Genomic DNA, 144179 nt, shown 5'->3' with positions numbered 1-144179 from the left:
TCTGGCCCTAATACTGGGATAGCCTAGAGGAAAATGCATTTTGCAGGCTTAATTATACATATGTATTCATGTATTTATTTATTCATTTATTTATATTGGGTGCACTGAAAGACTGTGAGACTCCAAGATCTGTGAGTAAAGTCGGCAACAAAGAAGTAAAGTGCCTACTCCGTGGACTGAGGATGGGGTTCAGTGGTCCTTCCCCAGTACCGGGGGCATCTATGGGAGCAGATAGATGACCATTTACTTTGATATTGTCCTGCCGAGAAAATACAGCTCCGGCGTTTCCAGCCTACCCTTGCGGGTGACTGGAGTATCGAATCCTGAGAGGAGATACCAGACCTCCAACATTCTAATCCAGAGGTACGGTGCTGACTAAACTCTTAGGGCCAGATGTAGGTAGGCTTTTACCGGGTGGTAACGGCCGAAAATCGGTAAAATCGGCCGTTACCGAGAAAATGAGATGTAGGAGGCCATGATTTACCGACTTGTGAAAATCCGAGTCGGAAACATACCGACTCGGTAAGAATGACCCGGTAAAATTACCGTGTCGGAATATACCGTATACATAAATACCGAGTTGGTATTCTCCGACTCGGTAAATCAGGAACGGTAAAAATTAGCCATGGAGATGTAGGTAAGCAGAAAAATACCGATTCCGCCGAAAAACGGTATTAATTAGTCGGAATTTACCATGCATTCAAAGCAGGTGGTAACCAAGGGAGGGCTATAAAAAAAGTCCCAAAATGCACCTCAGGACCCATGATGGCGGCTTTTTACGTCATAGCAAGACGGCAGAGACTACAGGCAGCAGGACAGAGAGAATGGCTAAGGGAGGAACAAGTGTACAGGCAGAGGATAACACTGTTCCAATTGACAGAGCCTGAAATACTGCAGAGGTACAGGCTACACCCAGACACCATCAAGCAATTGATCAGGGACCTACACCCTCTCCTGGACCACCCAACACCCAGGGCCCATGCGATCCCACCTCATGTCCAGGTGCTATGTAGCTTACACCTGCTGGCCTCAGGGAGCTACCAGAGTGTGATAGCTGCAGTGGGTGGCGTGTCCCAGGGCTGCCTGTCCCGCTTCTTCAGGCGGTTTATTGACGCCATGATGCAGAGGATGGGGCATTATATTTCATTCCCTGTTACACCGGCAGAATTAGCCAAAACCAAGACTGACTTTTATCACCTGGCACACTTCCCTCACGTGATCGGCTGCATCGATGGCACCCACGTCCCACTCTGTCCACCTGCAGCCACAGAGCACATATACCGGAATCGCAAACCGACGCACTCCATCAACGTCCAGGTCATATGTAATGCAGGTAACCTCATCACTGACATCGTAGCCAAGTTCCCCGGAAGTAGCCATGATTCATTCATCTTCCAGAACAGTGGAATATACACGCGCCTACTTGCTGGAGAATTCGGAAATGGATACCTGCTAGGTAAATCACATTGACACACCCTGACACTCACATTAGATCTACGTCTCATGTACTTGCAATTAATGTCTATCTTTCTCCCCCTAGGCGACAGTGCATATGCCCTGCGGTCCTTCGTGCTCACTCCCTACCTCAACCCATCCACCAGGAGTGAAAGGCGATACAATGTGGCTCACAGATCCACACGAAACGTAGTTGAGCGCACATTTGGGCTCCTAAAGAGCAGGTTTCGCTGCCTCCACAAGAGTGGAGGTGCACGGCAGTACACCCCAATCATCTGCTGCAAAATAATAGCGACCTGTGCAATGTTGCATAATCTCGCCACCAAGCAAGGCACTGAGGTGGAGCTCACATATCATGAGAACATTGATGACGACCCAGAGGTGGCAGAGCCCCAAGCTTCAGTGGCAGCAGCAGCTACAGATGGGAGACTGAGACGGGCAGAGGTTACACAACAATATTTCTGAGTGAGTAAAGAGACACAGGCATGAATGTAACTTTGTTGAAGTAGTTTAATATTCACTATGCCACAGCATTGTTAGCTCACATTGGGCTCACTAATACAAACACTCCATGAGTGTGATGTCACGGTTAACACCACCGTGACTACAGCCTTGGTTGGAGTGATAAGTCATTGTTTGTGGGCACGGGCCACAGGGCGGGGCTGCTGTGGCTGTGAATCTATGTCCTCACGCTGGCCTGTCACACTTCCACCACGCCTGCCACTCCTCCGTAACTCATGCACAGGAGTGCCTGCACCACTCCTGCTGGCGGACCCCTCGCTTTCGGCAGCACAAGTGTCGCCTCCAGTGCCAGTCTGTTGCGCGAGCACCAGCTCCATTGCAGAGGTCATCCTGGCCATGCCTTCACTTAAATTGTTGCAGCACTGCACTATGGCAGTTGCAAACGTGTTCAGGGCCGTGGTTTGCTTGCGCGCATCCACACGGGCCTTGCGTCTCGCCAAATGGTCCCTGTCCAATTTGTCACACAGGACAGTCATGCACTGTGTGATATCCGATATTCCTGTCGCCATGGATTGCATGCTCTCTGCCATTTCCCCTATGCCCTTGCCTACTGCATCCAGTTTCTCATTTGTTGTGCGTGCGTGCCTCTGAACCCCCATCATTGCTTTCGCCTGCAGGCGCTGCACCTTCACCATGGTGGCCTCCAGTCCGCAGAAGACACCTTGGACTTGCCGCACATCCTCTTCCTCCCGTGGACGTCGCCCTCGGACACTGGCCCGCGTGACTCTGGGAGTGGGCTGCTGCTCGGTATTGCCTCTGTCCTGTGTGCCACCCTCCTCCTCCTCCGATGATGTTTGCAGTATTCTGCGAGGGGGCACATCATGGCTCCTGACTCTTCCCAGCACTGGGGATGGTGATGTGGGGGTGGGTGATAGTTCTGCCGCTCCTGTGTCCTGACTACCGAATAGGAGAGGGGATTGTGGATTTTCAGCAGTTGCCTCCTCAGGTATCGGGGCTGCCTGCTCTTGGTCCTGCCCTGCGTGAGATGTGCTAGGTCCGGCTCCTTCCCTCCTCTTCTCTCTGACCTCAGCTGTGTTGCGCTTTAACTCTCCTGTGGACAGACATGGACATTGAGTCAGTTATGTTGATCACCTGTGTCATGTGATAAAATACACTTCTATAGCACTTTAGCCTGTCTCTCATTTGCCTATGCTACTTGTCTGTTGCTCCCCTTGCTGCAATGCACGCTGACTGCTCTGATCTACACGTGACTACATTTCACAGGATGCATTGCAGGACATTAGTTAAACCTGTTGTGGAGTCTGATTTGTCCTGTGAGGGGAATAGGTAAAAGGGTAAATGATAGTGTTCTTGCATCTTACCTGGTTTCTTGGCTCCTCTTGCTGAGCTGTCTGCGTCTCCTATTCCGTGTATACATTCCTTCTCAAGGGTGGATGCAACCATCTCCTCGATGTCGGTGAGTCTGGGGGCTCTGTTACTTCCTCCGCCTGTAGCATCACATTCCTTGCGGTGGGCAGCAAGCTTTTTCTTGGTGATAATGCGGATGTCATACCACCGTTTTTTTAGGTCTTCTAGGTCACGGTGGGTGACACCAATGGCATTTACCTTGCCTTGTATGTCCAACCAGGTGCTGCGTTTGATGGATTCTGCAACATGCAGAGTTTGCTTTCCTAGAATTCTGCCATGATGTCTGACAACCTCCGAAATCAGCACCTGCAGTTCCTCCTGGCTGAACTTCTGCTTCCTTTTGCGCTCTGCAGCTTCTCTCTGTGCCTCCTGGCTCTCCATCTTGCAGTGTATTTCTGTCTCAGGTAAGGCTGCTCCACACTCTGTCCTCCTGCTCTCCTGACTGTTTGTTTCTGCACCTGCATGGGCGTGGCCTGTCCCAAGTACTGGGGTGTGGTGGTTGGATCTGATTGGTTAGTTCCCCTGTGGCTTGAAATTTGGGTGTGGTTGCAGTACCTGATTGGTTCACAGGCGCACATGTTTGTCAGTTTCAAAATCTTCGGCGGATAGTTCCGACACGGTAAATACCGGGTCGGTGTTTACCTACTCGGTATTTACCGGGTCGGAAGTTGCCATTCATTCCTATGGGCCGTGGCACCGGTGGATCGGTTTGGGCTTTTCCGTCTCGGATTTTACCGTGTAGGTATATTCCGAGACGGTAAATACCGTTTCCGATTACCGACTGGTTCCGAGTCGGTATTTGTTACCGCCTTCATTACCTACATCTCATTTTCCTACTCGGTAATACCGAGTCGGTATGACTCGGTATTTAAGAGGTCGGTAAATAAAATTTACCTACATCTGGCCCTTAGAGAGAATTCTTGAAGCAAACCCTTGGCAAAACAAACTTAACTTAAACTGCTACTTACTTACTCCCTCCCACGTATTAGGCTTAGGTCAGGTACATTGGGGTAGGCGTTGTTAGAAGCACCAGTTGAGGACGTTAGCCAAATGTATATATGAATGTATATATTTTATTCATTTTAACTATCGTATGGCTAAGAAACCATATCAATGCTTTTACAGTATTATTTCGTAATACTCCTTTTACTGTACGCACTTCTTATAATAACAAGTCTTGCAATTGTGGCAATCCATTTCTCTTGCATGAGAAGGAAGACTGTTCAATAAATATTACCTTTTATTGAAAACGCCCGTCTCTCTATTCTCTGCATACTGGTGAAAGTAATTCTGCACAACTGACTGAGTGAAATAGCTGTCTATTGTTTCACACAACTCTAGAGATTGACTCTTATTCTGGGTAAATTAACAAAAAAGTGTTCTTTTTAAAATGGCCAGGAATACAAATTGTATTTTTAGATTTGCTGCTAAATTAGGGGATCGCAGAATTTATGAAATGCTAACCATATTTAACGCAAGATGTATTTCTTCAGCCATATATGGGGCCGTGGTCTGGGGGTATGATGCACAGAGTGCCAAATTGGTTCAGGGCAAGGAGAATGTGTTTTTAAAACGATTAATCAGTGCCTCGGCTACGGCTTCAACTGAGTTAATACATAGGGAACTAGATATGAACCATGTTAATGATTTAATCGCTCTCCGCCCCCTGTCCTTATGGCATTCAATTTGGGCAAAGGAGGAGACAAAGTTTACGCAGGACGTAATAACCAATTGTATTAAACTTGACCGCCGATCGAATATCCCCTGGCTGAGTCATATACAACATTGGTATAAAACATTGTATGGTCTGGACATTTTTAATGACTTAATAATAGGTTCTACACTATCGAAGTGGGAGTTGAAAGTCTTGTTTTTGAAGTATACAGCTTGGATTAGAATGGAAAAATATGAAAAACAAAGTACATTCAATCTTTACCAGCAATATAACATCAACGAAGGCTTCCAATCTTACCTTGCAACAGTTAGTATTATTTCCCATCGATTTGTATTAACCCGCCTCCGCCTAGGAATTGTGCATCAACTTGTGGTTTTTCCAGTGCCCAAAAAACCCGGCAGTTGTTTGTGTCCTTGTGACGGTAAATCTGAACAGAGCACGTGTCATTTTACGTTATCTTGTAAATTTTATACCTCTTTTAGAAAATTTTACTTGAAACCCATCTTTTTAAAATATAATACGCGTGGTATACAATCAGCGATGCAATTATTGTTTAATCTAGTGACCTCAGACGTATGTTTTCATGTGGCCACCTATATTTTAAAATGTATTTCTGTAAGAAAATCAATTATTATATGAATTTCCTTAGCTGCTAAATGTACTGTGCACTTTAAGGAAGATGTTGTTGACATTATGCACTTTATCATGCTAATTTGCACATACATGTATGCTGTATAAATTTCTGCTACTGTATAATATGCACTGATAGAATGATATAGCATTTGCACTTTGTTTCATTTTCATTGTATATAGTTAGACTAAGTGCTGCTAATTGCATATTGAACTTTAGGCAGGTTGTTATCGAACCTTGCTTTTGATCTGGCCAATTTACACATATATCGATACGGTATTGATACTTAGCACTTTATCAGCATATTTGCACATAACTGAAGGCCGTATAATTGTTACTATTATAAACTATGCATTCTTAGAATGGTATAGTGTTTATGTTTTACAAATGCTGTTATCGTATACTAGATACCAAAATAATTGTACAGGGTTTTTGTGTTTTATCCTGATACATTGTGATTCCATTTCAGTGGAAGCATGTTCCAGAATTGTGTAACTTTTATCGATGTTTATTATGTCTGTTGCTATATGGTTGTATTTTTACATACCGAATAAAGCATCTTTGACTATGACTATGACTCTTATTCTGAGGAGCAAAGTTGTCATGTTAATGCGGTTGTTGGAAAACTGAATCCCTTCTTGTCTGAGCCAGGGAAGCTGATCACTTCCTATTCAGTCAAGAAAGTTTCCAGTGACCTCTGAGCTAGCTGTTACAAACCCAATTAAGTCTAACATAGTCAGTAGAGACCTAGAAGACCGCAGTCCTACGTCTACACTGCTGATTATGTTATTCCAAGTCGCAGGGCCTATAGGGAAAATAGGAACTACACTACATGGCGCACAACGTTTGGTAAGGCGATAAAACTAACGCAAGACGTTAGAGTAACTCAGTCGTGCTTTTTCACACAGACCCTTTCTCCCGTAAATACTCCAATAGACGTATGGAGTGGGTGAAAGGTTAAAATCCGCCTGAACTTAGTACGAAGCGATTCCTATGTAGAGCTTCTGGTTTATTCAACGTTGAAGGATACAGTGTTCCAAAATATTGTGCACCTAATCTGTGTTTCCTTGGAAACCTGCTCTGCAAACCTTCATTAATACAATGTCAGAAAATGGCGATAACAACGGAACCAATGAAGTCACAGTAGACGCGAATCAACAGGGTCCCGATGTTACAGGGATTAATGAACCGGGTGCGATTATCATTCCGGTCAACATAAGAAAAACTATAACTTCAAAACTTATAGAAAACGGACTGACCTCACGAGGTGGTACAGTCGTTTTCGTGATAGAGGCGAACGAATAGAGGTATTCTATTCTTGAATAAACATTCCAGCGGCAAACGCTACAACACACGAATTCCACTATTAAAAAATAGAGGATCCTCCGGAAGAGTACGCTCCTTTCGAGGAGAATGAAATCCCATTAAAATACCAAGAGCACCTGCTCTGGTTTAAAGGCGCCCTAAAACATAATGATCACATTACCAGGCTCGGTCCACTAGGTAGACCAGGAGCAATACTAAATTCTCCACCAAGCACTCAAGGTTATTAAATCAAAGTCCACAGTTATAAAGTCAGTTTCTTCCAATTTTTCTTCTCCTTATTCCTTCATCCAACGTAATTCTCAAAACACAGCCAACACGTGTTTCGTCTTGTCAGTCTCTGACATACAGACTTCTTCAGGGCTGCAAACAATTGCAATAACCATTGTTCAGACCATAATTCTATAATTACAATATTTACACTATAATCAAAATTCACCGAATTTTTATGTAAAAAGAAAAGTAAACACAAGAAGGTACCTGTCACCAAGAAGAAGCCAAAATCTAAAAATTTAGTCAATCATAAGTGGAGTAAAAAGACATACCCCTCGAACTTCCAATTCTTCTTAGTAGCCACAGTAAATACTTCTTCAAGTCTTTCTAAAATTAAGAATACTAAAATGTTTTCTTGTTTATGGGATTCAAATTTTGGTACTGCCTACTTGGTAAAAACCTTTTCTGTCAAAATTGGGTGATTTTGGCTTCTTCTTGGTGACAGGTACCTTCTTGTGTTTACTTTTCTTTTTACATAAAAATTCGGTGAATTTTGATTATAGTGTAAATATTGTAATTATAGAATTATAGAATTATGGTCTGAACAATGGTTATTGTAATTGTTTGCAGCCCTGAAGAAGTCTGTATGTCAGAGACTGACAAGACGAAACACGTGTTGGCTGTGTTTTGAGAATTACGTTGGATGAAGGAATAAAGAGAAGAAAAATTGGAAGAAACTGACTTTATTACTGTGGACTTTGATTTAATAACCTTGAGTGCTTGGTGGAGAATTTAGTATCGGTTTAAGTCACTTGTTGGCTTTGTATGAGAGCCTTGGTAACCGGCTCTTGCTTATCTAGAGCACCAACTGGACTTTAACTGTGAGACTTACTTATACACGCTGTGCGCTCCTGTGTAACTGTTACCATTTCTTGTAGACCAAGAGCAACGTGGCCGGTTCTAGCCAGCTACACACCACATCCAGACATTGAAAAGATGTCAAGGGAAAAACTTTTAGCACAGCTAAAACTACTGATTAAAATACATAGACAATTAGTCCAATATGTAATGCGGACTGCAACAGTCCAAACAGCTGTTAATATTCCACAGCTGACCCCTCATCAGGGGAACACAAATAAAATTACACCACAGAACATACAATCATGTCTTGGTAAAACACCCATAAAACGGGAACAAATCCCTTTCTGGTTAGCACAGAAAATTACTGAAATAGAGGCAGTATTCCTGAATACTACCCCTATTGAGAAACACAGAATTCTGACCATCTGCCTTCCAATGGGGGTCGCACCACATGTGGAGGACTGTGACACTTGGGGTACAGTCTTTGCTTCCATTTACACAAAAACACATGGTGTTCCGTCTATGGCGGTAATACCGGATGTGCTAAAACAAATTCAGAATGAATACGGTCCAGAACCTGCTTTAACTCTTGGTCTGAAATTACTGAAAGACTTCAAGCAGGTCTCGGCTATATTACTAGCCAACATAAAAGGAGAAACAGCATATGTGGCGATCCGCCAGAAATTGAAAGAAACAGATAAAACAGATCAACCAATTAAGCTTGCCAGGATTATAGAAAAATGCTATGAAGAATTAGGTAGAGATAGTTTGGGTGGGAAACCTGTAAAACCCCAACTACTCGAAAATCCTGAAAAATTATTTATTAAAAATAATCTAAATAGTCCTAAAAAGAGCTGGGATGGAAATAAACAATCCACTCCCAAAGAAAAAGTTTTCCAGTCCAGAGGAAGGTCTCCTCGACGGAGGGAAAGAACTCCGACTCGAGAACACGAGTCTCCCCAGAGGGAGCACTCTGAGAAAAGATATAACCTTAGAAATAGGGATAACTTGAAAAAACCTGATAGATATCAAAGTATTGATACACGTCCCTCTCGATCTTTTTCGCAGAAATCGGAAAGAAGAGGACGGTCAGACCCAGGCGAGCACACCAAGTCCAAAGACAAGGAACCTGCTCAAAGTAAAAAATTACAATTTCCAAAAAAGAAGGTAGCCAGTATTAGAGTAATCGAATATGCCGAGAATACTGAGGACACAGCTGAAAAACGAAGAGTGGGCACAGACAATGCTAGAAAGTGCAGCAGAAATCACCATAGCTCGCAAGATCCTGATGAGTCATCTGGAGACAGTGGACACGAATGAATACATTCAAGTAGAAACTGCAGACAGCAGGGTTAGCGAACCCCATAAGATATATGAAACAACACTGCGTATAGAGGGAGATAAGACTAGGAAAATAAGGGGTCTATTTTGGGATAACCTCTCAAAAGGCTATGAAATCTTGTTAGCTGAGAAAGATTGGCCCCCAGAGTTTGTCAGGGAGTGCCCTCATGGTGAAGAAATGATTATGCCTGCCTTCTCAAATCACATTCCAATTCACACTAAATATATATATGCAAGTAAATGGGTAGTAGCCCAGGCACCAGCATTATATAAGAATCATGTAGGATGGGATGAGGACTCTCCTCCTCACAAAATCCAGTTAAAAAGTCAACCGACTGCACAAAGGCAGTACCCAATTAAGCAAGAAGCTAAAAAACAGGTCAGAGAGATTTTAGATCAACTTGAATACCAAGGGGTGATTGAAACATGCACCTCTCAAATGAACAATCCTTTGTTTCCTGTTTCTAAACCAGACGACTCGTATCGTCTAGTCCTGGACTATAGACACCTTAACTCGTGTTGCAAAACATTTGCGGTACAAAATTCGCACAGTGCGGCACTAATGAATAACATAGTTCGGAAAAAATATAAAACAACATTAGACATATCTAATGGGTTCTTTTGTCAAAATATTGCACCAGAAAGCAGGTACTTGACCGCTTTCTCAATAATGGGGTCACAGAAAAATTTCTGTAGGCTCCCACAGGGGTTCAAGAATAGCCCGTTATTATTTTCAGCCAGAGTAACAGAGTTACTACAAATATATGATGATGAGGCATTATCTTATGTCGATGACATCTATCTCACAGACGACGACTTGGATACTCACTTGAAAAGGGTGAACACCATAATACTTGGGTTTGCAGCAGAGGGTTACAAATTCAACTTTAAAAAGTCAAGAATTGCCCATCTGACAGTCTTATTTTTAGGATACGAATCATCAAGTGAAGGAAAAAGCCTAGCGGACAACTTCTTAGAGAAGTGCGCTGTACTCCAAGCACCGAAAACACTGAAGAACTTACAATCGATTCTAGGCTTCCTGAATTTCGGAAGAACATACATATTAAACTATGCAGAAAGGATTAAACCTCTCTACGAATTAATTAAATCTGATTTTAAACCAATCAACTGGACTCAAAAACACACAGAAATTTTGAGATCAGTGCAAACAGACATGTTAGCAAAAACAAAATTAGAAACACGTGACAACACACGAAACCTTGTAATCCGAGTCATCCCAGGAAGATGCGGATTCACATACCTGACCTCTAATGAGGGAGAAACGGTACCAATAGCTTACAAATCTCATTTGTACACACAAGCAGAAAAAACATTCAGTCTCACAGAAAATACTGTGAAAGCAGTGCAAACTGCTATAGCGAAAGAACGAGAACTGGCACAAGGAAAAAGGATCACTGTTCTCACAGCAGAATCTGTCTTCGAGGCACTATTCAGCCCAGTAAACCTGCCTACAGTGTCACTGGATCCGAAATAGATACAGTGGGAAAATTATCTTGCTGCAGAAGACGTGAAATACTATTTCGCCCCGCACATGAAAAAACGGAATGATTTAAATTATGAAAAAGAATATCCTCTGCCAATCGAAATTCTCCCTCTAGAACAGTACTCCTGTATAATCTATACAGACATATTTGTACAGCATTACAATGTAGAAAATAAATCCTACAATGCAGCCTGCGCGATTGTTAAAGGTCGCTGGCTCTGCGGTAAATTCAGACCGAAAATAACAAAAACTGAATCACTGAGAAAAGGTTTGGCTCAGCGAGCTGAAATCAGATCCTTAAATATGGCGCTTGAAAATGCCGAACGTGAATTCTCGACACTAAGCGTGAGCGATTCGCACTTTTGCGTCAATTCTTACAATAATGATTTGCAGAGCTGGGTTCAAAATGATTACAAAGATGACACAGGTGCCACAATCAAGCATAAAATGCTTTGGAAACAAGTAGTTCTTTTACAGAAGGAACTACAAAAGACTCAGGTGATACACACTCTGAGTCATCAATGTGATGGCGTCCACGTTGCAGGGAATTCATTGGCTAATACAGCCATAGCGGAAGCAACTAAACCGGCTACCGTAGCCACAAAAAAGCGTTCAGGAAAATACATAGACGGGGAAACCATGCTGGCAGTAAAAACGTCTTCAAAAGGCAACTGTGCAGCACTACCCGTGAACTATCCACTCAATTATACATACGTAATTGATGCAAACTCCGTTCCTTTTGCTCAAATCCCTGGAGTGGAGGATAGGGTAATTCCAAACACGAGAAAGTTATTAATAGCAGACGCTCACATGGGTGAAGGTCCAAGGCACAAACAGATGAAGGAATCTCTGACTGAATTACAAGCAGGGGATGGGCCTGCACCATTATAAATTTGTAAAGAGCTGTCCAGACTGCGACAGAGACCGCAGTAACGAGTCAAGCGGGGTAATGCCATGGCCTAGTATGAGTGTAGCATAGAGCTATCTACACATGCAATCCAGCGTCCTATTAATTGTTTAAGACTACATTCACTATAAAAATGTGGCCCCAGCGCTCGGCTGACGCCAAAACTGTTATAAAAGATCTGCGAGTCTTTATCGGCACATACGCAATTGCCATGCTTCATTCTGACCAGGGTCCTGCTTTTAGCTCTCGAGCTTATAAGGAGGCCATGACCAGTATGGGCATTGGATTGCGATTCTCTTGTCCATTTCATCCTGAGGGAAAAAACCGAGACATAAAGCAATCTATAACAGCGAAGGTATTAGGTTCGGGTGATGGGTGGGTCAAACATTTAACAAGTGTCCAACGTAGTCTTAATAACTTGCCAAGAAATTCTCTAAAAGGTTTCAGCCCGTACGAACTATTGTTCGGAACTAGAATGTATGTTCAGGACCTTGATAGTCAGGCTTTAGTGGTAAAAGATAAAAATAAAGACTTTGACATCAAAGATCGTTTGGCTGTTTTACAGGACTTGAATGAAACAAGAAAATCCTTAAGCAACATAAAAGTAAAGCAACAGCCATCTACCACTGAAGACACACCACCTGTCCCAGCAAGACCTGTCTGGATTCCAAAAATTGGGGATCTGGTCAGAGAGAAAATAGCAGTGAAGAAGGAAGTTGGGCCTTCTTACAGAAAAGCAGTACCTGTCTTAGCAATCAACGGAACAATATCAGTAGTACTACCGCCCCTTGCTGGTAAAAAGGAGAACCGAGTTGTATCCATCGACCTGGTGAAACCACAAGCATGTGGCCTATAATCAACAGTAGGCCGAGTGGACTCCCAAGAAACAACCGAATACCCAAATTTGCAACAATCCAAGAGGTTCAAACTGAAAGACTAATCACATTTGATAAACCTGCAGTGCAAAGAGAAGGACTATGCAATAATGCCATGGAACTTGTGCCTCTTGAAACACAGATTGAAACAGTTCATCATGAAACACCAGTCTACAATGATGTGGCATCAGAATGTGCTAATGAAAGGCAAATTAAGAAAACAATTCCAACAATTGACAGAACTGCATCTGGCTACTTCATCAATTTTGATAACTTTTCTGATCAAAGCGACCCTGAAGTGACGCCAGAAACAAAGACATTTAAAGAAAAAGCAACAGGACTCTTTCATCAAGTCAAAGAAGTATATCTAAATGCACCGGTATACACCTGTTACAACGCAACTTTTACAACTACCTACCATTACAACGCAACTTTTACAACGCATACCATTACAACGCATTGCGCTGGGGGGCGCTCTAGGATAGGGAATACGTTTAATTTACTATCCAACACCTTCCCTAGTGTCCACGGGGACTGGTGTTGGAATAGTAAATTATACTTACCACTATCCAGCACCTCTAAGCGCTATGCGTTGTAATGGTATGCGTTGTAATGGTCGCGTTGTAATGGTAGGTAGTTGTAATGGTATGCGTTGTAACGTCATACATCCAATGCACCATTGATTGAGCATTGGATTGTATCAGGGGTACTTATACTCCTACTATGCCTAATTTTAGTTTTAATTTTAGGAACATTTATTACAGTTCAATGGACACAGCAAGTCAGAACATCAACTTAGTTCTGAAAGCTCACAAATCATCTCACGTCAAGAAAATAGAACTATCATCAGTAAATGTCACAGCCATTCCAATACCCGGCGGGGTAGTGTGGGACAAGACTGACTATGAAATATATGGCCCGGTCGAGATCTTGAAATATCCTCACCAGTTCAAGGTTTCATTAAGTGACTTTGTAAAACCAAGTACATTCTCTGATGATGGGGATTTTGAAAGTATAAATAATATGAGGTCGGATTTAGTGTTGTCAGCAAAATTTACAGAACATGATTATTTACAAGGTTCATCTAATTATGAACAGATGTACTGTTTTTCACATTACGCAGACCACTATTTACATAACTCTGCTCAACCTAGAAATCTTTTTAAATATAACCAAGGGGAACATTGTTCTACTCCACCTAAAAGTAGTTCAAAAACGTTTTTTGAGAAATTCCAATACTTCTCGGGGTTTAACACAAGTAATGCAGAAACATTTTATTATAAACTGTTGGATAAAACAGGGACGAAAACCATGCTGACAAATACTAAATTGATATATTCAGAAGCATTTTATGAAAAAATGATTACATTTGGTTTTGATTTCTGGAAAAACAACATTGAAACAAAAACAATCTGGGGTACAAAAGATTGGCAGGTACAAGGCCTAGAAGCATTATTTCGAGCCTGCATGATCCCAGAACAAATATTGTTCTTAAATGACACAATTCAACAAACAACCTGTCTTGGCCTAGCTAAGATTAAAGACCTTAACAAACCGTCTATTCCAAAGCCTATACCTGATAATGCTACCACAGATATTGAAATAGACGTATACCACATTTTACATCAAAACAGAACACATCCTGATTGGAAAAAGTGGTTAATCTGGCAAGAAGACACTAATAACTGTCAAGATAGATTCCTGAACAAAACACAGGGGTTAAAAATGACCAGACCAGACCCTAGATACTCCCAGAGACAACATCCAGGGATAGTAACAACATACAGTGTAGGGAAACTGTGCCTTGAATGGCTAGAAACATCCACACTGGCAGAAATTAAGCAACACTTATCTTTACTTAAAGATGGTGCTGATTTGCGCGATTTCATAATGGGACCAGGCAAACATCGTCAAAAACGTTTCATAGTGGCAAGTGTATATGCGGCATACAACGAGGCATGGAAAGTAATGCAAATTGAAACAGCAGAAAAAATACGAGAAATTGATCGTATTCATTTGGAAAAATCACTTTCTGTTGTGGACAATGGGTTAATGACTCTGTCCTCCAGAATATATTCACTGGACAGTATTGTATCATCTGCCATCGATATAATAGATAAAGACTTGCTAATGTTACAACATGACCAATCCCAATTACGTTCTATTGTACAGCTAGGATGGACGCTGCAAAATCTTCGTTCAGGCTATGTGCCATGTCGTCTAATCAACACAACGTTATTGTTTTCTATCTTTAACCTCAATGATAAACAAATCAGTTTGGCACAGAAAGGAGCAGACTATACCATCCTGAGCATCGAAAAACTTGAGAGATTACCATTGACAATGTCAGAAAGACCTGTCATTGAATGGATAATACACAGGATTATCACAATTCCGATAACAACTTTCCAATTTAAAAATTGCCTTGAGTATATATCGACAGGCCAGTATGAAAGGTTGGGTAAAGGGTACATTAAGTCATCATGGAAATTACCATATACACACACATGCTACAGTGACAACGACAAAAATGTATTTCTTAGTGGTGAAAATTGCAAACATTCACTAAGCGGTATACTTTTGTGCCAGGATATTAATTTACATAGGGCCTGTGAAGGGACTTCAAACAACCTTTCATGCCACCAGCAAGTCACACCTGCAACGCAGATAGAGTCTTTCTTTAGGCAACTTTCTAACGGGAGTTACATTCTAATAACGGACCACAGCTGTTGTGGCTTGGTGCCAGGGAAAGCATATCTCGTAAGCGTGACTTCCATGGTCACTGTCTGTATGCAAGCATTGTTTCCAAACGACCGTGGAGATTCCGAGACTCCGATTTGGCCTCCTTTGAATATCTCTTCTATACAAATTGATACTTTAAGCAGAATGAAGTCCGTGCTTTTGCAGACAACAGTGCCCATCACGTCATCAAAAGAAACGTATGATCTCCAAGTTGCAAGGACAACATTGGAGATACATGAACTTTTATCAACAAATTGCCCTGTGCATTTCACAGAAATGCTCAGCCAAATCCTAAATATGTCGGATGCCATTGGTATCTCAAACGTATTTAAGACAATTTTTTTTGCGACTGTTAACACCATTCAAAGCAGTTTTGGGCATTATTCCCAATTTTGTCCATTCAGTCTTTGGCGGCCTACCACTACTTTTGGGACTCGTAGCAGGCATTTTATTTTTGACCCTTCTGCTCTGATATGGCAAGCCAAAACACAGACATGACTCCGGCAAGGATGGAAGAAACAATCCTAGCAATGCGCTACCGAGACCGCATAACTAAGGTCCTTGGATTGGCCCGGCTGAGAGATCTGAACATGACCTGGTTTCTTTCATTCAGACCTATATGGCAGACCTGCATCTTACCTGTGCTTCGATGTATGCTATGCGGAGAAGAATGCGTGTTAGACACCTGTCTTGCACTACCATCAGCAGTACCAATGGATATCGATACTTTGCTAAGTCCTGTAACGGCTCATGCATCGTGTTGTCCCCAGCGGCTACCAATCCTGATGACGGCATTCGTTGAGACTCCTGTGCTACGACTAGGTGGCGGCAGTGAAGCAAAAAGTGAAAGCAGCATCACCCAGGTACGACCTTCTGTGAGCAATGCTGATCCAGACATAGATGATAGCAATCATTCTCACAACTGCCAGGTTACTGCACTATCAAACCTGGTTGAACTGTCACCTGAATATGTAGACCTATTCTTTGAGAGTCTGTCTGAAATGATGTTCTCCCCTGAACAGAAACAATAACCTTTTGGAAAAACATTCCGGCGCACAGCGTTCCCATGAACTCTGAATTCGGCCTTCAGTTTTGATAAACAAAAGCTACTGAAAAGCGTTTGGAACTCTATTTCCACGTTCCCCATTGAAATATTTTTTTGAATCAGACATTTTTCAAAATATTTACCTTTTTTCTGGCACAAATACTTTTGCTTAAAGTAGAACTATTCATACAGAACAGAGCTTCTATTTTTAGTAGATCTAGAGACAAAAACTTTACCTCGGCCTCTAGCACATTTTACAGCAATTGTATTTATATGTGATGAAATAGTCTTGCCCTTCTTTTCTGTATTAAGAGACATTTCATGTGTAATTTTTCGCAAAATCGTTCAACTGATTACATATGCAATAATTTTTGAATGATTACTATGATTAAAAACGTACAGTACCTATATTCTCATGTATTTCATATACGCCATTTCAAATGCAATATGTATTTTGGGGTGGCGGGTAGGAATACACGCGCATCTTATTGCTTTGGTTTTTAGTAATTTGATGGACATAAATTCGTGGAGTGGATGTTGTGTTCTATCTAGGACCCCGATCAATATTGTGACCTTATGCCCCTATACAGCTATAATCAATACATATCCCTATAATGGCATAAACGATCAGAGCCATATTTCAGTAACTCGTCCATGCAGCTCATTACAGTACATGACACAGCAGAAGCCACTTCCTTAAATTCCTAGATAACACACCGAGTTCTTTCGACAGCTCAAACCCCCAGCAACCTGGGAAAGCCCAGCTTGCTTTGTTTTGATTACTAATAGAACTCCTGCGAGTACTGTAAGAACGGCCAGTTCTTAGTGACATCTTTATTGACGTCTTATGTCCAAAAACTTACGTCAAACTCAGCACCTTTCAGGTATAAAAAATCCCGACATTGCCTTATGCAAACACGACGGTGGTGGTGAATACTGGAGCAGAACAGCTGTCCCTTGCAGAGAGCCCAGCAGATGCGAGAAGCCCACGGACGCTGCCCATCCTCCTTGACACACTGAGAAAGACGCTGTCTTTTCTCCTGCCGAGAAAATCCAGCTCCGGCGTTTCCAGCCTACCCTTGCGGGTGACTGGAATATCGAGTCCTGAGAGGAGATACCAGACCTCCAACATTCTATTCCAGAGGTACAGTGCTAACTAAACCCTTAGAGAGAATTCTTGAAGCAAACCCTTGGCAAAAACAACTTAACTTAAACTGCTACTTACTTACTCCCTCCCACGTATTAGGCTTAGGTCAGGTACATTGGGGTAGGCGTAGTTAGAAGCACCAGTTGAGGACGTTAGCCAAATGTAGATATGAATGTATATATTTTATTCATTTTCACTATCGTATGGCTAAGAAACCATATCAATGCTTTTACAGTATTATTTCGTAATACTCCTTTTACTGTACGCACTTTTTATAATAACAAGTCTTGCAATTGTGGCAATTCATTTCTCTTGCATGAGAAGGAAGACTGTTCAATAAATAATACCTATTTTTTGAAAACGCCCGTCTCTCTATTCTCTGCATACTGGCGAAAGTAATTCTGCACAACTGACTGAGTGAAATAGCTGTCTACTGTTTTACACGAATCTAGAGATTGACTCTTATTCTGAGGAGCAAAGTTGTCATGGTAATGCGGTTGTTGGAAAACTGAATCCCTTCTTGTCTGAGCCAGGGAAGCTGATCACTTCCTATTCAGTCAAGAAAGTTTCCAGTGACCTCGGAGCTAGCTGGTACAAACCCAATTAAGTCTAACATAGTCAGTAGAGACCTAGAAGACCGCAGTCCTACGTCTACACTGCTGTTTATGTTATTCCAATGCACAGGGCCTATAGGGAAAATAGGAACTACACTACATGATTGTATGCAAAACAGAGACAGGATTTCTGGGTAAACGAGACTTGCTGCCAGCCTTTCTTATAATATGGACAAAGTTCAGATAAATAATTGCTAATGTCAGCGTTAACAACAATAGAAGAGGAATAGGAAAGGCCGTGCTGATTTGAGTTTACAGAACACAGAATAAACAGACTTATTAAAGCCTTACTCTGTTCTCTCACTCTCTCTGACTCCTTGAACGGAAAGAGCAAGACACCACAACATGACTTGTGTAAAGGAAAGCCAAAACACCACAACATGACTTGTGTAAAGGAAAGCCAAAACACCACAACATGAATTGCGTAAAAGAAAGGCAAGACACCACAATAAGAATTGTGTAAAAGGAAGATCAAGACAACACAACATGACTCATGTCAAGGAAAGCCAAGACACCACAACATGAATTGTGTAAAGGAAAGTCCAAGATACCACAACATAACTCATAGAAAGCTGAAGACACCACATCATGGCTCGTGTAAAGGAAAGTCCAAGACAACAAAACATGACTCGGGTAAAGGAAACACCATGACTTGTGGTAAGGAAAGTCCAAGACAACACAACATGAATGCTGTAAAGGAAAGACCAAGGCACCATAACATGACTTGTGTAAAGGATAGTTCAAGAAAACACAACATGACTTGTGTAAAGGAAAGCCAAGACACCACAACAGGACTTGTGTAAAGGACAGTCAAGACACCACAACATGACTTGTGTAAAGGAAAGCCAAGACACCACAGCATGACTCATGAAAAGGCAAGCCAAGACACCACAACATGACATGTGTAAAGGAAAGCCACGACACCACAACATGACTCATGGAAAGGAAAAACCAAGACACCACAACATGACTCATGGAAAGGAAAGTCCAAGACACCTCAAAACGACTTGTGGACACCATAACATGACTTGTGTAAAGGATAGTTCAAGAAAACACAACATGACTTGTGTAAAGGAAAGCCAAGACACCACAACATGACTTTTGTAAAGGAAAGTCAAGACACCACAACATGACTCGTGTAAAGGACAGCCAAGACACCACAACGTGACTCATGAAAACACAAGCCAAGACACCACAACATGACTTTTGTAAAGGAAAGCCATGGCACCACAACATGACTCATGGAAAGGAAAAACCAAGACACCACAACATGACTCATGGAAAGGAAAGTCCAAGACACCTCAAAACGACTTGGGGAAAGAAAAGCCCAAAACACTTTAACATAAATTGTAAGGCAGTTTTTTCCCCTTTGCCGGGAAATGGGTAGACATATACTGGGGGAGACTTAAAACACTCTATTAATCAGGTTATGCTGCAACATGTTTTTTGCTATGCTGGATCACTCCAGATGAGAGGACGAGGTAAGGATGTTAGATTTTTGTTGTACAAAAGGTCTTTTTAATCCTAGTTTCCAAATGTGATGGAATGGTATAATCCTGAGGATGTGGTTTTATGTTGTTGGGTCTCAGGTCCATTATCTGGCCCTAAAAATGGGATAGCCTAGAGGCAAATTCATTTTGCAGGCTTCATTATACATATGTATTCATGTATTTATTTATTCATTTGTTTATATTGGGTGCACAGAAAGACTGTGAGACTCCAAGATCTGTGAGTAAAGTCTGCAACAAAGAAGTAAAGGGCCTACTCTGTGGACTGGGGATGGGGTTCAGTGGTCCTTCCCCAGTCCCGGGGGCATCTATGGGAGCAGATAGATGACCATTTACTTTGATATTGTCAAAGGTGATACCCTCATTCCATTGATGAACATCACTGCCTTCATTTCATTAGTATCGGACACTATCTCTTCCCAATCTCTCAGATTATTAATGTCAGATTCTCCAATCTACACTGTTTTTAATGCATACCCTTCCTTTCATGACTTTCTGTGGTGCCAAGGTGAATCGCTCCTCAGAGCGCTGGCTACTATTTAACAAGTAATTCTCTCGGATAGTCTTTGATCTTAAATGGTAACGTGGCCTTGAAAACAGAGAAGAAAACACGTGTCGGCTGGGCTGCTGAAAATGTAGTTACCAAATATTGTCTTCTACAATTTGTGAACATAAACAGAATAGACAAAAAATATGTATCAGTTACCCTGACAATGGGCAGCCCATCACAAATGCTGCCTCGCCCAGAAGGTGGAATTGAACCACTCTGTCGCTAGACAGCTACAGGTTTGAAGGGTGCACCCCAAACCACTGAGGTTCATCCGGGCAAAGAAACATTATAGCAAAACAGGTATAAATATCACAAGAATACATACTCTTTTACAGGTAGGGTGCGGCCCAAATTGCCTAGCTATCAATGTCCACTATTTATTGATGTTCTGGGCTCAGCTATATTTTTGCTTTGTCTTTATTTTCATGCACTGATTTAGTCAAAAGTTCAGAATATGAACCTTTGATTGTATGCAAAACAGAGACAGGATTTCTGAGTAAATGAGACTTGCTGCCAGCCTTTCTTATAATGTGGACAAAGTTCAGATAAATCATTGCTAATGTCAGCGTTAGCAACAATAGAAGAGGAAAGGCCGTGCTGATTTGAGTTTACAGAACACAGAATAAACAGACATTATTAAAGCCTTACTCTGTTCTTTCACTCTCTCTGACTCCTTGAACGGAAAGAGCAAGACACCAAAACATGACTTGTGTAAAGGAAAGCCAAAACACAACAACATGACTTGTGTAAAAGAAAGCCAAAACACCACAACATGAATTGTGTAACAGAAAGCAAAGACACCACAACAAGAATTGTGTTAAAGGAAGATCAAGACAACACAACATGACTCATGTCAAGGAAATCCAAGACACCACAACATGAATTGTGTAAAGGAGAGTCCAAGATACCACAACATAACTCATGGAAAGCTGAAGAGACCACAGTATGGCTTGTGTAAAGGAAAGTCCAAGACAACAAAACATGACTCGGGTAAAGGAAACACCATGACTTCCCTATCCTCGTGAGAAGAGGTCGCTCCCCCACGCTCCCTGACCACACTTCGCAGCGCTCGCTCTGGCTGCCTGGGTATCGTAGTGTGACTGCTTTGCATTTTGCTGATAATAGAACTATTCACTGCGGGCTCGCATTTTGCATTTTGATGATAATAGAACTAATCATTGTGCGCTTGCATTTTGCACTTTGCTGATAATAGAAGTGTTCATTGTGCGCTCGCATTTAGCATTTTGCTGATAATAGAAGTATTCATTGTGCGCTCGCATTTGCTGAAGTGATTTGCTGATTTAATAACTGCATCGTAGCTCGGACTGGCCGCCTGGTTAGCTGTTTGTTTATGTTGCACGGCCATTTTGTTTGTTGTGCCTCGTAGCGAGGCTCCCCAGCACGCACCCGCCTCCCAGCTGCTCCTCCCTCGGCCCTCCCCCTCCACTATCCGCATATGACAGATGCATTTCCGTGCAGCGTTCACGCGCAGCGATCGCGCCCCAGTTGCGCCGAAGGTGCGCCAAAGGTAAGCCCGTCTGCGCCCGTCTGCACCTGGACGGCGCCCAGCGCCTGTCCCCCTGGCCCCCGCCGCTCCCATCCCTCTATAATCACATACGATGCCGCCACCCCCCTCGCCCTCAACCCCGGACGCGCACCACAATGCTGCGAAGCCAGCCCAGGACTTACCCACGGTCCATTCGCCTGCCTCTCCTGCAAGTTCAACTGCTTCAGGACCCTCACCAAACCCACTCCCTCCACACACAGCTCCGACTCTAACCGCCTAAAGTGCATCCTGCTGAACACCCACTCGGTCCACAGACACGCAACTGAACTCTGGGACCTTCTCGGCACCGCATCACCGGACATCGCCTTCCTTACAGAAACATGGATGAACTCATCATCTGCACCCGATATCGCCATAGCCATACCAGATGCCTTCAAGATTATCCAAAAAGACCGCACCAATCAAACAGGAGGAGGCATAGCCATCATCCATAGGAACACCATCAAAATCACGACCAGCTTCGACGATAACTTTGCAACCGCCGAACATCTCCACTTTCAGATCCACACCGACCCTGGGACAACACTTAGAGGCACCCTCATCTACAGGCCTCCAGTTACCCGCACTCAATTCAGCGATGACATCACGGACTTCGTCAGCCCACATGCCCTCGCCTCCGAGAACTACATTCTTTTAGGAGACCTCAACTACCACCTTGAAAACAAACACGACAGCAACACCACCACCCTTCTGGACAACATGGCCAATCTCAGACTCAAACAACTTGTTGACACCCCCACCCATACAGCCGGACACACGCTCGACCCTATCTTCACCTCCAGCAAACACATCTCCTTCGATCGCACCACAGATCTCCATTGGACGGATCACAGCTGCGTTCACTTCAGCAGCAAAACCACCCTGAGCCACAACCGCCCACAACCTATTCCTAGGAGAAACTGGAACAAAATCACCTCCGACCAACTCCTCACATCACTCAACCTAAACCCTCCCACCCTCTCATTGGACCCAAACCAAGTGGCCACCAATCTCAAGCAATGGATTACCCACAGTGCTGACGAATTAGCACCCCTGAAAAAGCACCAGATCAAATCAACCAGCAAAAAGACTCCCTGGTTCAATGAAGACCTTAAAAAATCCAAGAAGCTATGCCGCACCCTGGAGAAAACATGGAGAAAAAACCCAACCACCGACAACAACATGGCCACCCTCAAGGCAGCCACCCGCAAACACCACTAACTGATTCGATCCGCCAAGAAATCAGCACTCAAGGATCGTCTCGACAACAACACTCACAACAGCAAGGAAATTTTTCAACATCGTCAAAGAATTCACCAACCCCACCGCAGCATCTAACGACATCATTCCCTCCAAAGACCTCTGCGATGCGCTATCCTCCTTCTTCTACAACAAAATTGCCGACATTCACAACAGCTTCGAGAATACTCCCAGCGATCAACCCTCCCCACCCCCCTCAGATCCCGCTCCGCCAACTAACAACCTTAGCGCCTGAAACCCAATCACCACTGAAGACACCATCCGCCTAATGAACTCAATCCACTCTGGCTCGCCAACCGACCCCTGACCCCACCACATCTTCAACAAAGCTGACTCCATCATCGCACCCCAACTCCGGGACGTCATCAACTGTTCGTTCAACTCGGCCACCTTCCCAGAAAGCTGGAAACACGCCGAACTCAGCGCCCTTCTGAAGAAACCCACAGCAGACCCCTCCGAACTTAAAAACTACCGACCCATATCCCTCCTCCAATTCCCGGCCAAATTCATTGAGAAAGCCGTCAACAGCCAGCTCGCCGCCTTCCTTGAATGCAACAACTCCCTCGATCCATCTCAATCCGGGTTTCGAGCCAAACACAGCACCGAAACCGCCCTCATTGCAGCGACCGACGACATCCGAACACTACTGGACAACGGAGAAACAGTGGCCCTCATTCTACTCGACCTCTCCGCCGCTTTCGACACAGTCTGCCACAGCACCCTTACACAACGCCTTAGCAACATCGGCATACAAGGAAAAGCCTTGGACTGGATCATCTCATTCCTCGCCGGGAGAACTCAAGGAGTCCGACTTCCCCCATTCAACTCAGAGGCCACTGAAGTCATCTGTGGTGTATCTCAAGGATCTTCACTCAGTCCCACCCTCTTCAACGTTTACATGAGTCCACTCGCTTCCATCGCACGTCAACACAACCTCAACATCATCTCTTACGCCGATGACACCCAGTTAATGCTCTCCCTCACCACAGACCCCAACACCGCCAAAACCAATCTCCACGAAGCCATGAAAGAAGTAGCCGAATGGATGAAACATAGCCGCCTCAAACTCAACTCAGACAAAACGGAGGTGCTCAACCTAGTATCTTCCCCCTCTGCCTGGGATGAATCTTGGTGGCCTTCCGCTCTGGGCACAGCACCCACACCCACAGACCATGCACGCAACCTTGGCTTCATCCTAGACTCCTCTCTCTCGATGTCCAGACAAGTCAACGCAGTCTCATCCTCCTGCTTCAACGTACTTCGCATTCTCAAAAAGATCTTCCGCTGGATCCCCCTCGAGACAAGAAAGACTGTCACCCACGCACTGGTGACGAGTCGACTGGATTATGGTAACACACTATACGCCGGAATCACAGCAAAATTACAGAAAAAACTCCAACGCATCCAAAACGCATCAGCGAGACTTATATTAGACATCCCTCGCCAAGATCACATCACCGGTCACCTAAAAGACCTCCACTGGCTTCCCGTCAACAAAAGAATTACTTTCCGCCTTCTCACCCACTCACACAAGGCCCTCTACAATCTTGGACCTGAATGCCTCAACACTCGACTGTCCTTCTACAAACCCACCCGCCAACTTAGATCATCCAATCTAGCCCTCGCCGCAGTCCTGCGCATCCGGAAATCCACCATGGGTGGCAGATTCTTCTCCTTCCTTGCTGCCAAGACCTGGAACTCACTCCCCACTCCCCTTCGCCTTACTCAGAACCACATCTCCTTCAGAAAAGAACTTAAAACCTGGCTATTCGACAAATAATGAACCCTCTCCCCAAGCGCCTTGAGACCCTCTGGGTGAGTAGTGCGCTATACAAATGCCCGAACTTGAACTTGAACTGACTTTGACACGGTGTCTCATAACATCCTAATCAGTCGTCTGGAGGGGGTAGGAGTGGACGGAACGGCCCTATCATGGTTAAAAAGCTTTATATCTGGCCGCTCACAAAGTGTTCGTCTGGGCTCCCATTCTTCCATCTATAGGGAGCTCACAAAGGGGGTTCCACAGGGCTCATGCCTAAGCCCCACATTGTTTAATGTGTATGTGGCCCCCCTGGCGAAAATTGTGAGAGAACATGGGTTCACACCAATATCCTATGCTGATGACACCCAGCTATTATTCCCTTTCCAAAATATGACTTCAACAGTAAAAAGCTCTTTTACTGCAGGAATGAGAGCGATAGCCGGATGGATGACCTCCAATTGCCTGCAGTGTAATGTAGGTAAAACGGAGGCCATGCTTTTTGGAGATGCCCCACTCCTTTGGTCACCTGAGTGGTGGCCCCCTGAATTAGGTATGGCTCCATGCCCAAAAGAAACTGTAAAAAATCTAGGTGTTAAGCTAGATCAACCCTTGGTACTTAAAGATCATGCCATACAGGTTACAGGAACCTGTATGAGGGTGATTGGCTTACTTAGGAGAGTCTTCCCCTATTTAGCAGATCATTATAGGCAAACATTGGTACAGACCCTAGTAATCAGCAGGCTGGATTACTGCAATGGGCTGCTCATATCTGCTAATAAGGAACAGCTGGGGAGGCTACAAGTAGCCCAGAAACACTGAGCTAAAAAGGACTTATACTAAGGCCAGGAAGGAATACATGACCGCCATTTCTGCTGCAAAGGCGGCTTATTTTTCATCCCGAATCTTGGAATCCTCAAATAAATCTAAGGACGTCTTCTCCATTCTCAATGAACTGACAAACTTAGACACTGTCCGCCCCAAGATAATTCCCACCCAGCCTCTTTGTGACTTACTCAATGTTTATTTTACTGACATAATATTGGATATCAAAGCCAGTATTCCCCAACCGGTGTCCCCTCTCACCTCCGGCATGACAATTAAGCCTAACCACAATACCCTCAGTAGCTTCTCACCTATAACCCAGGACCAACTTCGGGAACTACTGATAAGAGTAAAATCCGGTGCCCCCTCAGATAGCTGCCCCCCTCACATCTTGAAAGAGTTTTTTTCTACATACCCAGCCCCTGCCCTTACACTTCTGAACAATTCCTTGACCCTCGGCATAGTCCCCTCAGCGTTTAAAGAGGCCACAGTCATCCCGCTGTTAAAAAAAACCCGGGGCAGACCCAGCTTGTAAAGCCAACTTCTGGCCCATCTCCCTATTGCCCTATCTGGTAAAAGTTCTGGAGGCTCACGTGGCTAAATGCCTCTCTAACTTTCTCGAGGAGTCCTCCTGTTTTCACCCCCACCAGGCAGGCTTTCGGCCGGCACACTCCACAGAAGCAGTAGTCACCACAGTCCTGGATACGTTGCGAGACTGCGCTGACAGACGCTCTCTACAGGCCCTGGTGCTCCTGGATCTATCTGCCGCTTTTGACACGGTCGACCATAACATCTTGGTCGACCGTGTCGAACAGGCCGGCATCCGGGACCTAGCGGCTTGTTGGCTGAGGTCCTTTTTGACAAACCGCACTCAAACACTACGTCTTGGAGATCTAGTGGGTGCCAAACAATCCATCACTTGTGGAGTGCCACAGGGCTCTTCCCTGTCACCCCACTTATATAATCTATACATACTTCCCCTGATTCAGACTCTAAGAGACAAACAGGTGAGAGTCTTCAATTATGCCGATGATTTACAACTGCTTTTTACCATCGACAACACTGAAAACTCCATACTGCATTTCCAGCCTACCATGAGATTTATTCAAACATGGATGGACCAAAACCAGCTTAAACTGAACCCGGGAAAAATCGAGTTAGTCCTGACCGGCGACAGCGCCAAGTACTGGGGCCTACACTTCTGGCCTTCTGAACTAGGCCAACCTCCAACACCCTCCTCGTCGGCCAAAACACTTGGAGTCACCGTGGACTGTGATCTTTCACTGAAAGCACAGGTAGGTCAGGTGGTCTCCAAGTGTTTCTTCCAACTAAAAAAAATCCGGAAGGTCCGTCCTCTACTTACGCCCGAGGCAATCACCCAGGTTGTGATCTCCACTGTTCTGTCCCATCTGGACTATGCGAATGCCATCTATCTAGGTCTTCCCAACTATCTATCCAAACGCCTCCAGATGGTACAGAACCATGCTGCGAGGCTAATCCTGAACCAACCGAGGCGACAGGCAGCTACCCCCCTACTTAGGAAACTGCATTGGCTTCCAGTCACCCAGCGCTGTGCCTTTAAAGCTGGATGTATAATATTCAAATCCCTTTACTGCAAAAGCACCACATTTATTAATCAACTAATCTCCAGATACACTCCATCTCGAAACCTACGCTCACTCCATCTGAGCCTCCTGCAGACGCCCTCTTTCAAACTTAAGTGCTCCGGAGGCCGTAGGTTCGCTACACTCGCCCCCAGCTTGTGGAACTCCTTTCCTCTGGAGATCCGGAATTGTCAAGACCTTCTCTCTTTCTGGAAAGCCTTGAAGACCTGGCTCTTCAGACAAGCACTTCAATAACTCAATTGTCTTCATCCATGTTCATGTTACTGTTGATCACAGCGCCAAGAAACCAATCGGTGACAGTGCGCTTAATAAATATTTTAATAACATAACATAACATAACAGAATACGGCTGCTAGGTTGATCTTAAATGCTCCAGCCAGATACTCCTCCCGTCCTCTATTAAACAAGCTACACTGGCTCCCTATTCACCAGAGAGTGAAGTTTAAGATCTGTTGCACTATTCACAAATGTTTGTTCGGATCCGGCCCCAAGTACCTAGCGGAAATTTTTAATCTCTATCAACCAGGCAAAACCTTACGCTCAAAAAACCAAGCCTTGCTCCAGATCCCTAGGATCAAAAGAGAGAGACAAGGAGGCCGAGCCCTATCATACAAAGGCCCCACTCTCTGGAACTCTTTGCCTCCCACTCTTAGGCTAAACTCCAATATGCCTGCATTTAGGAAATGCCTGAAGACCTACCTCTTCTCCAACCAGTAGCCCCATCATTGTCACACAGATGTTACTGTCTGGCTCTGCTTTCAGAAAGAACAACAGCGCGGAGATATCTCTCCGGAGATCGAATTCCTGCGCTTTACAAGAACCTAAAAATAAATAAATAAAATAAATAAATGACTTGTGGTAAGGAAAGTCCAAGACAACACAAAATGAATGCTGTAAAGGAAAGACCAAGACACCATAACATGACTTGTGTAAAGGATAGTTCAAGAAAAAACAACTTGACTTGTGTAAAGGAAAGCCAAGACACCACAACATGACTTGTGTAAAGGAAAGTCAAGACACCACAACATGACTCGTGTAAAGGAAAGCCAAGACACCACAACGTGACTTATGAAAAGGCAAGCCAAGACACCACAACATGACTCGTGTAATGGAAAGCCGAAGACACCACAACATGACTTGTGTAAAGGAAAGCCAAGACACCACAACATGACTCATGGAAAGGAAAAACCAAGACACCACAACATGACTCATGAAAAGGAAATTCCAAGACACCTCAAAACGACTTTTGGAAAGAAAAGCCCATGACACTTTAACATAAATTGTGCGGCAGTTTTTTCCCCTTTGCCAGGAAATGGTTAGACATATACTGGGGGAGACTTAAAACACTCTTTTAATCAGGTTTATGCTGCAACATGTTTTTTGCTCTGCTGGATCATTTCAGATGAGAGGACGAGGTAAGGATGTTAAATTTTTGTTGTACAAAAGGTCTTTTTAATCCTAATTTCCAAATGTGATGGAATAGTATAATCCTGAGGATATTGTTTTATGTCGTTGTGCCTCAGGGTCCATTATCTGGCCCTAAAAATGGGATAGCCTAGAGGCAAATTCATTTTGCAGGCTTCATTAAACATATGTATTCATGTATTTATTTATTCATTTGTTTATATTGGGTGCACAGAAAGACTGTGAGACTCCAAGATCTGTGAGTAAAGTCTGCAACAAAGAAGTAAAGTGCCTACTTCGTGGACTGAGGATGGGGTTCAGTGGTCCTTCCCCAGTACCTGGGGCATCTATGGGAGCAGATAGATGACCATTTACTTTGATATTGTCAAAGGTGATACCCTCATTCCATTGATGAACATCACTGCCTTCATTTCATAAGTATCTGACACTATATTTTCCCAATCTCTCAGATTATTAATGTCAGATTCTCCAATCTACACTTTCATGACTTGCTGGGGTGCCCAGGTGAATTGCTCCTTCGAGCGCTGGCTACTATTTAACAAGTAATTCTCTCAGATAGTCTTTGATCTTAAATGGTGATGTGGCCTTGAAAACAGAGAAGAAAACATGTGTCGGCTGGGCTGCTGAAAATGTAGTTACCACATATTGTCTTCTACAAGTTGTGAACATAAACAGAATTGACAAAAAATAATGTATCAGTTACTCTGACAATGTGCAGCCCATCACAAAAGCTGCCCCGCCCAGAAGGTGGAATTGAACCACTCTGTCGCTAGACAGCTACAGGTTTGAAGCCTGCACCCCAGACTACTGAGGTTCATCCAGGCATAGAAACATTATAGCAAAACAGGTATATATATTACAAGAATACATACTCTTTTACAGGTAGGGTGCGGGCCAAAATGTGTAATCCGCCTAGCTATCAATGTCGACTATTTATTGATGTTCTGGTCTCAGCTCTATTTTTGATTTGTCTTTATTTTCATGCACTGATTTAGTCAAAAGTTCAGCATATGAACCTTTGATTGTATGCAAAACAGATACAGGATTTCTGGGTAAACGAGACTAGCTGCCAGCCTTTCTTATAATGTGGACAAAGTTCAGATAAATCATTGCTAATGTCAGCGTTAACAACAATAGAAGAGGAAAGGCCGTGCTGATTTGAGTTTACAGAACACAGAATAAACAGACATTCTTAAAGGCTTACTCTGTTCTCTCACTCTCTCTGACTCCTTGAACAGAAAGAGCAAGACACCACAACATGACTTATGTAAAGGAAAGAAAAAAACACCACAACATGACTTAGGTAAAGGAAAGCCATAACACCACAAAACGAAGTGTGTAAAAGAAAGCCAAGACACCACAACATGAATTGTGTAAAAGGAAGATCAAGACAACACAACATGACTCATGTCAAGGAAAGCCAAAATACCACAACATGAATTGTGTAAAGAAAAGCCAAGACACCACAAAATGAATTGTGTAAAAGAAAGCCACGACAACACAACATGAATTGTGTAAAAAGAAGATCAAGACAACACAACATGACTCATGTCAAGGAAAGCCAAAACACCACAACATGTATTGTGTTAAGGAAAGTCTAAGATACCACAACATAATTCATGGAAAGCTGAAGACACTACAACATGGCTCGTGTAAGGGAAAGTCCAAGACAACAAAATATGACTCGTGTAAAGGTAACACCATGACTTGTGGTAAGGAAAGTCCAAGACAACACAACATGTATGCTGTAAAGGAAAGACAAAGACACCATAACATGACTTGTGTAAAGGATAGTCCAAGAAAACACAACATGACTTGTGTAAAGGAAAGCCAAGACACCACAACATGACTTGTGCAAAGTAAAGTCAAGACACCACAACATGACTCTTGTAAAGGAAAGCCAAGACACCACAACGTGACTCATGAAAAGGCAAGCCAAGACACCACAACAAGACTTGTGTAAAGGAAAGCCATGGCACCACAACATGACTCGTGTAAAGGAAAGTCGAAGACACCACAACATGACTTGTGTGGCCGTTTTTTCCCCTGTGCCGGGGAATGGGTAGACATATACTGGGAGAGACTTAAAACACTCTATTAATCAGGTTATGCGGCAACATTTTTTTTGCTCTGCTGGATCACTCCAGATGAGAGGACGAGGTAAGGATGTTAGATTTTTTGTTGTACAAAAGGTCTTATTAATCATAGTTTCCAAAAGTGATGGAATGGTATAATCCTGAGGATATCGTTTTATGTCGTTGTGCCTCAGGGTCCATTATCTGGCCCCAAAAATGGGATAGCCTAGAGGCAAACTCATTTTGCAGGCTTCTTTATACATATGTATTCATGTATTTCTTTATTCCTTTTTTATATTGGGTGCACAGAAAGACTGTGAGACTCCAAGATCTGTGAGTAAAGTCTGCAACAAAGAAGTAAAGTGCCTACTCCGTGGACTGAGGATGGGGTTCAGTGGTCCTTCCCCAGTTCTTTTGGGCATCTATGGGAGCAGATAGATGACCATTTATATGATATTGTCAAAGGTGATACCCTCATTCCATTGATGAACCTCACTGCCTTCATTTCATTAGTATCGGACACTATCTCTTCCCAATCTCTCAGATTATTAATGTCAGATTCTCCAATCTACACTGTGTTTAATGCATACCCTTCCATTCATGACTTGCTGAGGCGCCCAGGTGAATCGCCCCTCAGAGCGCTGGCTACTATTTAACAAGTAATTCTCTCGGATACTCTTTGATCTTAAATGGTGACGTGGCCTTGAAAACAGAGAAGAAAACACGTGTCGGCTGGGCTGCTGAAAATGTAGTTACCAAATATTGTCTTCTACAAGTTGTGAACATAAACAGAATTGACAAAAAAAACATGTATCAGTTACCCTGACAATGGGCAGCCCATCACAAAAGTTGCCTAGCCCAGAAGGTAGAATTGATCCACTCTGTTGCTAGACAGCTACAGGTTTGAAGCCTGCATCCCAGACTCCTGAGGTTCATATGGGCAAAGAAACATTATAGCAAAACAGGTATATATATCACAAGAATACATACTCTTTTACAGCTAGGGTGCGGGCCAAAATGTGTAATCCGCCTAGCTATCAATGTCCACTATTTATTGAAGTTCTGGGCTCAGCTCTATTTTTATTTGTCTTTATTTTCATGGGTAGACATATACTGGGAGAGACTTAAAACACTCTATTAATCAGGGTATGCTGCAACATTTTTTTTGCTCTGCTGGATCACTCCAGATGAGAGGACAAGGTAAGGATGTTAGATTTTTTGTTGTTCAAAAGGTCTTTTTAATCCTAGTTTCCAAATGTGATGGAATGGTATAATCCTGAGGATATCGTTTTATGTCGTTGTGCCTTAGGGTCCATTATCTGGCCCCAAAAATGGGATAGCCTAGAGGCAAACTCATTTTGCAGGCTTCTTTATACATATGCATTCATGTATTTATTTATTCCTTTGTTTGTATTGGGTGCACAGAAAGGCTGTGAGACTCCAAGATCTGTGAGTAAAGTCTGCAACAAAGAAGTAAAGTGCCTACTCCGTGGACTGAGGATGGGGTTCAGTGGTCCTTCCCCAGTACTGGGGGCATCTATGGGAGCAGATAGATGACCATTTACTTTGATATTGTCAAAGGTGATACCCTCATTCCATTGATGAACATCACTGCCTTCATTTCATTAGTATCGGACACTATCTCTTCCCAATCTCTAAGATTATTAATGTCAGATTCTCCAATCTACACTTTGTTTAATGCATACCCATCCTTTCATGACTTGCTGGGGTGCCCAGGTGAATCGCTCCTCAGAGCGCTGGCTACTATTTAACAAGCAATTCTCTCGGATACTCTTTGATCCTAAAGGGTGACCTGGCCTTGAAAACAGAGAAGAAAACACGTGTCGGCTGGGCTGCTGAAAATGTAGTTACCAAATATTGTCTTCTACAAGTTGAAAAGATAAACAGAATTGACAATAAAATATGTATCAGTTACCCTGACAATGTGCACTATTTATTGAAGTTCTGGGCTCAGCTCTATTTTTGATTTGTCTTTATTTTCATGCACTGATTTAGTCAAAAGTTCAGAATATGAACCTTTGATTGTATGCAAAGCAGAGACAGAATTTCTGGGTAAACGAGACTTGCTGCCAGCATTTCTTATAATGTGGACAAAGTTCAGATAAATCATTGCTAATGTCAGCGTTAACAACAATAGAAGAGGAAAGGCCGTGCTGATTTGAGTTTACAGAACACAGAATAAACAGACATTATTAAAGCCTTACTCTGTTCTCTCACTCTCTCTGACTCCTTGAACGGAAAGAGCAAGACACCAAAACATGACTTGTGTAAAGGAAAGCCAAAACACTACAACATGAATTGTGTAAAAGAAAGCCAAGACACCACAACATGAATTGTGTAAAAGGAAGATCAAGACAACACAACACGACTCATGTCAAGGAAAGCAAAGACACCACAACATGAATTGTGTAAAGGAAAGTCCAAGTACCCACAACATAACTCATGGAAAGCTGAAGACACCACAGCATGGCTCGTGTAAAGGAAAGTCCAAGACAACAAAACATGACTCGGGTAAAAGAAACACCATGACTTGTGGTAAGGAAAGTCCAAGACAACACAACATGAATTCTGTAAAGGAAAGACCAAGACACCATAACATGACTTGTGTAATGGATAGTTCAAGAAAACACAACATGACTTGTGTAAAGGAAAGCCAAGACACCACAACATGAGTCGTGTAAAGGAAAGCCAAGACACCACAACGTGACTCATGAAAAGGCAAGCCGAGACACCACAACATGACTTGTGTAAAGGAAAGCCATGGCACCACAACATGACTCGTGTAAAGGAAAGCCAAGACACCACAACATGACTCATTGAAAGGAAAGTCCAAGACACCTCAAAACGACTTGTGGAAAGAAAAGCCCATGACAATTTAACATAAATTGTGTGGCAGTTTTTCCCCCTTTGCCGGGAAATGGGTAGACATATACTGGGGAGACTTCAAACACTCTATTAATCAGGTTATGCTGCAACATGTTTTTTGCTCTGCTGGATCACTCCAGATGAGAGGACGAGGTAAGGATCTTAGATTTTTGTTGTGCAAAAGATATTTTTTTTTTTGAAAAACCTTTATTGCAGTATTCATAAAATACAAGCATGGGCCTACAACCGCAGGGGCCGGCGGCTAAACAGTAGCAAACCTTAACGTATCATAACACAACACAGCTCTTCAGCCGACAACCCTGAGGTCCGGCAGCGATTCAGGATTGATGTTGTATCAGAACGCATTAATAGATCACAGGATATAATAAAGGTCTTCTTTTTATAAAATTTAAATGATCGGATCAGGTACCATACAATCTAACAACAGGATACTGGGGACAGGCCAAGGAAACAGGATATGCGTGTGGAAACAGCCATTTGTGGATCTCTGGCGTTGATACCTATATATCAGTATAAACAGTAGGACAGTATACATTTTCGTGACCGCCAGTTCTTAGGGCCCGCCCACCCAGTAATTCGAGTAACGTGAGAAGCATAGACACTAATTTCAGAGCACAATGAAATCAAAATAAAACACAGACCATACCGATCCTAAAGGAAATATGGGAAGGGAGAAAAAGGCCATAGAAAACAAAAAAAGAAAAATAAACCCCCCCCTCCAACCCCCCACCCTGCACCCCTGCCGATGGCTATAGCCTAACCCCACTAGTAGCGTACCTGTCACCCTATTAACCTAAACCCTAAAAGAAGGAAAAAGAAGAAGAATGGAGGAGGGCCTAATCATACGGTGTTCCCGGCCCCTTGGCTCCCCCGCCAAAACACAGACACCCCCTACAGCCAAAGACGGACGTAAAGCAACTCTTACAAAAATCAAGAAGGGGCACCGTGATACACCTCCCAGCCTCTATTATAAACAGTTACAATTCGAACTTCCATAACCAGTGTTCCAAACCAACCCAGTTCTATTGACTCAACCTTGACCCTTTCGAATCATCACACGAACCCTCCCCAGCGAAACCCCGGAGGACACAAACAAGTCATAGACGAGAGGGAAAGCATCGAAAGTCAATCCATTACCCCATGTGGCTAGTGACTCCAAGAGGTCTTCACACGCGGAAAATTCCCCTCTCCAAGCTGGACTGTCCCAATAGTTCTTGCCCCGGAATCGTAGAACGTCCAGAAAAGGGGGATAAAACCACAAGATGGGGGAAGAGTTTACAACACAGTTTTCCAGGGGGGAACGCCTTTCGAGACCTCCAAAGTTGATGATGATGAAAGGCACTGTGATACACTCTTGGTCTCGGGGACAACGTCTTCCAGGGCGCCATCCGTTGGGTCTGACATTAACATCCACACTCGTTCCCATACGGGGTCCTCGCACGAAGTCAAAATGGCCGTGGCTTGTGGGGCTGTTGTTTGCTGGTTCAACCGTGGGGCAGGGTCCGGTACTTCGAACAGGATCCCAGTCAGACTTACATCCATTTTAGCCATTAGCACAGCCACTTGCGAGTGAAACGCCCAAAGTTCTGCCAATATTGTTTCCAGCGTTGGCCCAGACGCCGTTCGATCCACTAAACCACGTTTGGTGGCAGTCACAATCGACTCCCCGGGTAAATCAGGCATTTCGGGGGGGGACGAACAGGATACTGAGAGGGCAAGTGTGGACAGCGACCCGTAGTTATCCACAGCCGGGAGAACCCGGCGCAGCACCGCAGTGTCCCGACCCGCCAAACCCCGGCAGGAATCTATACCCGGTCCGCGGTACAGGGATCCCCACACACAATCAGCAGCAGCAGGTCACCTCTCTCACAACGCTGGGCACGGAAAACAATCACCACCAAATTCGGGCGTAGACAAAGTCTCCACTTCGGTAGACCGGACCCTGCCAGGGTCTCTCAGCCGATGTTGTTGAACTGCAACCTGGCCTTGCAGTTAATCGAGGCCCCGGCTTCACTGCTGGAACAGGCCACGATCTTTAACTCGGTGTAAGTTCGCGAAATCAAATGATAAAAGCTTGGGGATTTCACCACCGGAGTGAGGAACACTTCATCCAGGTAGAGGCTGGGTGTAAGATCAGAATATCGTACAGGATCACGTGGCGGAATACTGAGGTCGGCGGAGCCGGGAACCTAAGCAGCCATCTTGTTTGCCATCGTAGCTCCTCTTTGCAAAAGGTCTTTTTAATCTAGTTTCCAAATGTGATGGAATGGTATAATCTTGAGGATATCGTTTTATGTTGTTGTGCCTCAGGGTCCATTATCTGGCCCCAAAAATGGGATAGCCTAGAGGCAAACTCATTTTGCAGGCTTCTTTATACATATGCATTCATGTATTTATTTGTTCATTTGTTTATATTGGGTGCACAGAAAGACTGTGAGACTACAAGATCTGTGAGTAAAGTCAGCAACAAAGAAGTAAAGTGCCTACTCCGTGGACTGAGGATGGGGTTCAGTGGTCCTTCCTCACTACCGGGGGCATCTATGGGAGCAGATAGATGACCATTTACTTTGATATTGTCAAAGGTGATACCCTCATTCCATTGCTGAACGTCACTGCCTTCATTTCCTTAGTATCGGACACTATCTCTTCCCATTCTCTCAGATTATTAATGTCAGATTCTCCAATCTACACTGTGTTTAATGCATACCCTTTCTTTCATGACTTGCTGGGGTGCCCAGTTGAATCGCCCCTCAGAGCGCTGACTACTATTTAACAAGTAATTCTCTCGGATACTCTTTGGGGGACTCACTTGCCACAGTTCGTTGTTCGAGCGGATTGTTTGCAGCGTTTTGGATTTGGACCTCTGAACCCACGTTGTTCGAGCAGATTGTTTGCAGCGCTTTGGATTTGGACCTCTGAACCCACACCTCGCGGAACCCGCTTCGTGGGTCCCGCATCGCCTGCATTGCTCCTTGCCACCTTGAAGCTGCTGTGGGCGTGGTCAGAAGCACAGGGCTGCGAGCAACGGGTCCGGGACTCTGTTTCCCAGGAACCCCGGTAAACCCGCGCCCGATCCACCTGGGCTGCTCTCCCTGACCGCCCGCCCACTGATCAGAACTGCAATAAAGCACCTGGGCTTTAGTAACTGTGTGGGACTTACTTGCCACAGTTCGTTGTTCGAGCGGATTGTTTGCAGCATTTTGGATTTGGACCTCTGAACCCACGTTGTTCGAGTGGATTGTTTGCAGCGCTTTGGATTTGGACCTCTGAACCCACACCTCGCGGAACCCGCTTCGCGGGTCCCGCATCGCCTGCATTGCTCCTTGCCACCTTGAAGCTGCTGTGGGCGTGGTCAGAAGCACAGGGCTGCGAGAAACGGGTCCGGGACTCTGTTTCCCAGGAGCCCCGGTAAACCTGCGCCCGATCCACCTGGGCTGCTCTCCCTGACCGCCCCGCCCTTTTCTCCCACTAGAACCAGCCCTATATAATTAAGTTGTACTCACCGCTGCGCGGTAGCGCGCGGGAGCGCCCGGGGCTAAGCCCGGGCAAATGGCGGGCCCCCTGAGGCCCTCAGAGGCATGAGAAGGCTAGGCTAGGCCAGTACCCTAACATCCCAACACAACATAATCATTTACCCCAGCGGGATATACGGTATTTACAGATTATTTGTTCATAGCCCCCTTGCCCCTCCCCATTCCCGGTATCCAGACGGGGGTCAGCTGGTGGTGGTGCACAAGCCGCCGCTGAATCGCCCAGGTCCTTGGGAAGGGGGCAGCGGCTCTGAGGAGGTTTTAATTTTGTTATGTCCCCCAACGAAGCTTCTGGAGGGGAATTAGGGTCGTTCCTGACTCTGGACTCTATGGGCGTTGGGAAGGGGCCCTCTTCTACGTTTCCTATGCCCTCTATGAGCAAAGAATAAGGGGGATTGCGATCCCTAAATGTGTTGTGTTGATATAGTTTGATTGTTTTCTCCTTCCCCCCGTTCTTATTTTAACCGTATGATCAAAGGGGCAGTATTGTCTTCTTGTATGTTGAAAAGTAGATATCCTTAATTATCTCCTATTACCTTTATCGAGTGAGATGATGGCCAAAAAATTAAGATCTGGGAGAATATTAGTAGGAAGGTCATGCTCAAAAACCAAATCTAACCCCCTTCGAAATAAGACTAGCCATGTAGCCCATTTGAAAGGCACTTGTCAGCGTTTTAACCTTTGGGAAAGGGGTAAGAATAAAGCCATAATGGCGGATACTATATCTGAGGATATTAAGGCTCCTGAGGCAAATCAGTCAGATATGCTATCTAATACAAAGGGAACGGTGTCTATAAACAGAAAGGAAAAAGTGGATAATTGTTTAGTCGCAGCAAGAGTAGAACTTGCACCCTTTGAGAATAGTTTTTCGCCTCCTCTGTTCTCCACAAAGGAAAAAAATATTGATCTAGTTCCAGAAGTTATTATAAAAACAAGGAAAGAGATAGAACATGACTTTTTGCACAACGCGAAAATTCCCCAAGACAACCACCCCTCACTGAATGCCTCACCATTGAGAGGCTCACTCAATAATGGCCTGTCTCCCATGGTCTCAGATAAGGAACTCTGTCGAAGATACATAGATACCGATCTAGATAAGGTTCAGACTGACTGACCTAAAAACACCGGAAACATCAATCCATGCAGGCCTCCATCTTTATAGTAGTACCCCCTCTAAGACCTCACACTCAAACTTCTCAATGAGTCCCAACTTAAATGTAACTGGGATAAACACATTTCTACCTCATGGGATGGACAAACCTATTTCTGACTCTCTTTCTTCATTAGAATACCTATTGTCGTCTATTTTGCAATTACTAGAAACATTTGTGGGGGGCTCCAACTGTGTACTAGAAACAGTGACCCAAATCTTGAAAGTCTTGTTGGGCAATACGATTGAGAAGGATATTTACCAGGACGTAGTCCCAAAGGATCAGACTCCTATAGCACAAGATGACGTAGTCCCAAAGGATCTGATTCCTATAGCTCAAGATGAGTCAAAAATAGTAAAGGAGGAAGCCAACTCAAGCTCTATTCATCCAACTCCTATCTCGAGAGCTCCTTCATTAAACTGCTCAATAGATATTGATTCTGAAATAAAGATCCTAGGGGAGTCCCCCTCCAAAAACTGGAAACGATCTCTTTCCGATTTTTAAAAGGCAACAAGGAGAGGGAGATAGGGAGGCAGTCGTCTTAGAGGAGAATAGTAACAAAGGGAATCCGGAGAAACCTAAAAAGAATGGGAGGAATAAGAGGAAATTAATAAGACGGATAGAAAAAAATAGGCGGAGGAAAATCCTTTTTGGAAAACACCCAAACTCCTCCACGAATAAAGAGGTACGTCAAACACCTCAGGTGGCAGCTGAAAATGAAAACAAATCTGAAAATAAGAAGGTAATGGAAAACATCATTCCCCCGCCCCCGGCTGTACCTCCAGCAGTTACTCCCTTCCCTTTCCCTCCTATAACAACTGTTACTAATCACTTTTGTCAATCAGTTGATTTTAACAGGGATGTAATTGGAGCTATTAGCTCGATACCTTTGGGACAGGAGCACAACCCTTCTGTACATGCAAATCCAACTCTCAATCCCTTAGCAACATCCTTTGCGGGAGCAGTCACACGAGGCATATCGCTAAAAGAAACTAAGGAGAAAAGTATTGACACCCTGTGGTTAGAATCTTCCCCCCTTTTTGATGCTGAATGCACCCTGAATAGATCTCTTTTACTCAAATACTTCCAAGAATCGGCTAATTTGACACTAATACAATCAGCTGATTTAGACAAGGTATTAATATTAAAGACCGAGATAGGGATGATAACTAGGGTGAAGTTCCAGTCTAAACTAGTAGCAAATTTAATCTTGCAACGATCTGAAGATCTCCAGAGCAGAGGGATAGACGTAATCCCCTTGCTAGGGAACACTGGACAAGATAGAGTCTCTAAACCTTTAATCCCTTCAAGGCCCCCTTTTTCAATGTTGCTAGCAGCAACTGGTAGCACAAAACAGGCCGGCGATCTTGCGGATTTAAAAATATGCAAGTCTAAGGACCTCCGTTTTAGTGTCCTACGTTAATCCGCCTTTACTATCTCTGCAACTTGATTCCGGAGATGAAAGCCATCGATGGAACTGGCTACCTGGAGTTCTTGCAAGAAAACCCCCAAACAACCAAACGTCTAATCCGCATTTTTAGCGACAAGATGTCTATAATATCTTGGAATGCAGCTGGCTTAAAAAATAGTCCGGAAAAATTCCAATTTCTCCTGTCTCTGGAGGCAAATATAATATGCCTCCAGGAGACATGGTGCCCGGATAAAATTCAGGTGGGGAAAGATTATTTTGTATTGGAAGGCAGCGCTACCATTAATAAGAGAGGACATGCCAGTGGGGGGATAGCTTGTTTTTTATCTAACCAACTAAATTGGAATTATGCCCACTATATGGACCCCTGCAATCTTTTCCAAGCAGTAACACTATTCAGTCGTGGCAATACTGAAGTTCTTAAACCCTTAGTTTTGATCAATGCCTATGTTCCACCGGAAGCTGGCTTTAATGTAACTTTGAAAAAGGTTTTTTTATACCTTCAGAGTATCAGGGAGAAAGATCCCACGATTGCTATAATTCTAGTAGGGGATTTAAATTGTAACATCTCCTACTTAAGTATGAATTTATTTCGTGATAAATTCAAAGAAGAAACTCTCCATATCCCTCCGGCATCATTCCCCGAAAATATTAAAACAAATAAACGAGGGAAGTTACTTTTAAATGAGCTGGTAGATATGGATGGAATTATTGCGAATGGGAGACTCCCCTCGGATTCCCCTGCAAATTTTACGCATAAATCCTATCAGGGCGAATCTATTTTGGACTATGTAATAGTGGGGACTCACTCTTTTGAGCTACTGAAGGATCTCAGCATTATTGAAACGCCTCTCAGCGACCACAAAATATTTTTTATCTCTGTGAATGTAAAGCCCCCTAAATGTGACCAGTGGTCTTTAAATAGTGAGTGGGTAAACTTTGGCGTTAAATCAGGAAGGTGTCATTGGAACGCAAGAGCACAACGTAATTTGGAGGGAATGCTCGATGTAGCAATAAACGATCTTCCTTCCTGGTATGGTTTGGAAATTGAAAACTTCTCTTTGTTTATGAAGGCAGCAATAGCGGTGGCTAAAAACTCTAATAAGAAAAAGTCTGTTAGAATACCTCCAAGTCCCCTGAGATCGCTCAATATAGAAATCAACAAACTAGTAGGGGCTCAATATTTAGTTAAGTCTGTTGATGTAGCACAAACAATATCATTGTTAAAAAGGAAAAGGAGAAGGTTATTGACCACAATTCGTAAAGAAAAAGAGGATGCCATTTGGATAAAAATAAGAGAAGCCTCTTTTAACGGTGAAATGAGGCAGTTTTGGTCCCTTATAGGTGAGGGGTGTGGATTGAGAACAAGACCACTCCCCATCCCAATTGAGGAACAAATATGGGTAGACTTTGTTTCTACCCTCTATGCCAGTAACAGTTCTGTGGCCCCACAAGCATGCCCAAAGGAGGTTAGTCTGCCCTTGGTACTATTTTCAGAAAAAGACATAGACCTAGCCATTAGAGAAATGCGGCGCTCTGGGGCAATGGGTCCCGATGAATTGCCTATTTCCATATTAAAGCAAAGTGGGGCCAAACGGAGTAAATTACTCTGTCCCGTGTTCAATATTTGTCTATTGAAAGGTAAGGTTCTACCATCCTGGAAGGGAAGTATCCTGGTTCCACTATTTAAGAAGGGTGATCGCTTGTCCCCCCCAAAACTATCGCCAGATTGCATTGTTGGATGCAATCGGCAAGGTTTTTACAAGATGTTTGTTGAAGCGAATAAATGACTGAGTGGATCTTTCAAATATACTCCCACTCGAACAGACTGGTTTTAGGAAGAACCACGGTACTATGGATAATTTAACAGCCCTCCAGGTAATAACCGATAAACATATTAGAGCCAGAAAAGGGAGAGTCTACGTGGCTTTTATAGATTTTTCCACAGCCTTCGATAAGGTCGATCGACTACTGCTGTGGAAGAAACTATCAGCTCTTGGTATGCCACCCGGGCTTCTAGACTTGGTACAGGACTTACATGACAATACTTGGTGTAGAGTACTGCTGGGGGGAGAAATAGGTCTATCCCAGCCCATCCCCTCTGCCAATGGTCTCAAACAGGGCTGTCTATTAGCTCCCCTCTTGTTTTCTCTTTATGCTAGTGACCTTCCCCGCACTATATCCCTCTGTGAAGGAATTGCTCCGCGCCTGGGAGACACATACATTTCCTGTTTGATGTATGCAGATGACATACTAGTCCTAGACCTTACCCCGAAAGGCCTCAATAACCGTCTGCATGCCCTACACGTATTCTCCGAAGCACACTATCTGAAAATAAATATTTCTAAGAGCAAGGTAATGTGTATGGAGGGGAGGAAAAAACAGAAATTGGGTCACATTAGCTGGGAGGTGGGAGGTCAAAAACTTGGAAAGTGTACAATCATATGTATTTTTAGGTAAAATAGTTAGTAGCAATCTAAGTAACAAACCCCATATAGATAACAATTCCTGCAAAGCAAAGTCGCAGGGAAATGGTCTAAGAGCCTTATATAAATCAACCGGTAAGAGACATTTCGTGCACCTTTTAGAGGCATTCCGGGCAAAAATCCCTGCAACCTTGCTTTACGGTATAGAACTCATTGATTTAGGTGAATGGGTTTTTTTTTACATCATTGAGGGTTCCCTTTTGAGAAATCTAACATCAGTCAATAACAGTTGCACTGTAGCATCCCTTCGACTAGAATTTGGCTTAAGAAGTAGTTGGGTACAGGGTTTGTCAGGAGTGATTCGCTGGGTCGCCTGTTTGATTAAGGGAAATCCGGCCACACTAAGATCTCTCATCAAAAAAGAGCTAATGGGTCCTCTAAAAGAGTATTCGTTACTCATAAAGAACTTCAGGAAGGCTATTACATTCTTGGATTTGGAGGAATCAACCCTTTTTGACCTTTCTGCGCAACAGCTAAAAACTACATTAAAACAGGCAACATGGAAGTTAAGCTTCGATAGGGATCGTAACTCTATCATTTTAAAGAAGGGGGTCACTCAAGTTGTTAACTCGTATCTATTTAGACAATTACAACCTTATGCCTCTTGGAACATGCCCCATGGTCTGCGCCGTTTTTGGCTACTTTTAAGACAGGACCTCCTTCCTTTGAATAAGTTATTGGCCAAATGGTACGGTATTTCCAACATATGCCGTTTTTGTAATAATTCAGTCTAAGATACTGTACATGTTTTGTTTGTTTGCCCTGCCCTAATGGTTTATCGTCGTACGTGGGTGAGACCAGTATGCATACAATTGGGCATTTTATCGGCAAGGTCTCTCATTGATGCTATTTTTTGTCCACCCAATGAAATCTTTTGTAATAGAATTTTTAAATTTTTTTAATGCTTTTTAGAATTGTATTAAATGATTTACATGAAAATTTGTCACACTAGGTCTATAGTAAGCTGGTTTAATATGTTGTTTTATTCTTCATACTGCTTTTTTGTCATTTTGTTTTATGTGGATCTCTATGGAGTTCCAAATCATATATTCAATAAAATTGAATTGTAACTGGATACTCTTTGATCTTAAATGGTGGCGTGGCCTTGATAACAGAGAAGAAAACACGTGTTGGCTGGGCTGCAGAAAATGTAGTTACCAAATATTGTCTTCTACAAGTTGTGAACATAAACAGAATTGACAAAAAAACATGTATCAGTTACCCTGACAATGGACAGCCCATCACAAATGCTGCCTTGCCCAGAAGGTGGAATTGAACCACTCTGTCGCTAGACAGCTACAGGTTTGAAGCCTGCACCCCAGACCACTGAGGTTTATCCGGGCAAAGAAACATTATAGCAAAACAGGTATATATATCACAAGAATACATACTCTTTTGCAGGTAGGGTGCAGGGCAAAATGTGTAATCCGCTTTGCTATCAATGTCCACTATTTATTGAAGTTCTGGGCTCTAGGTCTCAGAGGACCCGATGGCGGTTATGCTGTTAGACACCAAGAAAGCTTTTGATCGGGTCTCCTGGGATTATCTGTGGCATGTTTTAATGAGGGTAGGGTTTAAAGAAGGATACGTCAAAGCAATACAGACATTATATACTGCTCCAGTGGCCTCCATACGAGTTAATGCAGGCTCTACTCTGCCATTTCAGATAAAACGAGGCACGAGGCAGGGGTGCCCGTGCTCCCCGCTTCTGTTCGCAATGTACATGGACCCACTAATCCGTAGACTAGAGATGTGCGAAAGAATTACCCCATTGACCACACATATGGGCCAATGCAAGATCCTTGCATATGCCGATGATGTGGCAGTGATTATACCGAACCCCACGGATGCTATAGGTCAGATAGAGATTGAGGCACGGAGGTTTGGACACAGACGCAGATAATTAAAAACTCCCAGGCTGACTGTAATGATAATCGAGTGGTCCAAACAGGGATATATCTTGGAGTAACTATCACTGCCAACCTTGATACTCTAGTGGAAAAGAGCATCACTCCCATAATGTCTAAAGTAAGGAAAGATCTAGACAGACTTGACAATTTACACCTTTCCATTGTGGGGCGTACAAACATCATAAAAATGATGATTCTGCCTACATTTTTATATATTTTTAGAGCGATCCCACTTCTATTTGAAAATAAGTGGTTTAAGAGCTGCGAGCATATGATCAACCGATTTATATGGGCAAAGGGAAAAAAAAGGAGAGCGTTGCGATTTATGGTACTCCCTCGTGAAAAGGGAGGGTGGGCGTTGCCAGATCTTAAACTCTATTATTGGGCAGCTCCTGAGACTATGTATAGCCTTGGCATGGCTTAATCCTCTTCCCCCGACGTATCACCAGTGGTTAGCCAAACTGTTGTCAATATATAATTTAGAATCTGCGATATATGCAAGGAAGGGGAAAAAGGGAAGAAAGCTGGGCAAACAAATCTGGGAACCGATCACCCGCTGGAAGGAAGGAAGCATTAGTTAGTTAGAGGTTTAAGAAGATAAGTTTGTATCTATCGATTGTATTTCTATTTTTTCTTTTTTTTAATTATTATTTCTCCTTCTTTGATATATTTCATGTATAGGCTGTGTGATTTTGCTCCCCAGTAGAAGGGATACATTTAAAAATGTAACGTAGGGAGGCGTGGCCAAGGCGGCAAGTATGGCGGACGCAGCCTAAACGAGCTCCGTCCCGCCCGCCGAACATCCTGCGATTTATCCTACGTCGCCCCGACCCTACAGCGTCCAGCTTGAGAGGCGCGCTGTCGGTAGCGGAGAGGAAGCCCCGGTGGCGATTTGGCCGACTGCGGAGTACGAGATCTGCCGATCTGGGCCCTGAGGCGGTGCGGCCTGCGCCGCGTGCTGGAGCCGGGACCTAGAGTTTGGAGGGGTCTGGCTGGAAGTGCGGCGGCGCTGGGACGGCGGGTAGAGGAGTGTCCCCCTTCCATACTCCGGCCGCGAGCAGCCCGGAACCGCGGGCCCTGGACGGGGCAGACATGCAGCAGGGGACTGTGGGGAGAGCCCAACGCAGCCCTGGGAACATCGGCGAAGGCAGGGTAAGCGGCTGCTACGAGGCCAGTGGCTTTGAGGGGGGAGGAGAAGTTCCCTCTGAGACGGGCTGGCTCCGATCGGCGGTCGAGTCGGACCGCAGGACACCAATAACCCGGGAGTGCTGGGGAGCTCCTGTCTTCGCCCCCTCGAGGACCCCCAGCCCCCCTCCCCTCCTTTCTTCATGGTGGGGGCCTAGACGCCGAGACGGGGTGAGTGGCGATTGGGGACTGCGGCTTGGAGTGAGCCCGATTGAGGCTGGACGCTGCTGTGCTTCTCCTGCGGGTGTCCCCCCTCGGCGGCTGAGTCGGGCCACGGGGCGAGAGTCCCCCCACTCGAGCTTGTGACCCCCCCTCCCCATTGGATCTGAGAGAGTGTGGCTGGCGTCAGGCCTCAGAGCGTGGTCTGGACGACGTCGCTTGGAGCAGCAGGGGGGGGGGGTCGGATCATCATTGCAGGCCCTAGGACGGGTCGAACCCAGATACCCATATGAACTAGCGGTGGGGCCCTCAACAGGGGGGCGCAGGACTCTCTGGCGCTGCCTTTGGGCCTCGGACGGAGGCCGGGTGTGTTTCTGGCACAGAGGAACATGATGCTGAAAATGGCGCCAACGGCCTAAGGTGTCGCTGAGGTGGTGTGAGATCGTGCACCACAGTGAGTAACCTTGCCGGCCTACTGAGAAGCTAGAACACGGCCCCCCACGGAGCTCGAGTGGGCGGAACAGATACTGTTGGTAGACCCCATCAAGGGGGGAGTAAGGGATTACTTGGTGCCCCTGCGGTCGGATTGGACTCTATACCAGCGTCCGAAGCTCACAATGACGAGGGGCGTCAATAGTGGCGGTGCTGCGAAACAGGGACCTATCGACAAATTCACGGGGCCGAGTGGTGGAGCAGGGGCCTCCGGAGGTCAACAGGGACCGGTACCAGATAACGCGACCCTCATGGCGGCCATGACGCAATCTAGAGACATGCTGGACGCCAAAATTGGGGCTGTTGGGGCGGATGTCACCCTACTTCGACAGGATTTATGCAATGCTGTTGCCCGCATCACAGAAACTGAAACCAGACTCACGGGGGTGGAGGACGATGTGGCGATCCTCAAGAAGAAAGTGGCCACCATGGAAGGGATTCAGAAGGGGCTGGCGCTCCGGGCTGAGGATGCGGAAGGACGGGCCCGGAGGAATAACCTGCGGTTCGTGGGATTCCCAGAGAATTGCGAAAAGGGCAACATGAAGGCATTCCTAACCCAGTGGCTGGAGGGGTGGCTCCCCCCGGAGTCCCTCTCGCGCTGCTTTGTAATCGACCGGGCGCACCGAGCACTTCTCCCGAAGCCGCCCGTGGGTGCTCACCCTCGACCAGTGATAGCCAAACTACTCAATTATCATGACCGGGACACTATCCTGAAACAGACTCGCGCAAAAGAGCCCCTGAATTACGAGAATCACAAAATTCTGATATTCCCGGACTATACCAAGTTGGTGCAGCAGCAACGACAATCCTTTACTGCAGCCAAGGGGCGACTGCGAGGCCTCAAAATCCAATACGCCCTGCTCTACCCGGCTCGCCTACGGATGGTGTTTCAATCCCGGACTCAGTTCTTTAACACTCCAGAAGAGGTCTTTGCCTGGACAGATGAGACAGTCCGAATCAGAGTGCATACCCCGCCGGGCCGAGACTCAGACTCATGCTCCACGGCGGGACCCCCGAGGACGCCCCGGAGGTTGCGAAGCAGAAGCAACTGGAGGTCACGCTCCCAGAAGCACCCACCTCCCCAGGATGCGGCGACCGGGGACTCCAACACTGCTGACTATCAAACTCCAAAGCCCTGACACGCAGTGCAATTCTGGACCTTCTTGGCGCTGGGCCCCGGATGGCTGTTGACAGGCCATGTGTGTACCGGGGGTGATGATGACCCTTGCGACTCGCCACTGGAAAACCTTTGCTTACAAGTACATGTGTTGATGTGGACCATGGGTCTGGGGACGCCCAAGGGGGGGCGGGCATAGCCCCCGAGGTTAGCAAAGCTAGTTGGGTAAGGGATAGATTGGGATTGGGTGGGAAGTTGGTGGGGATCCATTGGCATAGTGGTCTCTAGCCTCCCGTTGGGGGCTGGAGATAATCTATACCGCGACAGGTACTTCAATGTTGCTGAGGTATGGGTAGGGGGGTTGCTGGGAAAGTTGTGGGTTTGGTTTGAGGCAAGGGATGGGTAGGGGGGCTGTTGGGGGGGAGCGAGGGAGGGGGGAGGGGGTTGGAGGGGGAGTTGATGGGGATGGGACAGTTGGGGTTAGCACAGTGTCTAGTCGAGTCCAGTTGAACTACTATGTGTGTGTGTGGCCCCAGTCACCTAGGGACCTGACTTTTATGCCCATTGATGGCGGCTGATATCCACAAGACAGGCCTCCCGCGGGAGTCATTGCATGTGGTGAGCTGGAATGTGCGGGGGATGCTTGACAAAATAAAAAGAGGCGCAGTCTTGAGATTAGGGAAGAGGGAGAAGGCGGATGTGCTACTTTTACAAGAGACGCACCTCCTGGGAACCAAATCCCTTAGCTTACAACGGTACAGCTACCAGCAGGTGTTTCATGCTGGGTTTGTGAAAGGGTCACGGGGGGTCGCAGTCCTGATACATCGCAGATTGCCCTATGTACACGAGACACAATGGGTGGACACACATGGCAGATTTGTTTTCATAAAGGGAATGGTAGGTGATGAACCCATGGTCTTTGGAAGTTTGTATGCCCCGCCCCCGCTGCAAGAGGCGCACATTGAAAAGCTGTTCGGTGTTTGGGATGAAATCCCGAGTAAGATGGCGATAGTGGGTGGTGACTGGAATGATGTGATGAATGTGCGGATGGATCGTTGTAGACCCGGAGGGGGTCCAGTGGCGGATACTCCCACCAAACTGAATGGTATGGTACAGGGAATGGGCTGGACAGATGCATGGAGATACCAACACACACACAGCCGAGAATATATTTATGTCTCAGCGGTCCATAAATCCTTCTCCAGAATCGACTATCTGTTTATTCCCCAAACCTGGATAGGGAGGGTAGATTCCACGTCTATAATCCCGCGCGGCCTATTAGATCATTCCCCTATAATGATGGACTTGCGTCTAGACAGGAGGCGGCAGCCTTTTAGGTGGCGCCTATCCACATGGCATCTATAACAAGAAAGCTATCAGTCGCATATGACAGAGGCCATAGCCCAGTATTGGGACAATAATGATAAGCCCGAAACGGATGATATAACCCTATGGCAAGCCCAAAAGCCCGTGCTCTGTGGTGTAGATATTGCCTGGTGTGCCGCAGACCGTAAGGCCCGTAGGAGGGATATAGAAGAGAAGGGAGTTGGAGGAGGAATGCAGCACAGGGGGGGATGTAGATGCCGTGGGGGCAACTACTGCTGATGCAATAGTCATATACCTCTCTGCTGATGGATGAGGCTTGTCAGCGGTGGTTGGCTACGCAAAGTAGGATACCAGTGGGGAGATAAATCCAGTACAATGCTGTAAAGGCTATGTCAGGGTACCTTCCAAGCGCAATCTCTGCCGGGACTTAGGGATACAGTAGGGGATCCTGTGACGGCCCTGCAGATCTGGCTGCCACTTTGCGCAATATTATGCGGTCCAATATGCCCCCAGGGAGTCTCTTCCGGCGGCAGACGTCGATAAATTCCTTGCAGACCTCCCGCCACGGTCGCAATCGGATGAAGGGCGAGATCGGCTTGATCTCCTGTTGTCAGCTGAGGAGTTGGGTGCGGCACTTGGAGAACTGAATACTGGTAAGGCCCCTGGGCCCAATAGTTTCCCGTGCAAATTTATGAAGACATTTCATCTCCAGCTGGGGACGCGCTATAAACGAGCACTGGAGGCAGCCAGAGAGCGTGGTCGCCTTCCAGCGGACTGGCGACACGCTGAAATCGTGGTATTCTGTAAACCTGGGAGGCCCCCAGAACAACATGAATCATATAGGCCGATATCGCTCCTAAATGTAGAAGCGAAAATACTGGCGAAAGCTCTGGCCAATCGTCTCCTCCCATACATAACTGATTTGGTTCATCCAGACCAGGCCGGGTTTATGCCCCACAGGGCTACGAGACACAACATCAGACGCGCGCAGGTGGTAGTGGAGGCGTCTCGAGCCGCTAGACTCCCAGCGGCACTCCTTCTGGCTGAGATCGATAGAGCGTTAGACTCGTTAAGTTGGGTATATCTCCGTGCGCTCCTATCTCGCTTGAACCTCGGACCCCGTTTCATTTGTACCTACAACTGTTATACACGGACCTGACGGCCTCTGTGAGAGTGGCGGGAGCGATATCCAGCCCCTTCCCAATAGGCCGGGGCACTCGACAGGGCTGCCCCCTCTCACCATATTTATTTGCACTGGCAATGGAACCGCTGGCGGCAGGGGTGCGGATAGATGCACAGATGCGAGGAGTGGAATGGGAAGCGGGACCGTCAGACAGAATTGCACTCTACGCAGATGACGTACTCTTCTTTCTCACAGACCTAAATAGATCGGGCCCAGGGTCCTTGAAATAATGCGGATCTTCGGCGAGGTATCGGGCCTTCACTTAAACCTGCGGAAATCTATGCTGTGGGCATTGGGGGGGAGTGGGTAACCTGGGAGCCTGGGCGTCAGCATTACAAGAGGCGGCGGGAGGCATTAAGTATTTGGGCGAGTTCCTGACGGAGGTCCCCGGAGTTTCCTGGGCCCGCAATGTGTTGCCGGTTTGGGACCACGTACGGTCAGACATGAAAACATGGTCCAGAATGCCCCTGAATGTCTATGGCCAATCGGCCATATTTAAGATGGTGGCACTCCTGCGTCTCCTTTACCAACTGCAAAACTATCCCTATCCAATTTCACCACAGTGGTTTAAACAGGGGAATTCGGCACTGAGCCAGTTCCTTTGGGCTGGTGGGGTGGCGAGAGTGGCGCTCCGCACTTGTTTCCTCTCCACGTATTGTGGGGGTCTGGCCACATCGGATATCCTGTCTTACTATCAAGCATCTCATCTCTTAGTGCTAAATGAATGGAGGTATGGGGACCGGGGCGACCCGGCCTACGCCCTCGAGAGATACATGATGGACCCAGACACGTTACACACTATTCTATACTCGGCGGCCATAAGGAAGAGGCTCCCGATGGTTACCCAGGTGGTCTTCCGGGTGTGGCGCGGAGCTCTACACCGTATGGGGTGGTGGAATAGATTGACAAGGGAAACCCCATTGTGGCAGAATGGGAGGCTTCCGGCACTGGCTTCCTTGCAGGGATTCCGTGGCTGGGACGCGATTGGAATATCGGCGCTGGGGCACGCCATGAAAGGCACGACCCTTAAATTGTTCCAAGCACTGAGAGAGGAGTATAATATGCCCTGAACACAATTCTTTAAATACCTGCAACTCCGACACGCCCTGTCCCCCGCTTTGGTTGGCCTGGAGTCCTTGCCGGAGTTTAGCCCCCTGGAAGCTAAGGTGTTCATGGGAGAATTAGAAACGAAGAAAATATCTAATATATATCAAACACTAGTTACGCACTGTTCCTCTCCCCTGGACAAGCTATGGTCGGTGTGGGAGGGAGATGTAGGGGGCTTCGAGGAAGAGGATTGGAGGGAGGCCCTGGAGGCCCCGAGGGGGCCATCCGTTGCGGTGCGCCTGCGCTTTATCCAATTCAAGTACTTACATAAAGCCTACTATACTAGAGACCGATTGTGGAGGGCTGGGCTGATTGCCTCCCCTGACTGCCTGCGGTGTGGTCATGCAGTGGGCACCTTCATTCACACAGTGTGGGCGTGTGATAAATTGCTGAGGTTTTGGACCGGCGTATGGGATTGTCGGTCTGAAGTGTTGGGATGGGACCTCCCCCGATCACTGAAGCTGGGCCTACTTCATGTCATGGAACAGGTGGGAGGGAATATCTATAAACGCCATCTGCTGCTCCTAGGCCTTACAGCAGCCAAAAGAGACATAGCTCGGGCCTGGAAGGATCCCAAGGCCCCCATGGTAGGGGTGTGGAAGAGGGGTTTGGATTTCTATATGGGGCTGGAGTGTCCGGTTTTTGAAGCCAGGGGATGCCCCCGCAAACATTTCAAAATATGGAAGAGATGGGCGGACTATAGAGGACTGTGGCTTGAACCATCAGCGCAACAAGATGCTGATGCAGGACAATTCTTGTTGACCCTGGGTGAAACAATACACACACTGACTATATTTTTACTATGCACTTACATTCGGACCATGTGGACGCTGTGCGGGGAGGGGGGTGGGATCCGGGTGGGGGGTTCAAAGGGTGGGGGTTGAGGGGTAGGGAGTTCGGGGAAGGTCATTTATGTCGATTTGCTGCTTGAATTATTTGTATGTGATAACTACTTATTTGCACACTGCTCCCCTGACTCATGGAATCCTTCAATGGTAAGAAAATCAATAAAATTTGGTTCTGAAAAAAAAAAATTAACGTAGGCAACTGTACTTTTTTTTAAAACTGAAATACTCTCTGTATATATTGCTTTTCTCCTGTTTATTTTGTTGTTCTCTCTTACTGTGCCCTGTACATGTCAAAAAAATGGGGAAAAAAAACGAATAAAAAATATTTTAAAAAAAAAGAAGTTCTGGGCTCAACTCTATTTTTGATTTGTCTTTATTTTCATGCACTGATTTAGTCAAAAGTTCAGAATATGAACCTTTGATTGTATGCAAAACAGAGATAGGATTTCTGGGTCAATTAATATATATACTTACTACACATATTGCAACAGTAGGAACAGCGTTGGATAGCGTAGGGGTTTAAATTACTATTCCCACTCCAGAGGGTGCAACAGTAGGGAAAGCGTTGGATAGCGTAGGGTTAAAAATTACTATTCCTACTCCAGAGGGTGCAACAGTAGGGAAAAGGTTGGATAGCGTAGGGGTAAAAATTACTATTCCCACTCCAGAGGCTGCAACAGTAGGGAAAGCGTTGGATAGCGTAGGGGTAAAAATTACTATTCCCACTCCAGAGGGTGCAACTGTAGGGAAAGCGTTGGATAGCGAGGGGTAAAAATTACTATTCCCACACCAGAGGGTGCAACAGTAGGGAAAAGGTTGGATAGCGTAGGGGTAAAAATTACTATTCCCACTCCAGAGGGTGCAACAGTAGGGAAAGCGTTGGATAGCGTAGGGGTAAAAATTACTATTCCCAAACCAGAGGGTGCAACAGTAGGGAAAAATTTGGATAGCGTAGGGGTAAAAATTACTATTCCCACTCCAGAGGGTGCAACAGTAGGGAAAGAGTTGGATAACGTAGGGGTAAAAATTACTATTCCCACTCCAGAGAGTGCAACAGTAGGGAAAGCGTTGGATAGCATAGGGGTTTAAATTACTATTCCCACTCCAGAGGGTGCAACAGTAGGGAAAGCGTTGGATAGCGTAGGGGTAAAAATTACTATTCCCACTCCAGAGGGTGCAACAGTAGGGAAAAGGTTGGATAGCGTAGGGGTAAAAATTACTATTCCTACTCCAGAGGGTGCAACAGTAGGGAAAAGGTTGGATAGCGTAGGGATAAAAATTACTATTCCCACTCCAGAGGGTGCAACAGTAGGGAAAGCGTTGGATAGCGTAGGGGTAAAAATTACTATTCCTACTCCAGAGGGTGCAACAGTAGTGAAAAGGTTGGATAGCGTAGGGGTAAAAATTACTATTCCCACTCCAGCAGAGGGTGCAACAGTAGGGAAAGCGTTGGATAGCGTAGGGGTAAAAATTACTATTCCCACTCCAGAGGGTGCAACTGTAGGGAAAGCGTTGGATAGCGTAGGGTTAAAAATTACAATTCCCACACCAGAGGGTGCAACAGTAGGGAAAGCGTTGGATATCGTAGGGGTAAAAAATACTATTCCTACTCCAGAGGGTGCAACAGTAGGGAAAAGGTTGGATAGCGTAGGGGTAAATATTACTATTCCCACTCCAGAGAGTGCAACAGTAGGGAAAAGATTGGATAGATTAGGGGTACAAATTACTATTCCTACTCCAGAGGATGCAACAGTAGGGAAAAGGTTGGATAGCGTAGGGGTAAAAATTACTATTCCTACTCCAGAGGGTACAACCGTAGGGAAAAGTTTGGATAGCGTAGGGGTAAAAATTACTATTCCCACACCAGAGGGTGCAACAGTAGGGAAAGCATTGGATAGCATGGGGGTAAAAATTAATTCACACACTACTCCCCCTTTAACACACAACACAGTACACATACCAAAAACACAATTAATATAAATATCAAATAATCAATTAATAACAATTATTTGTATTAAATTGATCTAATTTAAATTGAACTAATTAACACATATTAATTACCAATTAATTAACAATAAATACCAATAAATAAATACAATCTCTTTAATTAATTACATTTTATTATATGACACCATATTACCCACTACACATAAATAAATCATATCATTTAATCACTTGATAATTATGATTTACCAATTAATTAATATTTAACAATAACAAAAATTTGAATATATTAGCACATCAACTCTAATTAATTTAGTTAAATAATTATTATTATTTAATTACTAATTAATTATTAATTAACTATAAAAAATTACATATATTAGCACATTAACGCTAATTATTGTAATTAACTAATTAATATTAATTAATTACCAATTAATTATGAATTACCAATAACAAATAAATCTATTTATTTGCACATTAACTCTAATTAATGTAATTAACTAACTAATATTAATTAATTACCAATTAATTATTAATTAACAATAACAATAAAAAATATATTAGCACATTGACTCTAATTAATTTAAATAACTATTTATTTTTAATTAATTACCAATTAATTATTTTTAAAAAATATTTTAAATTATTTATTAATTAATTAATTATTATTAAATTACTTCCCACCCTATTCCCCTATAAACCGACAACCCGCTCTGATACTAAAACGCAAAATGTAAACAAAATTACAAATTTTCAAACATACATTTAATAACATATTTAACAAGCATATAAACAACATAATAAAATACAAAACACTAAACATAATTTCGATATTAGTAAATTTCAATATTAGTAACATACATACCATAAAAAAGATATTCTGTCTGTCGATATTCTGGACATCGATATTCTATACCATCGAAATTAAAACATCGATATTTAAAATTTGGATACTTTGTCTCCCTACCTATGCATTCATGTATTTATGTATTCATTTGTTTATATTGGGTGCACAAAAAGACTGTGAGACTCCAAGATCTGTGAGTAAAGTCTGCAACAAAGAAGTAAAGTGCCGACTCCGTGGACTGAGGATGGGGTTCAGTGGTCCTTCCTCAGTACCGGGGGCATCTATGGGAGCAGATAGATGACCATTTACTTTGATATTGTCAAAGGTGATACCCTCATTCCATTGATGAACGTCACGGCCTTCATTTCATTAGTATCGGACACTATCTCTTCCCAATCTCTCAGATTATTAATATCAGATTCTCCAATCTACACTGTGTTTAATGCATACCCTTCCTTTCATGACTTGCTGGAGTGCCCAGGTGAATCGCTCCTCAGAGCGCTGGCTACTATTTAACAAGTAATTCTCTCGGATACTCTTTGATCTTAAATGGTGACGTGGCCTTGAAAACAGAGAAGAAAACACGTGTCGGCTGGGCTGCTAAAAATGTAGTTACCAAATATTGTCTTCTACAAGTTGTGAACATAAACACATTTGACAAAAAAACATGTATCAGTTACCCTGACAATGGGCAGCCCATCATAAATGCCACCTCGCCCAGAAGGTGGAATTGAACCACTCTGTCGCTAGACAGCTACAGGTTTGAAGCCTGCACCCCAAACCACTGAGGTTCATCAGGGCAAAAAAAGATTATAGCAAAACAGGTATATATATCACAAGAATACATACTCTTTACAGGTAGGGTGCGGGCCAAAATGTGTAATCCGCCTTTCTATCAATGTCCACTATTTATAGAAGTTCTGTGCTCAGCTCTATTTTTGATTTGTCTTTATTTTCATGCACTGATTTAGTCAAAAGTGCAGAATATTAACTTTTGATTGTATGCAAAACAGAGACAGGATTTCTGGGTAAACGAGACTTGCTGCCAGCCTTTCTTATAATGTGGACAAAGATCAGATAAATCATTGCTAATGTCAGCAATAACAACAATAGAAGAGGAAAGGCCGTGCTGATTTGAGTTTACAGAACAGAGAATAAACAGACATTCTTAAAGCCTTACTCTGTTCTCTCACTCTCTCTCACTCTTTGAACGGAAAGAGCAAGACACCACAACATGACTTGTGTAAGAGAAAGCCAAAACACCACAACATGACTTACATGACTTGTGTAAAGGAAAGCCAAAACACCACAACATGAAGTGTGTAAAAGAAAGCAAAAAAACACCACAACATGAATTGTGTAAAAGGACGATCAAGACAACACAACATGGCTTTTGTCAAGGAAAGCCAAAACACCACAACATGAATTGTGTAAAGGAAAGTCCAAGATACCACAACATAACTCATGGAAAGCTGAAGACACCACAGCATGGCTCGTGTAAAGGAAAGTCCAAGACAACAAAACATCACTCGGGTAAAGGAAACACAATGACTTGTGGTAAGGAAAGTCCAAGACAACACAACATGAATGCTGTAAAGGAAAGACCAGGACACCATAACATGACTTGTGTAAAGGATAGTTCAAGAAAACACAACATGACTTGTGTAAAGTAAAGCCAAGACACCACAACATGACTTGTGTAAAAGAAAGTCAAGACACCACAACATGACTCGTGTAAAGGAAAGCCAAGACACCACAACGTGACTCATGAAAAGGCAAGCCAAGACACCACAACATGACTTGTGTAAAGGAAAGCCATGGCACCACAACATGACTCGTGTAAAGGAAAGTCGAAGACACCACAACATGACTTGTGTAAAGGAAAGCCAAGACACCACAACATGACTAATCGAAAGGAAAGTCCAAGACACCTCAAAACGACTTGTGGAAAGAAAAGCCCAAGACACCACAACATGAATTGTGTGGCCGTTTTTTCCCCTTTGCCAGGAAATGGGTAGACATATACTGGGGGAGACTTAAAACAGTCTAATAAACACGTTATTCTGCAACATTTTTTTTGCTCTGCTGGATCACTCCAGATGAGAGGACGAGGTAAGGATGTTAGATTTTTTGTTGTACAAAAGGTCTTTTTAATTCTAGTTTCCAAATGTGATGGAATGGTAAAATCCTGAGGATATCGTTGTATGTTGTTGTGCCTCAGGGTCCATTATCTGGCCCCAAAAATGGGGTAGTCTAGAGGCAAACTCATTTTGCAGGCTTCTTTGTACATATTCATTCATGTATTTATTTATTACTTTGTTTATATTGAGTGCACAGAAAGACTGTGAGACTCCAAGATCTGTGAGTAAAGTCTGCAACAAAGAAGTAAAGTGCTGACTCCGTGGACTGAGGATGGAGTTCAGTGGTCCTTCCCCAGTACTGGGGGCATCTATGGGAGCAGATAGATGATTATTTACTTTGATATTGTCAAAGGTGATACCCTCATTCCATTGATGAACGTCACTACCTTCATTTCATGAGTATCGGACACTATCTCTTCCCACTCTCTCAGATTATTAATGTCAGATTCTCCAATCTACACTGTGTTTAATGCATACCCTTCCTTTCATGACTTGCTGGGGTGCCCAGGTGAATCGCTCCTCAGAGCGCTGGCTACTATTTAACAAGTAATTCTCTCGGATACTCTTTGATCTTAAATGGTGACGTGGCCTTGATAACAGAGAAGAAAACACGTGTTGGCTGGGCTGCAGAAAATGTAGTTACCAAATATTGTCTTCTACAAGTTGTGAACATAAACAGAATTGACAAAAAACACATGTATCAGTTACCCTGACAATGGGCAGCCCATCACAAATGCTGCCTCGCCTAGAAGGTGGAATTGAACCACTCTGTCGCTAGACTGCACAGGTTTGAAGCCTGCACCCCAGACCACTGAGGTTCATCCGGGCAAAGAAAGTTTATAGCAAAACAGGTATATATATCACAAGAATACATACGCTTTTACATGCAGGGTGCGGTCCAAAATGTGTAATCCGCCTAGCTATCAATGTCCATTACTTATTGAAGTTCTGGGCTCAGCTCTATTTTTGATTTGTCTTTATTTTCATGCACTGATTTAGTCAAAAGTTCAGAATATGAACCTTTGATTATATGCAAAATAGAGAAAGTATTTCTGGGTAAACGAGACTTGCTGCCACCCTTTCTTATAATGTGGACAAAGTTCAGATAAATCATTGCTAATGTCAGCGTTAACAACAATAGAATAGGAAAGGCCGTGCTGATTTGAGTTTACAGAACACAGAAGAAACAGACATTATTAAAGCCTTACTCTGTTCTCTCACTCTCTCTGACTCCTTGAACGGATAGAGCAAAACACCAAAACATGACTTGTGTAAAGGAAAGCCAAAACACCACAACATGACTTGTGTAAAGGAAAGCCAAAACACCACAACATGAATTGCGTAAAAGAAAGCCAAGACACCACAACATGAATTGTGTAAAAGGAAGATCAAGACATCACAACATGACTCATGTCAAGGAAAGCCAAGACACCACAACATGAATTGTGTAAAGGAAAGTCCAAGATACCACAACATAACTCATGGAAAGCTGAAGACACCACAGCATGGCTCGTGTAAAGGAAAGTCCAAGACAACAAAACATGACTCGGGTAAAGGATACACCATGACTTGTGATAAGGAAAGTCCAAGACAACACAACATGAATGCTGTAAAGGAAAGACCAAGACACCATAACATGACTTGTGTAAAGTATAGTTCAAGAAAACTCAACATGACTTGTGTAAAGGAAAGCCCAGACACCACAACATGACTTGTGTAAAGGAAAGTCAAGACACCACAACATGACTCGGGTAAAGGAAAGCCAAGACACCACATCATGACTCATGAAAAGGCAAGCCAAGACACCACAACATGACTTGTGTAAAGAAAGCCATGGCACCACAACATGACTCGTGTAAAGGTAAGCCGAAGACACCACAACATGACTTGTGTAAAGGAAAGCCAAGACACCACAATATGACTCATGGAAAGGAAAAACAAAGACACCACAACATGACTCATGGAAAGGAAAGTCCAAGACACCTCAAAACGACTTGTGGAAAGAAAAGCCCAAGACACTTTAACATAAATTGTGCGGCAGTTTTTTCCCCTTTGCCGGGAAATGGGTAGACATATACTGGGGGAGACATAAAACACTCTATTAGTCAGGTTATGCTGCAACATGTTTTTTGCTCTGCTGGATCACTCCAGATGAGAGGACGAGGTAAGGAGTTCAGATTTTTGTTGTACAAAAGGTCTTTTCAATCCTAGTTTCCAAATGTGATGGAATGGTATAATTCTGAGGATATCATTTTATGTTGTTGGGCCTCAGAGTCCATTATCTGGCCCTAAAAATGGGATAGCCTAGAGGCAAATTCATTTTGCAGGCTTCATTATACATATGTATTCATGTATTTATTTATTCATTTGTTTAAATTGGGTGCCCAGAAAGACTGTGAGACTCCAAGATCTGTGAGTAAAGTCTGCAACAAAGAGGTAAAGTGCCTACTCTGTGGACTGGGGATGGGATTCAGTGGTCCTTCCCCAGTACCGGGGGCATCTATGGGAGCAGATAGATGACCATTTACTTTGATATTGTTAAAGGTGATACCCTCATTCCATTAATGAACGTCACTGCCTTCATTTCATTAGTATCAGACACTATCTCTTCCCAATCTCTCAGATTATTAATGTCAGATTCTCCAATCTACACTATGTTTAATGCATACCCTTCCTTTCATGACTTGCTGGGGTGCCCAGGTGAATCGCTCCTCAGAGCGCTGGCTACTATTTAACAAGTAATTCTCTCGGATACTCTTTGATCTTAAATGGTGACGTGGCCTTGAAAACAGAGAAGAAAACACGTGTCGGCTGGGCTGCTGAAAATGTAGTTACCAAATACTGTCTTCTACAAGTTGTGAACATAAACAGAATTGACAAAAAACATATGTATCAGTTACCCTGTGAATGGGCAGCCCATCACAAATGCTGCCTCGCCCAGAAGGTGGAATTGAACCACTCTGTCGCTAGACAGCTACAGGTTTGAAGCCTGCACCCCAGACCACTGAGGTTCATCCGGGCAAAGAAACATTATAGCAAAACAGGTATATATATCACAAGAATACATACGCTTTTACATGTAGGGTGCGGGCCAAAATGTGTAATCCGCCTAGCTATCAATGTCCACTACTTATTGAAGTTCTGGGCTCAGCTCTATTTTTGATTTGTCTTTATTTTCATGCACTGATTTAGTCAAAAGTTCAGAATATGAACCTTTGATTATATGCAAAACAGAGAAAGGATTTCTGGGTAAACGTTGCTGCCACCCTTTCTTATAATGTGGACAAAGTTCAGATAAATCATTGCTAATGTCAGCGTTAACAACAATAGAATAGGAAAGGCCGTGCTGATTTGAGTTTACAGAACACAGAAGAAACAGACATTATTAAAGCCTTACTCTGTTCTCTCACTCTCTCTGACTCCTTGAACGGATAGAGCAAAACACCAAAACATGACTTGTGTAAAGGAAAGCCAAAACACCACAACATGACTTGTGTAAAGGAAAGCCAAAACACCACAACATGAATTGCGTAAAAGAAAGCCAAGACACCACAACATGAATTGTGTAAAAGGAAGATCAAGACATCACAACATGACTCATGTCAAGGAAAGCCAAGACACCACAACATGAATTGTGTAAAGAAAAGTCCAAGATACCACAACATAACTCATGGAAAGCTGAAGACACCACAGCATGGCGCGTGTAACGGAAAGTCCACGACAACAAATTATGACTCGGGTAAAGGATACACCATGACTTGTGATGAGGAAAGTCCATGACAACACAACATGAATGCTGTAAAGGAACGACCAAGACACCATAACATGACTTGTGTAAAGGATAGTACAAGAAAACACAACATGACTTGTGTAAAGGAAAGTCAAGACACCACAACATGACTCGTGTAAAGGAAAGCCAAGACACCACATCGTGACTGATGAAAAGGCAAGCCAAGACACCACAACATGACTTGTGTAAAGGAAAGCCATGGCACCACAGCATGACTCGTGTAAAGGAAAGCCGAAGACACCACAACATGACTTGTGTAAAGGAAAGCCAAGACACCACAACATGACTCATGGAAAGGAAAAACCAAGACACCACAACATGACTCATGGAAAGGAAAGTCCAAGACACCTCAAAACGACTTGTGGAAAGAAAAGCCCAAGACACTTTAACATAAATTTTGTGGCAGTTTTTTCCCCTTTGCAGGGAAATGGGTAGACATATACTGGGGGAGACTTAAAACACTCTATTAGTCAGGTTATGCTGCAACATGTTTTTTGCTCTGCTGGATCACTCCAGATGAGAGGACGAGGTAAGGAGTTCAGATTTTTGTTGTACAAAAGGTCTTTTTAATCCTAGTTTCCAAATGTGATGGAATGGTATAATCCTGAGGATATCATTTTATGTCGTTGGGCCTCAGAGTCCAATATCTGGCCCTAAAAATGGGATAGCCTAGAGACAAATTCATTTTGCAGGCTTCATTATACATATGTATTCATGTATTTATTTATTCATTTGTTTAAATTGGGTGCACAGAAAGACTGTGAGACTCCAAGATCTGTGAGCAAAGTCTGCAACAAAGAGGTAAAGTGCCTACTCTGTGGACTGAGGATGGGATTCAGTGGTCCTTCCCCAGTACCGGGGGCATCTATGGGAACAGATAGATGACCATTTAGTTTGATATTGTCAAAGGTGATACCCTCATTCCATTAATGAACGTCACTGCCTTCATTTCATTAGTATCGGACACTATCTCTTCCCAATCTCTCAGATTATTAATGTCAGATTCTCCAATCTACACTGTGTTTAATGCATACCCTTTCTTTCATGACTTGCTGGGGTGCCCAGGTGAATCGCTCCTCAGAGCGCTGGCTACTATTTAACAAGTAATTCTCTCGGATACTCTTTGATCTTAAATGGTGACGTGGCCTTGAAAACAGAGAAGAAAACACGTGTCGGCTGGGCTGCTGAAAATGTAGTTACCAAATATTGTCTTCTACAAGTTGTGAACATAAACAGAATTGACAAAAAACACATGTATCAGTTACCCTGACAATGGGCAGCCCATCACAAATGCTGCCTCGCCCAGAAGGTGGAATTGAACCACTCTGTCGCTAGACTGCTACAGGTTTGAAGCCTGCACACCAGACCACTGAGGTTCATCCGGGCAAATAAACATTATAGCAAAACAGGTATATATATCACAAGAATACATACGCTTTTACATGCAGGGTGCGGTCCAAAATGTGTAATCCGCCTAGCTATCAATGTCCACTACTTATTGAAGTTCTGGGCTAAGCTCTATTTTTGATTTGTCTTTATTTTCATGCACTGATTTAGTCAAAAGTTCAGAATATGAACCTTTGATTATATGCAAAACAGAGAAAGGATTTCTGGGTAAACGAGACTTGCTGCCACCCTTTCTTATAATGTGGACAGATAAATCATTGCTAATGTCAGCGTTAACAACAATAGAATAGGAAAGGCCGTGCTGATTTGAGTTTACAGAACACAGAAGAAACAGACATTATTAAAGCCTTACTCTGTTCTCTCACTCTCTCTGACTCCTTGAACGGATAGAGCAAAACACCAAAACATGACTTGTGTAAAGGAAAGCCAAAACACCACAACATGTCTTGTGTAAAGGAAAGCCAAAACACCACAACATGAATTGCGTAAAAGAAAGCCAAGACACTACAACATGAATTGTGTAAAAGGAAGATCAAGACAACACAACATGACTCATGTCAAGGAAAGCCAAGACACCACAATATGAATTGTGTAAAGGAAAGTCCAAGATACCACAACATAACTCATGGAAAGCTGAAGACACCAGAGCAAGGCTCGTGTAAAGGAAAGTCCAAGACAACAAAACATGACTCGGGTAAAGGATACACCATGACTTGTGATAAGGAAAGTCCAAGACAACACAACATGAATGCTATAAAGGAAACACCAAGACACCATAACATGACTTGTGTAAAGGATAGTTCAAGAAAACTCAACATGACTTGTGTAAAGGAAAGCCAAGACACCACAACATGACTTGTGTAAAGGAAAGTCAAGACACCACAGCATGACTCGGGTAAAGGAAAGCCAAGACACCACATCATGACTCATGAAAAGGCAAGCCAAGACACCACAACATGACTTGTGTAAAGAAAGCCATGGCACCACAACATGACTCGTGTAAAGGTAAGCCGAAGACACCACAACATGACTTGTGTAAAGGAAAGCCGAGACACCACAACATGACTCATGGAAAGGAAAAACAAAGACACCACAACATGACTCATGGAAAGGAAAGTCCAAGACACCTCAAAACGACTTGTGGAAAGAAAAGCCCAATACACTTTAACATAAATTGTGTGGCAGTTTTTTCCCCTTTGCCAGGAAATGGGTAGACATATACTGGGGGAGACATAAAACACTCTATTAGTCAGGTTATGCTGCAACATTTTTTTTGCTCTGCTGGATCACTCCAGATGAGAGGACGAGGTAAGGAGTTCAGATTTTGGTTGTATAAAAGGTCTTTTTAATCCTAGTTTCCAAATGTGATGGAATGGTATAATCCTGAGGATATCATTTTATGTCGTTGGACTTCAGAGTCCATTATCTGGCCCTAAAAATGGGATAGCCTAGAGGCAAATTCATTTTGCAGGCTTCATTATACATATGTATTCATGTATTTATTTATTCATTTGTCTAAATTGGGTGCACAGAAAGACTGTGAGACTCCAAGATCTGTGAGTAAAGTCTGCAACAAAGAGGTAAAGTGCCTACTCTGTGGACTGAGGATGGAATTCAGTGGTCCTTCCCCAGTACCGGGGGCATCTATGGGAGCAGATAGATGACCATTTACTTTGATATTGTTAAAGGTGATACCCTCATTCCATTAATGAACGTCACTGCCTTCATTTCATTAGTATCGGACACTATCTCTTCCCAATCTCTCGGATTATTAATGTCAGATTCTCCAATCTACACTATGTTTAATGCATACCCTTCCTTTCATGACTTGCTGGGGTGCCCAGGTGAATCGCTCCTCAGAGCGCTGGCTACTATTTAACAAGTAATTCTCTCGGATACTCTTTGATCTTAAATGGTGACGTGGCCTTGAAAACAGAGAAGAAAACACGTGTCGGCTGGGCTGCTGAAAATGTCGTTACCAAATACTGTCTTCTATAAGTTGTGAACATAAACAGAATTGACAAAAAACATATGCATCAGTTACCCTGTGAATGGGCAGCCCATCACAAATGCTGCCTCGCCCAGAAGGTGGAATTGAAAGACTCTGTCGCTAGACAGCTACAGGTTTGAAGCCTGCACCCCAGACCACTGAGGTTCATCCGGGCAAAGAAACATTATAGCAAAACAGGTATATATATCACAAGAATACATACGCTTTTACATGTAGGGTGCGGGCCAAAATGTGTAATCCGCCTAGCTATCAATGTCCACTACTTATTGAAGTTCTGGGCTCAGCTCTATTTTTGATTTGTCTTTATTTTCATGCACTGATTTAGTCAAAAGTTCAGAATATGAACCTTTGATTATATGCAAAACAGAGAAAGGATTTCTGAGTAAACAAGACTTGCTGCCACCCTTTCTTATAATGTGGACAAAGTTCAGATAAATCATTGCTAATGTCAGCGTTAACAACAATAGAATAGGAAAGGCCGTGCTGACTTGAGTTTACAGAACACAGAAGAAACAGACATTAATAAAGCCTTACTCTGTTCTCTCACTCTCTCTGACTCCTTGAACGGATAGAGCAAAACACCAAAACATGACTTGTGTAAAGGAAAGCCAAAACACCACAACATGACTTGTGTAAAGGAAAGCCAAAACACCACAACATGAATTGCGTAAAAGAAAGCCAAGACACCACAACATGAATTGTGTAAAAGGAAGATCAAGACATCACAACATGACTCATGTCAAGGAAAGCCAAGACACCACAACATGAATTGTGTAAAGGAAAGTCCAAGATACCACAACATAACTCATGGAAAGCTGAAGACACCACACCATGGTGCGTGTAACGGAAAGTCCAAGACAACAAAACATGACTCGGGTAAAGGATACACCATGACTTGTGATAAGGAAAGTCCAAGACAACACAACATGAATGCTGTAAAGGAACGACCAAGACACCATAACATGACTTGTGTAAAGGATAGTTCAAGAAAACACAACATGACTTGTGTAAAGGAAAGCCAAGACACCACAACATGACTTGTGTAAAGGAAAGTCAAGACACCACAACATGACTCGTGTAAAGGAAAGCCAAGACACCACAACATGACTTGTGTAAAGGAAAGCCATGGCACCACAGCATGACTCGTGTAAAGGAAAGCCGAAGACACCACAACATGACTTGTGTAAAGGAAAGCCAAGACACCACAACATGACTCATGGAAAGGAAAAACCAAGACACCACAACATGACTCATGGAAAGGAAAGTCCAAGACACCTCAAAACGACTTGTGGAAAGAAAAGCCCAAGACACTTTAACATAAATTTTGTGGCAGTTTTTTCCCCTTTGCCGGGAAATGGGTAGACATATACTGGGGGAGACTTAAAACACTCTATTAGTCAGGTTATGCTGCAACATGTTTTTTGCTCTGCTGGATCACTCCAGATGAGAGGACGAGGTAAGGAGTTCAGATTTTTGTTGTACAAAAGGTCTTTTTAATCCTAGTTTCCAAATGTGATGGAATGGTATAATCCTGAGGATATCATTTTATGTCGTTGGGCCTCAGAGTCATTATCTGGCCCTAAAAATGGGATAGCCTAGAGGCAAATTCATTTTGCAGGCTTCATTATACATATGTATTCATGTATTTATTTATTCATTTGTTTAAATTGGGTGCACAGACAGACTGTGAGACTCCAAGATCTGTGAGCAAAGTCTGCAACAAAGAGGTAAAGTGCCTACTCTGTGGACTGAGGATGGGATTCAGTGGTCCTTCCCCAGTACCGGGGGCATCTATGGGAGCAGATAGATGACCATTTAGTTTGATATTGTCAAAGGTGATACCCTCATTCCATTAATGAACGTCACTGCCTTCATTTCATTAGTATCGGACACTATCTCTTCCCAATCTCTCAGATTATTAATGTCAGATTCTCCAATCTACACTGTGTTTAATGCATACCCTTCCTTTCATGACTTGCTGGGGTGCCCAGGTGAATCGCTCCTCAGAGCTCTGGCTACTATTTAACAAGTAATTCTCTCGGATACTCTTTGATCTTAAATGGTGACGTGGCCTTGAAAACAGAGAAGAAAACACGTGTCGGCTGGGCTGCTGAAAATGTAGTTACCAAATATTGTCTTCTACAAGTTGTGAACATAAACAGAATTGACAAAAAACACATGTATCAGTTACCCTGACAATGGGCAGCCCATCACAAATGCTGCCTCGCCCAGAAGGTGGAATTGAACCACTCTGTCGCTAGACTGCTACAGGTTTGAAGCCTGCACCCCAGACCACTGAGGTTTATCCGGGCAAAGAAACATTATAGCAAAACAGGTATATATATCACAAGAATACATACGCTTTTACATGCAGGGTGCGGTCCAAAATGTGTAATCCGCGTAGCTATCAATGTCCACTACTTATTGAAGTTCTGGGCTCAGCTCTATTTTTGATTTGTCTTTATTTTCATGCACTGATTTAGTCAAAAGTTCAGAATATGAACCTTTGATTATATGCAAAACAGAGAAAGGATTTCTGGGTAAACGAGACTTGCTGCCACCCTTTCTTATAATGTGGACAAAGTTCAGATAAATCATTGCTAATGTCAGCGTTAACAACAATAGAATAGGAAAGGCCGTGCTGATTTGAGTTTACAGAACACAGAAGAAACAGACATTATTAAAGCCTTACTCTGTTCTCTCACTCTCTCTGACTCCTTGAACGGATAGAGCAAAACACCAAAACATGACTTGTGTAAAGGAAAGCCAAAACACCACAACATGACTTGTGTAAAGGAAAGCCAAAACACCACAACATGAATTGCGTAAAAGAAAGCCAAGACACCACAACATGAATTGTGTAAAAGGAAGATCAAGACTTCACAACATGACTCATGTCAAGGAAAGCCAAGACACCACAACATGAATTGTGTAAAGGAAAGTCCAAGATACCACAACATAACTCATGGAAAGCTGAAGACACCACAGCATGGCTCGTGTAAAGGAAAGTCCAAGACAACAAAACATGACTTGGGTAAAGGATACACCATGACTTGTGATAAGGAAAGTCCAAGACAACACAACATGAATGCTGTAAAGGAAAGACCAAGACACCATAACATGACTTGTGTAAAGTATAGTTCAAGAAAACTCAACATGACTTGTGTAAAGGAAAGCCAAGACACCACAACATGACTTGTGTAAAGGAAATTCAAGACACCACAACATGACTCGGGTAAAGGAAAGCCAAGACACCACATCATGACACATGAAAAGGCAAGCCAAGACACCACAACATGACTTGTGTAAAGAAAGCCATGGCACCACAACATGACTCGTGTAAAGGAAAGCCGAAGACACCACAACATGACTTGTGTAAAGGAAAGCCAAGACACCACAACATGACTCATGGAAAGGAAAAACCAAGACACCACAACATGACTCATTGAAAGGAAAGTCCAAGACACCTCAAAAGGACTTGTGGAAAGAAAAGCCCAAGACACTTCAACATAAATTGTGTGTCAGTTTTTTCCCCTTTGCCGGGAAATGGGTAGACATATACTGGGGGAGACTTAAAACACTCTATTAGTCAGGTTATGCTGCAACATGTTTTTTGCTCTGCTGGATCACTCCAGATGAGAGGACGAGGTAAGGAGTTCAGATTTTTGTTGTACAAAAGGTCTTTTTAATCCTAGTTTCCAAATGTTATGGAATGGTATAATCCTGAGGATATCATTTTATGTTGTTGGGCCTCAGAGTCCATTATCTGGCCCTAAAAATGGGATAGCCTAGAGGCAAATTCATTTTGCAGGCTTCATTATACATATGTATTCATGTATTTATTTATTCATTTGTTTAAATTGGGTGCACAGAAAGACTGTGAGACTCCAAGATCTGTGAGTAAAGTCTGCAACAAAGAGGTAAAGTGCCTACTCTGTGGACTGGGGATGGGATTCAGTGGTCCTTCCCCAGTACCGGGGGCATCTATGGGAGCAGATAGATGACCATTTACTTTGATATTGTTAAAGGTGATACCCTCATTCCATTAATGAACATCACTGCCTTCATTTCATTAGTATCGGACACTATCTCTTCCCAATCTCTCGGATTATTAATGTCAGATTCTCCAATCTACACTATGTTTAATGCATACCCTTCCTTTCATGACTTGCTGGGGTGCCCAGGTGAATCGCTCCTCAGAGCGCTGGCTACTATTTAACAAGTAATTCTCTCGGATACTCTTTGATCTTAAATGGTGACGTGGCCTTGAAAACAGAGAAGAAAACACGTGTCGGCTGGGCTGCTGAAAATGTAGTTACCAAATACTGTCTTCTATAAGTTGTGAACATAAACAGAATTGACAAAAAACATATGTATCAGTTACCCTGTGAATGGGCAGCCCATCACAAATGCTGCCTCGCCCAGAAGGTGGAATTGAACCACTCTGTCGCTAGACAGCTACAGGTTTGAAGCCTGCACCCCAGACCACTGAGGTTCATCCGGGCAAAGAAACATTATAGCAAAACAGGTATATATATCACAAGAATACATACGCTTTTACATGTAGGGTGCGGGCCAAAATGTGTAATCCGCCTAGCTATCAATGTCCACTACTTATTGAAGTTCTGGGCTCAGCTCTATTTTTGATTTGTCTTTATTTTCATGCACTGATTTAGTCAAAAGTTCAGAATATGAACCTTTGATTATATGCAAAACAGAGAAAGGATTTCTGGGTAAACGTTGCTGCCACCCTTTCTTATAATGTGGACAAAGTTCAGATAAATCATTGCTAATGTCAGCGTTAACAACAATAGAATAGGAAAGGCCGTGCTGATTTGAGTTTACAGAACACAGAAGAAACAGACATTATTAAAGCCTTACTCTGTTCTCTCACTCTCTCTGACTCCTTGAACGGATAGAGCAAAACACCAAAACATGACTTGTGTAAAGGAAAGCCAAAACACCACAACATGACTTGTGTAAAGGAAAGCCAAAACACCACAACATGAATTGCGTAAAAGAAAGCCAAGACACCACAACATGAATTGTGTAAAAGGAAGATCAAGACATCACAACATGACTCATGTCAAGGAAAGCCAAGACACCACAACATGAATTGTGTAAAGAAAAGTCCAAGATACCACAACATAACTCATGGAAAGCTGAAGACACCACAGCATGGCGCGTGTAACGGAAAGTCCACGACAACAAATTATGACTCGGGTAAAGGATACACCGTGACTTGTGATGAGGAAAGTCCATGACAACACAACATGAATGCTGTAAAGGAACGACCAAGACACCATAACATGACTTGTGTAAAGGATAGTACAAGAAAACACAACATGACTTGTGTAAAGGAAAGTCAAGACACCACAACATGACTCGGGTAAAGGAAAGCCAAGACACCACATTGTGACTGATGAAAAGGCAAGCCAAGACACCACAACATGACTTGTGTAAAGGAAAGCCATGGCACCACAGCATGACTCGTGTAAAGGAAAGCCGAAGACACCACAACATGACTTGTGTAAAGGAAAGCCAAGACACCACAACATGACTCATGGAAAGGAAAAACCAAGACACCACAACATGACTCATGGAAAGGAAAGTCCAAGACACCTCAAAACGACTTGTGGAAAGAAAAGCCCAAGACACTTTAACATAAATTTTGTGGCAGTTTTTTCCCCTTTGCAGGGAAATGGGTAGACATATACTGGGGGAGACTTAAAACACTCTATTAGTCAGGTTATGCTGCAACATGTTTTTTGCTCTGCTGGATCACTCCAGATGAGAGGACGAGGTAAGGAGTTCAGATTTTTGTTGTACAAAAGGTCTTTTTAATCCTAGTTTCCAAATGTGATGGAATGGTATAATCCTGAGGATATCATTTTATGTCGTTGGGCCTCAGAGTCCAATATCTGGCCCTAAAAATGGGATAGCCTAGAGACAAATTCATTTTGCAGGCTTCATTATACATATGTATTCATGTATTTATTTATTCATTTGTTTAAATTGGGTGCACAGAAAGACTGTGAGACTCCAAGATCTGTGAGCAAAGTCTGCAACAAAGAGGTAAAGTGCCTACTCTGTGGACTGAGGATGGGATTCAGTGGTCCTTCCCCAGTACCGGGGGCATCTATGGGAACAGATAGATGACCATTTAGTTTGATATTGTCAAAGGTGATACCCTCATTCCATTAATGAACGTCACTGCCTTCATTTCATTAGTATCGGACACTATCTCTCCCAAATCTCTCAGATTATTAATGTCAGATTCTCCAATCTACACTGTGTTTAATGCATACCCTTCCTTTCATGACTTGCTGGGGTGCCCAGGTGAATCGCTCCTCAGAGCGCTGGCTACTATTTAACAAGTAATTCTCTCGGATACTCTTTGATCTTAAATGGTGACGTGGCCTTGAAAACAGAGAAGAAAACACGTGTTGGCTGGGCTGCTGAAAATGTAGTTACCAAATATTGTCTTCTACAAGTTGTGAACATAAACAGAATTGACAAAAAACACATGTATCAGTTACCCTGACAATGGGCAGCCCATCACAAATGCTGCCTCGCCCAGAAGGTGGAATTGAACCACTCTGTCGCTAGACTGCTACAGGTTTGAAGCCTGCACACCAGACCACTGAGGTTCATCCGGGCAAATAAACATTATAGCAAAACAGGTATATATATCACAAGAATACATACGCTTTTACATGCAGGGTGCGGTCCAAAATGTGTAATCCGCCTAGCTATCAATGTCCACTACTTATTGAAGTTCTGGGCTAAGCTCTATTTTTGATTTGTCTTTATTTTCATGCACTGATTTAGTCAAAAGTTCAGAATATGAACCTTTGATTATATGCAAAACAGAGAAAGGATTTCTGGGTAAACGAGACTTGCTGCCACCCTTTCTTATAATGTGGACAGATAAATCATTGCTAATGTCAGCGTTAACAACAATAGAATAGGAAAGGCCGTGCTGATTTGAGTTTACAGAACACAGAAGAAACAGACATTATTAAAGCCTTACTCTGTTCTCTCACTCTCTCTGACTCCTTGAACGGATAGAGCAAAACACCAAAACATGACTTGTGTAAAGGAAAGCCAAAACACCACAACATGTCTTGTGTAAAGGAAAGCCAAAACACCACAACATGAATTGCGTAAAAGAAAGCCAAGACACTACAACATGAATTGTGTAAAAGGAAGATCAAGACAACACAACATGACTCATGTCAAGGAAAGCCAAGACACCACAATATGAATTGTGTAAAGGAAAGTCCAAGATACCACAACATAACTCATGGAAAGCTGAAGACACCAGAGCAAGGCTCGTGTAAAGGAAAGTCCAAGACAACAAAACATGACTCGGGTAAAGGATACACCATGACTTGTGATAAGGAAAGTCCAAGACAACACAACATGAATGCTATAAAGGAAAGACCAAGACACCATAACATGACTTGTGTAAAGGATAGTTCAAGAAAACTCAACATGACTTGTGTAAAGGAAAGCCAAGACACCACAACATGACTTGTGTAAAGGAAAGTCAAGACACCACAGCATGACTCGGGTAAAGGAAAGCCAAGACACCACATCATGACTCATGAAAAGGCAAGCCAAGACACCACAACATGACTTGTGTAAAGAAAGCCATGGCACCACAACATGACTCGTGTAAAGGTAAGCCGAAGACACCACAACATGACTTGTGTAAAGGAAAGCCGAGACACCACAACATGACTCATGGAAAGGAAAAACAAAGACACCACAACATGACTCATGGAAAGGAAAGTCCAAGACACCTCAAAACGACTTGTGGAAAGAAAAGCCCAATACACTTTAACATAAATTGTGTGGCAGTTTTTTCCCCTTTGCCAGGAAATGGGTAGACATATACTGGGGGAGACATAAAACACTCTATTAGTCAGGTTATGCTGCAACATTTTTTTTGCTCTGCTGGATCACTCCAGATGAGAGGACGAGGTAAGGAGTTCAGATTTTTGTTGTATAAAAGGTCTTTTTAATCCTAGTTTCCAAATGTGATGGAATGGTATAATCCTGAGGATATCATTTTATGTCGTTGGACTTCAGAGTCCATTATCTGGCCCTATAAATGGGATAGCCTAGAGGCAAATTCATTTTGCAGGCTTCATTATACATATGTATTCATGTATTTATTTATTCATTTGTCTAAATTGGGTGCACAGAAAGACTGTGAGACTCCAAGATCTGTGAGTAAAGTCTGCAACAAAGAGGTAAAGTGCCTACTCTGTGGACTGAGGATGGAATTCAGTGGTCCTTCCCCAGTACCGGGGGCATCTATGGGAGCAGATAGATGACCATTTACTTTGATATTGTTAAAGGTGATACCCTCATTCCATTAATGAACGTCACTGCCTTCATTTCATTAGTATCGGACACTATCTCTTCCCAATCTCTCGGATTATTAATGTCAGATTCTCCAATCTACACTATGTTTAATGCATACCCTTCCTTTCATGACTTGCTGGGGTGCCCAGGTGAATCGCTCCTCAGAGCGCTGGCTACTATTTAACAAGTAATTCTCTCGGATACTCTTTGATCTTAAATGGTGACGTGGCCTTGAAAACAGAGAAGAAAACACGTGTCGGCTGGGCTGCTGAAAATGTCGTTACCAAATACTGTCTTCTATAAGTTGTGAACATAAACAGAATTGACAAAAAACATATGTATCAGTTACCCTGTGAATGGGCAGCCCATCACAAATGCTGCCTCGCCCAGAAGGTGGAATTGAAAGACTCTGTCGCTAGACAGCTACAGGTTTGAAGCCTGCACCCCAGACCACTGAGGTTCATCCGGGCAAAGAAACATTATAGCAAAACAGGTATATATATCACAAGAATACATACGCTTTTACATGTAGGGTGCGGGCCAAAATGTGTAATCCGCCTAGCTATCAATGTCCACTACTTATTGAAGTTCTGGGCTCAGCTCTATTTTTGATTTGTCTTTATTTTCATGCACTGATTGAGTCAAAAGTTCAGAATATGAACCTTTGATTATATGCAAAACAGAGAAAGGATTTCTGAGTAAACGAGACTTGCTGCCACCCTTTCTTATAATGTGGACAAAGTTCAGATAAATCATTGCTAATGTCAGCGTTAACAACAATAGAATAGGAAAGGCCGTGCTGATTTGAGTTTACAGAACACAGAAGAAACAGACATTAATAAAGCCTTACTCTGTTCTCTCACTCTCTCTGACTCCTTGAACGGATAGAGCAAAACACCAAAACATGACTTGTGTAAAGGAAAGCCAAAACACCACAACATGACTTGTGTAAAGGAAAGCCAAAACACCACAACATGAATTGCGTAAAAGAAAGCCAAGACACCACAACATGAATTGTGTAAAAGGAAGATCAAGACATCACAACATGACTCATGTCAAGGAAAGCCAAGACACCACAACATGAATTGTGTAAAGGAAAGTCCAAGATACCACAACATAACTCATGGAAAGCTGAAGACACCACACCATGGTGCGTGTAACGGAAAGTCCAAGACAACAAAACATGACTCGGGTAAAGGATACACCATGACTTGTGATAAGGAAAGTCCAAGACAACACAACATGAATGCTGTAAAGGAACGACCAAGACACCATAACATGACTTGTGTAAAGGATAGTTCAAGAAAACACAACATGGCTTGTGTAAAGGAAAGCCAAGACACCACAACATGACTTGTGTAAAGGAAAGTCAAGACACCACAACATGACTCGTGTAAAGGAAAGCCAAGACACCACAACATGACTTGTGTAAAGGAAAGCCATGGCACCACAGCATGACTCGTGTAAAGGAAAGCCGAAGACACCACAACATGACTTGTGTAAAGGAAAGCCAAGACACCACAACATGACTCATGGAAAGGAAAAACCAAGACACCACAACATGACTCATGGAAAGGAAAGTCCAAGACACCTCAAAACGACTTGTGGAAAGAAAAGCCCAAGACACTTTAACATAAATTTTGTGGCAGTTTTTTCCCCTTTGCCGGGAAATGGGTAGACATATACTGGGGGAGACTTAAAACACTCTATTAGTCAGGTTATGCTGCAACATGTTTTTTGCTCTGCTGGATCACTCCAGATGAGAGGACGAGGTAAGGAGTTCAGATTTTTGTTGTACAAAAGGTCTTTTTAATCCTAGTTTCCAAATGTGATGGAATGGTATAATCCTGAGGATATCATTTTATGTCGTTGGGCCTCAGAGTCATTATCTGGCCCTAAAAATGGGATAGCCTAGAGGCAAATTCATTTTGCAGGCTTCATTATACATATGTATTCATGTATTTATTTATTCATTTGTTTAAATTGGGTGCACAGACAGACTGTGAGACTCCAAGATCTGTGAGCAAAGTCTGCAACAAAGAGGTAAAGTGCCTACTCTGTGGACTGAGGATGGGATTCAGTGGTCCTTCCCCAGTACCGGGGGCATCTATGGGAGCAGATAGATGACCATTTAGTTTGATATTGTCAAAGGTGATACCCTCATTCCATTAATGAACGTCACTGCCTTCATTTCATTAGTATCGGACACTATCTCTTCCCAATCTCTCAGATTATTAATGTCAGATTCTCCAATCTACACTGTGTTTAATGCATACCCTTCCTTTCATGACTTGCTGGGGTGCCCAGGTGAATCGCTCCTCAGAGCTCTGGCTACTATTTAACAAGTAATTCTCTCGGATACTCTTTGATCTTAAATGGTGACGTGGCCTTGAAAACAGAGAAGAAAACACGTGTCGGCTGGGCTGCTGAAAATGTAGTTACCAAATATTGTCTTCTACAAGTTGTGAACATAAACAGAATTGACAAAAAACACATGTATCAGTTACCCTGACAATGGGCAGCCCATCACAAATGCTGCCTCGCCCAGAAGGTGGAATTGAACCACTCTGTCGCTAGACTGCTACAGGTTTGAAGCCTGCACCCCAGACCACTGAGGTTCATCCGGGCAAAGAAACATTATAGCAAAACAGGTATATATATCACAAGAATACATACGCTTTTACATGTAGGGTGCGGTCCAAAATGGGTAATCCGCCTAGCTATCAATGTCCGCTACTTATTGAAGTTCTGGGCTCAGCTCTATTTTTGATTTGTCTTTATTTTCATGCACTGATTTAGTCAAAAGTTCAGAATATGAACCTTTGATTATATGCAAAACAGAGAAAGGATTTCTGGGTAAACGAGACTTGCTGCCACCCTTTCTTATAATGTGGAAAAAGTTCAGATAAATCATTGCTAATGTCAGCGTTAACAACAATAGAATAGGAAAGGCCGTGCTGATTTGAGTTTAAAGAACACAGAAGAAACAGACATTATTAAAGCCTTACTCTGTTCTCTCACTCTCTCTGACTCCTTGAACGGATAGAGCAAAACACCAAAACATGACTTGTGTAAAGGAAAGCCAAAACACCACAACATGACTTGTGTAAAGGAAAGCCAAAACACCACAACATGAATTGCGTCAAGGAAAGCCAAGACACCACAACATGAATTGTGTAAAGGAAAGTCCAAGATACCACAACATAACTCATGGAAAGCTGAAGACACCAGAGCATGGCTCGTGTAAAGGAAAGTCCAAGACAACAAAACATGACTCGGGTAAAGGATACACCATGACTTGTGATAAGGAAAGTCCAAGACAACACAACATGAATGCTGTAAAGGAAAGACCAAGACACCATAACATGACTTGTGTAAAGGATAGTTCAAGAAAACTCAACATGACTTGTGTAAAGGAAAGCCAAGACACCACAACATGACTTGTGTAAAGGAAAGTCAAGACACCACAGCATGACTCGGGTAAAGGAAAGCCAAGACACCACATCATGACTCATGAAAAGGCAAGCCAAGACACCACAACATGACTTGTGTAAAGAAAGCCATGGCACCACAACATGACTCGTGTAAAGGAAAGCCGAAGACACCACAACATGACTTGTGTAAAGGAAAGCCAAGACACCACAACCTGACTCATGGAAAGGAAAAACCAAGACACCACAACATGACTCATGGAAAGGAAAGTCCAAGACACCTCAAAACGACTTGTGAAAAGAAAAGCCCAAGACACTTTAACATAAATTGTGTGGCAGTTTTTTCCCCTTTGCCGGGAAATGGGTAGACATATACTGGGTTAGACATAAAACACTCTATTAGTCAGGTTATGCTGCAACATGTTTTTTGCTCTGCTGGATCACTCCAGATGAGAGGACGAGGTAAGGAGTTCAGATTTTTGTTGTACAAAAGGTCTTTTTAATCCTAGTTTCCAAATGTGATGGAATGGTATAATCCTGAGGATATCATTTTATGTCGTTGGGCCTCAGAGTCCATTATCTGGCCCTAAAAATGGGATCTCCTAGAGGCAAATTCATTTTGCAGGCTTCATTATACATATGTATTCATGTATTTATTTATTCATTTGTCTAAATTGGGTGCACAGAAAGACTGTGAGACTCCAAGATCTGTGAGTAAAGTCTGCAACAAAGAGGTAAAGTGCCTACTCTGTGGACTGAGGATGGAATTCAGTGGTCCTTCCCCAGTACCGGGGGCATCTATGGGAGCAGATAGATGACCATTTACTTTGATATTGTTAAAGGTGATACCCTCATTCCATTAATGAACGTCACTGCCTTCATTTCATTAGTCTCGGACACTATCTCTTCCCAATCTCTCAGATTATTAATGTCAGATTCTCCAATCTACACTATGTTTAATGCATACCCTTCCTTTCATGACTTGCTGGGGTGCCCAGGTGAATCGCTCCTCAGAGCGCTGGCTACTATTTAACAAGTAATTCTCTCGGATACTCTTTGATCTTAAATGGTGACGTGGCCTTGAAAACAGAGAAGAAAACACGTGTCGGCTGGGCTGCTGAAAATGTAGTTACCAAATATTGTCTTCTACAAGTTGTGAACATAAACAGAATTGACAAAAAACATATGTATCAGTTACCATGTGAATGGGCAGCCCATCACAAATGCTGCCTCGCCCAGAAGGTGGAATTGAACCACTCTGTTGCTAGACAGCTACAGGTTTGAAGCCTGCACCCCAGACCACTGAGGTTCATCTGGGCAAAGAAACATTATAGCAAAACAGGTATATATATCACAAGAATACATACGCTTTTACATGTAGGGTGCGGGCCAAAATGTGTAATCCGCCTAGCTATCAATGTCCACTACTTATTGAAGTTCTGGGCTCAGCTCTATTTTTGATTTGTCTTTATTTTCATGCACTGATTTAGTCAAAAGTTCAGAATATGAACCTATGATTATATGCAAAACAGAGAAAGGATTTCTGGGTAAACGAGACTTGCTGCCACCCTTTCTTATAATGTGGACAAAGTTCAGATAAATCATTGCTAATGTCAGCGTTAACAACAATAGAATAGGAAAGGTCGTGCTGATTTGAGTTTACAGAACACAGAAGAAGCAGACATTATTAAAGCCTTACTCTGTTCTCTCACTCTCTCTGACTCCTTGAACGGATAGAGCAAAACACCAAAACATGACTTGTGTAAAGGAAAGCCAAAACACCACAACATGACTTGTGTAAAGGAAAGCCAAAACACCACAACATGAATTGCGTAAAAGAAAGCCAAGACACCACAACATGAATTGTGTAAAAGGAAGATCAAGACATCACAACATGACTCATGTCAAGGAAAGCCAAGACACCACAACATGAATTGTGTAAAGGAAAGTCCAAGATACCACAACATAACTCATGGAAAGCTGAAGACACCACACCATGGTGCGTGTAACGGAAAGTCCAAGACAACAAAACATGACTCGGGTAAAGGATACACCATGACTTGTGATAAGGAAAGTCCAAGACAACACAACATGAATGCTGTAAAGGAACGACCAAGACACCATAACATGACTTGTGTAAAGGATAGTACAAGAAAACACAACATGACTTGTGTAAAGCAAAGTCAAGACACCACAACATGACTCGTGTAAAGGAAAGCCAAGACACCAGATCGTGACTGATGAAAAGGCAATCCAAGACACCACAGCATGACTTGTGTAAAGGAAAGCCATGGCACCACAGCATGACTCGTGTAAAGGAAAGCCGAAGACACCACAACATGACTTGTGTAAAGGAAAGCCAAGACACCACAACATGACTCATGGAAAGGAAAAACCAAGACACCACAACATGACTCATGGAAAGGAAAGTCCAAGACACCTCAAAACGACTTGTGGAAAGAAAAGCCCAAGACACTTTAACATAAATTGTGCGGCAGTTTTTTCCCCTTTGCCGGGAAATGGGTAGACATATACTGGGGGAGACTTAGAAAACTCTATTAGTCAGGTTATGCTGCAACATGTTTTTTGCTCTGCTGGATCACTCCAGATGAGAGGACGAGGTAAGGAGTTCAGATTTTTGTTGTACAAAAGGTCTTTTTAATCCTAGTTTTCAAATGTGATGGAATGGTATAATCCTGAGGATATCATTTTATGTCGTTGGGCCTCAGAGTCCATTATCTGGCCCTAAAAATGGGATCGACTAGAGGCAAATTCATTTTGCAGGCTTCATTATACATATGTATTCATGTATTTATTTATTCATTTGTTTAAATTGGGTGCACAGAAAGACTGTGAGACTCCAAGATCTGTGAGTAAAGTCTGCAACAAAGAGGTAAAGTGCCTACTCTTTGGACTGAGGATGGGATTCAGTGGTCCTTCCCCAGTACCGTGGGCATCTATGGGAGCAGATAGTTGACCATTTAGTTTGATATTGTCAAAGGTGATACCCTCATTCCATTAATGAACGTCACTGCCTTCATTTCATTAGTATTGGACACTATCTCTTTCCAATCTCTCAGATTATTAATGTCAGATTCTCCAATCTACACTGTGTTTAATGCATACCCTTCCTTTCATGACTTGCTGGGGTGCCCAAGTGAATCGCTCCTCAGAACGCTGGCTACTATTTAACAAGTAATTCTCTCGGATACTCTTTGATCTTATATGGTGACGTGGCCTTGAAAACAGAGAAGAAAACACGTGTCGGCTGGGCTGCTGAAAATGTAGTTACCAAATATTGTCTTCTACAAGTTGTGAACATAAACAGAATTGACAAAAAACACATGTATCAGTTACCCTGACAATGGGCAGCCCATCACAAATGCTGCCTCGTCCAGAAGGTGGAATTGAACCACTCTGTAACTAGACTGCACAGGTTTGAAGCCTGCACCCTAGACCACTGAGGTTCATCCGGGCAAAGAAACATTATAGCAAAACAGGTATATATATCACAAGAATACATACGCTTTTACATGCAGGGTGCGGTCCAAAATGGGTAATCCGCCTAGCTATCAATGTCCGCTACTTATTGAAGTTCTGGGCTCAGCTCTATTTTTGATTTGTCTTTATTTTCATGCACTGATTTAGTCAAAAGTTCAGAATATGAACCTTTGATTATATGCAAAACAGAGAAAGGATTTCTGGGTAAACGAGACTTGCTGCCACCCTTTCTTATAATGTGGAAAAAGTTCAGATAAATCATTGCTAATGTCAGCGTTAACAACAATAGAATAGGAAAGGCCGTGCTGATTTGAGTTTACAGAACACAGAAGAAACAGACATTATTAAAGCCTTACTCTGTTCTCTCACTCTCTCTGACTCCTTGAACGGATAGAGCAAAACACCAAAACATGACTTGTGTAAAGGAAAGCCAAAACACCACAACATGACTTGTGTACAGGAAAGCCAAAACACCACAACATGAATTGCGTCAAGGAAAGCCAAGACACCACAACATGAATTGTGTAAAGGAAAGTCCAAGATACCACAACATAACTCATGGAAAGCTGAAGACACCAGAGCATGGCTCGTGTAAAGGAAAGTCCAAGACAACAAAACATGACTCGGGTAAAGGATACACCATGACTTGTGATAAGGAAAGTCCAAGACAACACAACATGAATGCTGTAAAGGAAAGACCAAGACACCATAACATGACTTGTGTAAAGGATAGTTCAAGAAAACTCAACATGACTTGTGTAAAGGAAAGCCAAGACACCACAACATGACTTGTGTAAAGGAAAGTCAAGACACCACAGCATGACTCGGGTAAAGGAAAGCCAAGACACCACATCATGACTCATGAAAAGGCAAGCCAAGACACCACAACATGACTTGTGTAAAGAAAGCCATGGCACCACAACATGACTCGTGTAAAGGAAAGCCGAAGACACCACAACATGACTTGTGTAAAGGAAAGCCAAGACACCACAACATGACTCATGGAAAGGAAAAACCAAGACACCACAACATGACTCATGGAAAGGAAAGTCCAAGACACCTCAAAACGACTTGTGAAAAGAAAAGCCCAAGACACTTTAACATAAATTGTGTGGCAGTTTTTTCCCCTTTGCCGGGAAATGGGTAGACATATACTGGGGGAGACATAAAACACTCTATTAGTCAGGTTATGCTGCAACATGTTTTTTGCTCTGCTGGATCACTCCAGATGAGAGGACGATGTAAGGAGTTCAGACTTTTGTTGTACAAAAGGTCTTTTTAATCCTAGTTTCCAAATGTGATGGAATGGTATAATCCTGAGGATATCATTTTATGTCGTTGGGCCTCAGAGTCCATTATCTGGCCCTAAAAATGGGATCTCCTAGAGGCAAATTCAATTTGCAGGCTTCATTATACATATGTATTCATGTATTTCTTTATTCATTTGTCTAAATTGGGTGCACAGAAAGACTGTGAGACTCCAAGATCTGTGAGTAAAGTCTGCAACAAAGAGGTAAAGTGCCTACTCTGTGGACTGAAGATGGAATTCAGTGGTCCTTCCCCAGTACCGGGGGCATCTATGGGAGCAGATAGATGACCATTTACTTTGATATTGTTAAAGGTGATACCCTCATTCCATTAATGAACGTCACTGCCTTCATTTCATTAGTCTCGGACACTATCTCTTCCCAATCTCTCAGATTATTAATGTCAGATTCTCCAATCTACACTATGTTTAATGCATACCCTTCCTTTCATGACTTGCTGGGGTGCCCAGGTGAATCGCTCCTCAGAGCGCTGGCTACTATTTAACAAGTAATTCTCTCGGATACTCTTTGATCTTAAATGGTGACGTGGCCTTGAAAACAGAGAAGAAAACACGTGTCGGCTGGGCTGCTGAAAATGTAGTTACCAAATATTGTCTTCTACAAGTTGTGAACATAAACAGAATTGACAAAAAACATATGTATCAGTTACCATGTGAATGGGCAGCCCATCACAAATGCTGCCTCGCCCAGAAGGTGGAATTGAACCACTCTGTTGCTAGACAGCTACAGGTTTGAAGCCTGCACCCCAGACCACTGAGGTTCATCCGGGCAAAGAAACATTATAGCAAAACAGGTATATATATCACAAGAATACATACGCTTTTACATGTAGGGTGCGGGCCAAAATGTGTAATCCGCCTAGCTATCAATGTCCACTACTTATTGAAGTTCTGGGCTCAGCTCTATTTTTGATTTGTCTTTATTTTCATGCACTGATTTAGTCAAAAGTTCAGAATATGAACCTTTGATTATATGCAAAACAGAGAAAGGATTTCTGGGTAAACGAGACTTGCTGCCACCCTTTCTTATAATGTGGACAAAGTTCAGATAAATCATTGCTAATGTCAGCGTTAACAACAATAGAATAGGAAAGGCCGTGCTGATTTGAGTTTACAGAACACAGAAGAAACAGACATTATTAAAGCCTTACTCTGTTCTCTCACTCTCTCTGACTCCTTGAACGGATAGTGCAAAACACCAAAACATGACTTGTGTAAAGGAAAGCCAAAACACCACAACATGCCTTGTGTAAAGGAAAGCCAAAACACCACAACATGAATTGCGTAAAAGAAAGCCAAGACACCACAACATGAATTGTGTAAAAGGAAGATCAAGACATCACAACATGACTCATGTCAAGGAAAGCCAAGACACCACAACATGAATTGTGTAAAGGAAAGTCCAAGATACCACAACATAACTCATGGAAAGCTGAAGACACCACAGCATGGCGCGTGTAAAGGAAAGTCCAAGACAACAAAACATGACTCGGGTAAAGGATACACCATGACTTGTGATAAGGAAAGTCCAAGACAACACAACATGAATGCTGTAAAGGAAAGACCAAGACACCATAACATGACTTGTGTAAAGTATAGTTCAAGAAAACTCAACATGACTTGTGTAAAGGAAAGCCAAGACACCACAACATGACTTGTGTAAAGGAAAGTCAAGACACCACAACATGACTCGGGTAAAGGAAAGCCAAGACACCACATCATGACTCATGAAAAGGCAAGCCAAGACACCACAACATGACTTGTGTAAAGAAAGCCATGGCACCACAACATGACTCGTGTAAAGGAAAGCCGAAGACACCACAACATGACTTGTGTAAAGGAAAGCCAAGACACCACAACATGACTCATGGAAAGGAAAAACCAAGACACCACAACATGACTCATGGAAAGGAAAGTCCAAGACACCTCAAAATGACTTGTGGAAAGAAAAGCCCAAGACACTTTAACATAAATTGTGTGTCAGTTTTTTCCCCTTTGCCGGGAAATGGGTAGACATATACTGGGGGAGACTTAAAACACTCTATTAGTCAGGTTATGCTGCAACATGTTTTTTGCTCTGCTGGATCACTCCAGATGAGAGGACGAGGTAAGGAGTTCAGATTTTTGTTGTACAAAAGGTCTTTTTAATCCTAGTTTCCAAATGTGATGGAATGGTATAATCCTGAGGATATCATTTTATGTCGTTGGGCCTCAGAGTCCATTATCTGGCCCTAAAAATGGGATAGCCTAGAGGCAAATTAATTTTGCAGGCTTCATTATACATATGTATTCATGTATTTATTTATTCATTTGTTTAAATTGGGTGCACAGAAAGACTGTGAGACTCCAAGATCTGTGAGTAAAGTCTGCAACAAAGAGGTAAAGTGCCTACTCTGTGGACTGGGGATGGGATTCAGTGGTCCTTCCCCAGTACCGGGGGCATCTATGGGAGCAGATAGATGACCATTTACTTTGATATTGTTAAAGGTGATACCCTCATTCCATTAATGAACGCCACTGCCTTCATTTCATTAGTATCGGACACTATCTCTTCCCAATCTCTCAGATTATTAATGTCAGATTCTCCAATCTACACTATGTTTAATGCATACCCTTCCTTTCATGACTTGCTGGGGTGCCCAGGTGAATCGCTCCTCAGAGCGCTGGCTACTATTTAACAAGTAATTCTCTCGGATACTCTTTGATCTTAAATGGTGACGTGGCCTTGAAAACAGAGAAGAAAACACGTGTCGGCTGGGCTGCTGAAAATGTAGTTACCAAATACTGTCTTCTACAAGTTGTGAACATAAACAGAATTGACAAAAAACATATGTATCAGTTACCCTGGGAATGGGCAGCCCATCACAAATGCTGCCTCGCCCAGAAGGTGGAATTGAACCACTCTGTCGCTAGACAGCTACAGGTTTGAAGCCTGCACCCCAGACCACTGAGGTTCATCCGGGCAAAGAAACATTATAGCAAAACAGGTATATATATCACAAGAATACATACGCTTTTACATGTAGGGTGCGGGCCAAAATGTGTAATCCGCCTAGCTATCAATGTCCACTACTTATTGAAGTTCTGGGCTCAGCTCTATTTTTGATTTGTCTTTATTTTCATGCACTGATTTAGTCAAAAGTTCAGAATATGAACCTTTGATTATATGCAAAACAGAGAAAGGATTTCTGGGTAAACGAGACTTGCTGCCACCCTTTCTTATAATGTGGACAAAGTTCAGATAAATCATTGCTAATGTCAGCGTTAACAACAATAGAATAGGAAAGGCCGTGCTGATTTGAGTTTACAGAACACAGAAGAAACAGACATTATTAAAGCCTTACTCTGTTCTCTCACTCTCTCTGACTCCTTGAACGGATAGAGCAAAACACCAAAACATGACTTGTGTAAAGGAAAGCCAAAACACCACAACATGACTTGTGTAAAGGAAAGCCAAAACACCACAACATGAATTGCGTAAAAGAAAGCCAAGACACCACAACATGAATTGTGTAAAAGGAAGATCAAGACATCACAACATGACTCATGTCAAGGAAAGCCAAGACACCACTACATGAATTGTGTAAAGGAAAGTCCAAGATACCACAACATAACTCATGGAAAGCTGAAGACACCACAGCATGGCGCGTGTAACGGAAAGTCCAAGACAACAAAACATGACTCGGGTAAAGGATAAACCATGACTTGTGATAAGGAAAGTCCGAGACAACACAACATGAATGCTGTAAAGGAACGACCAAGACACCATAACATGACTTGTGTAAAGGATAGTTCAAGAAAACTCAACATGACTTGTGTAAAGGAAAGCCAAGACACCACAACATGACTTGTGTAAAGGAAAGTCAAGACACCACAGCATGACTCGGGTAAAGGAAAGCCAAGACACCACATCATGACTCATGAAAAGGCAAGCCAAGACACCACAACATGACTTGTGTAAAGAAAGCCATGGCACCACAACATGACTCGTGTAAAGGTAAGCCGAAGACACCACAACATGACTTGTGTAAAGGAAAGCCGAGACACCACAACATGACTCATGGAAAGGAAAAACAAAGACACCACAACATGACTCATGGAAAGGAAAGTCCAAGACACCTCAAAACGACTTGTGGAAAGAAAAGCCCAATACACTTTAACATAAATTGTGTGGCAGTTTTTTCCCCTTTGCCGGGAAATGGGTAGACATATACTGGGGGAGACATAAAACACTCTATTAGTCAGGTTATGCTGCAACATTTTTTTTGCTCTGCTGGATCACTCCAGATGAGAGGACGAGGTAAGGAGTTCAGATTTTTGTTGTATAAAAGGTCTTTTTAATCCTAGTTTCCAAATGTGATGGAATGGTATAATCCTGAGGATATCATTTTATGTCGTTGGGCTTCAGAGTCCATTATCTGGCCCTAAAAATGGGATAGCCTAGAGGCAAATTCATTTTGCAGGCTTCATTATACATATGTATTCATGTATTTATTTATTCATTTGTTTAAATTGGGTGCACAGAAAGACTGTGAGACTCCAAGATCTGTGAGTAAAGTCTGCAACAAAGAGGTAAAGTGCCTACTCTTTGGACTGAGGATGGGATTCAGTGGTCCTTCCCCAGTACCGTGGGCATCTATGGGAGCAGATAGTTGACCATTTACTTTGATATTGTCAAAGGTGATACCCTAATTCCATTAATGAACGTCACTGCCTTCATTTCATTAGTATTGGACACTATCTCTTTCCAATCTCTCAGATTATTAATGTCAGATTCTCCAATCTACACTGTGTTTAATGCATACCCTTCCTTTCATGACTTGCTGGGGTGCCCAGGTGAATCGCTCCTCAGAGCGCTGGCTACTATTTAACAAGTAATTCTCTCGGATACTCTTTGATCTTAAATGGTGACGTGGCCTTGAAAACAGAGAAGAAAACACGTGTCGGCTGGGCTGCTGAAAATGTAGTTACCAAATATTGTCTTCTACAAGTTGTGAACATAAACAGAATTGACAAAAAACACATGTATCAGTTACCCTGACAATGGGCAGCCCATCACAAATGCTGCCTCGTCCAGAAGGTGGAATTGAACCACTCTGTCGCTAGACTGCACAGGTTTGAAGCCTGCACCCCAGACCACTGAGGTTCATCCGGGCAAAGAAACATTATAGCAAAACAGGTATATATTAGGCATGGGCGGAAAATCCGTTCCGCTCGCGGATTTTGCGGATTTTCGGGAAATCCGCAATCCGCGAGATTTGCGAATTTCCTGAAAAATCCGCAAATCCGCGAGCAGCGGATTTTGCTCGCACTGCTCGCACTGTTCGCGTGAGTTCGCGCCCCGCGAATAAGTGCGAAATTGCAGAAATACGATCTAAGCAAAACTGAAAGTAACTACTTACCAGGTTCAAAAGTTCAGGCACATCATTAGTAGCCATTTCCTGTAGTGCTTCCTGAGGGGCCCCTCCAGAGTTCAGTTGCCAGTTGCAACTATTATGTGACCCTGCTCTGAACCTCAGAATAGTTACACATATGCCACAAAGGTCCTGAATTACAGCTAAGGGAGACAAGCAGGAGCCAGGCTGGAAGTTAAAATCCATTAATCAGCCCCTAATTCATTATTGTCAGTTGGGGCAGGGCAGGTGTTGTAACTAATTTTGCAACAATGAAAGCACTTAGCAAGTGCAAAAGATCACTAATCAGGGCGCACTAAGGAAGCAGGTGCCAGCTAAAAAAATATTCTGTGACACATTAATCAGCCCCAAATTAATTCAGGTCACTTGAGGCAGGGAAGGTGTGCTTTGCTTTGCCAAAAATAATGTACACTGGACAACCAGAGGGTGTGGTGATGAAACAGAGGGTGGCATGGGTGGGCCAGAGGGTGGCATGAGTAGTCAGAGAGTGGCAGTGGTGACAGAGAGTGGCAGTGATGAAGAAGAGTGTCCCAAACAGGTTGGACACGTAGAAACAACAAGTTCGCAAAACTTGCGACCCGACAGGTAAGTTCGCAAATTGCGAAATTGTAAAAACCCTCGCGAACTGGCAGAAACACGGGCGAACACAAAAAAAAAAAAAAATCCGCAAATTCGCGGGAATTCGCGGATTTTGCGGATTGCGAGTTTGCAAATCCGCAAATTCGCGGATTGCCAATCCGCAAAATCCGCTCATGCCTAGTATATATATCACAAGAATACATACGCTTTTACATGCAGGGTGCGGGCCAAAATGTGTAATCCGCCTAGCTATCAATGTCCGCTACTTATTGAAGTTCTGGGCTCAGCTCTATTTTTGATTTGTCTTTATTTTCATGCACTGATTTAGTCAAAAGTTCAGAATATGAACCTTTGATTATATGCAAAACAGAGAAAGGATTTCTGGGTAAACGAGACTTGCTGCCACCCTTTCTTATAATGTGGAAAAAGTTCAGATAAATCATTGCTAATGTCAGCGTTAACAACAATAGAATAGGAAAGGCCGTGCTGATTTGAGTTTACAGAACACAGAAGAAACAGACATTATTAAAGCCTTACTCTGTTCTCTCACTCTCTCTGACTCCTTGAACGGATAGAGCAAAACACCAAAACATGACTTGTGTAAAGGAAAGCCAAAACACCACAACATGACTTGTGTAAAGGAAAGCCAAAACACCACAACATGAATTGCGTCAAGGAAAGCCAAGACACCACAACATGAATTGTGTAAAGGAAAGTCCAAGATACCACAACATAACTCATGGAAAGCTGAAGACACCAGAGCATGGCTCGTGTAAAGGAAAGTCCAAGACAACAAAACATGACTCGGGTAAAGGATACACCATGACTTGTGATAAGGAAAGTCCAAGACAACACAACATGAATGCTGTAAAGGAACGACCAAGACACCATAACATGACTTGTGTAAAGGATAGTTCAAGAAAACTCAACATGACTTGTGTAAAGGAAAGCCAAGACACCACAACATGACTTGTGTAAAGGAAAGTCAAGACACCACAGCATGACTCGGGTAAAGGAAAGCCAAGACACCACATCATGACTCATGAAAAGGCAAGCCAAGACACCACAACATGACTTGTGTAAAGAAAGCCATGGCACCACAACATGACTCGTGTAAAGGTAAGCCGAAGACACCACAACATGACTTGTGTAAAGGAAAGCCGAGACACCACAACATGACTCATGGAAAGGAAAAACCAAGACACCACAACATGACTCATGGAAAGGAAAGTCCAAGACACCTCAAAACGACTTGTGGAAAGAAAAGCCCAATACACTTTAACATAAATTGTGTGGCAGTTTTTTCCCCTTTGCCGGGAAATGGGTAGACATATACTGGGGGAGACATAAAACACTCTATTAGTCAGGTTATGCTGCAACATTTTTTTTGCTCTGCTGGATCACTCCAGATGAGAGGACGAGGTAAGGAGTTCAGATTTTTGTTGTATAAAAGGTCTTTTTAATCCTAGTTTCCAAATGTGATGGAATGGTATAATCCTGAGGATATCATTTTATGTCGTTGGGCTTCAGAGTCCATTATCTGGCCCTAAAAATGGGATAGCCTAGAGGCAAATTCATTTTGCAGGCTTCATTATACATATGTATTCATGTATTTATTTATTCATTTGTTTAAATTGGGTGCACAGAAAGACTGTGAGACTCCAAGATCTGTGAGTAAAGTCTGCAACAAAGAGGTAAAGTGCCTACTCTGTGGACTGGGGATGGGATTCAGTGGTCCTTCCCCAGTACCGTGGGCATCTATGGGAGCAGATAGTTGACCATTTACTTTGATATTGTCAAAGGTGATACCCTCATTCCATTAATGAACGTCACTGCCTTCATTTCATTAGTATTGGACACTATCTCTTTCCAATCTCTCAGATTATTAATGTCAGATTCTCCAATCTACACTGTGTTTAATGCATACCCTTCCTTTCATGACTTGCTGGGGTGCCCAGGTGAATCGCTCCTCAGAGCGCTGGCTACTATTTAACAAGTAATTCTCTCGGATACTCTTTGATCTTAAATGGTGACGTGGCCTTGAAAACAGAGAAGAAAACACGTGTCGGCTGGGCTGCTGAAAATGTAGTTACCAAATATTGTCTTTTACAAGTTGTGAACATAAACAGAATTGACAAAAAACACATGTATAAGTTACCCTGACAATGGGCAGCCCATCACAAATGCTGCCTCGTCCAGAAGGTGGAATTGAACCACTCTGTCGCTAGACTGCACAGGTTTGAAGCCTGCACCCCAGACCACTGAGGTTCATCCGGGCAAAGAAACATTATAGCAAAACAGGTATATATATCACAAGAATACATACGCTTTTACATGCAGGGTGCGGGCCAAAATGTGTAATCCGCCTAGCTATCAATGTCCGCTACTTATTGAAGTTCTGGGCTCAGCTCTATTTTTGATTTGTCTTTATTTTCATGCACTGATTTAGTCAAAAGTTCAGAATATGAACCTTTGATTATATGCAAAACAGAGAAAGGATTTCTGGGTAAACGAGACTTGCTGCCACCCTTTCTTATAATGTGGAAAAAGTTCAGATAAATCATTGCTAATGTCAGCGTTAACAACAATAGAATAGGAAAGGCCGTGCTGATTTGAGTTTACAGAACACAGAAGAAACAGACATTATTAAAGCCTTACTCTGTTCTCTCACTCTCTCTGACTCCTTGAACGGATAGAGCAAACCACCAAAACATGACTTGTGTAAAGGAAAGCCAAAACACCACAACATGACTTGTGTAAAGGAAAGCCAAAACACCACAACATGAATTGCGTCAAGGAAAGCCAAGACACCACAACATGAATTGTGTAAAGGAAAGTCCAAGATACCACAACATAACTCATGGAAAGCTGAAGACACCAGAGCATGGCTCGTGTAAAGGAAAGTCCAAGACAACAAAACATGACTCGGGTAAAGGATACACCATGACTTGTGATAAGGAAAGTCCAAGACAACACAACATGAATGCTGTAAAGGAAAGACCAAGACACCATAACATGACCTGTGTAAAGGATAGTTCAAGAAAACTCAACATGACTTGTGTAAAGGAAAGCCAAGACACCACAACATGACTTGTGTAAAGGAAAGTCAAGACACCACAGCATGACTCGGGTAAAGGAAAGCCAAGACACCACATCATGACTCATGAAAAGGCAAGCCAAGACACCACAACATGACTTGTGTAAAGAAAGCCATGGCACCACAACATGACTCGTGTAAAGGAAAGCCGAAGACACCACAACATGACTTGTGTAAAGGAAAGCCAAGACACCACAACATGACTCATGGAAAGGAAAAACCAAGACACCACAACATGACTCATGGAAAGGAAAGTCCAGGACACCTCAAAACGACTTGTGAAAAGAAAAGCCCAAGACACTTTAACATAAATTGTGTGGCAGTTTTTTCCCCTTTGCCGGGAAATGAGTAGACATATACTGGGGGAGACATAAAACACTCTATTAGTCAGGTTATGCTGCAACATGTTTTTTGCTCTGCTGGATCACTCCAGATGAGAGGACGAGGTAAGGAGTTCAGATTTTTGTTGTACAAAAGGTCTTTTTAATCCTAGTTTCCAAATGTGATGGAATGGTATAATCCTGAGGATATCATTTTATGTCGTTGGGCCTCAGAGTCCATTATCTGGCCCTAAAAATGGGATCTCCTAGAGGCAAATTCATTTTGCAGGCTTCATTATACATATGTATTCATGTATTTATTTATTCATTTGTCTAAATTGGGTGCACAGAAAGACTGTGAGACTCCAAGATCTGTGAGTAAAGTCTGCAACAAAGAGGTAAAGTGCCTACTCTGTGGACTGAGGATGGAATTCAGTGGTCCTTCCCCAGTACCGGGGGCATCTATGGGAGCAGATAGATGACCATTTACTTTGATATTGTTAAAGGTGATACCCTCATTCCATTAATGAACGTCACTGCCTTCATTTCATTAGTCTCGGACACTATCTCTTCCCAATCTCTCAGATTATTAATGTCAGATTCTCCAATCTACACTATGTTTAATGCATACCCTTCCTTTCATGACTTGCTGGGGTGCCCAGGTGAATCGCTCCTCAGAGCGCTGGCTACTATTTAACAAGTAATTCTCTCGGATACTCTTTGATCTTAAATGGTGACGTGGCCTTGAAAACAGAGAAGAAAACACGTGTCGGCTGGGCTGCTGAAAATGTAGTTACCAAATATTGTCTTCTACAAGTTGTGAACATAAACAGAATTGACAAAAAACACATGTATCAGTTACCATGTGAATGGGCAGCCCATCACAAATGCTGCCTCGCCCAGAAGGTGGAATTGAACCACTCTGTCGCTAGACAGCTACAGGTTTGAAGCCTGCACCCCAGACCACTGAGGTTCATCTGGGCAAAGAAACATTATAGCAAAACAGGTATATATATCACAAGAATACATACGCTTTTACATGTAGGGTGCGGGCCAAAATGTGTAATCCGCCTAGCTATCAATGTCCACTACTTATTGAAGTTCTGGGCTCAGCTCTATTTTTGATTTGTCTTTATTTTCATGCACTGATTTAGTCAAAAGTTCAGAATATGAACCTTTGATTATATGCAAAACAGAGAAAGGATTTCTGGGTAAACGAGACTTGCTGCCACCCTTTCTTATAATGTGGACAAAGTTCAGATAAATCATTGCTAATGTCAGCGTTAACAACAATAGAATAGGAAAGGCCGTGCTGATTTGAGTTTACAGAACACAGAAGAAACAGACATTATTAAAGCCTTACTATGTTCTCTCACTCTCTCTGACTCCTTGAACGGATAGAGCAAAACACCAAAACATGACTTGTGTAAAGGAAAGCCAAAACACCACAACATGCCTTGTGTAAAGGAAAGCCAAAACACCACAACATGAATTGCGTAAAAGAAAGCCAAGACACCACAACATGAATTGTGTAAAAGGAAGATCAAGACATCACAACATGACTCATGTCAAGGAAAGCCAAGACACCACAACATGAATTGTGTAAAGGAAAGTCCAAGATACCACAACATAACTCATGGAAAGCTGAAGACACCACAGCATGGCGCGTGTAAAGGAAAGTCCAAGACAACAAAACATGACTCGGGTAAAGGATACACCATGACTTGTGATAAGGAAAGTCCAAGACAACACAACATGAATGCTGTAAAGGAAAGACCAAGACACCATAACATGACTTGTGTAAAGTATAGTTCAAGAAAACTCAACATGACTTGTGTAAAGGAAAGCCAAGACACCACAACATGACTTGTGTAAAGGAAAGTCAAGACACCACAACATGACTCGGGTAAAGGAAAGCCAAGACACCACATCATGACTCATGAAAAGGCAAGCCAAGACACCACAACATGACTTGTGTAAAGAAAGCCATGGCACCACAACATGACTCGTGTAAAGGAAAGCCGAAGACACCACAACATGACTTGTGTAAAGGAAAGCCAAGACACCACAACATGACTCATGGAAAGGAAAAACCAAGACACCACAACATGACTCATGGAAAGGAAAGTCCAAGACACCTCAAAATGACTTGTGGAAAGAAAAGCCCAAGACACTTTAACATAAATTGTGTGTCAGTTTTTTCCCCTTTGCCGGGAAATGGGTAGACATATACTGGGGGAGACTTAAAACACTCTATTAGTCAGGTTATGCTGCAACATGTTTTTTGCTCTGCTGGATCACTCCAGATGAGAGGACGAGGTAAGGAGTTCAGATTTTTGTTGTACAAAAGGTCTTTTTAATCCTAGTTTCCAAATGTGATGGAATGGTATAATCCTGAGGATATCATTTTATGTCGTTGGGCCTCAGAGTCCATTATCTGGCCCTAAAAATGGGATAGCCTAGAGGCAAATTAATTTTGCAGGCTTCATTATACATATGTATTCATGTATTTATTTATTCATTTGTTTAAATTGGGTGCACAGAAAGACTGTGAGACTCCAAGATCTGTGAGTAAAGTCTGCAACAAAGAGGTAAAGTGCCTACTCTGTGGACTGGGGATGGGATTCAGTGGTCCTTCCCCAGTACCGGGGGCATCTATGGGAGCAGATAGATGACCATTTACTTTGATATTGTTAAAGGTGATACCCTCATTCCATTAATGAACGTCACTGCCTTCATTTCATTAGTATCGGACACTATCTCTTTCCAATCTCTCAGATTATTAATGTCAGATTCTCCAATCTACACTGTGTTTAATGCATACCCTTCCTTTCACGACTTGCTGGGGTGCCCAGGTGAATCGCTCCTCAGAGCGCTGGCTACTATTTAACAAGTAATTCTCTCGGATACTCTTTGATCTTAAATGGTGATGTGGCCTTGAAAACAGAGAAGAAAACACGTGTCGGCTGGGCTGCTGAAAATGTAGTTACCAAATACTGTCTTCTACAAGTTGTGAACATAAACAGAATTGACAAAAAACACATGTATCAGTTACCCTGACAATGGGCAGCCCATCACAAATGCTGCCTCGTCCAGAAGGTGGAATTGAACCACTCTGTCGCTAGACTGCTACAGGTTTGAAGCCTGCACCCCAGACCACTGAGGTTCATCCGGGAAAAGAAACATTATAGCAAAACAGGTATATATATCACAAGAATACATACGCTTTTACATGCAGGGTGCGGTCCAAAATATGTAATCCGCCTAGCTATCAATGTCCACTATTTATTGAAGTTCTGGGCTCAGCTCTATTTTTAATTTGTCTTTATTTTCATGCACTGATTTAGTCAAAAGTTCAGAATATTAAACTTTGATTTTATGCAAAACAGAGACAGGATTTCTGGGTAAACGAGACTTGCTGCCAGCCTTTCTTATAATGTGGACAAAGTTCAGATAAATCATTGCTAATGTCAGCGTTAACAACAATAGAAGAGGAAAGGCCGTGCCTATTTAGAGTTTACAGAACACGGAAGAAACAGACATTTTTAAAGCCTTACTCTGTACTCTCACTCTCTCTGACTCCTTGAACGGAAAGAGCAAAACACCAAAACATGACTTGTGTAAAGGAAAGCCAAAACACCACAACATGACTTGTTTAAAGGAAAGCTAAAATACCACAACATGAATTGCGTAAAAGAAAGCCAAGACACCACAACATGAATTGTGTCAAAGGAAAATCAAGACAAACCAACAATGACTCATGTCAAGGAAAGCCAAGACACCACAACATGAATTGTGTAAAGGAAAGTCCAAGATACCACAACATAACTCATGGAAAGCTGAAGACACCACAGCATGGCTCGTGTAAAGGAAAGTCCAAAACAACAAAACATGACTCGGGTAAAGGAAACACCATGACTTGTGATAAGGAAAGTCCAAGACAACACAACATGAATGCTGTAAAGGAAAGACCAAGACACCATAACATGACTTGTGTAAAGGATAGTTCAAGAAAACACAACATGGCTTGTGTGAAGGAAAGCCAAGACACCACAACATGACTTGTGTACAGGAAAGTCAAGACACCACAACATGACTTGTGTAAAGGAAAGCCAAGACACCACATCATGACTCATGAAAAGTCAAGCCAAGACACCACAACATGACTTGTGTAAAGGAAAGCCATGGTAACACAACATGACTCGTGTAAAGGAAAGCCAAGACACCACAACATGACTCATGGAAAGGAAAAACCAAGACACCACAACATGACTCAATGAAAAGGAAAGTCCAAGACACCTCAAAACGACTTGTGGAAACAAAAGCCCAAGACACTTTAACATAAATTGTGTGGCAGTTTTTTCCCCTTTGCCGGGAAATGGGTAGGCATATACTGGGGGAGACTTAAAACACTCTATTATTCAGGTTATGCTGCAACATGTTTCTTGCTCTGCTGGATCACTCCAGATGAGAGGACGAGGTAAGGAGGTTAGATTTTTGTTGTACAAAAGGTCTTTTTAATCCTAGTTTCCAAATGTGATGGAATGGTATAATCCTGAGGATATCATTTTATGTCGTTGGGCCTCAGAGTCCATTATCTGGCCCTAAAAATGGGATATCCTAGAGGCAAATCCATTTTGCAGGCTTCATTATACATATGTATTCATGTATTTATTTATTCATTTGTTTATATTGGGTGCACAGAAAGACTGTGAGACTCCAAGATCTGTGAGTAAAGTCTGCAACAAAGAGGTAAAGTGCCTACTCCGTGGACTGAGGATGGGATTCAGTGGTCCTTCCCCAGTTCCGGGGGCATCTATGGGAGCAGATAGATGACCATTTACTTTGATATTGTCAAAGGTGATACCCTCATTCCATCAATGAACGTCACTGCCTTCATTTCATTAGTATCAGACACTATCTCTTCCCGATCTCACAGATTATTAATGTCAGATTCTCCAATCTACACTGTGTTTAATGCATACCCTTCCTTTCATGACTTGCTGGGGTGCCCAGGTGAATCGCTCCTCAGAGCGCTGGCTACTATTTAACAAGTAATTTCTCGGATACTCTTTGATCTTAAATGGTGACGTGGCCTTGAAAACAGAGAAGAAAACACGTGTCGGCTGGGCTGCTGAAAATGTAGTTACCAAATATTGTCTTCTACAAGTTGTGAACATAAACAGAATTGACAAAAAACATATGTATCAGTTACCCTGACAATGGGCAGCCCATCACAAATGCTGCCTTGCCCAGAAGGTGGAATTGAACCACTCTGTCGCTAGACAGCTACAGGTTTGAAGCCTGCACCCCAGACCACTGAGGTTCATCCGGGCAAAGAAACATTATAGCAAAACAGGTATATATATCACAAGAATACATATGCTTTTACAGGTAGGGTGCGGGCCAAAATGTGTAATCCGCCTAGCTATCAATGTCCACTATTTATTGAGGGTTCTGGGCTCAGCTCTATTTTTGATTTGTCTTTATTTTCATGCACTGATTTAGTCAAAAGTTCAGAATATGAACATTTGATTGTATGCAAAACAGAGACAGGATTTCTGGGTAAACGAGCCTTGCTGCCACCCTTTCTTATAATGTGGACAAAGTTCAGATAAATCATTGCTAATGTCAGCGTTAACAACAATAGAATAGGAAAGGCCGTGCTGATTTGAGTTTACAGAACACAGAAGAAACAGACATTATTAAAGCCTTACTCTGTTCTCTCACTCTCTCTGACTCCTTGAAGGGAAAGAGCAAGACACCAAAACATGACTTGTGTAAAGGAAAGCCAAGACACCACAACATGACTTGTGTAAAGAAAAGCCAAAACACCACAACATGAATTGCGTAAAAGAAAGCCAAGACACCACAACATGAATTGTGTAAAAGGAAGATCAAGACAACACAACATGACTCATGTCAAGGAAAGCCAAGACATCACAACATGAATTGTGTAAAGGAAAGTCCAAGATACCACAACATAACTCATGGAAAGCTGAAGGCACCACAGCATGGCTCGTGTAAAGGAAAGTCCAAGACAACAAAACATGACTCGGGTAAAGGAAACACCATGACTTGTGATAAGGAAAGTCCAAGGCAACACAACATGAATGCTGTAAAGGAAAGACCAAGACGCCATAACATGACTTGTGTAAAGGATAGTTCAAGAAAACACAACATGACTTGTGTAAAGGAAAGCCAAGACACCACAACATGACTCATGGAAAGGAAAAACCAAGACACCACAACATGACTCATGGAAAGGAAAGTTCAAGACACCTCAAAACGACTTGTGGAAAGAAAAGCCCAAGACACCACAACATGAATTGTGTGGCTGTTTTTTCCCCTCTGCCGGGAAATGGGTAGACATACACTGGGGGAGACTTAAAACACTCTATGAATCAGGTTATGCTGCAACATGTTTTTTGCTCTGCTGGATCACTCCAGATGAGAGGACGAGGTAAGGAGGTTAGATTTTTGTTGTACAAAAGGTCTTTTTAATCCTAGTTTCCAAATGTGATGGAATGGTATAATCCTGAGGATATCGTTTTATGTCGTTGGGCCTCAGGGTCCGTTATCTGTCCCTAAAAATGGGATAACCTACAGGCAAATTCATTTGGCAGGCTTCATTATACATATGTATTCATGTATTTATTTATTCATTTGTTTATATTGGGTGCACAGAAAGACTGTTAGACTCCAAGATCTGTGAGTAAAGTCTGCAACAAAGAAGTAAAGTGCCTACTCCGTGGACTGAGGATGGGGTTCAATGGTCCTTCCCCAGTACTGGGGGCATCTATGGGAGCAGATAGATGACCATTTACTTTGATATTGTCAAAGGTGATACCCTCATTCCATTGATGAACGTCACTGCCTTCATTTCATTAGTATCGGACACTATCTCTTCCCAATCTCTCAGATTATTAATGTCAGATCCTCCAATCTACACTGTGTTTAATGCATACCCTTCCTTTCATGACTTGCTGGGGTGCCTAGGTGAATCGCTCCTCAGAGCGCTGGCTACTATTTAACAAGTAATTCTCTCGGATACTCTTTGATCTTAAATGGTGACGTGGCCTTGAAAACAGAGAAGAAAACACGTGTCGGCTGGGCTGCTGAAAATGTAGTTACCAAATATTGTCTTCTACAAGTTGTGAACATAAACAGAATTGACAAAAAAATATGTATCAGTTACCCTGTCAATGGGCAGCCCATACGAAAAGCTGCCTCGCCCAGAAGGTGGAATTGAACCACTCTGTCGCTAGACAGCTACAGGTTTGAAGCCTGTACCCCAGACCACTGAGGTTCATCCGGGCAAAGAAACATTATAGCAAAACAGGTATATATATCACAAGAATACATACTTTTTTACAGGTAGGGTGCGGGCCAAAATGTGTAATCCGCCTAGCTATCAATGTCCACTATTTATTGAAGTTCTGGGCTCAGCTCTATTTTTGATTTGTCTTTATTTTCATGCACTGATTTAGTCAAAAGTTCAGAATATGAACCTTTGATTGTATGCAAAACAGAGACAGGATTTCTGGGTAAACGAGACTTGCTGCCAGCCTTTCTTATAATGTTGACAAAGTTCAGATAAATCATTGCTACTGTCAGCGTTAACAACAATAGAAGGAGAAAGGCCGTGCTGATTTGAGTTTACAGAACACAGAAGAAACAGACATTATTAAAGCCTTACTCTGTTCTCTAACTCTCTCTGACTCCTTGAACGGAAAGAGCAAGACACCAAAACATGACTTGTGCAAAGGAAAGGCAAAACACCACAACACGACTTGTGTAAAGGAAAGCCAAAACACCACAACATGAATTGCCTAAAAGAAAGCCAAGACACCACAACATGAATTGTGTAAAAGGAAGATCAAGACAATACAACATGACTCATGTCAAGGAAAGCCAAGACACCACAACATGAATTGTGTAAAGGAAAGTCCAAGATACCACAACATAACTCATGGAAAGCTGAAGACACCACAGCATGGCTCGTGTAAAGGAAAGTCCAAGACAACAAAACATGACTTGGGTAAAGGAAACACCATGACTTGTGAATAGGAAAGTCAAAGACAACACAACATGAATGCTGTAAAGGAAAGATCCAGACACCATAACATGACTTGTGTAAAGGATAGTTCAAGAAAACACAACATGACTTGTGTAAAGGAAAGCCAAGACACCACAACATGACTTGTGTAAAGGAAAGTCAAGACACCACAACATGACTCGTGTAAAGGAAAGCCAAGACACCACAACGTGACTCATGAAAAGGCAAGCCAAGACACCGCAACATGACTTGTGTTAAGGTAAGCCATGGCACCACAACATAACTCATGGAAAGGAAAAACCAAGACACCACAACATGACTCATGGAAAGGAAAGTTCAAGACACCTCAAAACGACTTGTGGAAAGAAAAGCCCAAGACACCACAACATGAATTGTGTGGCTGTTTTTTCCCCTCTGCCGGGAAATGGGTAGACATATCCTGGGGGAGACTTAAAACACTCTATGAATCAGGTTATGCTGCAGCATGTTTTTTGCTCTGCTGGATCACTCCAGATGAGAGGACGAGGTAAGGAGGTTAGATTTTTGTTGTACAAAAGGTCTTTTTAATCCTAGTTTCCAAATGTGATGGAATGGTATAATCCTGAGGATATCGTTTTATTTCGTTGTGCCTCAGGGTCCATTATCTGGCCCTGAACATGGGATAGCCTAGAGGCAAATTCATTTTGCAGGCTTCATTATACATATGTATTCATGTATTTATTTATTCTTTGTTTATATTTGGTGCACCGAAAGACTGTGAGACTCCAAGATCTGTGAGCAAAGTCTGCAACAAAGAAGTAAAGTGCCTTCTCTGTGGACTGGGGATGGGATTCAGTGGTCCTTCCCCAGTACCGGGGGCATCTATGGGAGCAGATAGATGACCATTTACTTTGATGTTGTCAAAGGTGATACCCTCATTCCATTGATGAACGTCACTGCCTTCATTTCATTAGTATCGGACACTATCTCTTCCCAATCTCTCAGATTATTAATGTCAGATTCTCCAATCTACACTGTGTTTCATGCATACCCTTCCTTTCATGACTTGCTGGGGTGCCCAGGTGAATCTCTCCTCAGAGCGCTGGCTACTATTTAACAAGTAATTCTCTCGGATACTCTTTGATCTTAAATGGTGACGTGGCCTTGAAAACAGAGAAGAAAACACGTGTCGGCTGGGCTGCTGAAAATGTAGTTACCAAATACTGTCTTCTACAAGTTGTGAACATAAACAGAATTGACAAAAAAATATGTATCAGTTACCCTGACAATGGGCAGCCCATCACAAATGCTGCCTCGCCCAGAAGGTGGAATTGAACCACTCTGTCGCTAGACTGCTACAGGTTTGAAGCCTGCACCCCAGACCACTGAGGTTCATCCAGACAAGAAACATTATAGCAAAACAGGTATATATATCACAAGAATACATATGCTTTTACAGGTAGGGTGCGGGCCAAAATGTGTAATCCGCCTAGCTATCAATGTCCACTATTTATTGAAGTTCTGGGCTCAGCTCTATTTTTGATTTGTCTTTATTTTCATGCACTGATTTAGTCAAAAGTTCAGAATATGAACCTTTGATTGTATGCAAAACAGAGACAGGATTTCTGGGTAAATGAGACTTGCTGCCAGCCTTTCTTATAATGTGGACAAAGTTCAGATAAATCATTGCTAATGTCAGCGTTAACAACAATAGAAGAGGAAAGGCCGTGCTGATTTGAGTTTACAGAACACAGAAAAAACAGACATTATTAAAGCCTTACTCTGTTCTCTCACTCTCTCTGACTCCTTGAAGGGAAAGAGCAAGACACCAAAACATGACTTGTGTAAAGGAAAGCCAAAACACCACAACATGACTTGTGTAAAGAAAAGCCAAAACACCACAACATGAATTGCGTAAAAGAAAGCCAAGACACCACAACATGAATTGTGTAAAAGGAATTTGAATTTAAAAAACATTTGTACAGCGCTCGTTTACCCAGCGGTTTCATGGCGCTAGTGATGAACAGTGGACGGCAGCAGCTGGAAGAGTTTAGGTCAAAAAGGCTTGCATAAAAAAGAAGGTTTTGAGGTCCTTCCGAAACTGGGGGTAAGAAGGTGAGGTGCGCAGGGTAATCGGGAGGGAGTTCCAGAAAGCTGGGGCCAGGACAGCGAATCTCACTCCACCCGCCTTCTGTTTTTTAAAACGGGGAATGGTTAGGAGGGCCAGATGAGTGGAGCTAAGTTCTTTGCCTGGGAGATAGGACTTGATGGCAGAACAAATGAATTCTGGAGCAGTGCCGGATCTGGCCTTGTAAGTGAGGCAGCCAAGTTTAAAAAGGGCACGCTCTTTCACAGGGAGCCAGTGTAATGTTTTGAGCAGTGGGGTGGCCCGGTGGTATTTTGGCAGGCCATGGATCAGGCGAGCAGCCTGATTCTGTACCAGTTGTAGGCGATAAATCGCGTAGGCAGGGGCCCCATTATAGACTATGTTGCCATAGTCTATACGAGACAGTACCATGGCTAGCACAATTACTTTTAGAGCACTTGGGGAGAAGAAACGGGAGACTTTCCTGATTATTCTAAGGGAAAAAAAACAGGAGGAAACCACGGAACCAACTTGTGAGTGAACAGTGAGTTGAGGGTTAAGGAAAATCCCAAGGGTTTTTACTTTGGGTACAGGGAGTGCAGGGGCACCAAGGGAAGGGGGCCAGAAAGAAGGGGACCAAGGACTGCAACCACCTCCGGTCAGGACCAGCTCGGTCTTGTCCGGATTGAGTTTGAGGTGGTTGCAGTTCATCCAATCTTGAATGAACGTCATTACTGACTGGACGTTCTGAGCGGATGAGGATGAGTGGGACAAGTTGAAAATTAGCTGGAGGTCGTCCGCATAATTGAACACGGTGACCTCCAGCTGCTGTAACATAAAAATGAGGGGGAAGATGTATAGGTTGAACAAAAGAGGGGAAAGTGATGAGCCCTGGGGGACCCCACACTCTACCTTGCGGGAGGCCCCAAAGAAGCCAGCCAAACGGACTGCTTGAGTTCTCCCACTGAGAAAGGACTCAAGCCATGAGAAGGCCAAGCGTTCTATGCCCGCCGCCCTGACACGGTTGAGGAGGATGGAGTGGTCCACCGTGTCAAAAGCGGCGGACAGGTCTAGGAGTATCAAAGCTTGCGGAAGATTGATGTCGATACCTTCACGCAGTTTGTCCATTACTGAGATGACCACTTTCTCTGGAAGATCAAGACAACACAACATGACTCATGTCAAGGAAAGCCAAGACATCACAACATGAATTGTGTAAAGGGAAGTCCAAGATACCACAACATAACTCATGGAAAGCTGAAGGCACCACAGCATGGCTCGTGTAAAGGAAAGTCCAAGACAACAAAACATGACTCGGGTAAAGGAAACACCATGACTTGTGATAAGGAAAGTCCAAGACAACACAACATGAATGCTGTAAAGGAAAGACCAAGACACCATAACATGACTTGTGTAAAGGATAGTTCAAGAAAACACAACATGACTTGTGTAAAGGAAAGCCAAGACACCACAACATGACTTGTGTAAAGGAAAGTCAAGACACCACAACATGACTCGTGTAAAGGAAAGCCAAGACACCACATCGTGACTCATGACAAGGCAAGCCAAGACACCACAACATGACTTGTGTAAAGGAAAGCCATGGCATCACAACATGACTCGTGTAAAGGAAAGCCGAAGACACCACAACATGACTTGTGTAAAGGAAAGCCAAGACACCACAACATGACTCATGGAAAGGAAAAACCAAGACACCACAACATGACTCATGGAAAGGAAAGTCCAAGACACCTCAAAACAACTTGTGGAAAGAAAAGCCCAAGACACCACAACATGAATTGTGTGGCTGTTTTTTCTCCTTTGCGGGGAAATGGGTAGACATACACTGGGGGAGACTTAAAACACTCTATTAATCAGGTTATGCTGCAACATATTTGTTGCTCTGCTGGATCACTCCAGATGAGAGGACGAGGTAAGGATGTTAGATTTTTTGTTGCACAAAAGGTCTTTTTAATCCTAGTTTCCAAATGTGATGGAATGGTATAATCCTGAGGATGTTGTTTTATGTCGTTGGGCCTCACGGTCCGTTATCTGTCCCTAAAAATGGGATAGCCTAGAGGCAAATTCATTTTTCAGGCTTCATTATACATATGTATTCATGTATTTATTTATTCATTTGTTTATATTTGGTGCACAGAAAGACTGTTAGACTCCAAGATCTGTGAGTAAAGTCTGCAACAAAGAAGTAAAGTACCTACTCCGTGGACTGAGGATGGGGTTCAGTGGTCCTTCCCCAGTACCGGGGGCATTTATGGGAGCAGATAGATGACCATTTACTTTGATATTGTCAAAGGTGATACCCTCATTCCATTGATGAACATCACTACCTTAATTTCATTAGTATCGGACACTATCTCTTCCCAATCTCTCAGATTATTAATGTCAGATTCTCCAATCTACACTGTGTTTAATGCATACCCTTCCTTTCATGACTTGCTGGGGTGCCCAGGTGAATCTCTCCTCAGAGCGCTGGCTACTATTTAACAAGTAATTCTCTCGGATACTCTTTGATCTTAAATGGTGACGTGGCCTTGAAAACAGAGAAGAAAACACGTGTCGGCTGGGCTGCTGGAAATGTAGTTACCAAATACTGTCTTCTACAAGTTGTGAACATAAACAGAATTGACAGAAAAATATGTATCAGTTACCCTGACAATGGGCAGCCCATCACAAATGCTGCCTCGCCCAGAAGGTGGAATTGAACCACTCTGTCGCTAGACTGCTACAGGTTTGAAGCCTGCACCCCAGACCACTGAGGTTCATCCAGACAAGAAACATTATAGCAAAACAGGTATATATATCACAAGAATACATATGCTTTTACAGGTAGGGTGCGGGCCAAAATGTGTAATCCGCCTAGCTATCAATGTCCACTATTTATTGAAGTTCTGGGCTCAGCTCTATTTTTGATTTGTCTTTATTTTCATGCACTGATTTAGTCAAAAGTTCAGAATATGAACCTTTGATTGTATGCAAAACAGAGACAGGATTTCTGGGTAAATGAGACTTGCTGCCAGCCTTTCTTATAATGTGGACAAAGTTCAGATAAATCATTGCTAATGTCAGCGTTAACAACAATAGAAGAGGAAAGGCTGTGCTGATTTGAGTTTACAGAACACAGAAAAAACAGACATTATTAAAGCCTTACTCTGTTCTCTCACTCTCTCTGACTCCTTGAAGGGAAAGAGCAAGACACCAAAACATGACTTGTGTAAAGGAAAGCCAAAACACCACAACATGACTTGTGTAAAGAAAAGCCAAAACACCACAACATGAATTGCGTAAAAGAAAGCCAAGACACCACAACATGAATTGTGTAAAAGGAATTTGAATTTAAAAAACATTTGTACAGCGCTCGTTTACCCAGCGGTTTCATGGCGCTAGTGATGAACAGTGGACGGCAGCAGCTGGAAGAGTTTAGGTCAAAAAGGCTTGCATAAAAAAGAAGGTTTTGAGGTCCTTCCGAAACTGGGGGTAAGAAGGTGAGGTGCGCAGGGTAATCGGGAGGGAGTTCCAGAAAGCTGGGGCCAGGACAGCGAATCTCACTCCACCCGCCTTCTGTTTTTTAAAACGGGGAATGGTTAGGAGGGCCAGATGAGTGGAGCTAAGTTCTCTGCCTGGGAGATAGGACTTGATGGCAGAACAAATGAATTCTGGAGCAGTGCCGGATCTGGCCTGGTAAGTGAGGCAGCCAAGTTTAAAAAGGGCACGCTCTTTCACAGGGAGCCAGTGTAATGTTTTGAGCAGTGGGGTGGCCCGGTGGTATTTTGGCAGGCCATGGATCAGGCGAGCAGCCTGATTCTGTACCAGTTGTAGGCGATAAATCGCGTAGGCAGGGGCCCCATTATAGACTATGTTGCCATAGTCTATACGAGACAGTACCATGGCTAGCACAATTACTTTTAGAGCACTTGGGGAGAAGAAACGGGAGACTTTCCTGATTATTCTAAGGGAAAAAAAACAGGAGGAAACCACGGAACCAACTTGTGAGTGAACAGTGAGTTGAGGGTTAAGGAAAATCCCAAGGGTTTTTACTTTGGGTACAGGGAGTGCAGGGGCACCAAGGGAAGGGGGCCAGAAAGAAGGGGACCAAGGACTGCAACCACCTCCGGTCAGGACCAGCTCGGTCTTGTCCGGATTGAGTTTGAGGTGGTTGCAGTTCATCCAATCTTGAATGAACGTCATTACTGACTGGACGTTCTGAGCGGATGAGGATGAGTGGGACAAGTTGAAAATTAGCTGGAGGTCGTCCGCATAATTGAACACGGTGACCTCCAGCTGCTGTAACATAAAAATGAGGGGGAAGATGTATAGGTTGAACAAAAGAGGGGAAAGTGATGAGCCCTGGGGGACCCCACACTCTACCTTGCGGGAGGCCCCAGAGAAGCCAGCCAAACGGACTGCTTGAGTTCTCCCACTGAGAAAGGACTCAAGCCATGAGAAGGCCAAGCGTTCTATGCCCGCCGCCCTGACACGGTTGAGGAGGATGGAGTGGTCCACCGTGTCAAAAGCGGCGGACAGGTCTAGGAGTATCAAAGCTTGCGGAAGATTGATGTCGATACCTTCACGCAGTTTGTCCATTACTGAGATGACCACTTTCTCTGGAAGATCAAGACAACACAACATGACTCATGTCAAGGAAAGCCAAGACATCACAACATGAATTGTGTAAAGGGAAGTCCAAGATACCACAACATAACTCATGGAAAGCTGAAGGCACCACAGCATGGCTCGTGTAAAGGAAAGTCCAAGACAACAAAACATGACTCGGGTAAAGGAAACACCATGACTTGTGATAAGGAAAGTCCAAGACAACACAACATGAATGCTGTAAAGGAAAGACCAAGACACCATAACATGACTTGTGTAAAGGATAGTTCAAGAAAACACAACATGACTTGTGTAAAGGAAAGCCAAGACACCACAACATGACTTGTGTAAAGGAAAGTCAAGACACCACAACATGACTCGTGTAAAGGAAAGCCAAGACACCACATCGTGACTCATGACAAGGCAAGCCAAAACACCACAACATGACTTGTGTAAAGGAAAGCCATGGCATCACAACATGACTCGTGTAAAGGAAAGCCGAAGACACCACAACATGACTTGTGTAAAGGAAAGCCAAGACACCACAACATGACTCATGGAAAGGAAAAACCAAGACATCACAACATGACTCATGGAAAGGAAAGTCCAAGACACCTCAAAACAACTTGTGGAAAGAAAAGCCCAAGACACCACAACATGAATTGTGTGGCTGTTTTTTCTCCTTTGCGGGGAAATGGGTAGACATACACTGGGGGAGACTTAAAACACTCTATTAATCAGGTTATGCTGCAACATATTTGTTGCTCTGCTGGATCACTCCAGATGAGAGGACGAGGTAAGGATGTTAGATTTTTTGTTGCACAAAAGGTCTTTTTAATCCTAGTTTCCAAATGTGATGGAATGGTATAATCCTGAGGATATCGTTCTATGTCGTTGTGCCTCAGGGTCCATTATCTGGCCCCAAAAATGGGATAGCCTAGAGGCAAATTCATTTTGCAGGCTTCATTATACATATGTATTCATGTATTTATTTATTCTTTGTTTATATTTGGTGCACAGAAAGACTGTGAGACTCCAAGATCTGTGAGTAAAGTCATCAACAAAGAAGTAAAGTGCCTACTCCGTGGACTGAGGATGGGGTTCAGTGGTCCTTCCCCAGTACCGGGGGCATCTATGGGAGCAGATAGAGGACCATTTACTTTGATATTGTCAAAGGTGATACCCTCATTCCATTGATGAACGTCACTGCCTTCATTTCATTAGTATCGGACACTATCTCTTCCCAATCTCTCAGATTATTAATGTCATATTCTCCAATCTACACTGTGTTTAATGCATACCCTTCCTTTCATGACTTGCTGGGGTGCCCAGGTGAATCGCTCTTCAGAGCGCTGGCTACTATTTAACAAGTAATTCTCTCGGATACTCTTTGATCTTAAATGGTGACGTGGCCTTGAAAACAGAGAAGAAAACACGTGTCGGCTGGGCTGCTGGAAATGTAGTTACCAAATACTGTCTTCTACAAGTTGTGAACATAAACAGAATTGACAAACAAATATGTATCAGTTACCCTGACAATGGGCAGCCCATCACAAATGCTGCCTCGCCCAGAAGGTGGACTTGAACCACTCTGTCGCTAGACAGCTACAGGTTTGAAGCCTGCACCCCAGACCACTGAGGTTCATCCGGGCAAAGAAACATTATAGCAAAACAGGTATATATATCACAAGAATACATACTCTTTTACAGGTAGGGTGCGGGCCAAAATGTGTAATCCGCCTAGCTATCAATGTCCACTATTTATTGAAGTTCTGGGCTCAGCTCTATTTTTGATTTGTCTTTATTTTCATGCACTGATTTAGTCAAAAGTTCAGAATATGAACCTTTGATTGTATGCAAAACAGAGACAGGATATCTGGGTAAACGAGGCTTGCTGCCAGCCTTTCTTATAATGTTGACAAAGTTCAGATAAACCATTGCTACTGTCAGCGTTAACAACAATAGAAGAAGAAAGGCCGTGCTGATTTGAGTTTACAGAACACAGAAGAAACAGACATTATTAAAGCCTTACTCTGTTCTCTCACTCTCTCTGACTCCTTGAATGGAAAGAGCAAGACACCAAAACATGACTTGTGCAAAGGAAAGCCAAAACACCACAACATGACTTGTGTAAAGGAAAGCCAAAACACCACAACATGAATTGCGCAAAAGGAAGCCAAAACACCACAACATGAATTGTGTAAAAGGAAGATCAAGACAACACAACATGACTCATGTCAAGGAAAGCCAAGACACCACAACATGAATTGTGTATAGGAAAGTCCAACATACCACAACATAACTCATGGAAAGCTGAAGACACCACAGCATGGCTCGTGTAAAGGAAAATCCAAGACAGCAAAACATGACTCGGGTAAAGGAAACACCATGACTTGTAATAAGGAAAGTCCAAGACAACACAACATGAATGCTGTAAAGGAAAGATCCAGACACCATAACATGACTTGTGTAAAGGATAGTTCAATAAAACACAACTTGACTTGTGTAAAGGAAAGCCAAGACACCACAACATGACTTGTGTAAAGGAAAGTCAAGACACCACAACATGACTCGTGTACAGGAAAGCCAAGACACCACAACATGACTTGTGTAAAGGAAAGCCAAGACACCGCAACATGACTCATGGAAAGGAAAAACCAAGACACCACAACATGACTCATGGAAAGGAAAGTCCAAGACACCTCAAAACGACTTGTGGAAACAAAAGCCCAAGACACTTTAACATAAATTGTGTGGCAGTTTTTTCCCCTTTGCCGGGAAATGGGTAGACATATACTGGGGGAGACTTAAAACACTCTATTAATCAGGTTATGCTGCAACATGTTTTTTGCTCTGCTGGATCACTCCAGATGAGAGGACGAGGTAAGGAGGTTAGATTTTTGTTGTACAAAAGGTCTTTTTAATCCTAGTTACCAAATGTGATGGAATGGTATAATCCTGAGGATATCATTTTATGTCGTTGGGCCTCAGAGTCCATTATCTGGCCCTAAAAATGGGATATCCTAGAGGCAAATTCATTTTGCAGGCTTCATTATACATATGTATTCATGTATTTATTTATTCATTTGTTTATATTGGGTGCACGGAAAGACTGTGAGACTCCAAGATCTGTGAGTAAAGTCTGCAACAAAGAGGTAAAGTGCCTACTCCGTGGACTGAGGATGGGATTCAGTGGTCCTTCCCCAGTACCGGGGGCATCTCTGGGAGCAGATAGACGACCATTTACTTTGATATTGTCAAAGGTGATACCCTCATTCCATTAATGAACGTCACTGCCTTCATTTCATTAGTATCAGACACTATCTCTTCCCAATCTCTCAGATTATTAATGTCAGATTCTCCAATCTACACTGTGTTTAATGCATACCCTTCCTTTCATGACTTGCTGGGGTGCCCAGGTGAATCGCTCCTCTGAGCGCTGGCTACTATTTAACAAGTAATTTCTCGGATACTCTTTGATCTTAAATGGTGATGTGGCCTTGAAAACAGAAAAGAAAACACGTGTCGGCTGGGCTGCTGAAAATGTAGTTACCAAATATTGTCTTATACAAGTTGTGAACATAAACAGAATTGACAAAAAACATATGTATCAGTTACCCTGACAATGGGCAGCCCATCACAAATGCTGCCTCACCCAGAAGGTGGAATTGAACAACTCTGTCGCTAGACAGCTACAGGTTTGAAGCCTGCACCCCAGACCACTGAGGTTGATCCGGGCAAAGAAACATTATAGCAAAACAGGTATATATATCAAAAGAATACATATGCTTTTACAGGTAGGGTGCGGGCCAAAATGCTTAATCCGCCTAGCTATCAATGTCCACTATTTATTGAGGGTTCTGGGCTCAGCTCTATTTTTGATTTGTCTTTATTTTCATGCACTGATTTAGTCAAAAGTTCAGAATATGAACCTTTGATTGTATGCAAAACAGAGACAGGATTTCTGGGTAAACGAGACTTGCTGCCACCCTTTCTTATAATGTGGACAAAGTTCAGATAAATCATTGCTAATGTCAGCGTTAACAACAATAGAATAGGAAAGGCCGTGCTGATATGAGTTTACAGAACACAGAAGAAACAGACATTATTAAAGCCTTACTCTGTTCTCTCACTCTCTCTGACTCCTTGAAGGGAAAGAGCAAGACACCAAAACATGACTTGTGTAAAGGAAAGCCAAAACACCACAACATGACTTGTGTAAAGAAAAGCCAAAACACCACAACATGAATTGCGTAAAAGAAAGCCAAGACACCACAACATGAACTGTGTAAAAGGAAGATCAAGACAACACAACATGACTCATGTCAAGGAAAGCCAAGACATCACAACATGAATTGTGTAAAGGGAAGTCCAAGATACCACAACATAACTCATGGAAAGCTGAAGGCACCACAGCATGGCTCATGTAAAGGAAAGTCCAAGACAACAAAACATGACTCGGGTAAAGGAAACACCATGACTTGTGATAAGGAAAGCCCAAGACAACACAACATGAATGCTGTAAAGGAAAGACCAAGACACCATAACATGACTTGTGTAAAGGATAGTTCAAGAAAACACAACATGACTTGTGTAAAGGAAAGCCAAGACACCACAACATGACTTGTGTAAAAGGAAAGTCAAGACACCACAACATGACTCGTGTAAAGGAAAGCCAAGACACCACATCGTGACTCATGACAAGGCAAGCCAAGACACCACAACATGACTTGTGTAAAGGAAAGCCATGGCACCACAACATGACTCGTGTAAAGGAAAGCCAAAGACACCACAACATGACTTGTGTAAAGGAAAGCCAAGACATCACAACATGACTCATGGAAAGGAAAAACCAAGACACCACAACATGACTCATGGAAAGGAAAGTCCAAGACACCTCAAAACGACTTGTGGAAAGAAAAGCCCAAGACACCACAACATAAATTGTGTGGCTGTTTTTTCTCCTTTGCCGGGAAATGGGTAGACATACACAGGGGGAGACTTACAACACTCTGTTAATCAGGTTATGCTGCAACATATTTGTTGCTCTGCTGGATCACTCCAGATGAGAGGACGAGGTAAGGATGTTAGATTTTTTGTTGTACAAAAGGTCTTTTTAATCCTAGTTTCCAAATGTGATGGAATGGTATAATCCTGAGGATATCGTTTTATTTCGTTGTGCCTCAGGGTCCATTATCAGGCCCCAAAAATGGGATAGCCTAGAGGCAAATTCATTTTGCAGGCTTCATTATACATATGTATTCATGTATTTATTTATTCTTTGTTTATATTTGGTGCACAGAAAGACTGTGAGACTCCAAGATCTGTGAGTAAAGTCTGCAACAAAGAAGTAAAGTGCCTACTCCGTGGACTGAGGATGGGGTTCAGTGGTCCTTCCCCAGTACCGGGGGCATCTATGGGAGCAGATAGATGACCATTTACTTTGATATTGTCAAAGGTGATACCCTCATTCCATTGATGAACATCACTACCTTCATTTCATTAGTATCGGACACTATCTCTTCCCAATCTCTCAGATTATTAATGTCAGATTCTCCAATCTACACTGTGTTTAATGCATACCCTTCCTTTCATGACTTGCTGGGGTGCCCAGGTGAATCGCTCCTCAGAGCGCTGGCTACTATTTAACAAGTAATTCTCTCGGATACTCTTTGATCTTAAATGGTGACGTGGCCTTGAAAACAGAGAAGAAAACACTGTCTTCTACATGTTGTGAACATAAACAGAATTGACAAAAAAATATGTATCAGTTACCCTGACAATGGGCAGCCCTTCACAAATGCTGCCTGGCCCAGAAGGTGGAAATGAAGAACTCTGTCGCTACACAGCTACAGGTTTGAAGCCTGCACCCCAGACCACGGAGGTTCATCCGGGTAAAGAAACATTATAGCAAAACAGGTATATATATCACAAGAATACATACTCTTTTACAGGTAGGGTGCAGGCCAAAATGTGTAATCCGCCTAGCTATCAATGTCCACTATTTATTGAAGTTCTGGGCTCAGCTCTATTTTTGATTTGTCTTTATTTTCATGCACTGATTTAGTCAAAAGTTCAGAATATGAACCTTTGATTGTATGCAAAACAGAGACAGGATTTCTGGGTAAACGAGACTTGCTGACAGCCTTTCTTATAATGTTGACAAAGTTCAGATAAATCATTACTACTGTCAGCGTTAACAACAATAGAAGAAGAAAGGCCGTGCTGATTTGAGTTTACAGAACACAGAAGAAACAGACATTATTAAAGCCTTACTCTGTTCTCTCACTCTCTCTGACTCCTTGAACGGAAAGAGCAAGACACCAAAACATGACTTGTGCAAAGGAAAGGCAAAACACCACAACATGACTTGTGTAAAGGAAAGCCAAAACACCACAACATGAATTGCGTAAAAGAAAGCCAAGACACCACAACATGAATTGTGTAAAAGGAAGATCAAGACAACACAACATGACTCATGTCAAGGAAAGCCAAGACACCACAACATGAATTGTGTAAAGGAAAGTCCAAGATACCACAACATAACTCATGGAAAGGTGAAGACACCACAGCGTGTAAAGGAAAGTCCAAGACAACAAAACATGACTCGGGTAAAGGAAACACCATGACTTGTGATAAGGAATGTCCAAGACAACACAACATGAATGCTGTAAAGGAAAGATCCAGACACCATAACATGACTTGTGTAAAGGATAGTTCAAGAAAACACAACATGACTTGTGTAAAGGAAAGCCAAGACACCACAACATGACTTGTGTAAAGGAAAGTCAAGACACCACAACATAACTCGTGTAAAGGAAAGCCAAGACACCACAAAGTGACTCATAAAAAGACAAGCCAAGACACTGCAACATGACTTGTGTTAAGGAAAGCAATGGCACCACAACATAACTCATGGAAAGGAAAAACCAAGACACCACAACATGACTCATGGAAAGGAAAGTCCAAGACACCTCAAAACGACTTGTGGAAAGAAAAGCCCAAGACACTTTAACATAAATTGTGTGGCAGTTTTTTCTCCTTTGTCGGGAAATGGATAGACATATACTGGGGGAGACTTAAAACACTCTATGAATCAGGTTATGCTGCAACATGTTTTTTGCTCTGCTGGATCACTCCAGATGCGAGGACGAGGTAAGGAGGTTAGATTTTTGTTGTACAAAAGGTCTTTTTAATCCTAGTTTCCAAATGTGATGGAATGGTATAATCCTGAGGATATCGTTTTATGTCGTTGGGCCTCAGGGTCCGTTATCTGTCCCTAAAAATGGGATAGCCTAGAGGCAAATTCATTTTGCAGGCTTCATTATACATATGTATTCATGTATTTATTTATTCATTTGTTTATATTGGGTGCACAGAAAGACTGTTAGACTCCAAGATCTGTGAGTAAAGTCTGCAACAAAGAAGTAAAGTGCCGACTCCGTGGACTGAGGATGGGGTTCAGTGGTCCTTCCCCAGTACCGGGGGCATCTATGGGAGCAGATAGATGACCATTTACTTTGATATTGTCAAAGGTGATACCCTCATTCCATTGATGAACGTCACTGCCTTCATTTCATTAGTATCGGACACTATCTCTTCCCAATCTCTCAGATTATTAATGTCAGATTCTCCAATCTACACTGTGTTTAATGCATACCCTTCCTTTCATGACTTGCTGGGGTGCCCAGGTGAATCGCTCCTCAGAGCGCTGGCTACTATTTAACAAGTATTTCTCTCGGATACTCTTTGATCTTAAATGGTGACGTGGCCTTGAAAACAGAGAAGAAAACACGTGTCGGCTGGGCTGCTGAAAATGTAGTTACCAAATATTGTCTTCTACAAGTTGTGAACATAAACAGAATTGACAAAAAAATATTTATCAGTTACCCTGACAATGGGCAGTCCATAACAAATGCTGCCTCGCCCAGAAGGTGGAATTGAACCACTCTGTCGCTAGACAGCTACAGGTTTAAGCCTGCACCCCAGACCACTGAGGTTCATCCGGGCAAAGAAACATTATAGCAAAACAGGTATATATATCACAAGAATACATACTCTTTTACAGGTAGGGTGCGGGCCAAAATGTGTAATCCGCCTAGCTATCAATGTCCACTATTTATTGAAGTTCTGGGCTCAGCTTTATTTTTGATTTGTCTTTATTTTCATGCACTGATTTAGTCAAAAGTTCAGAATATGAACCTTTGATTGTATGCAAAACAGAGACAGGATTTCTGGGTAAACGAGACTTGCTGCCAACCTTTCTTATAATGTGGACAAAGTTCAGATAAATCATTGCTACTGTCAGCGTTAGCAACAATAGAAGAAGAAAGGCCGTGCTGATTTGAGTTTACAGAACACAAAAGAAACAGACATTATTAAAGCCTTACTCTGTTCTCTCACTCTCTCTGACTCCTTGAACGGAAAGAGCAAGACACCAAAACATGACTTGTACAAAGGAAAGGCAAAACACCACAACATGACTTGTGTAAAGGAAAGCCAAAACACCACAACAGGAATTGCGTAAAAGAAAGCCAAGACACCACAACATGAATTGTGTAAAAGGAAGATCAAGACAACACAACATGACTCATGTCAAGGAAAGCCAAGACACCACAACATGAATTGTGTAAAGGAAAGTCCAAGATACCACAACATAACTCATGGAAAGCTGACGACACCACAGCATGGCTCGTGTAAAGGAAAGTCCAAGACAACAAAACATGACTCGGGTAAAGGAAACACCATGACTTGTGATAAGGAAAGTCCAAGACAACACAACATGAATGCTGTAAAGGAAAGATCCAGACACCATAACATGACTTGTGTAAAGGATAGTTCAAGAAAACACAACATGACTTGTGTAAAGGAAAGCCAAGACACCACAACATGGCTTGTGTAAAGGAAAATCAAGACACCACAACATGACTCGTGTAAAGGATAGCCAAGACACCACAACGTGACTCATGAAAAGGCAAGCCAAGACACCGCAACATGACTTGTGTTAAGGAAAGCCATGGCACCACAACATAACTCATGGAAAGGAAAAACCAAGACACCACAACATGACTCATGGAAAGGAAAGTCTAAAGACACCTCAAAACGACTTGTGGAAAGAAAAGCCCAAGACACTTTAACATAAATTGTGCGGCAGTTTTTTCCCCTTTGTCGGGAAATGGGTAGACATATACTGGGGGAGACTTAAAACACTCTATGAATCAGGTTATGCTGCAACATGTTTTTTGCTCTGCTGGATCACTCCAGATGAGAGGACGAGGTAAGGAGGTTAGATTTTTGTTGTACAAAAGGTCTTTTTAATCCTAGTTTCCAAATGTGATGGAATGGTATAATCCTGAGGATATCGTTTTATGTCGTTGGGCCTCAGGGTCCGTTATCTGTCCCTAAAAATGGGATAGCCTAGAGGGAAATTCATTTTGCAGGCTTCATTATACATATGTATTCATGTATTTATTTATTCATTTGTTTATATTGGGTGCACAGAAAGACTGTGAGACTCCAAGATCTGTGAGTAAAGTCTGCAACAAAGAAGTAAAGTGCCTACTCTGTGGACTGAGGATGGGGTTCAGTGGTCCTTCCCCAGTACCGGGGGCATCTATGGGAGCAGATAGATGACCATTTACTTTGGTATTGTCAAAGGTGATACCCTCATTCCATTGATGAACGTCACTACCTTCATTTCATTAGTATCGGACACTATCTCTTCCCAATCTCTCAGATTATTAATGTCAGATTCTCCAATCTACACTGTGTTTAATGCATACCCTTCCCTTCATGAATTGCTGGGGTGCCCAGGTGAATCGCTCCTCAGAGCGCTGGCTACTATTTAACAAGTAATTCTCTCGGATACTCTTTGATCTTAAATGGTGACGTGGCCTTGAAAACAGAGAAGAAAACACGTGTCGGCTGGGCTGCTGAAAATGTAGTTACCAAATATTGTCTTCTACAAGTTGTGAACATAAACAGAATTGACAAAAAAATATGTATCAGTTACCCTGTCAATGGGCAGCCCATAACAAAAGCTGCCTCGCCCAGAAGGTGGAATTGAACCACTCTGTCGCTAGACAGCTACAGTTTTGAAGCCTGCACCCCAGACTACTGAGGTTCATCCGGGCAAAGAAACATTATAGCAAAACAGGTAGATATATCACAAGAATACATACTCTTTTACAGGTAGGGTGAGGGCCAAAATGTGTAATCCGCCTAGCTATCAATGTCCACTATATATTGAAGTTCTGGGCTCAACTCTATTTTTGATTTGTCTTTATTTTCATGCACTGATTTAGTCAAAAGTTCAGAATATAAACCTTTGATTTCATGCAAAACAGAGACAGGATTTCTGGGTAAACGAGACTTGCTGCCAGCCTTTCTTATAATGTGGACAAAGTTCAGATAAATCATTGCTAATGTCAGCGTTAACAACAATAGAAGAGGAAAGGCCGTGCCTATTTAGAGTTTACAGAACACAGAAGAAACAGACATTATTAAAGCCTTACTCTGTACTCTCACTCTCTCTGACTCCTTGAACGGAAAGAGCAAAACACCAAAACATGACTTGTGTAAAGGAAAGCCAAAACACCACACCATGACTTGTTTAAAGGAAAGCTAAAACACCACAGCATGAATTGCGTAAAAGGAAGCCAAGACACAACAACATGAATTGTGTCAAAGGAAAATCAAGACAACACAACATGACTCATGTCAAGGAAAGTCAAGACACCACAACATGAATTGTGTAAAGGAAAGTCCAAGATACCACAACAAAACTCATGGAAAGCTGAAGACACCACAGCATGGCTCGTGTAAAGGAAAGTCTAAGACAACAAAACATGACTCGGGTAAAGGAAACACCATGACTTGTGATAAGGAAAGTCCAAGACAACACAACATGAATGCTGTAAAGGAAAGACCAAGACACCATAACATGACTTGTGTAAAGGATAGTTCAAGAAAACACAACATGACTTGTGTAAAGGAAAGCCAAGACACCACAACATGACTTGTGTAAAGGAAAGTCAAGAAACCACAACATGACTTGTGTAAAGGAAAGCCAAGACACCACATCATGACTCATGAAAAGGCAAGCCAAGACACCATAACATGACTTGTGTAAAGGAAAGCCATGGCAACACAACATGACTCGTGTAAAGGAAAGCCGAAGACACCACAACATGACTTGTGTAAAGGAAAGCCAAGACACCACAACATGACTCATGGAAAGGAAAAACTAAGACACCACAACATGACTCATGGAAAGGAAAGTCCAAGACACCTCAAAACGACTTGTGGAAACAAAAGCCCAAGACACTTTAACATAAATTGTGTGGCAGTTTTTTACCCTTTGCCGGGAAATGGGTAGACATATACTGGGGGAGACTTAAAACACTCTATTAATCAGGTTATGCTGCAACATGTTTTTTGCTCTGCTGGATCACTCCAGATGAGAGGACGAGGTAAGGAGGTTAGATTTTTGTTGTACAAAAGGTCTTTTTAATCCTAGTTACCAAATGTGATGGAATGGTATAATCCTGAGGATATCGTTTTATGTCGTTGGGCCTCAGAGTCCATTATCTGGTCCTAAAAATGGGATATCCTAGAGGCAAATTCATTTTGCAGGCTTCAATATACATATGTATTCATGTATTTATTTATTCATTTGTTTATATTGGGTGCACAGAAAGACTGTGAAACTCCAAGATCTGTGAGTAAAGTCTGCAACAAAGAGGTAAAGTGCCTACTCCGTGGACTGAGGATGGGATTCAGTGGTCCTTCCCTAGTACCGGGGGCATCTATGGGAGCAGATAGACGACCATTTACTTTGATATTGTCAAAGGTGATACCCTCATTCCATTAATGAACGTCACTGCCTTCATTTCATTAGTATCAGACACTATCTCTTCCCAATCTCTCAGATTATTAATGTCAGATTCTCCAATCTACACTGTGTTTAATGCATACCCTTCCTTTCATGACTTGCTGGGGTGCCCAGGTGGATCGCTCCTCAGAGCGCTGGCTACTATTTAACAAGTAATTCTCTCGGATACTCTTTGATCTTAAATGGTGACGTGGCCTTGAAAACAGAGAAGAAAACATGTGTCGGCTGGGCTGCTGAAAATGTAGTTACCAAATACTGTCTTCTACAAGTTGTGAACATAAACAGAATTGACAAAAAAATAAGTATCAGTTACCCTGACAATGGGCAGCCCATCACAAATGCTGCCTCGCCCAGAAGGTGGAATTGAACCACTCTGTCGCTAGACAGCTACAGGTTTGAAGCCTGCACCCCAGACCACTGAGGTTCATCCGGGCAAAGAAACATTATAGCAAAACAGGTATATATATCACAAGAATACATACGCTTTTACAGGTAGGGTGCGGGCCAAAATGTGTAATCTGCCTAGCTATCAATGTCCACTATTTATTTAAGTTCTGGGCTCAGCTCTATTTTTGATTTGTCTTTATTTTCATGCACTGATTTAGTCAAAAGTTCAGAATATGAACCTTTGATTGTATGCAAAATAGAGACAGGATTTCTGGGTAAATGAGACTTAGACTTGCTGCCAGCCTTTCTTATAATGTGGACAAAGTTCAGATAAATCATTGCTAATGTCAGCGTTAACAACAATAGAATAGGAAAGGCCGTGCTGATTTGAGTTTACAGAACACAGAATAAACAGACATTATTAAAGCCTTACTCTGTTCTCTCACTCTCTCTGACTCCTTGAACGGAAAGAGCAAGACACCAAAATATGACTTGTGTAAAGGAAAGCCAAAACACCACAACATGACTTGTGTAAAGGAAAGCCAAAACACCACAACATGAATTGCGTAAAAGAAAGCCAAGACACCACAACATGAATTGTGTAAAAGGAAGATCAAGACAACACAACATGACTCATGTCAAGGAAAGCCAAGACACCACAACATGAATTGTGTAAAGGAAAGTCCAAGATACCACAACATAACTCATGGAAAGCTGAGGACACCACAGCATGGCTCGTGTAAAGGAAAGTCCAAGACAACAAAACATGACTCGGGTAAAGGAAACACCATGACTTGTGATAAGGAAAGTCCAAGACAACACAACATGAATGCTGTAAAGGAAAGATCCAGACACCATAACATGACTTGTGTAAAGGATAGTTCAAGAAAACACAACATGACTTGTGTAAAGGAAAGCCAAGACACCACAACATGACTTGTGTAAAGGAAAGTCAAGACACCACAACATGACTCGTGTAAAGGAAAGCCAAGACACCACAACGTGACTCATGAAAAGGCAAGCCAAGACACCGCAACATGACTTGTGTTAAGGAAAGCCATGGCACCACAACATAACTCATGGAAAGGAAAAACCAAGACACCACAACATGACTCATGGAAAGGAAAGTCCAAGACACCTCAAAACGACTTGTGGAAAGAAAAGCCCAAGACACTTTAACATAAATTGTGTGGCAGTTTTTTCCCCTTTGTCGGGAAATGGGTAGACATATACTGGGGCAGACTTAAAACACTCTATGAATCAGGTTATGCTGCAACATTTTTTTTGCTCTGCTGGATCACTCCAGATGAGAGGACGAGGTAAGGAGGTTAGATTTTTGTTGTACAAAAGGTCTTTTTAATCCTAGTTTCCAAATGTGATGGAATGGTATAATCCTGAGGATATTGTTTTATGTCCTTGTGCCTCAGGGTCCATTATCTGGCCCCAAAAATGGGATAGCTTAGAGGCAAATTCATTTTGCAGGCTTCATTATACATATGTATTCATGTATTTATTTATTCTTTGTTTATATTTGGTGCACAGAAAGACTGTGAGACTCCAAGATCTGTGAGTAAAGTCTGCAACAAAGAAGTACAGTGCCTACTCCGTGGACTGAGGATGGGGTTCAGTGGTCCTTCCCCAGTACCGGGGGCATCTATGGGAGCAGATAGATGACCATTTACTTTGATATTGTCAAAGATGATGCCCTCATTCCATTGATGAACGTCACTACCTTCATTTCATTAGTATCGGACACTATCTCTTCCCAATCTCTCAGATTATTAATGTCAGATTCTCCAATCTACACTGTGTTTCATGCATACCCTTCCTTTCATGACTTGCTGGGGTGCCCAGGTGAATCGCTCCTCAGAGCGCTGGCTACTATTTAACAAGTTATTCTCTCGGATACTCTTTGATCTTAAATGGTGACGTGGCCTTGAAAACAGAGAAGAAAACATGTGTCGGCTGGGCTGCTGAAAATGTAGTTACCAAATACTGTCTTCTACAAGTTGTGAACATAAACAGAATTGACAAAAAACATATGTATCAGTTACCCTGACAATGGGCAGCCCATCACAAATGCTGCCTCGCCCAGAAGGTGGAATTGAACCACTCTGTCGCTAGACATCTATAGGTTTGAAGCCTGCACCCCAGACCACTGAGGTTCATCCGGGCAAAGAAACATTATAGCAAAACAGGAATACATACGCTTTTACAGGTAGGGTGCGGGCCAAAATGTGTAATCTGCCTAGCTATCAATGTCCACTATTTATTGAAGTTCTGGGCTCAGCTCTTTTTTTGATTTGTCTTTATTTTCATGCACTGATTTAGTCAAAAGTTCAGAATATGAACCTTTGATTGTATGCAAAATAGAGACAGGATTTCTGGGTAAATGAGACTTGCTGCCAGCCTTTTTTGTAATGTGGACAAGGTTCAGATAAATCATTGCTAATGTCAGCGTTGACAACAATAGAACAGGAAAGGCTGTGCCTATTTTGAGTTTACAGAACACAGAAGAAACAGACATTATTAAAGCCTTACTCTGTTCTCTCACTCTCTCTGACTCCTTGAATGGAAAGAGCAAAACACCAAAACATGACTTGTGTAAAGGAAAGCCAAAACACCACAACATGACTTGTGTAAAGGAAAGCCAAAACACCACAACATGAATTGCGTAAAAGAAAGCCAAGACACCACAACATGAATTGTGTAAAAGGAAGATCAAGACAACACAACATGACTCATGTCAAGGAAAGCCAAGACACCACAACATGTATTGTGTAAAGGAAAGTCCAAGATACCACAACATAACTCATGGAAAGCTGAAGACACCACAGCATGGCTCGTGTAAAGGAATGTCCAAGACAACAAAACATGACTCGGTTAAAGGAAACACCATGACTTGTGATAAGGAAAGTAGAAGACAACACAACATGAATGCTGTAAAGGAAAGACCAAGACACCATAACATGACTTGTGTAAAGGATAGTTCAAGAAAACACAACATGACTTGTGTAAAGGAAAGCCAAGACACCACAACATGACTTGTGTAAAGGAAAGTCAAGACACCACAACATGACTCGTGTAAAGGAAAGCCAAGACACCACATCATGACTCATGAAAAGGCAAGCCAAGACACCACAACATGACTTGTGTAAAGGAAAGCCAAGACACCACTACTTGACTCATGGAAAGGAAAAACCAAGACACCGCAAAATGACTCATGGAAAGGAAAGTCCAAGGAACCTCAGAACGACTTGTGGAAAGAAAAGCCCAAGACACTTTAACATAAATTGTGTGGCAGTTTTTTCCCCTTTGCCGGGAAATGGGTAGACATATACTGGGGGAGACTTAAAACACTCTATTAATCAGGTTATGCTGCAACATGTTGTTTGCTCTGTTGGATCACTCCAGATGAGAGGACTAGGTAAGGAGGTTAGATTTTTGTTGTACAAAAGGTCTTTTTAATCCTAGTTTCCAAATGTGATGGAATTGTATAATCCTGAGGATATCGTTTTATGTCGTTGGGCCTCAGAGTCCATTATCTGGCCCTAAAAATGGGATAGCCTAGAGGCAAATTCATTTTGCAGGCTTCATTATACATATGTATTCATGTATTTATTTATTCATTTGTTTATATTGGGTGCACAGAAAGACTGTGAGACTCCAAGATCTGTGAATAAAGTCTGCAACAAAGAAGTAAAGTGCCTACTCCGTGGACTGAGGATGGGATTCAGTGGTCCTTCCCCAGTACCGGGGGCATCTATGGGAGCAGATAGATGACCATTTACTTTGATATTGTCAAAGGTGATACCCTCATTCCATTAATGAACGTCACTGCCTTCATTTTATTGGTATCAGACACTATCTCTTCCCAATCTCTTAGATTATTAATGTCAGATTCTCCAATCTACACTGTGTTTAATGCATACCCTTCCTTTCATGACTTGCTGGGGTGCCCACGTGAATCGCTCCTCAGAGCGCTGGCTACTATTTAACAAGTAATTGCCTCGGATACTCTTTGATCTTAAATGGTGACATGGCCTTGAAAACAGAGAAGAAAACACGTGTCGGCTGGGCTGCTGAAAATGTAGTTACCAAATATTGTCTTCTACAAATTGTGAACATAAACAGAATTGACAAAAAACATATGTATCAGTTACCCTGACAATGGGCAGCCCATCACAAATGCTGCCTCGCCCAGAAGGTGGAATTGAACCACTCTGTCGCTAGACAGCTACAGGTTTGAAGCCTGCACCCCAGACCACTGAGGTTCATCCGGGCAAAGAAACATTATAGCAAAACAGGTATATATATCACAAGAATACATACGCTTTTACAGGTAGGGTGCGGGCCAAAATGTGTAATCCGCCTAGCTATCAATGTCCACTATTTATTGAAGTTCTGGGCTCAGCTCTATTTTTGATTTGTCTTTATTTTCATGCACTGATTTAGTCAAAAGTTCAGAATAATAACCTTTGGTTGTATGCAAAACAGAGACAGGATTTCTAGGTAAACAAGCCTTGCTGCCACCCTTTCTTATAGTGTGGACAAAGTTCAGATAAATCATTGCTAATGTCAGCGTTAACAACAATAGAATAGGAAAGGCCGTGTTGATTTGAGTTTACAGAACACAGAAGAAACAGACATTATTAAAGCCTTACTCTGTTCTCTAACTCTCTCTGACTCCTTGAACGGGAAAGAGCAAGACACCAAAACATGACTTGTGTAAAAGAAAGCCAAAACACCACAACATGACTTGTGTAAAGGAAAGCCAAAACACCACAACATGAATTGTGTAAAAGGAAGATCAAGACAACACAACATGACTCATGTCAAGTAAAGCCAAGACACCACAACATGAATTGTGTAAAGGAAAGTCCAAGATACCACAATATAACTCATGGAAAGCTGAAGACACCACAGCATGGCTCGTGTAAAGGAAAGTCCAAGACAACAAAACATGACTCGAGTAAAGGAAACACCATGACTTGTGATAAGGAAAGTCCAAGACAACACAACATGAATGCTGTAAAGGAACGACCAAGACACCATAACATGACTTGTGTAAAGGATAGTTCAAGAAAACAAAACATGACTTGTGTAAAGGAAAGCCAAAACACCACAACATGACTTATGTAAAGGAAAGCCAAAACACCACAACATGAATTGCGTAAAAGAAAGCCAAGACACCACAACATGAATTGTGTAAAAGGAAGATCAAGACACCACAACATGACTCATGGAAAGGAAAGTCCAAGACACCTCAAAACGACTTGTGGAAAGAAAAGCCCAAGACACTTTACCATAAATTGTGTGGCAGTTTTTTCCCCTTTGCCGGGAAATGGGTAGACATATACTGGGGGAGACTTAAAACAGTCTATGAATCAGGTTATGCTGCAACATGTTTTTTGCTCTGCTGGATCACTCCAGATGAGAGGACGAGGTAAGGAGGTTAGATTTTTGTTGTACAAAAGGTCTTTTTAATCCTAGTTTTCAAATGTGATGGAATAGTATAATCCTCAGGATATCGTTTTATGTCGTTGGGCCTCAGGGTCCATTATCTGGCCCTAAAAATGGGATAGCCTAGAGGCAAATTCATTTTGCAGGCTTCATTATACATATGTATTCATGTATTTATTTATTCATTTGTTTATATTGGGTGCACAGAAAGACTGTGAGACTCCAAGATCTGTGAGTAAAGTCTGCAACAAAGAAGTACAGTGCCTACTCTGTGGACTGAGGATGGGGTTCAGTGGTCCTTCCCCAGTACCGGGGGCATCTATGGGAGCAGATAGATGACCATTTACTTTGATATTGTCAAAGGTGATACCCTCATTCCATTGATGAACGTCACTGCCTTCATTTCATTAGTATCGGACACTATCTCTGCCCAATCTCTCAGATTATTAATGTCAGATTCTCCAATCTACATTGTGTTTAATGCATACCCTTCCTTTCATGACTTGCTAGGGTGCCCAATTGAATCGCTCCTCAGACCGCTGGCTACTATTTAACAAGTAATTCTCTCGGATACTCTTTAAACTTAAATTGTGACGTGGCCTTGAAAACAGAGAAGAAAACACGTGTCGGCTGGGCTGCTGAAAATGTAGTTACCAAATATTGTGTTCTACAAGTTGTGAACATAAACAGAATTGACAAAAAGCATATGTATCAGTTACCCTGACAATGGGCAGAACATCACAAATGCTGCCTCGCCCAGAAGGTGGAATTGAACCACTCTGTCGCTAGGCAGCTACAGGTTTGAAGCCTGCACCCCAGACCACTGAGGTTCATCCGGGCAAAGAAACATTATAGCAAAACAGGTATATATATCACAAGAATATATACGTTTTTACAGGTAGGGTGCGGGCCAAAATGTGTAATCCGCCTAACTATCAATGTCCACTATTTATTGAAGTTCTGGGCTCAGCTCTATTTTTGATATGTCTTTATTTTCATGCACTGATTTAGTCAAAAGTTCAGAATATGAACCTTTGATTGTATGCAAAACAGAGACAGGATTTCTGGGTAAACGAGACTTGCTGCCACCCTTTCTTATAATGTGGACAAAGTTCAGATAAATCATTGCTAATGTCAGCGTTAACAAAAATAGAATAGGAAAGGCCGTGCTGATTTGAGTTTACAGAACACAGAATAAACAGACATTATTAAAGCCTTACTCTGTTCTCTCACTCTCTCTGACTCCTTGAACGGAAAGAGCAAGACACTAAAATATGACTTGTGTAAAGGAAAGCCAAAACACCACAACATGACTTGTGTAAAGGAAAGCCAAAACACCACAACATGAATTGTGTAAAAGAAAGCCAAGACACCACAACATGAATTGTGTAAAAGGAAGATCAAGACAACACAACAGACTCATGTCAAGGAAAGCCAAGACACCACAACATGAATTGTGTAAAGGAAATTCCAGGATACCACAACATAACTCATGGAAAGCTGAAGACACCAGAGCATTGCTCGTGTAAAGGAAAGTCCAAGACAACAAAACATGACTCGGGTAAAGGAAACATCATGACTTGTGGTAAGAAAAATGCAAGACAACACAACATGAATGCTGTAAAGGAAAGACCAAGACACCATAACATGACTTGTGTAAAGGATAGTTCAAGAAAACAAAACATGACTTGTGTAAAGGAAAGCCAAGACACCGCAACATGACTTGTGTAAAGGAAAGTCAAGACACCACAACATGACTCGTGTAAAGGAAAGCCAAGACACCACATCGTGACTCATGAAAAGGCAAGCCAAGACACCACAACATGACTTGTGTAAAGGAAAGCCATGGCACCACAACATGACTCGTGTAAAGGAAAGCCGAAGACACCACAACATGACTTGTGTAAAGGAAAGCCAAGACACCACAACATGACTCATGGAAAGGAAAAACCAAGACACCACAACATGACTCATGGAAAGGAAAGTCCAAGACACCTCAAAACGACTTGTGGAAAGAAAAGCCCAAGACACTTTAACATAAATTGTGTGGCTGTTTTTTCCCCTTTGCCGGGAAATGGGTAGACATATACTGGGGGAGACTTAAAACACTCTATGAATCAAGTTATGCTGCAACATGTTGTTTGCTCTGTTGGATCACTCCAGATGAGAGGACTAGGTAAGGAGGTTAGATTTTTGTTGTACAAAAGGTCTTTTTAATCCTAGTTTCCAAATGTGATGGAATTGTATAATCCTGAGGATATCGTTTTATGTCGTTGGGCCTCAGAGTCCATTATCTGGCCCTAAAAATGGGATAGCCTAGAGGCAAATTCATTTTGCAGGCTTCATTATACATATGTATTCATGTATTTATTTATTCATTTGTTTATATTGGGTGCACAGAAAGACTGTGAGACTCCAAGATCTGTGAATAAAGTCATCAACAAAGAAGTAAAGTGCCTACTCCGTGGACTGAGGATGGGATTCAGTGGTCCTTCCCCAGTACCGGGGGCATCTATGGGAGCAGATAGATGACCATTTACTTTGATATTGTCAAAGGTGATACCCTCATTCCATTAATGAACGTCACTGCCTTCATTTTATTAGTATCGGACACTATCTCTTCCCAATCTCTTAGATTATTAATGTCAGATTCTCCAATCTACACTGTGTTTAATGCATACCCTTCCTTTCATGACTTGCTGGGGTGCCCAGGTGAATCGCTCCTCAGAGCGCTGGCTACTATTTAACAAGTAATTCCCTCGGATACTCTTTGATCTTAAATGGTGACATGGCCTTGAAAACAGAGAAGAAAACACGTGTCGGCTGGGCTGCTGAAAATGTAGTTACCAAATATTGTCTTCTACAAATTGTGAACATAAACAGAATTGACAAAAAACATATGTATCAGTTACCCTGACAATGGGCAGCCCATCACAAATGCTGCCTCGCCCAGAAGGTGGAATTGAACCACTCTGTCGCTAGACAGCTACAGGTTTGAAGCCTGCACCCCAGACCACTGAGGTTCATCCGGGCAAAGAAACATTATAGCAAAACAGGTATATATATCACAAGAATACATACGCTTTTACAGGTAGGGTGCGGGCCAAAATGTGTAATCCGCCTAGCTATCAATGTCCACTATTTATTGAAGTTCTGGGCTCAGCTCTATTTTTGATTTGTCTTTATTTTCATGCACTGATTTAGTCAAAAGTTCAGAATATGAACCTTTGATTGTATGCAAAACAGAGACAGGATTTCTAGGTAAACAAGACTTGCTGCCACCCTTTCTTATAGTGTGGACAAAGTTCAGATAAATCATTGCTAATGTCAGCGTTAACAACAATAGAATAGGAAAGGCCGTGTTGATTTGAGTTTACAGAACACTGAAGAAACAGACATTATTAAAGCCTTACTCTGTTCTCTAACTCTCTCTGACTCCTTGAACGGAAAGAGCAAGACACCAAAACATGACTTGTGTAAAAGAAAGCCAAAACACCACAACATGACTTGTGTAAAGGAAAGCCAAAACACCACAACATGAATTTGTAAAAGGAAGATCAAGACAACACAACATGACTCATGTCAAGTAAAGCCAAGACACCACAACATGAATTGTGTAAAGTAAAGTCCAAGATACCACAACATAACTCATGGAAAGCTGAAGACACCACAGCATGGCTCATGTAAAGGAAAGTCCAAGACAACAAAACATGACTCGGGTAAAGGAAACACCATGACTTGTGATAAGGAAAGTCCAAGACAACACAACATGAATGCTGTAAAGAAATGACCAAGACACCATAACATGACTTGTGTAAAGGATAGTTCAAGAAAACAAAACATGACTTGTGTAAAGGAAAGCCAAAACACCACAACATGACTTATGTAAAGGAAAGCCAAAACACCACAACACGAATTGCGTAAAAGAAAGCCAAGACACCACAACATGAATTGTGTAAAAGGAAGATCAAGACACCACAACATGACTCATGGAAAGGAAAGTCCAAGACACCTCAAAACGACTTGTGGAAAGAAAAGCCCAAGACACTTTAACATAAATTGTGTGGCAGTTTTTCCCCTTTGCCGGGAAATGGGTAGACATATACTGGAGAAGACTTAAAACACTCTATGAATCAGGTTATGCTGCAACATGTTTTTTGCTCTGCTGGATCACTCCAAATGAGAGGACGAGGTAAGGAGGTTAGATTTTTGTTGTACAAAAGGTCTTTTTAATCCTAGTTTCCAAATGTGATGGAATGGTATAATCCTGAGGATATCGTTTTATGTCGTTGGGCCTCAGGGTCCATTATCTGGCCCTAAAAATGGGATAGCCTAGAGGCAAATTCATTTTGCAGGCTTCATTATACATATGTATTCATGTATTTATTTATTCATTTGTTTATATTGGGTGCACAGAAAGACTGTGAGACTCCAAGATCTGTGAGTAAAGTCTGCAACAAAGAAGTACAGTGCCTACTCCGTGGACTGAGGATGGGGTTCAGTGGTCCTTCCCCAGTACCGGGGGCATCTATGGGAGCAGATAGATGACCATTTACTTTGATATTGTCAAAGGTGATACCCTCATTCCATTGATGAACGTCACTGCCTTCCTTTCATTAGTATCGGACACTATCTCTTCCCAATCTCTCAGATTATTAATGTCAGATTCTCCAATCTACATTGTGTTAATGCATACCCTTCCTTTCATGACTTGCTAGGGTGCCCAAGTGAATCGCTCCTCAGACCGCTGGCTACTATTTAACAAGTAATTCTCTCGGATACTCTTTAAACTTAAATTGTGACGTGGCCTTGAAAACAGAGAAGAAAACACGTGTCGGCTGGGCTGCTGAAAATGTAGTTACCAAATATTGTGTTCTACAAGTTGTGAACATAAACAGAATTGACAAAAAGCATATGTATCAGTTACCCTGACAATGGGCAGAACATCACAAATGCTGCCTCGCCCAGAAGGTGGAATTGAACCACTCTGTCGCTAGACAGCTACAGGTTTGAAGCCTGCACCCCAGACCACTGAGGTTCATCCGGGCAAAGAAACATTATAGCAAAACAGTTATATATATCACAAGAATATATACGTTTTTACAGGTAGGGTGCGGGCCAAAATGTGTAATCCGCCTAACTATCAATGTCCACTATTTATTGAAGTTCTGGGCTCAGCTCTATTTTTGATTTGTCTTTATTTTCATGCACTGATTCAGTCAAAAGTTCAGAATATGAACCTTTGATTGTATGCAAAACAGAGACAGGATTTCTGGGTAAACGAGACTTGCTGCCACCCTTTCTTATAATGTGGACAAAGTTCAGATAAATCATTGCTAATGTCAGCGTTAACAAAAATAGAATAGGAAAGGCCGTGCTGATTTGAGTTTACAGAACACAGAATAAACAGACATTATTAAAGCCTTACTCTGTTCTCTCACTCTCTCTGACTCCTTGAACGGAAAGAGAAAGACACTAAAATATGACTTGTGTAAAGGAAAGCCAAAACACCACAACATGACTTGTGTAAAGGAAAGCCAAAACACCACAACATGAATTGTGTAAAAGAAAGCCAAGACACCACAACATGAATTGTGTAAAAGGAAGATCAAGACAACACAACAGACTCATGTCAAGGAAAGCCAAGACACCACAACATGAATTGTGTAAAGGAAATTCCAGGATACCACAACATAACTCATGGAAAGCTGAAGACACCAGAGCATTGCTCGTGTAAAGGAAAGTCCAAGACAACAAAACATGACTCGGGTAAAGGAAACATCATGACTTGTGGTAAGAAAAATGCAAGACAACACAACATGAATGCTGTAGAGGAAAGACCAAGACACCATAACATGACTTGTGTAAAGGATAGTTCAAGAAAACAAAACATGACTTGTGTAAAGGAAAGCCAAGACACCGCAACATGACTTGTGTAAAGGAAAGTCAAGACACCACAACATGACTCGTGTAAAGGAAAGCCAAGACACCACATCGTGACTCATGAAAAGGCAAGCCAAGACACCACAACATGACTTGTGTAAAGGAAAGCCATGGCACCACAACATGACTCGTGTAAAGGAAAGCCGAAGACACCACAACATGACTTGTGTAAAGGAAAGCCAAGACACCACAAAATGACTCATGGAAAGGAAAAACCCAGACACCACAACATGACTCATGGAAAGGAAAGTCCAAGACACCTCAAAACGACTTGTGGAAAGAAAAGCCCAAGACACTTTAACATAAATTGTGTGGCTGTTTTTTCCCCTTTGCCGGGAAATGGGTAGACATATCCTGGGGGAGACTGAAAACACTCTATGAATCAAGTTATGCTGCAACATGTTTTTTGCTCTACTGGATCACTCCAGATGAGAGGACGAGGTAAGGAGGTTAGATTTTTGTTGTACAAAAGGTCTTTTTAATCCTAGTTTCCAAATGTGATGGAATGGTATAATCCTGAGGATATCGTTTTATGTCGTTTGGCCTCAGGGTCCATTATCTGGCCCTAAACATGGGATAGCCTAGAGGCAAATTCATTTTGCAGGCTTCATTTTACATATGTATTCATGTATTTATTTATTCATTTGTTTATATTGGGTGCACAGAAAGATTGTGAGACTCCAAGATCTGTGAGTAAAGTCTGCAACAAAGAAGTAAAGTGCCTACTCCGTGGACTGAGGATGAGATTCAGTGGTCCTTCCCCAGTACCGGGGGCATCTATGGAGCAGATAGATGACCATTTACTTTGATATTGTCAAAGGTGATACCCTCATTCCATTGATGAACGTCACTGCCTTCATTTAATTAGTATTGGACACTATCTCTTCCCAATCTCTCACATTATTAATGTCAGATTCTCCAATCTACACTGTGTTTAATGCATACCCTTCCTTTCATGACTTGCTGGGGTGCCCAGGTGAATCGCTCCTCAGAGCGCTGGCTACTATTTAACAAGTAATTCTCTCGGATACTCTTTGATCTTAAATGGTGACGTGGCCTTGAAAACAGAGAAGAAAACACGTGTCGGCTGGGCTGCTGAAAATGTAGTTACCAAATGTTGTCTTCTGCAAGTTGTGAACATAAACAGAATTGACAAAAAACATATGTATCAGTTACCCTGACAATGGGCAGCCCATCACAAATGCTGCCTCGCCCAGAAGGTGGAATTGAACCATTCTGTCGCTAGACAGCTACAGGTTTGAAGCCTGCACCCAAGACCACTGAGGTTCATCCGGGCAAAGAAACATTATAACAAAACAGGTATTTTTATCACAAGAATACATGCGCTTTTACAGGTAGGGTGCAGGCCAAAATGTGTAATCCGCCTAGCTATCAATGCCCAATATTTATTGAAGTTCTGGGCTCAGCTCTATTTTTGATTTGTCTTTATTTTCATGCACTGATTTAGTCAAAAGTTCAGAATATGAACCTTTGATTGTATGCAAAACAGAGACAGGATTTCTGGGTAAACGAGACTTGCTGCCACCCTTTCTTATAATGTGGACAAAGTTCAGATAAATCATTGCTAATGTCAGCGTTAACAACACTAGAAGAGGAAAGGCCGTGCTGATTTGAGCTTACAGAACACAGAATAAACAGACATTCTTAAAGCCTTACTCTGTTCTCTCACTCTCTCTGACTCCTTGAACGGAAAGAGCAAGACACCACAACATGACTTGTGTAAAGGAAAGCCAAAACACAACAACATGACTTGTGCAAAGAAAAGCCAAAACACCACAACATGAATTGTGTAAAAGAAAGCAAAGACACCACAATATGAACTGTGTAAAAGGAAGATCAAGACAACACAACATGACTCATGTCAAGGAAAGCCAAGACACCCCAACATGAATTGTGTAAAGGAAAGTACTAGATACCACAAATATAACTCATGGAAAGCTGAAGACACCACAGCATGGCTCGTGTAAAGGAAAGTCCAACACAACAAAACATGACTCGGGTAAAAGAAACACCATGACTTGTGGTAAGGCAAGTCCAAGACAAGACAACATGAATGCTGTAAATAAAAGACCAGAACCATAACATGACTTGTGTAAAGGAAGGCCAAGACACCACAACATGACTTGTGTAAAGGAAAGTCAAGACACCACAACATGACTCGTGTAAAAGAAAGCCAAGACACCACAACGTGACTAATGAAAAGGCAAGCCAAGACACCACAACATGACTTGTGTAAAGGAAAGCCATGGCACCACAACATGACTTGTGTAAAGGAAAGTCGAAGACACCACAACATGACTCGTGTAAAGGAAAGCCAAGACACCACAACATGACTCATGGAAAGGAAAGTCCAAGACACCTCAAAACGACTTGTGGAAAGAAAAGCCCAAGATACCACAACATGAATTGTGTGGTCGTTTTTTCCACTTTGCCGGGAAATGGGTAGACATATACTGGGGGAGACTTAAAACACTCTATTAATCGGGTTATGCTGCAACATATTTTTTTGCTCTGCTGGATCACTCCAGATGAGAGGACGAGGTAAGGATGTTAGATTTTTTTATTGTACAAAAGGTCTTTTTAATCCTAGTTTCCAATTGTGATGGAATGGTATAAACCTGAGGATATCGCTTTATGTCGTTGTGCCTCAGGGTCCATTATCTGGCCCCAAAAAAGTGATAGCCTAGAGGCAAACTCATTTTGTAGGCTTCTTTATACATATGCATTCATGTATTTATTTATTCATTTGTTTATATTGGGCGCACAGAAAGACTGTGAGACTCCAAGATCTGTGAGTAAAGTCTGCAACAAAGAAGTAAAGTGCCTACTCCGTGGACTGAGGATTGGGTTCAGTGGTCCTTCCTCAGTACCGGGGGCATCCATGGGAGCAGATAGATGACCATTTACTTTGATATTGTCAAAGGCGATACCCTCATTCCATTGATGAACGTCACTGCCTTCATTTCATTAGTATCGGACACTATCTCTTCCCAATCTCTCAGATTATTAATGTCAGATTCTCCAATCTACACTGTGTTTAATGCATACCCTTCCTTTCTTGACTTGCTAGGGTGCCCAAGTGAATCTCTCCTCAGACCGCTGGCTACTATTTAACAAGTAATTCTCTCGGATACTCTTTGATCTTAAATGGTGACGTGGCCTTGAAAACAGAGAAGAAAACACGTGTCGGCTGGGCTGCTGAAAATGTACTTACCAAATATTGTCTTCTACAAGTTGTGAACATAAACAGAATTGACAAAAAAAATTTATCAGTTACCCTGACAATGGTCAGCCCATCACAAATGCTGCCTCGCCCAAAAGGTGGAACTGAACCACTCTGTCGCTAGACAGCTACACGTTTGAAGCCTGCACCCCAGACCACTGAGGTTCATCCGGGGAAAGAAACATTATAGCAAAACAGGTATATACATCACAAGAATACATACTCTTTTACAGATAGGGTGCGGGCCAAAATGTGTAATCCGCCTAGCTATCAATGTCCACTATTTATTGAAGTTCTGGGCTCAGCTCTATTTTTGATTTGTCTTTATTTTCATGCACTGATTTAGTCAAAAGTTCAGAATATGAACCTTTGATTGTATGCAAAACAGAGACAAGATTTCTAGGTAAACAAGACTTGCTGCCACCCTTTCTTATAGTGTGGAAAAAGTTCAGATAAATCATTGCTAATGTCAGCGTTAACAACAATAGAATAGGAAAGGCCGTGTTGATTTGAGTTTACAGAACACAGAAGAAACAGACATTATTAAAGCCTTACTCTGTTCTCTAACTCTCTCTGACTCCTTGAACGGAAAGAGCAAGACACCAAAACATGACTTGTGTAAAAGAAAGCCAAAACACCACAACATGACTTGTGTAAAGGAAAGCCAAAACACCACAACATGAATTGTGTAAAAGGAAGATCAAGACAGCACAACATGACTCATGTCAAGTAAAGCCAAGACACCACAACATGAATTGTGTAAAGTAAAGTCCAAGATACCACAACATAACTCATGGAAAGCTGAAGACACCACACCATGGCTCGTGTAAAGGAAAGTCCAAGACAACAGAACATGACTCGGGTGAAGGAAACACCATGACTTGTGATAAGGAAAGTCCAAGGCAACACAACATGAATGCTGTAAAGGAATGACCAAGACACCATAACATGACTTGTGTAAAGGATAGTTCAAGAAAACAAAACATGACTTGTGTAAAGGAAAGCCAAAACACCACAACATGACTTATGTAAAGGAAAGCCAAAACACCATAACATGAATTGCGTAAAAGAAAGCCAAGACACCACAACATGAATTGTGTAAAAGGAAGATCAAGACACCACAACATGACTCATGGAAAGGAAAGTCCAAGACACCTCAAAACGACTTGTGGAAAGAAAAGCCCAAGACACTTTAACATAAATTGTGTGGCAGTTTTTCCCCTTTGCCGGGAAATGGGTAGACATATACTGGAGAAGACTTAAAACACTCTATGAATCAGGTTATGCTGCAACATGTTTTTTGCTCTGCTGGATCACTCCAAATGAGAGGACGAGGTAAGGAGGTTAGATTTTTGTTGTACAAAAGGTCTTTTTAATCCTAGTTTCCAAATGTGATGGAATGGTATAATCCTGAGGATATCGTTTTATGTCGTTGGGCCTCAGGGTCCATTATCTGGCCCTAAAAATGGGATAGCCTAGAGGCAAATTCATTTTGCAGGCTTCATTATACATATGTATTCATGTATTTATTTATTCATTTGTTTATATTGGGTGCACAGAAAGACTGTGAGACTCCAAGATCTGTGAGTAAAGTCTGCAACAAAGAAGTACAGTGCCTACTCCGTGGACTGAGGATGGGGTTCAGTGGTCCTTCCCCAGTACCGGGGGCATCTATGGGAGCAGATAGATGACCATTTACTTTGATATTGTCAAAGGTGATACCCTCATTCCATTGATGAACGTCACTGCCTTCATTTCATTAGTATCGGACACTATCTCTTCCCAATCTCTCAGATTATTAATGTCAGATTCTCCAATCTACATTGTGTTTAATGCATACCCTTCCTTTCATGACTTGCTAGGGTGCCCAAGTGAATCGCTCCTCAGACCGCTGGCTACTATTTAACAAGTAATTCTCTCGGATACTCTTTAAACTTAAATTGTGACGTGGCCTTGAAAACAGAGAAGAAAACACGTGTCGGCTGGGCTGCTGAAAATGTAGTTACCAAATATTGTGTTCTATAAGTTGTGAACATAAACAGAATTGACAAAAAGCATATGTATCAGTTACCCTGACAATGGGCAGAACATCACAAATGCTGCCTCGCCCAGAAGGTGGAATTGAACCACTCTGTCGCTAGACAGCTACAGGTTTGAAGCCTGCACCCCAGACCACTGAGGTTCATCCGGGCAAAGAAACATTATAGCAAAACAGGTATATATATATCACAAGAATATATACGTTTTTACAGGTAGGGTGCGGGCCAAAATGTGTAATCCGCCTAACTATCAATGTCCACTATTTATTGAAGTTCTGGGCTCAGCTCTATTTTTGATTTGTCTTTATTTTCATGCACTGATTTAGTCAAAAGTACAGAATATGAACCTTTGATTGTATGCAAAACAGAGACAGGATTTCTGGGTAAACGAGACTTGCTGCCACCCTTTCTTATAATGTGGACAAAGTTCAGATAAATCATTGCTAATGTCAGCGTTAACAAAAATAGAATAGGAAAGGCCGTGCTGATTTGAGTTTACAGAACACAGAATAAACAGACATTATTAAAGTCTTACTCTGTTCTCTCACTCTCTCTGACTCCTTGAACGGAAAGAGCAAGACACTAAAATATGACTTGTGTAAAGGAAAGCCAAAACACCACAACATGACTTGTGTAAAGGAAAGCCAAAACACTACAACATGAATTGTGTAAAAGAAAGCCAAGACACCACAACATGAATTGTGTAAAAGGAAGATCAAGACAACTCAACAGACTCATGTCAAGGAAAGCCAAGACACCACAACATGAATTGTGTAAAGGAAATTCCAGGATACCACAACATAACTCATGGAAAGCTGAAGACACCAGAGCATTGCTCGTGTAAAGGAAAGTCCAAGACAACAAAACATGACTCGGGTAAAGGAAACATCATGACTTGTGGTAAGAAAAATGCAAGACAACACAACATGAATGCTGTAAAGGAAAGACCAAGACACCATAACATGACTTGTGTAAAGGATAGTTCAAGAAAACAAAACATGACTTGTGTAAAGGAAAGCCAAGACACCGCAACATGACTTGTGTAAAGGAAAGTCAAGACACCACAACATGACTCGTGTAAAGGAAAGCCAAGACACCACATCGTGACTCATGAAAAGGCAAGCCAAGACACCACAACATGACTTGTGTAAAGGAAAGCCATGGCACCACAACATGACTCGTGTAAAGGAAAGCCGAAGACACCACAACATGACTTGTGTAAAGGAAAGCCAAGACACCACAACATGACTCATGGAAAGGAAAGTCCAAGACACCTCAAAACGACTTGTGGAAAGAAAAGCCCAAGACACTTTAACATAAATTGTGTGGCTGTTTTTTCCCCTTTGCCGGGAAATGGGTAGACATATACTGGGGGAGACTTAAAACACTCTATGAATCAAGTTATGCTGCAACATGTTTTTTGCTCTACTGGATCACTCCAGATGAGAGGACGAGGTAAGGAGGTTAGATTTTTGTTGTACAAAAGGTCTTTTTAATCCTAGTTTCCAAATGTGATGGAATGGTATAATCCTGAGGATATCGTTTTATGTCGTTTGGCCTCAGGGTCCATTATCTGGCCCTAAACATGGGATAGCCTAGAGGCAAATTCATTTTGCAGGCTTCATTATACATATGTATTCATGTATTTATTTATTCATTTGTTTATATTGGGTGCACAGAAAGATTGTGAGACTCCAAGATCTGTGAGTAAAGTCTGCAACAAAGAAGTAAAGTGCCTACTCCGTGGACTGAGGATGGGATTCAGTGTTCCTTCCCCAGTACCGGGGGCATCTATGGAGCAGATAGATGACCATTTACTTTGATATTGTCAAAGGTGATACCCTCATTCCATTGATGAACGTCACTGCCTTCATTTCATTAGTATTGGACACTATCTCTTCCCAATCTCTCACATTATTAATGTCAGATTCTCCAATCTACACTGTGTTTAATGCATACCCTTCCTTTCATGACTTGCTGGGGTGCCCAGGTGAATCGCTCCTCAGAGCGCTGGCTACTATTTAACAAGTAATTCTCTCGGATACTCTTTGATCTTAAATGGTGACGTGGCCTTGAAAACAGAGAAGAAAACACGTGTCGGCTGGGCTGCTGAAAATGTAGTTACCAAATGTTGTCTTCTGCAAGTTGTGAACATAAACAGAATTGACAAAAAACATATGTATCAGTTACCCTGACAATGGGCAGCCCATCACAAATGCTGCCTCGCCCAGAAGGTGGAATTGAACCATTCTGTCGCTAGACAGCTACAGGTTTGAAGCCTGCACCCCAGACCACTGAGGTTCATCCGGGCAAAGAAACATTATAACAAAACAGGTATTTTTATCACAAGAATACACGCGCTTTTACAGGTAGGGTGCAGGCCAAAATGTGTAATCCGCCTAGCTATCAATGCCCAATATTTATTGAAGTTCTGGGCTCAGCTCTATTTTTGATTTGTCTTTATTTTCATGCACTGATTTAGTCAAAAGTTCAGAATATGAACCTTTGATTGTATGCAAAACAGAGACAGGATTTCTGGGTAAACGAGACTTGCTGCCACCCTTTCTTATAATGTGGACAAAGTTCAGATAAATCATTGCTAATGTCAGCGTTAACAACAATAGAAGAGGAAAGGCCGTGCTGATTTGAGCTTACAGAACACAGAATAAACAGACATTCTTAAAGCCTTACTCTGTTCTCTCACTCTCTCTGACTCCTTGAACGGAAAGAGCAAGACACCACAACATGACTTGTGTAAAGGAAAGCCAAAACACAACAACATGACTTGTGCAAAGAAAAGCCAAAACACCACAACATGAATTGTGTAAAAGAAAGCAAAGACACCACAATATGAACTGTGTAAAAGGAAGATCAAGACAACACAACATGACTCATGTCAAGGAAAGCCAAGACACCCCAACATGAATTGTGTAAAGGAAAGTACTAGATACCAAAAATATAACTCATGGAAAGCTGAAGACACCACAGCATGGCTCGTGTAAAGGAAAGTCCAAGACAACAAAACATGACTCGGGTAAAAGAAACACCATGACTTGTGGTAAGGCAAGTCCAAGACAAGACAACATGAATGCTGTAAAGCAAAGACCAGAACCATAACATGACTTGTGTAAAGGAAAGCCAAGACACCACAACATGACTTGTGTAAAGGAAAGTCAAGACACCACAACATGACTCGTGTAAAAGAAAGCCAAGACACCACAACGTGACTCATGAAAAGGCAAGCCAAGACACCACAACATGACTTGTGTAAAGGAAAGCCATGGCACCACAACATGACTTGTGTAAAGGAAAGTCGAAGACACCACAACATGACTCGTGTAAAGGAAAGCCAAGACACCACAACATGACTCATGGAAAGGAAAGTCCAAGACACCTCAAAACGACTTGTGGAAAGAAAAGCCCAAGATACCACAACATGAATTGTGTGGTCGTTTTTTCCACTTTGCCGGGAAATGGGTAGACATATACTGGGAGAGACTTAAAACACTCTATTAATCGGGTTATGCTGCAACATATTTTTTTGCTCTGCTGGATCACTCCAGATGAGAGGACGAGGTAAGGATGTTAGATTTTTTTATTGTACAAAAGGTCTTTTTAATCCTAGTTTCCAATTGTGATGGAATGGTATAAACCTGAGGATATCGTTTTATGTCATTGTGCCTCAGGGTCCATTATCTGGCCCCAAAAAAGTGATAGCCTAGAGGCAAACTCATTTTGTAGGCTTCTTTATACATATGCATTCATGTATTTATTTATTCATTTGTTTATATTGGGCGCACAGAAAGACTGTGAGACTCCAAGATCTGTGAGTAAAGTCTGCAACAAAGAAGTAAAGTGCCTACTCCGTGGACTGAGGATTGGGTTCAGTGGTCCTTCCTCAGTACCGGGGGCATCCATGGGAGCAGATAGATGACCATTTACTTTGATATTGTCAAAGGCGATACCCTCATTCCATTGATGAACGTCACTGCCTTCATTTCATTAGTATCGGACACTATCTCTTCCCAATCTCTCAGATTATTAATGTCAGATTCTCCAATCTACACTGTGTTTAATGCATACCCTTCCTTTCTTGACTTGCTAGGGTGCCCAAGTGAATCTCTCCTCAGACCGCTGGCTACTATTTAACAAGTAATTCTCTCGGATACTCTTTGATCTTAAATGGTGACGTGGCCTTGGAAACAGAGAAGAAAACACGTGTCGGCTGGGCTGCTGAAAATGTACTTACCAAATATTGTCTTCTACAAAAGGTCACAAGAAAGGGGAGAAAGGTCACAAAAAACAGGGGGATACGAGTGACACAGATGGCAGAAAGGTCACAGAAATGCAGGGGCAGCTAAGCAACAGAAGGCAAAAATGGGCAGCGAGACTCGTGCCGTGAGGGGAGCAGAAGGAAAAACCGGGCAGAGAGAGACGGGGGCAGCGAGGGGAGCAGAAAAGAAACCAGGCAGAGAGACACGGGGGAAGCGAGGGAGAGAACGGGCACAGGCGGTGCTGTGCGAAGGGGGAGCGACCTACCTGGAAGGGTCAAGGTTCGCTCTCCTCACCGCGCAGCAGGGGGGCCTATATGGGGAGGTGGGAGGGAGGAGCAGCTGGGAGGCAGGAGGTGGGGGCAGCGAATGGACAGTCAGGGGGGCGGGGCAGCAGGGGAAGCAGAGGCGAGGGGCGACAAAGGAAACAGAAGGCAAAAGGGCACAACAATTGAGGGGGAAACGAGTGGCACAGAGGCAGAAAGGTCCCATGAAATGGCAGATAAGGTCACAAAAAACGTGGGGAAACGAGTGGCATATAGGCAGAAGGGTCACAAGAAAGGGCAGAAAGGGTCACAAAAAACGGGGGGAAATGAGTGGCACAGAGGCACAATGGTCACAAGAAAGGGCAGAAAAGGACACAAAAAACTTGCGGAAACGAGTGGCACAAAGGGCACAAAGGTCACAAGAAAGGGCAGAAAAGGTCACAAAAAATCAGGGAAACAAGTGGCAGAGTCAGAAAGGTCACAAGAAAGGATAGAAAAGGTCACAAAAAATTGGGGGAAACGAGTGGCAAGAGGCACAAAGTCCCAAGGAAGGGCAGAAAAGGTCACAAAAAACGGGGGGAAACGAGTGGCACAGAAGGAAGATATGTCACAAAAATGCAGGGGCAGCTAAGCAACAGAAGGCAAAAATGGGCAGAGAGACACGGGCCCGCGAGGAGAGCAGAAGGAATAACCGGGCAGAGAGGCATGGGGGCAGCAAGGGGAGCAGGAGGGAAACCAGGCAGAGAGACACGGGGGCAGTGAGGGAGAGAACGGGCACAGGCGGTGCTGTGCGGAGGGGGGAGCGACCTACCTGGAAGGGTCATGGGTCGATCCTGGAGGGAGCGAGTGTGTAGGGAGACATATGTGGTTTATTTTACAATTGTTAACAGTCAGGGATTCCACAGGTGCTCACATAAGTGACAAGGTGAGTTTTTTTGTGACAAGGTGAATGTGCTCTAAATAATACAACATCACAAATACAACAGAGGACGGAACTCCAAATAAATATGTACAAGGAAGGAGGGGGGTTCCTGTAGTGTGGGGTGTCGACAACGTTTCGATCTTTAATTATTCAAGATCATCTTCCGGACAGGGCGGTGAGCGATCTGAAATTCTCAATGCAAAAAGCATGTCATTGGGGGCTCAATGAACTATAATAATTCCTGTATTTACAACAAGGAATGCCAGAAACCGGTCCCCGGTAGCTTGTCTCCTTTCTGGTAAAGAATTGGCTTGGTAGTTTAGTCTGCCCTGTTCCCATGATGCACTGGGCCAGGGACAGACTGATTTGCATATAGCCAGGTTCTGAGCTGGGATGGGGCAGTGAGATAAATAACGGTGATGGATCAAGCCCTGATCTTTGGACTGGGTAAGAGTGGTCTGCTCAATTCAGACACTCTGTTCATCACCACCCCCTTTTGTAAATATAATAATTCCTGGTTCAGCTTTTTGAGAAAGATGGCAGTCGGTCAGGCAGTAAATTCCAACTAGTGAAAGTCAGATGGTATCTTCCGTCTAGTGTGCAGTGGCCCAAGGATTACATATGAGTAGCAGTGGTAGCTGAGGATCAGTATAGTCCGCTAATGATATCTATACATCTGGTGTACCTAAAATAGCCTCTGGGTGGTCCGCACGGTCGTCAATTAACCGATTCCGTAAAAAATTATTCCAAATTTGTAGAGGCGGCAGTTGGTTCCAAAATTAATTCGCGGGTTCTTTGGAGTTGGTCACGTCCCGGTCGGCGTGTCGTGTACACTCGGCTGCACAGGGTCAGACTGATTTGCATATGGCCATGTCTGAATTGGGGTGATGGAGTGAGCTAAAAAATGATGATGGATTAAACCCAGATCGGTTGACTGGGGGTGAGTGTTTGATTTGCTCAAGCGCTCCGTCCATCATCCCCTTTGGTATCGCGGCTACTAAATGCAGCCGGGCTGGAGAAACCTAAGTGCGCATGTGTGGCTGGCTGGCTAAACACATATGGTACTTAGGGAGTGCAAAAGCACTCCTCCTCCCCCTCCCATGTCCCGCACCTCCCTGCACAAACTGACTCAGAGCCGACAAACGAACCCTAAAACAATGCAAGAACATTGTTTTATTTTTCGTTTGCTGGCTCTGCGCCAGTCAGTGGGGTAATGCTCTTTTGCAATTGCGGAGGAGCCGTCCCTTGCATGTTATTCATGTATGGGAATGAGTTCTGCTCTTCTGATGCCAATATCTGTAATTCACTCATTTCATGGGCAAGTGCCTGTGTGTTTATACGCCTGCATGCTATATGTACTAACATATAACATTCTGAGTGGTTTCCTCAATGCATGCTCGAAGAAATGCTGAAATTGTTGTTAGTCATGTTTTTTTCATTTATTGGCAGTGTAAATGCAGCTGTGACCTCCTACAAGGTCAACCGTGAGTTTTGCAAGTTCTTGATAATGAGCAGTAACGGTAATAATATTTACGGATATGACACTGACCGGTTTAATGTGCTTTATTTGGCATTTATATATCACTAGAGCAAGGTAAAATGTCCTGGAGTCCCAGCATATTTCCTGTCCCATACCAAGAAAACACAGATAAAGTATTATGACTTGAATTGATAACTATGCAATTAAACAGTTTATTGCCTGTCAAGGTAAGTTTTACACCCATGTAATGTGTTGCTCGCCCAGAAGGTGGAACTAGAAAGCTACAGGTTTGATGCCTGCACCCCAGACCACTGAGGTTCATCCGGGAAATTACAAAGGTTTAATAGGCAGGTACATATGTCACAAGAAAACTCGTTCTTTTTCAGATAGGGTGTGGGCCAATTCATAATGTGTCTAGCTGTCACTTTTCTCTTCTCTGCTCTCTCCCGCTCTGGCTCTTTGATTGTCTATATTTTTCTGTGCTGACTGAATCCAAAGTTCAGAATAGGAACCTTTAGCCATATGCAAAATAGGTCCAGGCTTTCTGGGTAAATGAGAATTGCTAAGGTATCAACACTCTACAAGCTGCTCTACCTATATTCTTACCCAAACGCAGTTAAGTCATTAAATGTAGCACTCAGGCTAGGCCAATGAGAATTGCTGCCAGCCTTTCTTGTGATGTGGACAAAGTACAGATAAATCATTGCAAATGTCACAGTTAATAACAATGGAATAGGAAAGCCCTGCAAATTTCAGCTTAAAGAACACAAATTAAACAGGCATCTTGAAAGGTTTTTTTTTTTTTTTTTAAACCTTTTTATTGGAAGACAAGCAAAAGACAGTAGTGTAGTACATACAAAGCATATTATGATTCAGAGAACAGCGCAGTGCAGCATTGTACATGGAGAGTTAAGGCGCCAAGTCCAGATGGGGAACAGAGTGTGCAGGAGCGATAGCATAATATCAGCAAATACACGAGGTGGAGCATAGCAGTACAGTTCATAGAAGTACATCAATAACGAGGATCACAATCGTACATCTTTACAGAAAGAACAGCACCAGGCAAGTGGGTGCATACCCAGAGTTCAGTAGGCCCAGAGTTGAGGCCTCTCAAATCGCCACAGAAGGGCTGGCAATGCGGCCCCTCCCCCCACACAATGATTATACAGTGTAAGCCATGCACGGCAAGGATCATCAGTACACAGAACCCCTCCCGGTCACTGTGTCATATGGAGTGTCGTAGACCGAGGAATAATCAAATCAAGGGAGACCCCGTCAGCCCACCCCAACCCGATCCTCACTGTCCGAATCAGAATCCTGCACAGCCCTGGTAAGGGGATGAGCAACCCATTGTTCAGCAGCTACCTGAGGCATAAACGGCATGGGACGCATCTAGTGATACGCATAGTGCGCCTGAGCGCTAACATAATAAAGTTCAAACTCTGGGACGTCAAAGCCCCCGTCGACATACGGCAGCGTCAACGTAGACCATGCCACTCGTGCCTGTTTGCCCCCCCAGAACAATCGGATCAGCTCCGAACGGAGACGCTTGAAAAAATACGCCCCAGGGTAGTACGGTATGTTTTGAAACAGGTAAAGGAAGCGGGGTAGCACAACCATTTTTATCAGGGACGCTCTACCACCCATGGAAAGAGGCAACGACACCCATCTAGTAATGCTATCTGCCAGTTTAGTTATAGCGACGCCATAATTCAGCCTGATCGTTTCCTCCTTGTTCAGGGCCACAACAATACCAAGATATCGTAGCTCCGAATCACACCATTCCAGGGGGTAGTCAAGCGGATAGCGGTGAACTGCTGCAGTGAGCGGAAAGAGTTGGGATTTCTGCCAGTTGATATGCACCCCACAGATACCACCAAAGGCAACAAACTCACGCAGTATCGAGTTAAGGTTCAACTGCGGATCTTTTACATAAAGAGTAACATCGTCCGCATACAGAGATATCCCAATTTGACGCTGAAAACAATTAAACGCACTCCGCTGGTGGAATTGGCGGACCCTACAGGCAAGAGGCTCTACTGCGATGGCAAACAGGAGGGGAGAAAGGGGACAGCCCTGCCGGGTCCCTCTCGTGATAGGAAAAGGGGAGGACAGTACACCATTCACAACCACCCTGGCCACCGGATCGGTATACAGCAACTTGACCCAGGAGATAAAAATCCGAGGAAAGCCCATTCTGCACAGAACATCTACCAAGTAACCCCATTCAACGGAGTCAAACGCCTTAGAAGCATCCAGAAAGACAGCAGCAACCGGGAGCTCAGGCGCTATCGTCGGAATCAAGGAGAACAACGTTCGAAGATTATGAGAAGTTGCCCGGCCAGGCACAAAACCCGACTGGTCGGGTAAAACTATAACGGGCATGAGCTCAGAAAGTCGAGTCGCCAACACCTTGGCCAATATTTTGACATCGCAGTTGAGCAATGAAAGAGGCCTATAGGACCCTACATCCAGGGGGTCTTTCCCAGGTTTGAGCAACAAAATGAGGGCAACCTCCCTCATAGACCCTGGCAATTTCCCCACCTCAAGGGAGTCCTCGAAGACCTCCCGAAGCACCGGAGCCATAATATCCACGTAACATTTATAAAATTCGGCGGGTAGCCCATCCAGTCCTGTGGCCTTTCCATTATTAAGAGACATAATGGCACTTCTGATTTCATCCACCTCAAGGGGCCTACCCAGAAACGCCCTATGATCGTCGGATAGCCAACAGAGCGCCAAATCATCCAGAAACCCCCCATACCTCACATCTCTTGATTGCTGCGTGGTGTATAAGTGTGTGTAATGATGTATAAACGCGTCTTGTATGTCTTTCGTGTCACTACAGCGGGTGCCATCAGGTAAAACCAACTCAAACACATCCGAACTATGCCTCTGATGCCTCGTAAGTGCGGCGAGCACTTTCCCTGGTCTCTCACCTTCACAGTATCTCCTCGCTGTCCAGTACTTCCCCCTATGCTTCGCCTCCCACGCTGCCTCCTCCTCGTATTCTGAGAGTTTACCCCGAAACTGATGCATGAGGTCAGGAGCAGGGCCATCCAGCATCCCACGCTCCAATTGCCGTAAATCATCCTCCAAGCTCGCAAGGGTACGAACAATAGTCCTGAGCACCCCACAGCTCTTGGAGATCGTAACCCCACGGATTGTAACTTTAAATGCCTCCCATATCACTTCCACACTGTCTACAGATCCCCTGTTCCTCGGGAAGAAGGCCTCCACTTCCTCGCCAAGCTCCGCCTTAAAGATGGGATCCAACAGGGCAGATGAGAAGAGTCTCCAAGGTGGTCGCGGCCTGTGCAGGCCAGGCACCGACAACACAACCCTAACTGGACAGTGGTCTGAGTACGTCCTGGGGAGATGCGCTACACCCCGTAGCCCCGTCACAAGGCCCCTAGAGAGGAAGATATAATCCAGTCTCGCCCAGGTACGGGCCTGCGCTGTGAAATGCGTACCCTCCTTCCCCGTGGGGTGTATATATCGCCAACTATCAATCAAACCCGCCTCCTCAACAATGCCCCGTAAGACATCCCTGGCCTGAACATTGTATTGAGAGCTGCCTTCTGACCTGTCTACGACAGCTCGCAGTGCCAAATTAAAATCCCCCCCCCCCACACAATATGTGAGGCATCTACCTCAAGAATATGGCCCCACAGTGTAAGGAAAAAAGCAGGAGAATCAACATTTGGTGCATAACAATTCAC

At 42.8% G+C, this 144179-nt stretch overlaps 38 non-coding genes across 38 annotated transcripts; all 38 read right to left on the bottom strand.

The window, feature by feature from the left end:
* Window positions 1-20471: 20471 nt before the first annotated feature.
* TRNASTOP-UCA (transfer RNA opal suppressor (anticodon UCA)) lies at window positions 20472-20558 on the bottom strand. Its single transcript has one exon. It is a non-coding gene; the product is annotated as a tRNA-Sec (tRNA).
* Window positions 20559-29458: 8900 nt separating this feature from the next.
* On the bottom strand, window positions 29459-29545 carry TRNASTOP-UCA (transfer RNA opal suppressor (anticodon UCA)). Its single transcript has one exon. It is a non-coding gene; the product is annotated as a tRNA-Sec (tRNA).
* Window positions 29546-31651: 2106 nt separating this feature from the next.
* TRNASTOP-UCA (transfer RNA opal suppressor (anticodon UCA)) lies at window positions 31652-31738 on the bottom strand. The gene has a single exon. It is a non-coding gene; the product is annotated as a tRNA-Sec (tRNA).
* An 11817-nt stretch (window positions 31739-43555) lies between these two features.
* TRNASTOP-UCA (transfer RNA opal suppressor (anticodon UCA)) lies at window positions 43556-43642 on the bottom strand. The gene has a single exon. It is a non-coding gene; the product is annotated as a tRNA-Sec (tRNA).
* Window positions 43643-55134: 11492 nt separating this feature from the next.
* TRNASTOP-UCA (transfer RNA opal suppressor (anticodon UCA)) lies at window positions 55135-55221 on the bottom strand. Its single transcript has one exon. It is a non-coding gene; the product is annotated as a tRNA-Sec (tRNA).
* A 2082-nt stretch (window positions 55222-57303) lies between these two features.
* On the bottom strand, window positions 57304-57389 carry TRNASTOP-UCA (transfer RNA opal suppressor (anticodon UCA)). The gene has a single exon. It is a non-coding gene; the product is annotated as a tRNA-Sec (tRNA).
* A 2106-nt stretch (window positions 57390-59495) lies between these two features.
* TRNASTOP-UCA (transfer RNA opal suppressor (anticodon UCA)) lies at window positions 59496-59582 on the bottom strand. Its single transcript has one exon. It is a non-coding gene; the product is annotated as a tRNA-Sec (tRNA).
* A 2068-nt stretch (window positions 59583-61650) lies between these two features.
* TRNASTOP-UCA (transfer RNA opal suppressor (anticodon UCA)) lies at window positions 61651-61737 on the bottom strand. The gene has a single exon. It is a non-coding gene; the product is annotated as a tRNA-Sec (tRNA).
* A 2099-nt stretch (window positions 61738-63836) lies between these two features.
* Window positions 63837-63923, bottom strand: TRNASTOP-UCA (transfer RNA opal suppressor (anticodon UCA)). Its single transcript has one exon. It is a non-coding gene; the product is annotated as a tRNA-Sec (tRNA).
* Window positions 63924-65994: 2071 nt separating this feature from the next.
* On the bottom strand, window positions 65995-66081 carry TRNASTOP-UCA (transfer RNA opal suppressor (anticodon UCA)). The gene has a single exon. It is a non-coding gene; the product is annotated as a tRNA-Sec (tRNA).
* A 2106-nt stretch (window positions 66082-68187) lies between these two features.
* Window positions 68188-68274, bottom strand: TRNASTOP-UCA (transfer RNA opal suppressor (anticodon UCA)). Its single transcript has one exon. It is a non-coding gene; the product is annotated as a tRNA-Sec (tRNA).
* Window positions 68275-70342: 2068 nt separating this feature from the next.
* TRNASTOP-UCA (transfer RNA opal suppressor (anticodon UCA)) lies at window positions 70343-70429 on the bottom strand. The gene has a single exon. It is a non-coding gene; the product is annotated as a tRNA-Sec (tRNA).
* A 2099-nt stretch (window positions 70430-72528) lies between these two features.
* Window positions 72529-72615, bottom strand: TRNASTOP-UCA (transfer RNA opal suppressor (anticodon UCA)). The gene has a single exon. It is a non-coding gene; the product is annotated as a tRNA-Sec (tRNA).
* A 2071-nt stretch (window positions 72616-74686) lies between these two features.
* Window positions 74687-74773, bottom strand: TRNASTOP-UCA (transfer RNA opal suppressor (anticodon UCA)). Its single transcript has one exon. It is a non-coding gene; the product is annotated as a tRNA-Sec (tRNA).
* Window positions 74774-76808: 2035 nt separating this feature from the next.
* TRNASTOP-UCA (transfer RNA opal suppressor (anticodon UCA)) lies at window positions 76809-76895 on the bottom strand. Its single transcript has one exon. It is a non-coding gene; the product is annotated as a tRNA-Sec (tRNA).
* A 2072-nt stretch (window positions 76896-78967) lies between these two features.
* Window positions 78968-79053, bottom strand: TRNASTOP-UCA (transfer RNA opal suppressor (anticodon UCA)). The gene has a single exon. It is a non-coding gene; the product is annotated as a tRNA-Sec (tRNA).
* A 2035-nt stretch (window positions 79054-81088) lies between these two features.
* TRNASTOP-UCA (transfer RNA opal suppressor (anticodon UCA)) lies at window positions 81089-81175 on the bottom strand. The gene has a single exon. It is a non-coding gene; the product is annotated as a tRNA-Sec (tRNA).
* Window positions 81176-83281: 2106 nt separating this feature from the next.
* Window positions 83282-83368, bottom strand: TRNASTOP-UCA (transfer RNA opal suppressor (anticodon UCA)). Its single transcript has one exon. It is a non-coding gene; the product is annotated as a tRNA-Sec (tRNA).
* A 2106-nt stretch (window positions 83369-85474) lies between these two features.
* TRNASTOP-UCA (transfer RNA opal suppressor (anticodon UCA)) lies at window positions 85475-85560 on the bottom strand. Its single transcript has one exon. It is a non-coding gene; the product is annotated as a tRNA-Sec (tRNA).
* A 3029-nt stretch (window positions 85561-88589) lies between these two features.
* TRNASTOP-UCA (transfer RNA opal suppressor (anticodon UCA)) lies at window positions 88590-88675 on the bottom strand. Its single transcript has one exon. It is a non-coding gene; the product is annotated as a tRNA-Sec (tRNA).
* A 2035-nt stretch (window positions 88676-90710) lies between these two features.
* Window positions 90711-90797, bottom strand: TRNASTOP-UCA (transfer RNA opal suppressor (anticodon UCA)). Its single transcript has one exon. It is a non-coding gene; the product is annotated as a tRNA-Sec (tRNA).
* Window positions 90798-95063: 4266 nt separating this feature from the next.
* On the bottom strand, window positions 95064-95150 carry TRNASTOP-UCA (transfer RNA opal suppressor (anticodon UCA)). The gene has a single exon. It is a non-coding gene; the product is annotated as a tRNA-Sec (tRNA).
* Window positions 95151-97046: 1896 nt separating this feature from the next.
* TRNASTOP-UCA (transfer RNA opal suppressor (anticodon UCA)) lies at window positions 97047-97133 on the bottom strand. The gene has a single exon. It is a non-coding gene; the product is annotated as a tRNA-Sec (tRNA).
* Window positions 97134-99167: 2034 nt separating this feature from the next.
* Window positions 99168-99254, bottom strand: TRNASTOP-UCA (transfer RNA opal suppressor (anticodon UCA)). Its single transcript has one exon. It is a non-coding gene; the product is annotated as a tRNA-Sec (tRNA).
* A 3387-nt stretch (window positions 99255-102641) lies between these two features.
* Window positions 102642-102728, bottom strand: TRNASTOP-UCA (transfer RNA opal suppressor (anticodon UCA)). Its single transcript has one exon. It is a non-coding gene; the product is annotated as a tRNA-Sec (tRNA).
* A 3386-nt stretch (window positions 102729-106114) lies between these two features.
* Window positions 106115-106201, bottom strand: TRNASTOP-UCA (transfer RNA opal suppressor (anticodon UCA)). Its single transcript has one exon. It is a non-coding gene; the product is annotated as a tRNA-Sec (tRNA).
* A 2000-nt stretch (window positions 106202-108201) lies between these two features.
* On the bottom strand, window positions 108202-108288 carry TRNASTOP-UCA (transfer RNA opal suppressor (anticodon UCA)). Its single transcript has one exon. It is a non-coding gene; the product is annotated as a tRNA-Sec (tRNA).
* Window positions 108289-114595: 6307 nt separating this feature from the next.
* TRNASTOP-UCA (transfer RNA opal suppressor (anticodon UCA)) lies at window positions 114596-114682 on the bottom strand. Its single transcript has one exon. It is a non-coding gene; the product is annotated as a tRNA-Sec (tRNA).
* Window positions 114683-116789: 2107 nt separating this feature from the next.
* TRNASTOP-UCA (transfer RNA opal suppressor (anticodon UCA)) lies at window positions 116790-116876 on the bottom strand. Its single transcript has one exon. It is a non-coding gene; the product is annotated as a tRNA-Sec (tRNA).
* A 2041-nt stretch (window positions 116877-118917) lies between these two features.
* Window positions 118918-119004, bottom strand: TRNASTOP-UCA (transfer RNA opal suppressor (anticodon UCA)). The gene has a single exon. It is a non-coding gene; the product is annotated as a tRNA-Sec (tRNA).
* A 2022-nt stretch (window positions 119005-121026) lies between these two features.
* Window positions 121027-121113, bottom strand: TRNASTOP-UCA (transfer RNA opal suppressor (anticodon UCA)). Its single transcript has one exon. It is a non-coding gene; the product is annotated as a tRNA-Sec (tRNA).
* A 1932-nt stretch (window positions 121114-123045) lies between these two features.
* On the bottom strand, window positions 123046-123132 carry TRNASTOP-UCA (transfer RNA opal suppressor (anticodon UCA)). The gene has a single exon. It is a non-coding gene; the product is annotated as a tRNA-Sec (tRNA).
* A 2106-nt stretch (window positions 123133-125238) lies between these two features.
* On the bottom strand, window positions 125239-125325 carry TRNASTOP-UCA (transfer RNA opal suppressor (anticodon UCA)). Its single transcript has one exon. It is a non-coding gene; the product is annotated as a tRNA-Sec (tRNA).
* A 1928-nt stretch (window positions 125326-127253) lies between these two features.
* On the bottom strand, window positions 127254-127340 carry TRNASTOP-UCA (transfer RNA opal suppressor (anticodon UCA)). Its single transcript has one exon. It is a non-coding gene; the product is annotated as a tRNA-Sec (tRNA).
* Window positions 127341-129445: 2105 nt separating this feature from the next.
* On the bottom strand, window positions 129446-129532 carry TRNASTOP-UCA (transfer RNA opal suppressor (anticodon UCA)). Its single transcript has one exon. It is a non-coding gene; the product is annotated as a tRNA-Sec (tRNA).
* A 2035-nt stretch (window positions 129533-131567) lies between these two features.
* Window positions 131568-131654, bottom strand: TRNASTOP-UCA (transfer RNA opal suppressor (anticodon UCA)). Its single transcript has one exon. It is a non-coding gene; the product is annotated as a tRNA-Sec (tRNA).
* A 1930-nt stretch (window positions 131655-133584) lies between these two features.
* On the bottom strand, window positions 133585-133671 carry TRNASTOP-UCA (transfer RNA opal suppressor (anticodon UCA)). The gene has a single exon. It is a non-coding gene; the product is annotated as a tRNA-Sec (tRNA).
* A 2071-nt stretch (window positions 133672-135742) lies between these two features.
* Window positions 135743-135829, bottom strand: TRNASTOP-UCA (transfer RNA opal suppressor (anticodon UCA)). Its single transcript has one exon. It is a non-coding gene; the product is annotated as a tRNA-Sec (tRNA).
* Window positions 135830-144179: the final 8350 nt, after the last annotated feature.

The sequence above is a fragment of the Lissotriton vulgaris genome, chromosome 5 (genome assembly GCF_964263255.1).
Source record: "Lissotriton vulgaris chromosome 5, aLisVul1.2, whole genome shotgun sequence".
Lineage (NCBI taxonomy): Eukaryota > Metazoa > Chordata > Amphibia > Caudata > Salamandridae > Lissotriton > Lissotriton vulgaris.
This window is presented reverse-complemented; position numbering and strand designations above follow the sequence as displayed.